This window comes from Eptesicus fuscus, chromosome 3 (genome assembly GCF_027574615.1).
Source record: "Eptesicus fuscus isolate TK198812 chromosome 3, DD_ASM_mEF_20220401, whole genome shotgun sequence".
NCBI lineage: Eukaryota > Metazoa > Chordata > Mammalia > Chiroptera > Vespertilionidae > Eptesicus > Eptesicus fuscus.
Window position 1 is genome coordinate 29028839 of NC_072475.1, and position 144179 is coordinate 29173017.

Consider the following 144179-nt stretch of genomic DNA (forward strand, 5'->3'; position numbering starts at 1 on the left):
TGAGGGGGCCTGGATTGGAGAGTGTGCAGGCTGGGCTGAGGGACCTCCCCACCCCGTGCATGAATTGCATGCACCGGGCCCCTAGTGATATATAAAAACATAGTTTGAACACACATATATAAACATAAATAATTATGCACATGTATAAGTGGAGAGACAAGAATCAGAGAAATAGAGAGGTTGTCATTTCATCCTCTCTCCCTTCACAAACAAAATTCTACAATTATATTGCCTAACTTCTTTTTTTCTTAGCATCACTATAAAGCTACATTTTAAAATATCTTGCAAATGGTAAAGTAACAATACAAAACTCAGTGAGCAACTGCTCTACTTAAAACAAATTTGGATAACGATTGTCACTATACTGGCATTATTCATCCAGAGTGTCAGTCATATACATATTTACAATGTTCCACTTCATCAGCTTAAAATAACCCAGAGAGCATATAACTGAAGAGCTCTCCCATTATTAACAACAACTGGAAACATAAATATAACCCCCTCTTTCATCCAAGGTATCCTTAGCAAGATTTGCAATGCACATAAACTATGCAAAAGGAAATTTAAAGTAGAACACAGAGGTTAGATTTATTTCTATTGCTTTTAAACATTTCTTCTGATGTGGCTTTAAAATAGTAAGCAACACTATATTTTAGTCAATAAAACCAATATTCTGTTCTTTAAAAATGAATTACTGTATAAAAAATTAAAATACTCTAATAATAGAATAAATAATACATTGGCTAAGATTTTGAGTATTTCAAAAATTCTGTCACCAACATAATAAGTTTCAGAACTATGACACAAGCAGAATTTTTATTTTACTTATGAGTGTATTTTTATCTCTACATATGCTATTTTCAGGAACACTGATAAAACAGTTTGCTTCAGCCAGAAATATTTTTTAAAAAATCAAATAAAGTTTAGAAAAAACCTCTTTATATGTATAAAAATGCCAGCTGTAGAAATTATAATAACTACAGAAAAGTGGAAAATAAGACAATTGCCCATGATCCCATCAATTATTAGTAATATTTTTAGTATAATTTCTTTTGGGGGGTTTTAATGCATAATTTTTGGTTTGGTGTTATTTTCTCCCATGGTTAGAATAATACAATTTGGCATATCTTTTTTTCACCAGCTTTAAGTGCAAGGAAAGGGATGTCAAAAGGTATTCAAATTTCTACCCCAGCTCTGCCTCTGACTTGTTTTTGTCACCTTGACAAATCACTTATTTCTTTCAGCCTTAGGTTTTTCATCTATAAATGAGGATAATGGTGATGTTTGTCTATTGTGAGCTGACCATAAGCGAATATGTGTCTTCATAATTGTCAGGTTCTATTTGTCGAATATGGGTGATCTACATTAATCAGGGTGCCTCTCTGGCTACCTTGCTGCCAGGGAATCTGTAGCCCTGAGGGAAAGGCTCAGACTGATTTCTCTCAAGTGTGCACGTTCTGTGGTGGTCAGGAATACCAGTTCTCTATCTTTTTAAGGAACCTCACACCAGCCTTCTTAGGAGTTTCACTCCCAGGCAAAGATGCTAGACTCTTCTTGGGTGAGTTTGGAAGAAGTTGATTCCAACTTTCATGGATGACTTTGAGAGGTTCAAGACTTCAGAGAATGAAGTAACTGCATATACAGTGGAAATAGCAAGAGAACTAGAATTAGAAGCTTAGCCCGAAGGTGTGACTGATTACTGCAATCTCATGATGAGACTTTAACGAATGAGGAATTGCTTTGCCTGGATGAGCAAAGAAACTGGTTTCTTGAGGTGAAATCTCCTGGTGAAGATTGTTGAAATGACAACAAAGGATTTGGATCATTAACATAAACTTAGTTGAAAAATCAGTGGCAGAGTTTGATCGGATTGACTTCAATTTTGAAAGAAGTTCTACTGTGGGTAAAAAGCTATCAAGCAGCATTACATACTATAAGAAATTGTTCATAAAAGAAGAGTCAACTGACATGGCAAACTTCATTGTTTTATTTTAAGAAATTGTCACAGTCAATTTTCAGCAGCCACCACTCTGATTAGCCATCATCCATCAATATCAACCCAAGACCCTCAACCAGAATAATGATTATGATTTACTGAAGCCTCAGATGATGGTTAGCATTTTTTAGCAATAAAGTGTTGCTAATTAAATACATTCGTTGTTTTTTAGACATAATGTTATTAAACACTTAATAGATGACAGTAAAGTATAAACATGACTTTTATATACTCTGGGAAACCAAAAAAATTTGCGTGACTTGCTTTATTGCAGTATTCACTTTATATATATTATGAATATTTATATTCACAATATGATGGTCTGGAACCAAATTCACAATAACTCTGATGTATGCCTGTGATAGCCAGAGTATCAGCATCTTTTGTGTTGGTTCCCTAAACACCAATTCCCAAAGGGCATTGCAAAGGGGGTCAGATGATAACTGAACATGCAGCAAGATGTGCTATACGAGAAGAACTCTGAGCTTAGAGAACCTGAAACTTTTATAATGGCCAATAAGATGCATGTCCTTTGTTTCAGGGGGAGACATTACCTTTGATTATACAGACAGCAAGCATGCCAGCCCTTTGCTCTGGAGGGGAACACTATCTCTGTCTTACAAGGCTACTTACTAGATAAATAACCTTGAAAAGATAGTTGAAACAAAGCACATTTAGGACTCTCTTTTCAAGATGTGGAGAAACATGAGACACTCATTGAAAATTGTGTCCCAAATCTGGTACTATACATTTTAAAATGTCATAATATTTGTTCAGTAAAATATATAGAAGTTACAGTGTCAATCCAGGGAAGCAAACCCTCATGACGGAATCATGGTGTTGATCTAGGTGAGCAATTTATTAATGAGATATTTAACTTTTTGTTAATTGAGATATTTAACTTTTGGATTATGTGACGACATTTTATTGATTATGGAGAAATTGTTTCTTTGACTCTATCTAAAATTATATTATATTCCATTGAATTTAAGACCTCAAAGATTATAAGATGTATCATTATTCTATTTACCACTAAGGAAAAAATTGTCTAATAAATACGTGTTGCAACACTTTCCTTATTACATCTGCTGTAAACTGCTTAATGATTTTAGAGGTATTAAATTGTGCAAAATGGATGTGTCTTAAAATCAATGAAATTTGTATTGATTTATTATCTTTCTTTCCCAATAAGAATGTAAACTCAAGAGGAGGTAAAGATTTTGTCTATGTTGGTTATCAATATGTGCCCAATGCCTTGAACAGTGTCTGGCACATAATAGATATTCAGTAAATACTTACTGAGTTTATATAGAAAAAAATTGTAAGCTCTATCTTCCTCCCCCTTCTATCTCTCCCCACCCCTAACATCAGTCTACAATAGTAATTTTCAACTCTAGCTACATACGGAGTCATCTCAGGAGCTTTAAAAACATATCAATACCTGGGCCTTATCTAGACTAATTCAATCAGAATTTCTTAGAGAAAGATGCAGACTCAGATATGTTGTGAAATCTGTCCAGGTGAATCTAATGCACACCGATAAGTTCAGGATCACTGATCCATGCTACTCCACTATGCACTATATACACATGCACCTCTGCTTTGCAACTCCTTATCCATATGTAGAGATTTGATCACTTGCTGGATGAGGAAAAGTGCTCTAAAGGAAATTGTAGATATTTGCTCAAAGAGTAATAACCCAAAATGCTTTTATGATACATTCTTATGAACTATCTCATTTGATTCTTACATACTCAGGTGAGGAAGGTAAAGCAAATATTATCATTTCTGAAGTTGGAAAGAATCTAAATCTTAATGATTTACTCAAGGAACAAGGAAGGATGTGCACGTTTTTTTCTTCTCTATTGTATGATCTCAAAAAAAAAATCAGAAAAACGATTTTGCATTATTACTTTATCTCTATATTCAAATAGCATTTCCTAATCAATGTGTTATGATTACCAAAACACTGAGAGAAGAGCTAATTAGTGTGAGACATTCATTCATTCATTCATTCATTCATTCATTCAACAAATATTGACCAGTTTGTTGAGTGCCTATAATGTTCCAACTGTTATTCTAAAGCAAGCTGAGTTTTCTTTGTAACTTTTACTCTGCCTAACCATTGTTTTCCTATACTCTTGCATACTCTTGCCTCTCACCACCCTCTTGACCTTTTCAAGCTGGTTCAAGCTCGTGCTCTAGGTATAGCACACAACACATGTTTATTCATAACTCAAACTTTCTCTTGAGCTATGATGTCCTAATTTCTTCATGCTTCAAGTCATGACTCTGTTCCTTCTTTCTTTTTGCTAATTTGTAATCAGTAAATTTGAGGACCCTTGAAAACAGATAGAAATAAGTAAGAATAATATCCAATTAACCATTGAAAGATTAAAGCTTGAGGACTGAGGTCAATTTTGTTTTCGTCTTTCCAGAGAAAGCAAAGTCCCTATATCTCTAATGTTCTAAAAAATTTTTTTTCCTTGAGAGTGAAGAGAGCCATTAAACCCTCATTATAATTTTATAAAGTTGGAGACATTTGCTTGTAATTATAAGAGGGATAGTTCCAGCAACAGAGGAATCTGTACTTAAGTGATCTTATGCTCAGAAATGAATGGGAATTACAATAAAGCATTTTCCTGAAACAACCGTAAAAGACTCTTAGAATCAAAAGTCACCATGACAAAAATGTCGGGAAAACAGGCAGACTGTGCTAATGATCTTTAAGGACAGAGCTAATTTCCTCCTGGGGTATTATAACATTATTAAAAAGTTAATGGGCTATCAGCCATGCTTATAAACCTTTAATCCCAAGGATTTATATTATAGAATTAAGTTCCTCATTAAAGAATTTAATATCATCTATAGGCACTTAAATTTACATAGAACTAATGTCCTCCTTTGGTTTTTACTTACTTTTAAATTTGAAACTGAAGATGGGGATGCAGAATCTATTATTTCTAAGTATACATTTAGGTCCAACCTTTTACAAATACTGTTTTACCCAGACCCTCAACTTATTCCAAATGTATTTTTTGAAAATACCATATACTATTTACTTCCTAAGGAAAAGGTTATCATCACCCAAAAGGTTTTAATATGACATACAATAGGTTGGCTGGGCTGGGAAAAGAAAACATTAAAATCAGGGTAATTCAGCTGCTTCAGGGCAGTCCGTTTCTGTCTGTGGCAGTAGATGTCCCAGGAAGCCCAGTAGGTCTGAGAAGTCGACCCAGTAGCAGATTCTCTTTGGAGACAGAAACCCATGACCACCATGCTCAAGGTGACGGTCTAACTTTGCTCCAGCCAGTGCCTTTTTTTATGATGTAAAAGAGGTGAAGTCCAGACTTCTATTATGACAGTTGTCACAGTTCCTCAGAGGAGGAGGCAATTAATCCCACATGATATAAAAAACACCTTGTTGCCCACATTCTCTGCCTTGATGGGAGATGGCATGAGAATTCAGGATGTGCAGGTGAATCACGAACTTCTTGAAAGGAGGCCCTGTGTGATTATAATGCTGTCATTATTAGTTTTAGTTGGTAATGAATCACATCAGTCTTCGGGGGAATCCTCTCTGGGCCACAGATACCCAAGCAGTCAGTTTCAGCATACTGGCCAGTGTACTTCCCTTCTCCTTTGTTGCCCTGTGTTCTCCTAAGTTAGAGCATTAGAGAAAGAAGAGTTTATTTTTTCCCCATCAAAAGGTTGATGAGGATTTCCATAGGGGACTGTTTTTATTTATTTTTTAATTTTTATTTTTTTGTTAACTAGTCTTTAAGATTGGGTTTAGACTACTTAATAGTTGGTACAATTGAGCTTCAAATTCATCAGGGAACAAGAATGTTGGGTAATGAAGAATGATAAACAACTTGGCGTGGCTGCAAAACAAACAAACAAAAAAACCCAGTACAATCAAATTATTCAAATATTTTAAGTTTTTCAATCTCAGTTACTTTTAAGAGCAAACTCAACTCCAGAATAAATCATTCCATTATCCAAGCAGAAACCACTCATTACTTTGAAATAGACAATTCCTACAGATTTGATTAAGAAAATCAATTACCATTGCAAATGATTTGTATATAGCTACCAAGTTACCCAGTATTCACTGGAATCCATTTTCTGGAAAATACTTTGGCATTTACAATATTGTCCCACATCAATCTTAAATATTTATATGTACTAATTTTCCTTGTAACAATAGTTAACACTTATACAAAACTTCCTGTGTTTATGAATGCCTCTAAACACTCTTCATGCTTCTATTCACTTAATCTTCCTAATAATCTTCTGAGATAGATACAAATACTACATCCTCCATTTACAGATGAGGTCTGCTAACCTATCCATGATTACCTGGCTAACAAGTAGCAGCCTGGCATGCCCTCATCTACCAAACTGCCCCTCCCTCTTTATAACATAGCATATCTTTATTTGAAAAGCTTTTGAGGAAAGTACTATGTATTTCTTTCCTATTTCCAATATCCCCTGCCCTTTATATGTATTGCAAACAACCAAGAATGAATGTAATAAATATTTTAATCAATAGTAATCATGTTTCAGATAAATGAAAGACCAATAGTCACCAAAGATGTGCCTTGGGCATAATAAAGGTTCAATAAATATTTGTTGATAGTTTCTGATTAAGTAATGGAGACTATAACAACATTTTCTAAATATAGTAAGTATTAAGTTGTTCTCTAATTCTTTAGACAGATAAAATTTAATGAAAATGAAACAGCATATTTCCCAAATAAAATAGTTTAACTGCCAGTTCAAGCACATGAATACCAAAAACATATTCTGAGACATTTTTTAACTATTAATATTTTTCTTTTTAATATTAAGAATATTAGAAAGGGTTGAATATTCTATTTTCCAAATTTATGTCTTCCCAGACCTCAGAATGTAAATTTATTTTGAAAACGGGTCTCTGAATATAACCTTAATTAAGAAGTTATATTGGATTAATTGGGTCCTAAATGTAATAACTGGCATCCTTAGAAGAATGTAATGGACTGACACAGAGACACAGAGAAAGACAGGCAGACAGGGCAAACACCACGTGATGACATGTAGAGACTGGAGTGATGCATCTATAGTCAATGATCGCCAAGAATTGCCAGAAACCACCAGAAGCTGGAGAGAGGAATGGAACCGGTTCTCCCTCAGAAGCTCCAGAATAAATGTCTATTATTTTAAGCCATCTAGTTTGTGGGGATTTGTTATGACAGCCTTAGGAAAGTAATATAGACACTAATGTCAAATTTTAATATTTGTTTATTGTTAGAAGTTCACAGATGCCTCAATTGTTTAGACATTAGTAAAAAAAAGCTATTTTATAAATATCAGTATTTTTATTTCTATTATAAATATACATGGTCTTAATTTATCTAAAATGATTACTTTTCAAAGCAATATTAAATATCTTAAGCTTTTGAATAAGCGCAAGCTCTGCCGGTTAATTATTTGTTGCTATACAGTGATATGAAACTAATATTATATTTTCTCCATTAACATTAACAATAATAAATCATTTCATTTATGCCTGACAGATGGTGCTTTAGGCTTCTCATATTGCACAATTAACTTGATAGAACTTTCAGTGAAAGGCAAGACAGATCGACTCCTATAGTCTTTTCAAAGAGATGACCTTTCCTTCTCGGTTGTTCATAAAGATAAGATGATAGCTTTGGAAATAATTTCAAATGCTCCATATAACCCATTCATTAATGAAATGTTAAGTTATTGAATAATGAATCTGGCAATTATTTTACTAGGTGACAAAAGAAAAACAATTGATAAAGTCTGACTATACGAAGCCATTTTGTAATTATACAAAAGCACTCACCATTTGTTTTCTTTGCTCACACAAGTTCCTCCCTTTTTATCCCAGTAATATTTTCAGTTTGAAATACAGACAAAGAAAAATTATTTGTATTGAGATTTTTGCTTCTGATTATCATTTGGCAATTAAAATTTGAAAATACAGCTCAAATAAACTTAAAAATAATCACCATGTTAAATGGAACCTAGGATGACTAATTCTTTTACTTTAACAATTTCCTGGCTTTCTAAGAATTATCCCTTAAGAAGTTAAGTGCATTTCTGAGCCACAAGGAGAAATATATGGTTTTTAATTGGTACAAAAGTAATAATTACAGTTGGAATTTTTTTTTTCAAATTGAGATTTAAGTGTGTATGAATCATTAGAAAATTTTACTTGCTGTTGGCATCACCTTTAGATTTAAAACTATACTGGAACTGTATCCCTGGGGAAATAGAGGAAGATATGAATGTGAGATGAAGTTGCTGACTGCATCTTTATTCTAGCCAACAAAATACAAATTACAGTTAATTAATTTTTCTTATATAAGGTAAATTCATGATTATAGTTTCTAAGCAGAAAATAGTATTGGAGAGGCAGTATAATAATTAAATAATTTTCCCTCAAATTGTGGGCTGATATATATAGACAAGTAAATGTTGTATTACCTCTTAATTCATCAATTCTATATATGATGAGGCTGCTGAGTTACCTCTTCATTAAAATAGGTAATATGCTTATATCAGTCTCTAAGATACACATCAAATTAACGCTATACCATGCAATTTTAATGGAATATATTTACTAATGTTTATGGTCCTGTTAAATGGCTACTGAGAGTTCTATATGAAATGGGAGAACTCTCTGGAATATAGACATTAAATAAAAATTAGTACCGATATCCAGCCATGGAATGTTTGCTTTTCTAAACTATTTGAAAACAAAAGGCATAACATTGACATTCCTTCCAGAGCCAGTTCCTAGCTTAGTGTAAACTTTGTCTTATTTCTTGCTCTTACGATATGAATTTTGTTTTAGAAAGGTCAGGAAACCATCGATGTTGGCCAGGGGCCAGCTGGTCCTTCATACTGAGTTTTGACTCACAGCTATTGACTTTACCAGCCTATTAGTGTAAGAAGAATGTGGGGTGGGGTGGAAAGTAAGGGGCCACGGCCAAATTTGCCTATAAACAGGGAACACACAATAATTCAAGGGCTGAGAACCGACCACAGGGGAATGCCAAAAGAATGAAAGCCACATATGCCCCTGTTACGCCATGTGCTTAGATATTTATTAATTCAGCTCTTCTGTCCTCAAAAAACAAGAGCATTTATAGATATGAAGCTGAATGCGGGAAAAGCAGAGGAGAGTAATTAGAATCATAGTCTCCATCCTGTGAGCCTTGGTGGTGCGCATGTGCCTTCCCACAGCTCTGTGGCAATGAGAGCCACGATGCCATGAAGAGGGAGGACAGAAGAGGTTCCCAGGGGATGTTAAAACTTGCTCTCAAGTCAGGGTGCAGAATAAAGTTACTAACCCATTTAAGATATCAGGGTCCGCAATCTATTAGGATAAAAGATTATGACCCCTCCTAGGGTTTGCAAGAGGTCATAGTCTTTGAACTTCAATGCAAAATATTTTTATTACTTTACTCACAATTAAAAGTGAAGATGGGCAGGCTTTCAGTCAATCGGTCTGCAGCCCTCCTTCTTTATTCTCCATCCTCAAGGAATCCAGCATCCTCTGGCTCTTTACCCAGCAGCATCCCAACCCCAAATCACCAGGATTCAGCGATCTACATTTTAGTAACCCTCAGATTCTGGGGAGGTGGGTCACCTACCTCATCCAGACAGAATCCTGTGCTAAATCGCTCATTCTTGATTGAGGACTTCAAGTCTTTAGTGTTTAGTTAAAGACATTTCAAAAATTAGTAAGCTGATTAGAGAAAAAGTGTGCGCATGTGCGTGCGTGTGCATGCGTGCGGGGGTGGGGGGAGTTGTGTGGGGGGCACAACAAGAAGGAAGAAGGGCAACCCTGGGACACATTGCCCCTGGAAGGCTCCAAGACTGGGAGAAGTTTCCCAGGGCATTCAGACGGAGATGTTCCTGAACCAGGCTGTCCTGTGGTGTAATGAATAGTAGTATGCAAAGTCAAAACTGCAAAGTGCACATTACATTCAAGTGCATTTCAAAGTGAGAAGCCAAGATTTCATTTTGCAGTTCCCTCCTGCACGGCCCCAGGCAGATTAAACCTATCATTTTTAAGTTCAACATTAACATTTTCTCCCTTTCTAAATGTGTGTTATAGCTGATTTTCCTCCCAATACAAATTTCTCTCTTATTAAACATGTACGTGCTCTTTAGCCATATTAGTAATTTTGTCGCACGTCAAATGACACATTCTCCTGTTGTTGGAGGAGGTCGTGGAGCGGATATGACTGCTGGTTGACCCATGAGCTGGACCAGGCAATTGGAGGCTCCTCCCCGCACCTTCCCTGTCCTTGGAATGGATGTTCCTCCTGCCATTTTCAGAGCTGGAGACTTTTCAAGGACGCAGCCTTGAAACAGCAATGTGTAGTTGAGACCATCTGGATGGCATACTTGACTGAATGCAGTTAAGGTTTCTCTATAAACTTTTAAGATTCTGGAGGGCCGGCGCAGACATCTACTGGTCTTTTGGCCACACAAGACGAGCCTCCTATGTAAGTTCCCTTGCTTATTAAACCTGCCTCTTTCATCTGCCTCTCCTTGCCCTCATGTACCGGGGCCCGTTTCATATCTCATACAGGAAATCCTGAGTTTGCAAACCAACACCAGATTTTCTTTCAGGATTAGCCTTTTCGATAGCTGTTGTCATCTAAAAGACAGTTTGGAGATTTAAATACATTGAACTACCCCAATTTAACTGCAGAATTTGTAGGGTCACTATCCTCCATGTCTTGGAAAAGTCCCTGGTCTTGGTTTGAGTAGACACTAGGTAAACAGCACATGTTCATGAATTTGGACGACTGTCCATGATGTGACCAAGTAGCATGACTGGCTGCCATGAGACAACACCCATCCCTGCTTCTGCCCCCAAAGAACAGAAACCAGAGGCTGAACGAAGTAGCTGCTTGGGCTTGTGATTTTACTTCTTGGCATTCACTTGCGTTTGCATGATTTACCTTCCAGTACACGTAGCATATTTTTCCATGTCTCCAAAGTTTTAGAACGTGCCCTAGTGAGTATGTGAATAAACTGCCTAGCTTGCCAGGTCCTTCGATGCTCTGGGATGACTTGAAGGTGAGTGAATGGTGAGGAATCCAACCAGTGGCAAGGAAAACAACATATACTTACCTTGCTCCTGTGGTCACCCCTTCCATTGTACAATCTTGTTTCTTAACCAGAATAACCATCTAATTTTCCCCTCATTTACTACTACTGATTTTCCGTAAGATAAATCTGTAAGTGAAACTTTCCTGGTTATTTTAAAGTAGGGATGTGCATGGGACAGATAAGCTTGGATCTCAATCCTCTTTGGCTAGAACTGCTTAATTTCTTCTTCTGCCTTTAACCAGAGTTTCCCAAGTCCTTGGGGGAGTAAAGAATTTATTCTGCTGTGGGTTTTTTTAATCCTTACCCAAGGATATTTTTCCATTGATTTTTAGAGAGAGTGGAAGAGAGGAGGAAAAACAGAGAGAAATATCAACGTGAGAGAAACACATTGATTAGTTGCCTCCTGCACATGCCCTGACCAGGGCCCGGCCGGGGAGGAGCCTGCAACCAAGGTATGTGCCCTTGAATGGAATCAAACTCAGGACTCTTCAATCCGCATGCTGACACTCTATCCAATGAGCCCAACTTGGCTAGGACAAGTATTTATACTGTTTTTAAGCTCTTTGACTATTTCCTATAAAAGCTCTGATAAGACCGATCTTCCACATAACATCATTTAAAGGAAAAAGACAATAAATGCAGGTCCAGTCTACTGACCTCCAAGCTAAGAAATAGTTCAGGTCTTCATGTCCAGTCTCTTTCTCAGTGAGTCTTCGTTTAAATGTAGAGGCAGGAAAGGTAGGAGCTAGGCCTGTCAGATGAGGGTCCAGTGATCCCAACCCCAACCTGAAGGCTGCTGCCATTTTTCCTCATTGTACAAGTGAGCAAATGCAGGCACACAAAGATCAAGAAACGTGTCTAACTTCAGAAAGCTAAGGAAGGGTGCCACCAGGCATTAAAGACCTGTCTGTTTCCTTGCCTCTCAGTAGGAAGACGCATAGACACCTGGTTGTATGCTCCCAAAGTATTTTAACTGTGATTTTTCTCAACATTAGCACATTGTGATGTCAAGCTCCTGAGTTATGATCAACACTTCCATGAAGTAGAATAAAAGAGGAAAAGGCATGAATTGTTTTTTGAAGCTTTTACTTCATTTATATAATATGCACATATTCATGCACATGCTTTTGTGATATAAAATGCATTTATTTCTTCCTGTAAACCTACACAGAAATGAAACTAATTAAACTGCCAAACTCTCCTCCTTTTGGGATTCTCTGTTATTCTATAAAAACCACAGTTTATGAGTTTGAGAAACATCATTTTGAAGCAAAGCCTTTGCATTATGAGTTTTTTTCCTCCAAGAACAGAGATTAATAGAACTATTGACTCGTGCAATTTACCACCGCAATGTTCTGAAATTCTCCAGTGTGAATCTGGTAAGACAGCCATATCTCACTATTATGGTATTTGTAAATTACTGTAAAATGTGTGCTTATATATGTGGGTGTGTGCATATGTGTGGTTAGAGGAGGTTTGCTAACTTAGGAGGTTAACGCTGGTGGTGCCCTAACCATGAATGCACATCCCACAGATAGTGAATCAGCCCTTGTAACAACCTAACCCAGTGACTCCCAGCCCTGGCTGTATATTAGAATTATCTGAAGCTTTAAAAAAGAATGTAATAGTTATGATATTTTATTTTTTTAAATTATCATACAATAACACTGACCTTTTTTCCTTTGGTTGTACAGAGTTATGAGTGTGAATACATGTATAAATTTGCATGACACTCTCACAACTACTTAAAAAATGCCCTCATATGTACTGTCCCTTTAGGGTCACCCCTCCTCACCACCCTAACTCCTGTCAATCATGATTTGTTGAAGGGCTTGTAAAACATACCAATGGCCAGGCTCTGCCCTCAGTTTCTGATTTAATTAGACTGGGGACGGGACTTTCTTTGTGCATCCAGGGCTGTGAAATGGGTGCGCTCAGCAGGGCCTACACTTCAGAGGCTGCTATCACAAGTTCTTCTACTTTCTGCAGCCCAAATCAGCATACTAAGGAGTTTGGAATTTTCCTATGTGCAATAGCAATTTTTAAATCATTCTGTGATGGGGTAGTGCTAATGGTAACTTTAGAAAGATCACACTAGGACAGATTGTGGGGGTTGGTAGGAGAGAAGTTAGGTTAGGGACTGTTACAATGGTCTAGGTAAAAGTTAACAGGGGCCTGAATCAGGTTAGCGGGGTTGGAGAGAAACGGGCAAACTTAAGAATATGTTGGTGGCATCGATAGGGAGAGAAGACAGACTCAAGGACAAAGTTTGTCTTTTGTTTTGGAAAACTTAGTGAATTGAGATGCAGAACCTAGAAAGATAAGGGGGGTTTCGTTGTGAAACACAAATTCAGCACTGTTTTGTTAGGTAGGATGATGGCCATTATAGACATCTTTTTCATCCTATAAATGAATGATGTTTAAATCATATGGATGAGCTGAAGGACAGTCCTGTACAGGTACCTCCACCCTCCCCCAAAGAGGACTGAGCACCTGGTGAGCCCAGCACCCACTGCAGAAGGACTTGGGACTCCTGAGGGAAGACTGCAGGACCTGACGGGAAGTTTGGCTGAATTCTGATCCTGCAGTATTATGAGCTCTGACCTGAGCAAATCCATCATGCCCCGTGCCCGTAAGAGTGCCTAAAAGCAGAGGGGTCTGTGACTCATGGAGACTCAGAGAAGTTTAATATCGGGTTTGCCTGTGAATATTCGTTTTGCAAATTTGGTCTGAGACTTGCTTTCATTGTGATTTACCATTTGGTTGAGAGATGTGGGGGAGGAACATTACTCTTTCCAGCTTCTAATTTCGAAAACAGTAGTTCAATCTTAGCTGCACATAAGAAGTACCTGGTGAAATTTTAAAATCCTGATGCCCAGCAGACACCCTGTTGCAATTTATTCCAAGTCTGGGGGAATGGGACACAGGTATCACTACTTTAGAAATTCTCCAGGTGTGTGAACTATTATATTGGAGGCCACTAGTATCTGTCCCAAAGAATCTAATACTTTTGAACAAATAAATTGGCTTAAATGTATTCAAATAATGAAGTTGAACCCCACCTCCCCTCACCAACACATCTGGGCCTGGCTCCCAGCAGAGCAGCTGGCTAGATGCCCGGGTACACTGTGCAGCTGCACATCATCCTCACCACTGGCCTCTCCACTTTGAGCCATAAACAGTCCTTAAAAGATGCATTAGCATCTACTGCTGTGGAACCAGTTACTTCAAAACCTAAAAGAATGAACATTTATTATCTAAAGTTTGTGAGAGCCAGGAATCTGAGGATGACTTATCTGGGTGGTTCTGGCTCAGGGTAACGATCAAGTTGTAGTTGATGGCTTGATTGGGGCTGGAGGGTCCGCTCCAATCTCGCTCATGTGGCTCTTGGCAGGAGTCCTCAGGTCCTCACAGGCTGTTGGCCAGAAGCCTTGATTTTGTGCCACGTAGATGCAGGTTTCGACATAAGACTGATTGACTATCCTCAAGACATGGTAGCTGGCTTCCAGGAGAGCATGGAGGAAGCTGCATTGTCTTTTATGACCTAATCTCTGAGTCACGCACCCTCGATTCCCTTTAATTTTGTCAGAAGCCAGTACCTAAGTCTAGCTCATGCTCAAGGGAAGGGAGACTAGACTTCACCTCTTGAAAAGAAGACTCTCAAAGATTTCGTGAACAAATCTTAAAACCACCACAGAAGATAATTGGCCAAGGTTAAGAGAATATAAAAGGTGCTTTCATTGCCTTTATGGAAAAAAAAAATAGTCTAATTCCACAGAGATGCATAAAGTTAACAGGAATCAGATACTTACGGAACCCCAAAAACTCTGAGTTGAGATAACAAATTGGATTACAGTTCACATATTAACCAGCAGGCATCATTGTGGGTTCCCATACCTTAAGTCTTAAAAAGAGGAAAAACATACAAGACCAAAAGAAGTCATCTCATCTTGCTCAAATCCATGTTTTCCAATGAATCAGTTCTTTAAAAGATATTCACTTTCTGGGGAATGCTGTGTTATGTGTTAACAGATAAACAGAAATGACATTTAATTTCAAGCTCCATTAGTACCACAGAGGGAATGGTGAGAACAAGGTCAGCCAAGATGGTAAAGGACAAAAGTATTTCATTTCCAATTACTTAAAATAGTGTATTAATGCAGCAGCTAAGATAATGTTGTGCACTTGCCAACTTAAAATGGAAAGGTTTATGGGAGAGAACCAGAAAGCACTGATACCTGAAGATCTCAAAATGCTCCATTTTCTGTTGAAATCCTTGCTTTTATAGCAAGCATTTGCATCCTATAGAACAGGTGTCTACAGTCTTCAGGCCAAATCCAGCAGGCTTTCTGTTTGTGTAAATCAAGTTTTATTGAAACACAGCTATGCTCATTCCTTCATGTAGTGTCTCTGGCTACTTTCACAGTCAACAGCAGAGTGAATAGTTTCAAAAGAGTCTCTATGGCCCACAAGGACTAAAAGATTTGCTATCTGAACAGAAAAGAAAAGTTTGTCAATCTTTGGTGTGGACTAAAAAATGGGGATATACAAGTATTTTTAACTTTATTACAATAATCCCTAAACTCTCATCACAGATTATTGGGGCCTTAAAGCCAGATCCAAGAGAAAACGGCAATCAAGAGACTGGCAAACAGCATGTCATTATTTATTAAAAGTTGCTACAGCCCTAGCCAGTTTGGCTCATGGATAAACTGTCAGCCTGCGAACCAAAGGGTCCCAGGTTCGATACATGTCAAGGGCACTTACCTCGGTTGCAGCCTCCTCCCCGGCCCGGGCCCTGGTCAGGGCATGTGCAGGAGGCAATCCATCAATGTGTTTCTCTCACATGGATATTTCTTTCTGTCTTTCCCTTTTTCTTCCACTCTCTCTGAAAATCAATGGAATAATATCCCCAGGTGAGGATTAAAAAAAAAATTGCTACATTTAGGTTGAAATGACTAATACTTAATGAAAAGTATTTCCTCCCACTCTACTGTTATGCCACATAAAGAAAAATATAATAAAGTCAGTCAGTATTCTTTAGGTTGTATGTGATAGCAAAGAACCTCAAACTTGCTTAAGAAAAAAAAAGGAGGGCGTTTTTTGGCAAATAAAATAAAAGGAAAGCAGAACCTGGGCATGTCAACAGCACTCTCTTTCTTTATGACCCTCTCTGTCTCCCCGCTTTCCCTCTCTACCGAGACTGCAATGCAGTCCTTCTTTTTGTACCGCTTCATTCCTTCCTGCAGCAACTGGGTTTTCCCCATGTCATGGGGAGCATGACCCCTGGCAGCTCCAGGTGTACATTTCCTGTCCTCCCCAGAGCAGCCAGAAAACATATTTCTTGTCCAGTCTCAGCATAGACATCCCAGAAGACAGAGTACAATGATTGGTTTGGAGGTCACCCCCGTGTTTACAAGGTTGGGCCTTTCTACACATGAAGAACTAAAGAGGAAATGGTTCTAGGACAAGAGGACAATCAGTGGATAAGCACATAGCCTAACCATGTTCATTCACCATAACAACTGGCCCTCCCACATGGTCACACTATCCAAGGAAATTGGAAGAGAATATTGCATCTATTCCTCTGTTTAGGCAGGCCTCTTGTAAATGGGAATGGATTATTTAATACTAGAGGCCCAGTGCACGAATTCATACATGGATGGGGTCCCAAGGGAGGGTTGGGGGTGAGGGAGCGGGATGCGATCGGCCCTCCTGGCAGGCGGTGGGATGCCCTTGCCAGCCCAGGATCCTGATCTGTCCTGCTGACATTCGCACTGGTTATTGGGAGCCACCTGGCGGCCATTTTTATATTGTTTCTTCCTTGCAGAGCGTCTAGGGAGGGGAAGCTGCTGTGGTGCCTGAGGCTGACTTCCAGGAGGCCAGCAGCACTGTCAGGATCATGCCAGAGGCACTAGTCCATCAGTGCCTGGCCTGTTCTCTGGAGATTGGACCTGCAGGACTACTGAGGGAGTGAGTAGGTCAGCTGAGGACCATCAGGGGGTGGTTCTTGCATTGAGCGTCTGCCCCCTGGTGGTCAGTGTGCATCATAGTGACCAGTCGTTCTGGTCGTTGCGGTCGTTCAGGTTGCTTAGGCTTTTATATATAGAGATATCCTGTTTCATGTTCTAGATTTCACAGCTCCTTTCACCTTTTTCTCAAAAACTTTTTTATTCCTGATGTTACAATTGACACTTCAAAGAAGATAGACATACACTGTTACATCTTCCTCTATCCATATATTTCTTGGGTCAAATAATTCCAATTTCTTAGTTTCTCCTCAAAACCCTATGACTGAGACTTTGCTTTTTCTTTTCTTTTCTTTTCTTTTTTTTAACACTTCAATTGAATTTGTGTGTTTTGTTGTAAAATTTAAAGCACACCTTCTTAATGTATGAAACTCAAAATGTAGCACTGAATAATGGTCCATATAATTCTGGCTATATTTAGAATTAACATTGGAATCAGATTCACTTGGGAAGAAATTTTAGCTCTGCCACTTACTCAAAATTGTATGATCTATAAATAATCAGCATTCTCATTTTACAAATGTGGATTGTAAGATATTCATTTAGTACATATTTACTCAAAGTATTAGTGCTTGGCATGCAATGGCTTTGCCATTGGAGAGAGAAGAGAGATGCCTGCTATTTTCCATGTGCTCCAGCCTGAAAAAAATGGAAATAATTGTGCAGAGTCTGATATTTTTACCCAATTAACAAACTAACAAGTTAAGCCTGCCACAGTTCCATAGGTGCTGATAGAAGACTCTCAACTGCTGGCTCTGAGACAAATATTTCTCATGGCACAGCAGGCAATGCGAGTTTCATGTTCATATCAGTTTCCCTTGGCCCCCAAGTGTCATGGGAACAATGTGAGGAACTCAAAGTGGATGTTGCACACACATTAAGCTTGTGTTCCAACTAGGATCGCTAATCTTAGGGAACCCTCTAATAAAAGGACTGCTAGCAAACCTGTCCCCACTTGCCCCCAAGGGAGATATTATCTTTATTATCCTCGTCAGGGAACAAATATGTCCTCCAACCCAGAAAGAGATAGTAGCTTTGACTTCTGGATGCTTGCTAGGCAAGTATCCTTGAAAAGATAGCCCAGCAGAAAAGCTGTCACAGATGTATAGAAACTCCATGGAGAATTCCCCTCCAACAAAAATCTCAGGGAAGAAATTAAGTCATGTGTCCATCTTGGATCAAGTACAGTACTTTGTCCAAGGAGGTGGTTAGTATTTTTGGCTCTGCTCAAGTTGACTTCCCACCCAGAGAAAGGGGTCAAGGTCACTTACTAAGATATTAAGAGAGAAATGTGCTTGGCAAAGATGAGTTACATTTATTATGATTCAGTTTGGATGGTAAATTGTAAGGCTGAAGAGGTAAGATAGGGCCAGATCATGAAGAATTATGTAGGTTATATTAAGGAGTTTGGAATTTTTTCTATATGCAATAGCAATTTTATTATATCATTCAATAATGGGGTAGTGTTAGTGGTAACTTTAGAAAGGTCACACTAGGACAGATTGTAGAGGTTGGTAGGAGAAAGTAAATGAGGAGAGAAGTTTGGGACTATTACAATAGTCTAGGTAAAAGATAACAGAGGCCTGAATCGGGTTAGCGGAGTGGAGAGAAATGGGCAAACTTAAAAATATTTTGGTGGCATCTATAAGGAGAGAAGGCAGACTCAAGGACAAATGTCTTTTGTTTTGGAAAACTTAGTGAATTGAAATACAGAGCCTAGAAAGGTAAGTGGGGTTTAGTTTGGAAAAACAAATTCAGCTTTGAAAATTATGAATTTGAGGTAGGGCAAGTCAGAAAACTAGGCTGAGGAAGTGGGTTAGGACAGTGGTCGGCAAACTCATTAGTCAACAGAGCCAAATATCAACAGTACAACGATTGAAATTCCTTTTGTGAGCCAAATTTTTTAAACTTAAACTTCTTCTAACGCCACTTCTTCAAAATAGACTCGTCCAGGCCGTGGTATTTTGGGGAAGGGCCACTCTCAAGGGGCCAAAGAGCCGCATGTGGCTCGTGAGCCGCAGTTTGCCAACCACAGGGTTAGGAGATGTCTCCAATACATGGGTGGAAAGAGGGCTAACCAGAGAGAATACCTCTAGGGAAAACCTGAAGAACACAGATATTTTAAGGAGAGCATAAGAGAAACCTGCAAAAAACAAAGTCAAAAACAAAAGAACGAGAAAGAGTAGCCTGGATGGTAAGAAGAAAAGTAGAAACAGATAGCATGATGGAAGACAAAAGATGATTTGGGAATAGAAATTGACCTCACTTTTTTTTAAATGGTTGTGCAACATGCCATGGTATGGTTGTACCACAGGTTAATGCAAGAACTAAAAACAAAACAAAAAACTCAAAGCCGTTAAATGATGTCAAATCCTACAGAACAAACTCCTTCAGTTGAGTGGGGAGGGAGGAACTCCATCAACCTCAAAGGAGCACTGTGGGTTACAGTGGTCTTATTAACACACTCCTGGTTCTATGACATTCAGTGTCAGTAATTTTTCTTTATAAATCGAGTCATTGTGACTTGCATGTGGCCAGGTCATACTCTTACTCCTAGATCTTTTTTGATCACTCTTACAGCTATCCAGTCATTATATTTGTACTAATGTAGCTTTTTTTGTGCTGCCCTGTACTTGCCCCTAATAAACGTGCCTCCCCCGCTTCTGATTAGATTACTGGTACCAAGTCCTTTGACTTATTGGTTGCACCAGAAGTCACAGATTAATTGGCAAGATAAATACAAGTGACAATTTATTTCTGCTCATCTCATTAATGTAGATTAACTCTGGCTGATTAGTTCTCTTCCAAACATTAGCTAAAATGGCCCTATAACTTGTGCCATCGTAAGTAGTATGGTTTGTGATTATTGCTTCTTAGTGGGGATACATATGACAGGGTTTTGTTGCTGTTTATTATGTGTGTGTGCATGCACACATGACACTCATATGTTTCTCTGTTTCTTTTTTCTTCCCCAGAACTAACTCAAATAAAAATTCTTAGCTTTTTCTTTAGGATAGAGGAAGGGAAAAATCACACACCAATTAAGTAGAGGAAGAGATACAGAATATAACAGGTTAGGCATTGTATAATTCATTAATGTATATTGGTTCCACTTAAATTTTTCCTTTTAGGAAAAAGAATGTTTAAAATAAAAAACTATTAAAAACTCACATACCTTAAAAGATTGATCACTTTCTTTTTATAGTTTTATTGACTTTTACCAAGTTTCAATGTTTCAAATAATTAAATACTGCAACTGGGACATTAAAAATACAAACTAATTTACCAAAATAATTGTATTTTGAATATTATGTACAATATTATACATTTTACATTACATAAAGGGTTTTTATACATAAAGGTAAAATTTGATTTATGATTATTGAAAATCCAAAATACAGCTGAACAAACATTCCTATGCATATATACGCAATCACTCAATTGGGACAATCAGAACCATACATGAGTGTGGTTACTAAAAAAGAAATTTACATTCATACAACAGTAGAAATTGAAATGTTTTTTATTATTATTATTACAAAACCACACACATGAATTATATAACCTGATTTTATATATCTAAAAATCTTTATGCTTAAGATTGAAATGTTTCTATCCCAAGGGAATTTTTATTTTTAACTTCTTTATTTTAAGGAATTTTTATAACTTATCATTAAAATGCCTCTCTGTGGGCATGATGGAGACCCAACCTCAGCGAGCAGAAAAGTCATCAGGGTCTATCCTACCACCATGTGTACCTCACCATGTAGTTTTTAAAAAATAATCCTATTCAATTATACATTTTGGTATGCCTTTATAAATACTTGTCATCAGAGAGTACTTACTGAGGCATAGAGCTTACAGGGGAAATATCTATTACTGTAGGGAACTAGATAATGAAACAAGAATTTTGCTAGGTCGCTGTGGAAAAATAATAGAATGGGTGCTCATGTAGAAAACACTACCCATCCACAGTCAATTAGTTATTAAACAACATGTCAGTCCTTCAAAAAGGTTACTACACTAAGGTGCCATACCTTGTTTGAATACTGAAATATCTAAGTCCAGAACACTGTCAGATGAATTTAGTACTACCTCACTTTTAAATTTAATTCATTTCAAGAAGAAGGGCTGTGATTTTAAGTAAAGCCAAATATTTTTCTAACTGATGTGACAAGTCTGGGAAACAATGTCACTCTGTACATGAATCTTATCCCAGCAACACAGATGCGTGAAAAGTCTATCAGATTATATATATACACTAGAACCTCGAAAAGGGAGCAGTTAGTAAACGGGCTATTCTCCATAAATTCCGAACAGCGTTTTTTTTGCAGTATTTCTTATTTTGAAATCCTGTATTTTATCAAAGGCAAACAATGTATAACACCTGGAAACTAGAAGATAGAAAAGTAACAAGTTGAAGCATATACAAAATCGATGTCCTTTCCAACATCACATAATCATTGGGGGGAAAAAAAGAGATTCAGAGCCTAAATTTCTCTTTCTTGCTTGGGTTTAGCTTGAATATAAAAGAAGCTCTAACCTAGGTTATTAAAATATATTTATATAAATGTATTTGCATTTCTAATATAAAAGTTTAAAAAAAGTCTAAATTCTTAGTTTTTGTAATTAAATATCCTAGAGTTCAGTAGGCAGGTTTATTTCTGAGCAGCTTGTAAGGAATCTGTCCGCTGAGTGCTGTCTGAGAAATTGGGGGGCGGGGGGCAGCTACATTTCAGCTCTTTGCTGTGATTTCTCAGCACCAGCTGCCCCGTCCTCCTCCTCCTCCTCCTCTTCCTCATAGTGTTCCTCTCGGCCTTTGGGGTGGTTGTCATCTCGAACTTCTTGTTCCTCTCCATCATTGTTTTTCTCATCAGCCTTAAAATTAAAAGAAACAAACAACACCTAAGAGATAGGGCACAGAGTAAGTGAGATAAATAATTCCCTCTTTAAAAACAAAAGGTGATGCCCTAGCCGGTTTGGCTCAGTGGATAGAGCATCAGCCTGCAGACTGTAGGGTCTGGGTTCAATTCTGGTCAAGGGCATGTACCTTGTTTGCAGGCTCCATCCCCGCCCAGGTCAGGGCATGTAACAGGAAGCAACCAATCGATGTGTCTCTCTCACATCAATGTTTCTCTCTCTGTGTCTCTCCCCCTCCCTTCCACTCTGTCTAAAAATCAATGGGAAAAATATCCTTAGATGAGGATTAATAAATAAATTTAAAAATTATGAGAAGTTACTCATTTTTGGAAGAAAGAAATAAGTGAAGAAAAATGTTCCAAGAAGCAACAGTGCTACAGTCTTTCTTAATCTTCATATTGTCACAAATTTTCCTGGGTCCAGGTTAGCCTGTTAAACTCTGTGGCACCTTAGATGTACTGACTGGTATCTATCCAACTATATATAGAGGTATCTCCTACACATGCGCAAACATGCGCAATAGAAATACACATCCTAAACGTACATTTTCATCGTTTTCACCATACGTCTCTTCAGCATTATGTTCCAATTCTCTTTTTTTCTCTTCAGTCAAATCTTCCTGAACCTAAAACAAATCAAAGATACTCGGTGATGCTTTTATCATTTAAGCACTTGAAACAACACATTATAATTTCTAAAGAGTTCATTTAAAGAGCAGCAACAAAATTAAACTAAAACTAAATTTGAAAAAAAGGTAAGTCAAAGATTTGATTTGTCTATTACCTATGAAGAAGTGGATAATACAGCTACTATAAAAATAATCTTACTCAACTGTCTTCTGTACCTAGATGCATACCTGGCTCACTGCAATTGCTTAATAAATGCTGTTGAATGAATGAATAAATGAATCAATGCAAAAATATCTGCTCTGCAAAGGCAAAGAAAACAGACCTTATGACTTACATATAAGATAAGAGAAAAATTTCTATAATTAAGAACAAATTTTTCTGTCTAAAATATCTAGAACACAGAACACAATAATTTCAATTTTTTCATAAAATAGCTATTAAACTGCCTCAAATCCCTATATCTCTTCAGTGTTCTACCATGACACTTATGTTTTAAATAATTTTCTATTATGTATACTATCACTACTATGTCATGTCATTGATCCCAATTATTTTTTCAAAATGCACATCAAAGAAATCATCCAAATATTTTTGCTAAATAATATCTATTTTAGTGATCACATTCCACAAAATATAGGAGTTAGAAATATCTTAGAAAATATTTTCTAACTTAACTGTTTCGAAAACCATGTGTATGCCAAAAGGTATGAATCATTTGAATACATTTCAAAAAATTGCTGATCATCCATTAAACATCATGTTCTGTCCTGGTACCAAAACAAAACCCATTCTCTCCAAGGACAGTGTTATAGAGTGAGTCTTCTAGAATAACACATAAAATGACCCGATTTTTAAAAAATATTTCTTTTGGTGCAGAGGGGGGAAGTGTTAACTTTGCACTCGCTTGCTTTTTTCTCGATTCCTGCTACCGATGCTAACCGTGTCGAGTCACACTCGACATCTGAGTGCAAAAGGTTAAAAATCCCAGAAATGGGCAAGGGAAGGAAGTAGGCAGGTGTTCTAATTAAGGAGCAAGAAGATAAGGGCTGTCCCAAGGTGCTTAGCCCAGGTGCAACAGGAATAAAGCCCACCCTACCAGGCAAGCTTTGGAGTGAACCTGGTCTGTTAGGAGCCTACAAAGATGACCCTTCAAGGATGCCCTAGACAGAGTTCAGCCTTCATGGACCTTTCTTACCAGCCTAACACCATCTGGATTCACACTGGCACAAAATAAATTCATTATGGGGACAGAGGCATAGAACATCTTTTACAGTCACATGTCTTGGTGGGGTGAGCTAGATACACGTTGCACCAGCAGGCTCTAGCTGTGGTCCCTGACATTGTTCTGCCCTTAGTCACAGAACCTCATTAACAACATTCCCCAGGACAATGGGATGAAAACGATGAAGCACTTATTTCAGATTACATTAAGGTCTCACTAATTGAAACATCGTTAAATTGCTAAAATGTCCTGGTCAATTTCAGTGATTAGATATATGTCTTCTATAGCCATAATAATGAAAATATACTAGTGAAAAATAACATGGCTTAGTTGGGACTGGGAGGAAACTACACTATGGTGGAAAGAATATGTAAATCAGGGTGGGCACACTTTTTCTGTAAAGGTCCAGATAGTAAATATTCAGCTTTCTCGGCCATACCGTGTAGCAACTACCCAGCTCCACCACTGGAGTGCAGAGGCAGCCTCTGACAATAAGCAAATAAAAAATCATGGCTGTGTTCCCCTAAGACCTCATTTACAAAACAGGCTGAGGCCAGTAGTTTGCCAACCCCTAACACAGACTGTGGAGTCAGACAAACCTGGACAAAAACCTTGTTTCCGAAACTCTCCTGGCTGTATAAACAACGAGGCCATTTGTTTTTATTATAAAAATTTTCAAGCACACGCAAAGAAAGTTTCATGAACTCTTAATAGTCATCAGCAAGTTTCAAAAATCATCTCAACGTTGCCACACCTGCATCACCTATTGCTTTTCTTTATTTTGTGATGAATTATTCTTCAACGTTTTTAGACATCATATAATTTCACCCCTACACATCTCAGTATATATATATCTCTAAAAACAATGGACTTTTCTTATATAACCATAATGCCTTTAAAACACCTGCTAGCCCGTTTGGCTCAGTGGATAGTGTCGGCTTGTGGACTGAAGAGTCCCGGGTTTGATTACGGTCAAGATGTGTCTCTCTTACATCGATCTTTCTCTGTATCTCTCCCCCTCCCTTCCACTTTCTCTAAAAATCAATGGAAAAATATCCTCACCTGATAAACAACCCTTCCCCCCCATAAATGAGTGTATGGTATCATCTAGTGTCTAGTCATTACTTACATCTTCCTGATTGTCTTACAAATGTCTATTAACAGTTGGTTTGTTCTAGTCATCATCCAAACAAAGGCCTCAGGTCACTTAGATGCTGTTCCTCTCTTTTTTCCTCAATGAATCAATGTTACTGATTCGTTGTTCTATAGAAAGACCCATTTTCTGGACTTACTTGCTTTTTTAAGGCAATACTTAACTCATTCCTTTAGCCCTGACATTTCTTATAAAAGCAAGTTAGCTTAAGGCTTGGATGAATTCAGACTCAATTTGCAAAGCAAGGGTTTTTCAAAGGGATGCTGTAGAATTCCTATTTGCATCACATCGGGAGGTACATAATGTCTGTCCCACTTTCAGTGCGGCTAAGATTGTTCAGTGAGCCCGATGGTGACAGCCTGATCCCTTCATGGTAAAATTCCAGGACTTCCATTCATCTAGTGATATCAACCATTGATGATTAGTCTTAAATCAATTGTTTTAATTAGGGCTTACAGAAATGGTGACTTTATAATTCTATCATTCATTCTGTATTCACTGACTTCTATAAAGAAGAACTTGACCATATCAATTTTAGTTACCTGCGTAATTGCATGCTGTATATACTTAATTATGGCAGCCTTAAAAGCAGACCTCAGTGTGTTCTAATCATGGTTCTAACAATAACAAACTGTGTGACCTTCAATATTTTAGCTACCCTCTCTGCAACTCAAATTTCTTATCTGTAAAATGAAAAGGTTGGATAAAATCTTTGTCATTTTTGTGTGTGGGGGGGGGGGGGGGGGAAGGGAAGTCATGGATCCTTTTAAGACTTTGGTAAGAAAGTTGTTAGCAAATGGGTATAGATACACATCATTTTGCACAGGAGTTTCAGACTTCCCACAGTCTACCTGCTACCATCTGTCCTAGGACTGTGGCTCTAAATAGTGTGCCGCTGAATCAGCAGCAGCCGGGGGCTCGTGTACAACTCTGCCTTCTAGGGTGTACCATAGATAAGATCAAAATCTCCAAGAGTAAGGTCTAACCAAGTATTTGTATTTTTCACACACTCTCCAAGGTGATTCTTAGCCACAGCAAAGACTAAGAGCCACTCGTTCGAGTGACATGAATACTGGCTAGAATGTCTCCGGCTAGAATGATAAACACCCTTTTTATGAGTCTTTCTTCTCTTCTCTTGAGATGTTGTAGAAATGTAGGCTGTTTACCAGATGTCAATATAATATGAGGAGGGAAGTACGGAATGAAATTAGTCTTTAATTTAGGGAGCCCACAAATGAAAATGTTCTAATTTTTCAGATTTATAGATATACCCTATTATCCTAGTAATATATTCTTCATGTTTGGGGCATAATTAATTCAAATTCATCTTAGAGGCATTACTGAAAAAGAAAAAAAAAATGATATAGAGTTTCTAATTTTAAAATATGCTTAGACTAATAACCATTAGTCTAAATCAATGAATCTAGTTCAGAAGCCAAATGTTAGTACTTTTTTACATGTAGACACACCAATTATGTCTTCCACATTAGGCCCTCTTTAGCATCCTGTTAAAGCTGATGCAAACGTTTTGTTAGAGATTTCCCAACGCTGCTCCTCATTCCTCATTTTTGTTCACTGAACTCTGGTGTTTTAAGCCTTTTAGAAATGATCCCTATGTGATGTGGCAAAATTTAATCAATAGCCAAAACAAACAGGTCGAGTGCCCTGGCCAGTGGGGCTCAGTTGGTTGGGTGTTGTTCTGTGAACCAAAAGGTGGCTGGTTCCATTCTTGGGTGGAGGCCTTGATCCCTGGTAGGAGGCGTGTGGGAGTCAGCTGATCGATGTTTCTCTCTCTCTCCCTTTCTAAAAATCAATTTTAAAAAAACTTTTTAAAACATTAAACATTTTTAAAAAGCAAGTCTACAGAGTCTGAAGTGGGTTTTGGTTAGCTACGCTGACCCTATCCCTGGATGTATTAACACCTTTCTTTGACACATCAAAGATGTAATGGGATGAGCAAGGAATCAGAAGGCTGAACTGTAAGTAGTTGAGAATGCTAGGATCCAAACAGGTGGATGGAATGTGACCGAGGAAAGGCCTTCAGCAATGTCAGCCACAGTGATGGGCACCACTGCTTGCTGAGTATACTCAACAGAAGCCTTTCTGCCGGATGGGCAGCTTCTTGATGTGGTGGCTCACAGCCCACCATTGACGGCGCCACATAACCTTGTGCTTACACTCTTGTGAGTGTTCAGATCAATCCATTCCCAGTTACATTGGGGAAACTGAGCACTCAGAGTGTCAAGCAGTCATTCAACCTACTTTATTTTTTTGAGCACTTAATTTTAAAGCACCCAGAGTATGTTTTTGGGTAATGTCATAATTTGTCGTTTCTCATAAATAGATTTAAAAAAATCTGGGAAGTAAGCAACAAGAGGATGGGATCACCATGTAAATGTCTTCCACTTAATCCTAAACAATAAACAATGAATTCTGTCAATAACCATCATTTTTCTGTCTTTGAAGGGTGACTGACACGGCTGCATTCAGACAAAAGAAGGCGGGAACGGTGCAAATTTCCTAAAATCACACTGGTTTGGGGTTCTCTACTCTCAGAGGTCAAGGCACAAATCTGACATAGACTGCACCTCTGAACAGGTATTGCCCTAGCAAGATGCACTTCCTCCGGAAGGAGGAATCCCACGAGAGCAGTGAGCCGCACATCCCAGGGGTCGGTGGGGCAGCTAGGAGACCCTGAGGCTAGATGGTGACAACAGCAAAGTACACTACCCAGTGTCCTATGGTTTCCCTTGTGCCCCACAAACAGTGTCACATACACAGTCACTTATAAGCAACACAACATGCATTCTCCCATTCTGCAGTCCTCTTTATTTTTCTCACTTTGCTCCTGCCTGCTGAGATCTTTGTCTCTGACTGTTACTCGTCCTTGACTGGTATTGGGGAACCACTGTTCTCTGCCCCCCCTCAAGGGAAGAACAGTGACCAACTGGAGGAGGTGATAGATCCAATAATCATCAGCTCAGGAACCACGAGGAAAAGACAACACAGCCTGGACAAGGGACGCTCAAGGGCAGGGAGGAAAGTTACCCAGGGAAGAAGAAAGGCACACTGGGCTTCCTCAGAGTTCACGAGGCAACATCCTAAAGGAGAGGGTGTGGCAACCTGGAGCCTAGGCAACAGCGGGTTAGAAAGTGGGGATGCAGATGCCAAACACAGGAGACCTGGGCAAGGAACTGGCCAATGAGAAGCAGGGCCTGGCTCGGTGCAGAGAGGAAAAGGGCGCTGGCAGCTCTGCACCCAGAAGAAAGAGTCTGGGCCTGAGGGAGGGGCTGCCGAGGGTGAGGCACTGACCTCTGCCTGGTCCCCCTCCTCCCCCCTCCCCCGCCTCCTTGTGTCTGTCAGTCTTCTCTTTCTAACCTTGATCCTTCTTGGATCACAGGATTCTCTCTCCACCTTAACTGACATAATATAGAAGCAAAAAATCATCACCAAATACTGATTAAAATTTTATGTTTACCCTCTGAATTTTTTTTAAAAAGCCAAGGTGAATTGCTTCTCTTTTAATCCCTCAAAGATTCCAGGAATATGCCATAATGAAATAAAGTAATATTAGTCTAGACATCCTGTTACAAGAGAAGTCCAGATAGTATCTATCTTGCCAAATGCCTTAATATTCAAGGCTGCGAGTTTCTTTAATGCTCTTTTCTGATAAGACACATCAGGAGGAACAGCAGGGTGAGAAAAGAGAAAATGAAAAGATCAAGCCAGTTCGAGTGCATGTGACTAGAGATGTATGTTGCCAACAGCTATAAAGAGCGACATCCTTTTGTTTTCTTGGCATAAGCCCAAATTTCAGCATTAGCTCTAAAAGCTGACAAATGGAACAAACATGACAAAGTAGACTTAGTCAAGGGAACTGTGTATGTGAGGGCAGCAGCACAGGTGTTCTGAGCAGGGTTTCGGGGGTAATAACTGTGCACTGAGGGCAGCAGGACAGATGTTCTGAGCAGGGTCTCGGGGGTAACTGTGCACTGAGGGCAGCAGGACAGATGTTCTGAGCAGGGTCTCAGGGGTAACTGAGCACTGAGGGCAGCAGGACAGGTGTTCTGAGCAGGGTCTCAGGGGTAACTGTGCACTGAGGGCAGCAGGACAGATGTTCTGAGCAGGGTCTCAGGGGTAACTGTGCACTGAGGGCAGCAGGACAGATGTTCTGAGCAGGGTCTCAGGGATAACTGTGCACTGAGAACAGCAGGACAGATGTTCTGAGCAGGGTCTCAGGGATAACTGTGCACTGAGGGCAGCAGGACAGATGATCTGAGCAGGGTCTCGGGGGTAACTGTGCACTGAGGGCAGCAGGACAGATGTTCTGAGCAGGGTCTCAGGGGTAATAACTGTGCACTGAGGGCAGCAGGACAGATGTTCTGAGCAGGGTCTCAGGGGTAACTGTGCACTGAGAACAGCAGGACAGATGTTCTGAGCAGGGTCTCAGGGGTAACTGTGCACTGAGGGCAGCAGGACAGATGTTCTGAGCAGGGTCTCAGGGGTAATAACTGTGCACTGAGGGCAGCAGGACAGATGTTCTGAGCAGGGTCTCAGGGGTAATAACTGTGCACTGAGGGCAGCAGGACAGATGTTCTGAGCAGGGTCTCGGGGGTAATAACTGTGCACTGAGGGCAGCAGGACAGATGTTCTGAGCAGGGTCTCAGGGGTAATAACTGTGCACTGAGGATGTTCTGAGCAGGGTCTCAGGGGTAACTGTGCACTGAGGGCAGCAGGACAGATGTTCTGAGCAGGGTCTCAGGGCTAATAACTGTGCACTGAGAACAGCAGGACAGATGTTCTGAGCAGGGTCTCGGGGGTAACTGTGCACTGAGAACAGCAGGACAGATGTTCTGAGCAGGGTCTCAGGGGTAACTGTGCACTGAGGGCAGCAGGACAGATGTTCTGAGCAGGGTCTCAGGGGTAACTGTGCACTGAGGGCAGCAGGACAGATGTTCTGAGCAGGGTCTCGGGGGTAACTGTGCACTGAGAGCAGCAGGACAGATGTTCTGAGCAGGGTTTCAGGGTAACTGTGCAGTGAGGGCAGCAGCACAGGTGTTCTCAGCACGTCCATGGGTGGGGTTGGGGGAATGGGTTGTTCAGGCTGCCACTTGTCCATCCTCTCATCTCCTTTCGGCCAAAGCCACACAGTAGCTAGGCACCTGGCTGAGAGACACCTTCACTGGTCCAGGGAGAGACTGAACATGGGGCTTTGGCCTCCTCCCTACCATGTTCCCAAGTACAGAGCGTCAGGTGTCCAGACAGTGAAGTGCTGGGACAAAGCGGTTACAACCAGCAGCACTCAGCAGTCACTTACACAAATGTGGCCCCACGATGCTCTAAACCTGACAAGAATATGCCAGAAATTTACAATAAAAAAGCAAACTGAAATGAATGGTGAAGAATTTCTACCCAAATGCATTTTACTCAACTGAGTTCCTTACATAATTTTCCTTTTCTTTACTGTAAAATGTAATTAAGATACCGAATTCTTGGGAGGGAAAAAGCTAAAAGGAGAGCCCGAGCCCATACATTTATTGTAAATACCTGCAGGGTGTGAAGCCTATTCCGACAGACCCTATGGGGCACCCAGGTAGCAGGCAGTATGCAATGTCTATAGAGAAAGCTGCGGGGTTCGTGCAGACTCCCTCCTCAGTGTGCGGAACACTGCTCTTCTCTTTCATGAGGGACAGATACAGCAGGAAATAACCTTACAGAGACCAACTATACCCAAGTCCACTGTTCCTGGAAGGCCAGATGTCTTCTTGAGAACCAGGTAGAAGGGATTCTATTCTCCTGCTATCGTTACCTTCTAACCAGTGTGTCCACTGCCATGGGCCATTTCCTCTTGAAACCCCCTTTCTTATCCTGCCCAAGTCTTTCCATAAACATTTCTGGAAAAAGGCGTATCAAAACCAATGCTGCTGAGGTTTGGTGAGGGTGAGTGCAGTCAGTCCCCTGCATTCCGCCTTCCTACCTCCTCCTCGCCCTCCTCCTGGTACTGCTCGTCCACATTATCCTCCTGCTGATCTGGATTTCCCGCCATCTGTGACACAAAGGGGAGGCTCGGGTCACTGAAAGTCAGGGATGTGCTTTACGATACTCTGGGACAAAGAACAAGCACGCTGCCATGAACAGCGGGCTTTCCCTGCATCAGTGGCCAGGAAATAATGAGTAATCGTTCCCAACACAAAGCCCAGGCCATCCGTCACCCCCTCTCTCTGAGTGCAGACACATCATTTCATACAGCGGCCTGAAAACCAGCCAAAGAGACGAACCTTCTGTCAACATAGGTCATGACTCATCTGTTGCATAAACGAGCCATTTATTCAAATACCCAGGAGCCACCCCCCCCCCAGAACGGCCTCTGCTTACCACCAAATGCTCCTCCATTTCCGCGTTCCCTTGCTTTTGATGCCTTTGCTTTTGCTCTTCATTTTCATCTGGCAGATTTTCTTCTCTCGCTTGCTCGGCCTCCTCAAATTCGTCTTCGCCTTGATTGTTAGGGTCATCCGCGGGGTTGATGTCCTCCACAGCTGCCCTCTGTAAAATTTTAATGAAAAGCAACCTCCACTTCAAAACCCGGGATCAAGTTTAATTTCATTTGAAAGGCCACACGCGGGCAGAAAATGAAATGGTCCTTCAGAGGGTTGCTCAGATCTAACCGTGCCAAGACACACAAGTACACACCCCACCGTCAGAAGATACAACTCCCGCGTTGTCTGTCAGAGGCTGAGGAATCAGAATGAAATATGATTGGCACTTCTCTTCTCTAAGGGATTCCAAATGGGTCCTCAACACTTTACTATCACAAGTAATGGGAGCATCACAAAATAGACACCAGAAAAACAGTCAATAAAAACCAAAAGACCAAGTAGGAGAAATAATTAACAGGGAAGGTTTAGATGGGCAAATGGTGATTTCATTCACTGGTGTGCTGATTTTGATACAGACAAGCTTTCCTTCAAAGCAACTTTGTCCAGGTAAGTGGGTGAGAAAGCAGCTGAAGAGAAAGAAAGCCCACACCGGAAAGGACCCAAGAAGAGGCTACAAAGAAGGCAGGAAGAGGGCTAATTCAAAAGTAAATGATCACCTCTATTATGATCAAAGGGATCAACCAATGAATGTGTGTGCATATATGCATAACCCATGGACACAGACAATCGTGTGGTAAAGGCCTGGGGTGGGGGGTAGGGGCAGGCTGGAAGAGGTCAATGAGGAAAAAAAGGGGATATCTGTCATACTTTCAACAATAAAGATTTTTTAAAATATACATATATATATATATTTTTTTAAAAAGTCAATGATCAGTTTCCAGTACAGATGACATTTCTTTACAACGAACACTGTCAGGATCCTGAGAGACGTTGCACTGGCCAGAGACAGGACAATGAGAACCGAGCTAAGCCATCCTTGGCAACATGTTTTGAAAACTATCTCCCCCAACCCACCCTGCCTCCCAAGTAGTTCTCAGTTCCTGTGTTCAACAAACTGCCTTCATATTACCAACTTTAACATTATCTCGGTTTTCCACTTAAGTTCCCAAAGCGCCTTTCAAAATAATACACGGCCTCATAAAGGTTCCGATTTTAGAGCCTGAGCTGGGCAGAAAGGCGGTGCGTGCGCGGCTTCCCCATCACTCCAGTGTCATCAATTGGACACTTGACTGAAGCAGCAAATGCTCTGGAGACGGAGGTGCCTCACAGGAGGATTTCCTCTCTAGTGGCGTTCTCCAGACAGACTCGACTTCAATCCACTTCAGAGCCCTGGGCATGCTGGAGAGCTCACTGCAGTCTCCGCTGCACTGTCATCGGTATATCCCAGCTATGCACTTCATTCAAGTGCAAATGACACTCGTCTTGGGAAGAGAGAGACCGAGAGATCACCGCCTGCACACTACACCCCAGGTACTCCACCATCTCTTGTCATATGGGTTTCTTTTTGTGCATGATCAATAATTCATGTGGAAACAGAAAAAAATGTCACACATTCTCTTCAGAAAAAAATAGCAAACCTTTTGCAAAAGTTAATAAAAAATACACACTAGCTCCAACTCTGCTCAAGTAATGAGTAAGGTTGAGCAGGCCTGGTTGTTATCCATAATAATAAAATCGTAATGTGCTAATTAGACCAAGACGTCCTTCCAGATGACCTTCCGGATGAAGCCAGGCTGAGAGGGAAGACTGGGTCCCAGGTGCCAGAGGGAAGCAGGTGCCAGCAGCCGGGGGAAGGAAGGCCTACTCTTGCACGAATTTCGTGCATTGGGCCTCTAGGATCCTAATAAAATAACTAGATGATCAATTACACCTCCCTAAAGATGGAAAAAGGCGAAGGAATTAAGAAGTACAAATTGATAGTTACAGAAGAGTAGTGGGGATGTAAAGTACAGCATGGGGAAGATAGTCACTAATATTGTAATAACTATGTATCGTGTCAGATGGGTACTGGATTTATCAGGGTGATCACTTCATACGTTATGTAAATGTCTAATCACTATGTTGTACACCTGAAACTAATATAATATTGTGTGTCAAATGCAATTGTAAGAAAATCATTAAAGAAAAAAAATAAATGAAATAGGTAAGACAAAAAGAGGGACAATCAGGCTAACAATTTCTAATTCAAAGAAGGCACGGTGGAGAAGAGAGGCGAATGTTTCCTGTGTGTTCCCCAGATCAAACAAACTGATGACAACAGAGCAAAAGACTGTAAGTCACCAAAGCACTCAACATCCTCCGGATGCCACTGACTGGATACTCCGCCCCTCCCTTCCCCCTCATCCCTCTCAGGCACACTCTCGGCTTTTGCACACTCACTCCCTTGCTCGTTCACATTCCAGCTCTCTCAGACTCTCCCGCTCTCTCAGACTCTCTGCTCTCTCCAGCTCCTGCTCTTTCCTGAAAATACTTCAGGGCTAGGGTTTCCTGGGGCATTCTTTCAAAATGCTAATTCCAGGGCTGGCAGGCAAATGTGTTTTGCCATCTCTCCGTGCAAGTCGAGTGTGAAAGCCATTTCCACCACGGTGGCTTTAGGCAGCCATCAGGGGGAGGACGCTCTCGACGATAATCAAGGAGGCATGGGGAGCCTTTTTTCAACCTACGGGGTCAATATAAACAGGGCCCATGGGACAGCACAGACTAAATTTTATAAACACGGTGGTTGGTTTCCTAGCAAAAGAGGACAGGAGAGCTACAGTAAGTTGCCAAAAGCACTGACACATAAGCACAAGAACACGCCCCTCCAGCATTTGTTCTCTGTACTCACAGGCAAGGCCAAGGCCCCAGACAACAACCCAGCTGAACTGCAGTCTTGGTCCTCTCTTGGTAAACGCAGTATAGCACCACGGTACTTGCGCAACGTTTTTCACTTCTCGAATCACACCTGCTTATCCATGTATTTATGAAAATGGTCACTGACATACATATCACCCTAGCAGATGCTCCCCAAGCTCAATGATAGCTCATTTCCTTTCTCTGGTTCCCTCTCCAGCTCCCACACTTGACTTTTCCCCCTATCTTTCCAGATTACCACATCTTTCAATGCCTTTCAATTTTGCTTTTTATTTTATATATTTTTAAATTTTCATTTATTCATCAGGGAAAGAATCCTTTGGTGTTTTCCCAGAGCAAACTTTAACCCATTTTCATCACACACAGCCCCTCCATGGTGTACAGTTAACAACTTTGCTCTATCGTATGATGCAAGCTGCCCTCCTCCTGTGCTGATGGAATAACAGGTGTATCTGGAGCCAGAGGCTGGGCGTGCGGCAAACCTGCCAGCTCCCTTTCTGCCTGGGAGTTTCCAAGAGTCACGCCCAGAAGAGAGGACACTTACGTCTGCCTCAGAGTCTGGGTCCGCTTCCTGGAGGCCCTGTCCTCGGGGCGCGTGGCCGTTCCCTGGGTCCTCCTCTGCCTCATCTTGGTGCTGGTTGTCTCTCTCATAGGCTGGCAAATCAAAGGAACTGACATGAGCCAAGACGAATCAGACAGGATGCTTTCCTTTCACTAAACAAAAGCCACCAGGAGGCTTTTCCAGAGACCATTTCACCCAATCTCTTCCTCCTGTGAGTTTAATTCAAAGTAAGGGGTACTTCTCACTGGCTTGGCTCAGTGGATGAGCATCGACCTATGAACCTATGATGGTTCGATTTCCGGTCAGGGCACATGCCCAGGTTATGGGTTCGATCCCGTGTGGGGCGTGCAGGAGGCAGCCGAGCAATGATTCTCTCTCATCACTGATGTTTCTATCTCTTCTCTCTCTCCCTTCCTCTCTGAAATAAAAAAAATATATATTTAAAAAAAACACACAAAGTAAGACGTACTTCCCAGCTTTTCCGAATAACGCCATGTCTTTTTCCCAGACTGTGTGTCTAAGCAGATCAGGTGGGTGAGTGGCACCATTCTAAGTCTCTGAAACAAATATTTATAACAGAAACTGCAATTTCTCACCCCCATTCCCATTCCATTTTGCAAAACAAATCAATAATCAAAACTCTCTCAAAGAAAGCCCAGTCAACTGGACATTGCTAAAATTACCAACTAATTTTTGGTTAATATCAGGGGAAATGTCAAGGTACCAAAAGTAGAAATTGACACTGTTTCAGGAAGTAAAGGAAAACACAACCCATGTGTGGAACGAAAAAACAAACACTTCCCATCCTGTGCTTTCTGACACCACACCATAACACAGATACATCCACATTATCCTCACAGACATTTACTTGCTGCTTTGGAAGAAAATGTTTTGATAAAGAGAATTTAGATTAGAGCACAAAGAGAACAAATAAGTTTTCTATTTATTTACTAGAGGCCCAGTGCATGAAAATTCATGCACTGGAGGGGGGTCGGTCTCTCAGCCCGGCCTGCCCCCTCTCACAGTCCTGGAGTCCTCAGGGGCGGGAGGCAACCCGGAGATCAGAGGAAGGTGATGCCCCCATCACACCTCTGCTGTTGCCACTGCCGGCAGCGCTAGCCTCAGCCGGCCCTTGTTACCTGAGCCTTGGGTGGCCCTGGGAAGCTGGACAGCCGCCATCCGAGGCTTGCCTGTGCCTTGGGCCGATCCTGAGCAGCTGGGGGGCTGAGGGGACTGGGGGGACTCCAGAGGCAGACACGCCTGAGGGTGGGCCCGGCCTTGCCATGTGCCTGCTGCCCAGGCGGGGCTGAGGGGACTGGGCGCTGCCATATTGTGGCTGTGGGTGCCATCATCTTTGAGGGCATGGCAGTCAATTTGTATATTCTCTCCTTATTGGCTGTGGGTGCCGCCATCTTTGAGGGTGTGAAAGTCAATTAGCATATTCCATCTTTATTAGATAGGATTTTTTTAAATTGATTTCAGAGAGGAAGGGAGAGAAAGAGAGACAGAAACATCAATGATGAGAGAGAATCACTGACCGGCTGCCTCCTGCACGCCCCCTACTAGGGATTGAGCCTGCAACCCACGCATGTGCCCTTGACTAGAACTGAACCCAGGACCCTTCAGTCTGCAGGCTGACGCTCTGTCCACTGAGCCAAACCAGCTAGGGCACAAGTAACTTTTTAAGTAAGCTATGAGAGGAAAGGTTAAGAATACAAAGAGTATTTGACCTATATAGGAAATAAAGATGCAGGATAATTTACCATCAGGTGTCAAGTGCACCCAAGGACTCATTAAATAAACAAGTGAACAAACCATTCTCTAGTCTTACTGATAATAGAACAAAAAAAAAGCTTAAAGTGCTGACATAAGGAAAACAATTTCCTGACTATAAGGGCTATAAACTATGAGAACAGGCTATAGAGGGAGTTTGGGTAATCACCTTCCTTTAGACTTTAGAAAGAATACATATCTAAGTGTTAGTGTTGTCAGAGAGAGAGTTACTTTCCAGTTCTATTGTCAGGGAGAGCAATATTGGATAAATTACATACTAGGGGCACACTATAAAGGAAAGCTACTATTGACTTAATTTTTGAAAACTTTTCAGGCCATGATCCAAAAGCCTCCAAGGTAAGGAGAAAATGAAGACGTTTCTCAGAGCATAATGGTCTTATGATAATGTGTCAGAAATAACTATTTAGTGTACAAAAGCTCAAAGTACTATTTATTTCCCACTCTAAAATGTTGCAGAGGAAGCGGTATCTTGGGCAATTTTGGCTACTAATGTGCACTGTTTGGAAGGATTAAGAAAAACTCAGGAAGGATTACGAAAAATACAGGAAGGATTAAAAAAAAGATACACGGAACACAAGTCTCCTTTGCATGTACTCAGAGATGCACAGAACTCTGAGTTGATATGTATTACCAAGCGCTTTTATTAAAACATTCATCATCTAAGAAGTCTTACCACCTCCTTCTTCTTCTTGGATGCCCTGGTCCTCTGCTCCCTGAACAATATCATTATCCATAGCATCATAATGAGCTTGCTGCCTGCAAGGGCACAAACATTATGAACTCAGCAACACAAATTAAGTAGCACAGTTTGACTTAAGTCATTTATCTTTAAGCACAGTAATAAACTAATTTTTCAACTTTTTAAAGAAGCCATACAAATTTCTTTAAAAAGCTTATGCAATTAGGTTTAATAAAGATGCCAGATATACTTTCAGAGGATACCTTAAAAAAGCTAAACTACCTTTCAAATGATAAAATAAATCTGGCACAAAACCTGCCAGATTATTCTGAGACCTAAACTGTCATCTTTAAGCAGAAAACAAAATGTTAGTTACTTTTAAAATTAAATATTTGGAATTTAATTCTGCCTCAGCTACAGGAGCAATAGGAGCCCCTCAAGTGCACGGATAACAAATGCACGAAGCTGTTTTCAATCTGCTTCTGAAAACCAGAGGAGGGCTTATCCACACCCATCGGAAGCTACCGTAGCTGCTCGGGGCGCTGCGGCCGCCCCTCCTCGTGCCGGGCCTGCCTCTGCCGGGCCATCTCTTGGGCCAGAAGCTGCTGCTGCTGCTGTTGCTGCCTCAGCAAATGTCCCTGCAGCCTCTGCTGGTGCAGGGCCTCCTGGTGCTGTCTCAGCCTCTGGGCCTCCTCTGCGCGCCTCACCGCCAGCCTCTGCTGTTCCAGCTGCTCCTCATACGGAGATCGGAATTTGGTAACGGGCTCTGCTGAAGGATGCACCTGGGGAAAACGAGTTGGAGTTGAGCAAAAGCCGTCAGGTCCTCTGAATTCTCCCTTCATTTGTTTCTCATGACAAACTCAGGAGGCAGGTTGGTGCCTTAATACCGCTCTGTCAGGTGAACAGTGACTACACATGACATCCAAGGTCACTCTCAGCGCCAGAACTCCTATTTCCCAACTCCCTGTGAGTCACCCTTGGCTTCTTAGCCACTGCTCCGCCCGATTTACTGACATTAAGGCCAGTTTTCAGCGTGCTCCCTCTCAAATGGGAGAGGACAACCAGGAGAAACCAGTGTTGAACCTTAATTAAACTTATGTTCAAAGGCTCTGCTATACGCGGAAACTTGGCGACCTCACACTAATTGGGGCAATTTGTGAGCTTGAGGCTAAAGACCTAGGGATGCTAATTAACTCTAGCAATGTCTATACCAATCACAGGCTAAGCAGCAGCCAAAGAGTGAAATTTCAGATTGGGATGCAAGAGCAGAGAACCAATTTTATTCCAAGAAACAAAGAATGGGTGAGAAGACAGTACCTTCTGATCAAAGCAACAAGGCAGGCAGGGATCCTTAAACTCTACTCCCACTGAAGGCTCCACCTCTCTCCTCCATCCCCAAGGATACCATACACAGAGGGGAACTGCTTTGCAAGCAAGCCACAAAGGACACCAAACTGGGAGCGTTCTTGTGGCTAAGTTGGCAGCATCACCAGAGCCCAGCCACAGAGGCTGGCACGCCTACTCAGCCCAACGTCTCCAGCAGCCTGAAGTCTTGGAAAGTTCAAGGCCAAGCCCGCTTCAGTTAGAAATCAAAGGTGGTTGGTGTCTAGCTAAGGCCAGGTAGCCTATTGCTGAGGATCAGCTCAAACAGCGGAAGAAAGGTACCGTACCTAGCTGCATCCAGTGTTGCTTTAAAGTTCGTTTAAAGTACTATTTATACAAATAATGAATGATGTGTCTAAATCTCACTTATGGGAGAGGGGAGTGGGAGTCTGAGCTGAGGTTAAAGATGCTCACCTAGTGGAGTATCCTTAAGTGATCAGCGTTTTGATAACTTAAGGTGAATGGGCTAAAGCCAGCATACACCCGGGAGTAGGTGAGCAGGGAGAAGAGACCTTTGATCACAGAAAATCAAGATGACCACAGGACCTGAGCACATACTGGGAAGGTGCCCAGGCAGGTGCTCATCTCTGAGGCTCTGTCAAAGGGACATGAGCACATGCCTCCTGTACTGTGGACACACAGCACAGACACAGACCAGCCGCTCTCTCTTTTCTCCAAAGAGTTTTCTTAGGTATGTAAGTAGCTCTGCTTTAACATTACAAAGGAAAAGTTAAGTATGTGCATATAACACTGGGTAAAGTCACATTTTTATTTTAGAGACTGCCATATATGGAAGCTTTTTTCTTTAAAATCAAAGCCACGCCCCCATCCCAGGCAGGGAAACCGAATGGGAGCCCACCTGCAGTGGAGGCGCTCCTACCTCAGCTCCTACCTCAGCATGTGCGTGCCCTTCCCTGCCATCCTCTCTCTGTTCCCGCTGTTCCTTCCACTCCCGGTCCTGCTCCTCTGGCGATGGGTCGTGTTCCTCCTCCAGACGTTCCGCCTGCCCCACCTGCTCCATCGCCTCCTCCTCCAGGGCCTTTCTCTGTTCCTCTTCCACCTGGTGCCCCTCGGGCTCTCTGGCTTCCGCCTGTGGCTGGTTGAGCTCTGCTGCCTGAAGTTCGGCCTCCTTCTGAGTGGGAGGATCATGTTTTGTTTCCTCTGTTCTTCCAGCCACGGCTCCATGATTCTGCCACGCATCACTGTTTCGAGACACCTAGGCCAAGCACAACCCTGCCTTTAAAACTATGTCTATGGGGTTACAGCATGGGCACAGTCCTGGAGTCTAGACGTATAGAGTCCTGACTCAAAAGAATGGCTGCAGTGAACTCTTCTCACTGCGTAAGCTCACTTATAAAATAGAGAGAGCAGAAGCAAACTTCATCTGGGGAAGAACAGAGCAGATAACCTGAAAGTACAGTCTGTCAGTGACCGCATCTCAGCGGCAATCTAGCCTCCGTTTTCCCTTAAAATAAAAAGGGAAAAAAAACCAAACACCTTCAGCCCTGACTGGCTTGGCTCAATGGACAGAGTGTAGGCCTGCGGATTGAAGGGTCCCAGGTTCGATTCTGGTCAAGGGCATGTACCTTGATTGCGGGCACAACCCCAGTGGGGGTGTGCAGGAGGCAACTGATAGATGTTTCTCTCTCATCAACATTTCTAACTCTCTGTCCCTCTCCCTTCCTCTCTGTAAAAAAATCAATAAAATATACATATATATTAAAAAAAAAAAACACCTTAAAGGAATGAAACGTTGTCGTACTTCTCTTCCATGTAAATTTTGTCTTAAGTAAGGATTTCAAAAGAAAGGATAAGATCAAGCAGAGGATGAGTTGGGTTTATTTGGTATTAGCTAATAAAAAAAGAGAATGCCTTTACTCATGGGCATCCATGTTAGCTAAAAACAGTGCCCATTACACCAGAAACAATATAGCCCTTTTTAATGTATTAAGTGGTATTTCTTTGTAAATCAGAGGAAGGCTTTTGTATTTTGCACTGTTAATACAGAAAACTCTGAGTTAACAACAACAAGTCTAAATAGCACCCCTCTTCTAAAAGGAATTTATTTAAATCTGTTTTCCCTGCAAGTTTCAGAAATTTCTGTATGACCTTCATTACTTAGAGCAGAGGGCAAAACGGAGATGATGTAACATCAATACGAGCATCTGTCACTCCTCTCCCCACCTCTTTCTTCACCAGAAAAAATAACTTCTCTGGTGAGATTGCTCTCCCATGATTGAAATAAATGTGAAGGCTTCTTCATAAAGTAGCAGGAATATAAGTGGAAAACTGGGTTGCATAAATAACTAAACAAACCTGGGAGAAAAGTCCTTTCTTGGATATCTGAGGACAACATTTGGAGACGTACATTTTACCAACACATCTGACAAGGGTGATGTACTACTGCCCCAGTTTTATTTCTCTAAAGAACACTACGTGCTCTCAAACACTTAGTCATCTATCTCCGCACTACCCCTGTGAGAAAGGTTTGGGCAGAAAACAGCTATCTTCAACCCACAGGTGGGAACACGGAAGCTCTGAGTTGTTAAAAAATTCATCTGACAGACTTCGAGCCAAACTAGGGTCGAGAATAAAACCGATTCCCAAGCCAGGGATCTGGTCGTGTTTTCATAAATTAGTAGTAACCTGAGACGCAGACAGAGAACAAGGGTCCAGGAGGACACAGGGACTGCAGACCCATCACTCAATTACTCCTCTACGATGGGAACGCGGGCGAGCCTTCTCAAACACTCACTGTTAACAGCTTGGTCGGGGGAAAGATCACCACCCTGTCCCTTCTTGTCACACCTGTGACTGCAAAGTCAACGTGTAAGATTTAACGATTAGGGTGCCACTACTTTTGAGGTCCTCCTTGGAAGATCGTTTTAAGCAAGGCTTCGTTTTCATGAAGAACCAGAAGACAAAAAAAGTCAATCCTGACGCTAGCACTCAAACCCATGGTCATTTCCAAAAACAAGAAACCTTAAAATCTCAGGCCATGGCAGCTCCTTTCAAACAAATAAACCCACATGAAGAAAGGCAGAGCCACTGTGTCTTTCCCAGAAAGCATTGCAGTCGTTCTCAAAGTCTGCTCCCAGCCCAGCTGAATCAGAAACACAAATCCTCAGCGTGGCTCAGTGGTTGAGCATCCAGCTATGAGCCAGGAGGTCACGGTTCATTTCTGGTCAGGGTACGTGCCCGGGATGCGGGCTAGATCCTCAGTGTGGGGCGTGCAGGGGGCAGCCAATCAATGATTCTCTCTCATCATTGATGTGATGTTTCTATCTTTCCCTCTCCCTTCCTCTCTGAAATCAATACAAAAAAAAAAAGAAGAAGGAGGAGAAGAGGAGGAGGAGGAGGAGGAAAGAGAAGGAGAAGAAGAAGAAAGGAAAATCCCCAGGCCTCACTCTCAATTATCTGAATCTGAACCCTGGGCTGGGCCCCGCCACCTGTGTATTAACAGCCCTGCTGGGGGCTCTGACATACACTGCGATCTGGGAACCACTGTTGTGCAGGAAGCGCAGTTCACCTGGTGGCAGCCTGACAGGGGACAAGGGCCTGACCTCGGGTTACCAGCCTTACCTCCTGCGGCTCCCGGTCTGGATTCTCCCGTGCTGTGGTGTCGCCTTGTGGGGAATGTGCCGCCTGAGTAACACTTGGCTGCTCTGCCGGTTCTGCTCTTCGAAAGCTGGGAATCCTATTCAGAGTGTCCTTCAGCTGTTTATATTCTGCAACTTGAGTCTGCATAGCAATTGCACAATTGGAAGAGAGGAAAAAGATATCACTCGTGGATGGGCATTAGGGTTCACTGGAAGACTCGCCAAAAGTAGTATACCTAAATACAAGCTGGAGAAAATATGAAGGTTGTTTCCATGCATCAGCTATTCTTACTCGGACATGCTTAACCTTTTTAAAGCACATGCAAATTAGAATCAGAGTTACAGGGAACAGAGAAAAAAATGTCAAAGATAGGTGTTAGTTTCCCATGCTACATTAAACAAAGTCAGAATTTTTATAAATAACTTCCTAGTATAAATATCATTATTAGAAGACACCTATGCAATCAGTTTTATAGCATCTAAAAATCTATTAAAAATTCACATAATTATAAATACTGGTGCAGATATATTTTCCAAGTAACATTTTTCAGTGGAAAGGAGTAAGTTTAAGATAAGTAACTGAATATATATATATAAAATCACTCAAGCTACCCTCTTTTTGCTCAAATAGGGTTCCTTACTCTCCAAAACATTTCCAGTACTGTGTATTGTGCTCGGCGGTTTTTGGAAAGAAACAGCACAAATACGAAGGGAGGCTGGATTTTTATTTCTCAATTCTGAATGTACTTTTCTTTTAAATAAAGTGATGAATGCACTAATGTAGGTAGAAAAAAAGAGTATACCTTTTAGATATATTTGTGTATGTATGTGCAATTATTTTTAATATAAGGAGCTAAAAAGGTAGAAAAAAAATCACATCTTAACTAAGAAAACGAATAGACACTATTTATACTTAGCTCATCCTATGCACCAACACTGTGACCCTAAAACAGAAAGGCTGTGCGTACAAACACACACTTACAGACACACAAACACAGACGTCTTTTTCTGAACAAGCCTCCTGGACGGGGCCGCCTCGCTCGGGGTGCACAGCAGAGCGGGCGCTGGAGACGAGAACCCGCAGGTGCTCCTGTTGCCAAAGCATCTGCACGGTGCTTCCCACCCCCGGGAGGAGGCGCCTTTCTGCCTCTCTCTAATTCACACAAAGGGGGCGGGGGCACAGAGGGGCAAATGGTGATGGAAAAATACAATAAAATAAAATAAGGTGACGAAGTCTGCCTCCTAAGTCTCTCACTGGAGTGCGTCTTTATAATTCGTACAAAGGTGTGCCATTCGGCTAACAGTGGCCCTTAGGCCAGAAATCTACCACAACACTCGCCAACCAACTTTGGAGGTCAAAGTAAAAAACAAGTGACATCCACGTAGAGATACTTTTAATATTTTAAGGTAAATATGGAGGAATACACAAACCTTCATTCTAGCCTTTCTTCTTTCTCTTCCTCCTAAATATGTAATTTTTGATGGCGCTAATGCTGTGGTTCTCAAACATTAATGTGCGTTAGGGCTCCTGGGAGGGTCAGGTTAAAAGTGCAGGCTCCAGGACACACCATACTACACTTGTAATCATTTTATAAAGAGAAAAGATAATACACGGTCTCCTATTAGGTGGGAGAGGGTTGGTTTTCCTTTGCCCTTTCCTCTTAATTCTTCCAGGAGAAGAAAAGTGAAGACCTAATGATTGAAAAGCCATAATGACTGAGCCAGCCAACCCCATTCTTCACTGCTGCTAGTGAACCGCTCCGTATGGCATTGCCTTAATAAGCTGTCCAACACCAGTGTTTGTCTGTTTGTTCACTGAATAACATCTGTGAGGGCCTGCCGTGTGCCGGGGACGGCTCTAGGCTCTGAACAAATGCAACTTACAACTCTTGTTTTTTCCTTCTCTATTGACATGAGATCTCTTATTTCTGTCATTTCACCAACAACACATCAGCCTAGTCCCAAAAGGAGTGTGTGTAGGCTGATATGCTGGCAGCAAGGAAGGGAGGAATGAAATAGTCTGACAATCATTCATTTAGGTAGCTCACATCCTAAAAATCCTATAAATTCTAAAGCAGGAGTCGACACAGGTCAGTCAGTGGCAAGAGACCATATGTACAGGATAGCTTCTATGATTTAAACAACGAGAATGCTGCATGGAAGGGCTGACGCAGGGTAGATAGAAACAGTCATGTGAGCTACACAATCAGTGCAAAAAAAATAGCCAAAGGTTTATTTAATATGCTCTTGATTGAATTTTGAAAGCATGCATGATCTTCAGGGTTAGGATAGCTTGGCCCTAAGGAACTCGCTGAAGATTGGCTTTTAGGAGACTACATGCACCGAGGAATTCAGAAATGTTAAGCAGACTTGAAAAAAAGAACCGAAAGAGGCTGCTACTCTTCTAACCTGTGCAGCCGCTAGTGCACTCTTGTGGTCTTCCAAAGTCACTACAAGATGTTCATGCTCGGTGAGTAAATTCTTATGCTGTTGCTACACAAAAAAGAATTTTACATGTTGAGTTTTAACATTCTAAGGCAAATTCTTTTTTGGCTGACAGTGGTATGACCACCCAAACACTGCTTGCTTGCTTATTTGTTTATTTCTTTGTTTGTTGTCGCAGCATTTGTTAAGTTTCAAAATCGCTGTAGAGAGACGACTATGATTAAGGCAGTATTCCAAAATCTAGGATGTGCTACCCAAATATCATAATCATTTACAAGGAAATCAAAACCGAAGGAACAAATCTTTCAATATTAATAAACCTTTGTTGATTAAAAAAAAAGCGTATGAAAATGCAACCATCTAGCAAAAGAATCATTTCAGTACTGAAGAAAATGTTTGGATTTTCAGACCATCTTTTATTTTAGCTTACGATGCGATAGTGGTGAATGTATTGGGCACACTGCAGTTTATGCAAAGCCCTAATTAAACAGTGTGGATTTGTAGAGCAGGTCAATCATGGAATGACTTTTAAATCATTCCACAAGTAAATCAGGCAGACACTAAACTGTCAAAGGCATGGTTAGGTTTTTACCTTGACATCTTGAAGCTGTGTATGTATGTCTTGGTGTGCTTTCCTTAGTTGTCTGTTCTCTTCTCTCAAATTGTACACGGTCTCTATTGTAGAAAAAGAAAAATCATGCATAAAGCCTGAGAATTTTTAGGCTTTTGATTCTAATATTTTCATATCTGAAGCTTCACATAACTTGTTTTAAGATTTATTTTGAACTTTAACAATATAATATTCCAAGTCAACAGAAATTATACTGTTAGGGCATAGATTCAGTTGGATATCCCAATACAATCTGATTCAGTAATTTAAATATGTGTAAACAGGTTATACACTGTAGAAGTAAAGAATTTTTAATTACTCGGGAGTTAAAAATGAAATATTTCTGTTAATAAGCAAGCCCTTAAGAATAAAATGTGATGAGCAGGGGTGGTCTAAGACATGAGTCTCTTTAGAAATTTAGGACACAGTTATCAAAAAGCACAAACCCTATTTCTCAGAGCATGAATCATTTCTACTGCCCCAAAAGGTATTTCAACATAAAGGCAACTCAAGAAATAAGAGACAGAGAGAAATCTCACTTACCTGTTGAAAATTCTAAATACATTTTTGTTCTCCTACCATTGAGTACATGACTGATCCAAATTCTCTGTTCTAGGGAAGTTTTTCCAGGATAAGACAATAGCAATCATAGTGAAGTCCTAAAACATCCCCAATCTTATGCCCTACTATTCAGGATACAGCCTTAGCAACGTTCAGAGTCTAGACCTACTGCTCTTACCTCCTTGGCAATTCTCTCACATCCTGTATCTGGACATTAGATGTTATAAATTGGCAGCCAACAATGACTATTATTTTTTTTTGCCACTGCAATGTTGGCTTATATATCTCCCACATTTGAATAGTCATCACTATTTACAAAATCAAGACTCTGGCAACACTAGGCCGATTCTCATGTGCAATGCTCAGTGAAAGCTGGGCAGTGGCAGGCTGACCATATACACTGAGTGGCCAGATATATTATGATCTCTGAACACATAATAATCTGGTCACTCAATGTGTGTGTGTGTGTGTGTGTGTGTGTGTGTGTGTGTGTGTGTGTGTGTGTGTATTAGAGGCCCGGTGCATGAATTTGTGCATGGGTGGGGTCCAGCCTGGCCAGGGGGAGGGGACATGGGCAGTTGGCCGGCCTGCCTACTGGTCGAACTCCTAATTGAGGGGACAATTTGCCTATTAGCCTTTTATTTTATAGGATATACACTGAGAGGCCAGATTATTATGCATTCAGAGATCATAATAATCTGGCCACTCAGTGTAATTCATGTTCCAAGAAGAGCTACTGGGACAGCAGACGCCAACTGGACTATGCTGAGCAAACTGCCCCTCAATGGCAGCCACCCCCCTGCATACAAACCCTGACTCTCCCATGTGGCACTTGGCACTGAAGGAAAGTGCCAGTTGCCAGCATTCAACATCTTTTCTGTCCATCTTCACTCCTTAGGCGTCCCTGCCGTCTCCTGGGCATTGGATTTGTGACGGGGTTTGGGGGAGAGATCAACAAGGTGGGAAATGTGGCCAGTGATTGGTTTGTCCATCTACATGGAATAATGGATTTTCTCAAGGTCCAAACAGGACCACTGGTGATCCAAGGGGACCATAAATATGTCCCTGGCTGGATGGGACTTCAGTCTACACACACAGGAACACACACACCTGAAGTACCCACACTTTGCCAGCTTTTAAAGCACTTACAGACCATAAACTCAATGGCAGTGGCACCCATGCTTCTGCCGTATTAGCCAGCCTCAACTTCTTCATCTGTTAAATTAGGCTCAACACGACGCCTGCCTCACAGGTTGTTATGAGAATTAAATAAGATAATTGCACGAAGCGTCTCACCTAGTTCCGGCACATGGTAAACATCTGTTGAGTGACAGCTATTATGATGATGCAAATGAAAAGAATAATTATCTAAGCTTATATGCTATCAGCTCATCTCCCCAGGAATTCCAAATTCTCTCCTCTAGACTACACAGACCACTTGGACTACACACCTTAGTTTGCCACTACTGAGCTGCGTCTATCCCTTTAACTTACTATCCCAAGCTTTATCAAAGATCATAATCAAACAAAACTGCTGGTGTGAAAATTACTTACAACAGTGTCATCAGGGTGTTGTCACACTCTGTTGGTTAAGGTCTCTTTGAGAAATTTTTCCCAAAAATTAATTGGTAGCAGAGTGTTCTCTCTCTCTCTCTCTCTCTCTCTCTCTCTTCTCTCTCTCTCTCTCTAGTGCTCTCACTTTGTCTCTGTTGCTCCCCACCCCCATAAGGTATCAGGATATTCTCTCTTTCTAATAACAAGAGCCTCTATAACTTTCCGTATTTCCCTATTGTCCTGGGTGCCAGGAAGTTCAGGCTCCAATTATCTTAGTATGCAGAACTCACATATGTGTCCGCCTATTTTCCATGGTTCTTATTACTTACTTCTATATATAATTTGTTAAAACTATTACACATGGATTTTGTTTCAAAGAAAGGGGTAAATACAGTGTAGACATAAGAAAGCCTGCCCTTAGGGATACTGCTAAAATATGTATGATCTAGTTATGTAAAGTGTGCCAAGCACAGGTCAGGCACCTATGAAATGTATTTCTTTTTCCTTAAAGAATCTATTTATTTATTATCAGTGTAATTTAATATATTTACTCAGCTTAGCTCAGTGTATCCACTATGCTAAACAGTGTGTCCACTATGCCAAAGTCTCTTCCCTCAACACTGAAAGGTGTGGCTTCCCAGGGCGGGGCAAGTGCTTTCTGACAGGGAGTCCTCTGGTTCTCTCTTCCTTTACTGTACGAGCATGTCAATCCCGCAACCCACAGGCCACATGTGGCCCACAATGAATATTTTTGCAGCCCAGCCAATATAATGGTATGTAAAAATCATTTTAATAAAAATTTTGTAACTTAATTTTTACAATATCTTGTTATACATAATTATTAATAACAAACTACAACATTTGCTAATGACTGATTACTATAATCGTGTTGCATTCATTTCCCTTATGCGCCTTACGCGTAGGCGCACCATTTCTCTCCACTAATACCAGCAGCGAATATTTTAGCAGCCGATTGCCACGTCATTAGTCTTGGACTGACTTGTTTGGTACACGCAACAGGAAATATTTCACTTTCGGAGAACAAGAAAAATAGGTTTATTTGCGTTACGCTTATTAATTTGTGCAGTTATTCAGTGTCTGGTAAGTTAATGTTCAAGAAAAAATAATAATTTTTATTAAAATGTTCTATTATTTTATGTTAATGGTTATTCATTTATTTCAGCCCTTTGTATTCAGCATGTCTCTACTGAAATAAACCTATGTTTCTATGAAAATTGAAGCTTTTGTTTTTTGCGGCCCACATAAACTTAAACCTTGTTTATTTGGCCCTGTTAGCCTTTGAGTTTGACATGCTTGCTTTACACTATTTCTATGAGGGCTTTTGTACTCAATCTTTCTTCCTTCATTTGATTGGTTATTATTATTACTAGAGGCCCGGTGCATGAAATTTGTGCACAGGGAGGGGGGTCCCCTCCGCCCAGCCTGCACCCTCTCCTGCACCCTTGGGGGATGTCCGACTGCCGGTTTAGGCCTGATCCCGGGGATTGGGCCTAAACTGGCAGTCGGACATCCCTCTTACAATCTTGGACCACTGGCTCCTAACCGCTCGCCTGCCTGCCTGCATGGTCGCCCCTAACTGTCCCCGCCCCAGCTGGCCTGATCGCCCCTCACTGTCTCTGTGTGCCGGCTGATCGCCCCTAACTGCCCCCCCGCCCCCACTGGCCTGGTCGCCCTTAACTGCCCCCGCTGCCGGCCAGGTCGCCCCCAACTGCCCCCTCCCTGCCAGCCTGGTTGCTCCTAACTGCCCTCCCTGCTGGCCTGGTTGCCCCCAACTGTCCGCCTCTGCCATCCTGGTTGCCCCTCACGGGCCCCCTGCTGGCCTGGTCGCCCCATGCAGCCTGCTTATTCAGTCGTTTGGTCATCTCTCACTAACCCCCTGCTGGCCTGGTCACCCTACGCAGCCTGCTTGTTCAGTCGTTTGGTCATCCCTCACTAACCCCCCTTCTGGCCTGGTCAAAGGCAGCCATCTTGTGAGGGCATAAGGGTTAATTTGCATATTACCTCTTTATTATATAAGATTACTAGAGGCCCGGTGCATGAAATTTATGCTCCGGTAGGGTCCCTAGGCCTGGCCGGTGATCAGGGCTGATCGGGGCATTCCTGTTCCCCGGTCAGGGCCTCCCTTCCCCTGCTGCCGGCTGCTGGCCAGAGCCTTCCTTCGTTCCGCACCACACTCTGGTGGTCAGCGCACATCATAGCGAGTGATAGAACTCCCAGTCTCCCGGTTGAACTCCAGTGGGGACACTTTGCATATTAGCCTTTTATATATATGTATATATATATATGTGTGTGTGTATACACACACACACACACACACACACACACATATATATATATATATATATATATATATATATATAGATAGAGAGATAGAGAGAGAGAGAGAGAGAGAGAGAGAGAGATATACTAGAGGCCCGGTGCACGAAATTTGTGCACTGTGGGGTGGGGGTGGTAGTGTGTGAGTTCCTTAGCCTGGCCTGCACTCTCTTTCAGTCCGGGAACACTCGCTCCTTACTGCCTGCCTGCTCGCTGCTCCTTACTGCTTGGCTTGCTGCTCTTTAGCACTGCCAAGGAAGCGGGAGAGACTCCCGCCACCGCTGCTGTGCTCACCAGCCATGAGCCCGGCTTCTGGCTGAGTGGCGCTTCCCCTGTGGGAGCACACTGACCACCAGGGGGCAGCTCCTGCGTTGAGCATCTGCCTCCTGGTGGTCAATGTGCATCATAGTGACTGGTTGTTCTGCCGGTCTTTCCACCATTCTGTCGATTTGCATATTAGGCTTTCATTATATAGGATTATTATTATCATCATTATTATTATTTTGTATTCCCCCATTCAATCTTGGCTGCCACAATCAGACAGACAGAAAGCGCGAGGACCCTTTTTTCTTGCATCTGCACTGTAACCGTAGCAACAGATAGTAACTGCTCCAGGTCTGTCAAATAGATGCATTGCTGTTTTGTTATCTTAATGACCCCTCACCACCAGCTGCATCACCAAAAAGCCAAAGCTCCTACATGTCTACACCTCGAGGGAATCATCTGCTGACACCCAGCCCAACTATAAGACCACCTTGACCCTTTGTAATTTGCCTCAGTGGCTACTTAATTCCTCCTACGAGCCTTTTTTTGAAACATTATTTTGAAATACTTATAGACAAAATGTTGCATAAAAAAACACAGAGAGGTCTGCCCAGCCGGCATGGCTCAGTGGTTGAGCATTGACCTATGAACCAGGAGGTCATGGTTCAATTCCCGGTCAGGGCACATGCCTGGGTTGTAGGTTTGATCCCCAGTGTGGGGCGTGCACGAGGCAGTCAATCAATCAATCAATGATTCTCTCTGATCATTGATTCTCTCTGATCATTGATGTTTCTATCTCTCTCTTGCCCACTCCCTTCCTCTCTGAAATCAATAAAAAATATTAAAAGAAAAAAAACACAGAGAGGTCCAAGGTATCCATCACCCACCTCTCTCAATGATCACACTGTATATAAATGTAGTGTACTACTCCAAACACCAATAAATTGTTTGGCACAAGTACAATTAACTAGACCAGTGGTCGGCAAACTGCGGCTCACAAGCCACATGCGGCTCTTTGGCCTCTTGAGTGTGGCTCTTTCACAAAATACCACGGCCTGGGCGAGTCTATTTTGAAGAACTGGCGTTAGAAGAAGTTTAAGTTTAAAAAATTTGGCTCTCAAAAGAAATTTCAATCGTTATACTGTTGATATTTGGCTCTGTTGACTAATGAGTTTGCCGACCACTGAACTAGACTATACACCTTATTCAGATTTCACCACTGTTTTTGGAGATACCATGTATTTTTTAAACCATTGTTTGCACTTTGAACTTATTTTAATAGTTTACTTAAATTTAATATTATTTAATATTTATTAATCACTGAATGTGCTACTTCTCATTTCCAAAACTCACAAGTACTTGGAGAAGTGACACATTCTGTCCATATTCCTACGAAAATACCTGATGCTGATGTTGATGGCAATTATTTGTACTGAAGGTTTACCCCAGACCAATAGCTGTTCTAGGAGCTTTTCATAAATTATTTAATCCTCGCATCAACCCTACGAGGCTGGTACTGTGTATGAACATCCTGGTTTTACAGATGAGGACAATGAAGCTGGTGGTGATTTCTCAACTGGCCCTGGTCACACAGCTAGTGCCTGAAGAGGCCAAGGTTCACCGGGGCAGGCGGACTCTAAGAGCCTGAGCTATGGCAAGCTACTATGAGCCACCACTCAGAAGTGTTTCTTCCCCTTGAAGATTTTAAGAAATGCTTCACCATCAAAAATTTTGATCATTGCAAGGACTGGGGAGCACGGATGGGATGGCAGTTTGTGGGTTGAGGTCAGAGATGCCAAATGTCTTGCAACACATACACGCAAGAACTGTCTTACCCAATTTGGCCAAGGTGCCCACTGAAAAACACTAACGATTCTCTGCTTCCCTCAACAAACCAAAGAGATAAGGATAAATGTGGAATGTTACAAAGAAGTAAGTGGCTAGGAAAGGACCACAGATAAACCAACCACCATGCAAACAAGAAATAAATCAGTCTGTTGTTCTACTGCAACACTGCTATGAGCACTTATTTCCATATGAACTGGCGAAGCAGATTTCCAAATACCTTTCAGCTTAGAAAGTTCCTGCTCTTTCTCCTGCTGCAGCTGCAGGTATTTCTGCTTATGGTCATTAAACGTCCTACTGAAGTCTTCTCCCTGCTTGCGGTGCTCCTCTTCCAAGTCGCTGTGCTGTTTCTTTAGCTCCTCGTGCTGACTCTGCAAAAATGAGACTTTGAGTAAAAATGTAGATTATCTAAATGATAAAAAGAGTCTATTTCCCAACAACATAGTCTTTCTCTTGCAAGAAAGTAAGAACGAATGAAGGAGGAGGTTTCATGTTCTTCAGGTTGCTTTTAATTTGAGCAGCTCACCTCCGTTTCCCTTACATTTCAAATAATGAGTTTGGGATCATGGCCAAAAATAATATTCTTCCTAATTTTTAACATCAATGGAAACAATAAGAACTTAGAAGTTAGCATGGGAGATGGAGAAGGGAGGGATATGGGGAAATTCCCAGACACTCAAATTACTCTGGAAACAAGGTAAAGCTAATGGAAAAACTAACCCTCTGTGGATATTCTAGACTTCCTCTTTCAATCTGATGTTTTCCTAAAACCATTTTTTATTTCCCTTCTTTGATTTTCAGCCTTCCTGGTAAGCCAGTTTAAAGAAGGGAGAAAAAAAGATTCTTCCCTTTTGGGGAAGCATTAATTGATTGTATACTGAATTATTCTTATTTATCTTACCCCTCATTATAGTACTATGCTATAATGACAATTTACATAAATTATACAGTCTCCAAATGCTTCATGTGAAAGGTTATCTGCTGTATTTCAAGAACTGCTTTCTTGATAATAGAAAAGATTCTGGTTTCAATAAAAAGTACTTGCCCTACTGCCCTGGCTGGGTGGCTCAGTTGGTTGGAGCAAAGTCCCATACACCAAAAAGGCTGTGGATTCAACTCCCGGTTAGGACACATACCTAGTTTGCAGTTCAATCCCTGGTCCGGGTGCATATGGGTGGCAGCCAATCGATGTTTCTCTCTCTCTCTCAAAGAAGTCAGTAAAAAAGCTTTTTAAATATTAGTGGCACAAATGAGGCATTTAAATAGTTTACTGCCTGCAGTGTGTCTAAATAAAGAAAATATCTAAGAGAAACCACCATGAAAAATTAAACAAACAAAAAGCCTTGAAAAACAAAAATAGTAATTGACCAGAGAGTCTGATTTATAAGAAAATGTATAATAAATTAAATGTTCTTTGTAAAAAGGTAAAAATATGATGGGGCATTATACTTACATATCATTTTGAGCCAAATATAACTTTAATATACCATATTATATTAGAAATCAACTTTCTGTAACTGTCCTTAATCACTTAAGTTACTTAATTAATCCTTTCACTCATTCCGAAAGAACAACATTAAATTACTCACTTTCAACATCTGATGCTGCACATTCAATGCACTGTATCTACTATTAGAATCTTGCTGTAAATTGAAAAGAAAATAGTTAACACAAAGATTTAAAAAATCTGGCTCTTTTACTAAACACAGCTTAAAAGTCTTAATGGAAGAATTTCATTTATTTTGCTTGTGTATGCTAAAATGAATTTACACTTGAACCAGGATGTCTCTAAGGCCATGTCCTTAATATAATAGCAGAAATAACGTTTTAACATTCCATAAGTTTGCTAGGTTATAGTAATGACAAAGAGGACATGGAATCATAAAATAGCAGCTTGGAGAAGACTTCCATTCTCTCATCCAGAAGAGCTCAGGCCCAGGTGCACGGAGGAGCTTGTCCCAAGACAGATAATCATACATTGTGCCGGGGCTCCAGGGGCAGATGGGGCTGAACCAACAAGGACCAGGTCTCACAAGCTTAGCTTGGCTCACGGGAGGGGAGAGACAATCTGCTTTCCTTCCCTGAGCTTCAGTGGGCAAAAAGTTCTCCATCCACTGCTTTATCCCAGTGAGACTCCATTGCACAGAGTGAGAATTAGAAAGGATAAGGAGCAGATCAAGGGCCAATGTTTCCTTCAAGAGCAGAGCCAGGGCTGAAAACTGAGCCTGAGCCTACAGCGGGTCCATGTTCCAGGAGCAGATCACTGGATCCCAGTGGGACACCTTCACATGCGGGTCTCACATACGTCCACTGTCCTGGGAGCCATGACCAGCTAGTACACAAGACATCTGAGGGTTTTCTCTCCCATGCTGTGTCATACCTCACACGCCACACTCCTGGCTTACGGCATGGCCCGTACAAGGACATGCTCTCAATCATTTCCCAGCTCATAGTTTGTACAGCTTCTAAAATAAACTGCATTTTTGCTTTCTCATTTTATTTCATTGCTTTACTATTTTATTTTAAGTTACAGTGAAATTACAGCATAAATTGCACAACAGAATGCACACAGTTTGGGTCAGAGCTTTTAAAGCAAGTAATAGCCTCCCAGCTACCCAACGAACTGACTCTTCTCAGTTTTAAGACCTCAAAACACGAATGTTTTACTCAACTAAAGCTTACTTTTTTTTTTTAGAGTAAAAGAAAGGCTAGTTTTTTCCCAGTTAATTTGGACTTGAAAACTTTTTAAGGCCAATATCATTTTTATTAATTTATGCATTCGACAAATGTGTTTGGATGAGCTCTGGATGGGAGAGAGGCGAGGGAAGACTTCTCAGAGGTGGTGATCTCCGGGTTAGCTTTGAGAGTGAAGAGCACTTGGGTACACAAAAGCACCACAGTACTGTGTTAGACATTACACAGTAATGTCTGTGCAAACGCAAACCAAAATAAATATTACATTCTATAGGAAAGATGCAAAACAAATGAACAAATCAATGAATAAAAATAATTTTTATTATTATTGAAGATTAAGCTATTCCCAATGCATTGCTATCATAAATATTGCGATAAGCAAAGATAGGTTTTAAAAGAACAATTTTTAAAGTCTCCCTCTTAAATATGTTTGGTGGCCAAAAAAAAAAAAATGTATTTCAGCCCTACAATACTAATGATCAACAGAGAAAAAGCTTTTGCAACAATTTCCTCTCCTAAATTTCATGAAATAAAAACTAAAAAGACAACTTACCCTTCCTTTATTTAGTGTTTCTTGTGCTTCTAACTTATAAACAAGAAAATCTAGAAAATACAAAATGGAAGAAATAGAGAGTAAGTTCATTCTTTGTGAAATTTTTAAACATCTAAAAGAATAAAGGCAAACTTTACTCAGGCTTACAAAAAAAGTTCTAGGTTTAAAACAATCTACTTGGTGAGTTATATATACTTTATTTTGCCTCTCCATACTTTAGAAAAAGTTAAAAAACTATTATATATTTTTCCTCTTCACCTTAAAGCTGTAAATCTAGCACCAACAATATCTGCATTATAACCAACTGATTAAAAGTGCATTTAAAATGCACACTCTGTAATTAACCAGCCTTTAAATTAAAGTGGAAAAAAACAAGCAGCACACCTAAAGACAGAGGTGATTTACTGCTACCCACTAGATGGCACTGAAATCACTCAGGCCCTGAAGAGAATACCATCTTTCAAGCTCCTAAAGCATATTAGCCACTAGATGGCCCTGTAAAATCACTCTGCATTTGAAGACAAGAAAAATCCAAATCCGATCAAAGCATCTGAATGCTGTTAAACTCCTATTCTTCACACAGGCTTAATCCAAGGGTCACCAAAACATCCTAATCAATACTGCCCTCCGGTGTTCTCCCTCCTTCTACCCACCGAGTTAATTATACAGAACACCTAATTTCAATCTCAAGATTTATCACAAAATGTGAATAAACATAAAAAAGCAGGTAACTTTAAATCACAAGCTGTATAAAGCCTATGCTTTATACCAAAATTATGATTAAAAATCATAGCATTTGCCTAATATCTGTGCTGTGTTATTTTTTTTCTAAATGAACCAATCAGCTGTCCAATAAAAGCCCTCACAAGATAAAAACAGGTTCATAACTGAAAAGATATCATACAATGTGATCAATTTATTATGTTATAAATTTGTATATATGTGCGCGCGCCTATGTATATATAAAATTTGTCATATTCTGGACAATGCATACTGTTATTTTCTGGATGTTTGTAGATAAAAGTTCCAGGTATTAGTAACCTATATGTATAATATTCAAATAGAAAGCTGTTTATTTCTGAAATGGTATATATAACCAATATATGAACTACCTCAAGGTGGCACACACTGAAAGATTCTAAATCCAGTCTTGAGCAGAAATTATTTTAATGTACAAGGCACAGCAAATTGCTTGACATCTCTGTCTACCTATAAAACTGACTTTGAGTTAATATCAATTTCTTAGCAAAAAAAATAGTAAAGCAAATACATGACGTTTCATTACTTACCTTCCTTTGCTTTCTTATGTTCAAGTCTTTCCTTTTGCAAGGATTTTTCTAATCTTGATCTGTGTTCATACACAACTGGGGGAAAAAAGAGTTAAGTTTTATTTTTAAAGAAAAAGAATTCTAAAGTAAAATTAATATCATTTTTTTAAGATAGCAGGAAACATGAAAATAAAAATGTATGTATGTATAATTTCCACATTTTGGGTAAAAAATAGATGCAATAATCAACATAATTCTGGGCTGACCCCTGTATAGTGTGCCCCGTTATAGAACCAGTACTCCGGAAGGGGCTGTGGCCACCTCTGCCAGCTCCTTTTCCTTGTCCTGCTTCTAAAATGAGCATCTCTGTGAAGTTCCATGTCTCTTTCTGGGCAACCATGTCCACTCTCATGACTTCAACCACCATCTGCATAGCATTCACCGCACATGTGTACTTCTAACTCCTGCCTCTCTCTTAAGCACTTGAGTATTTCCTAATAGGGTGTTTCCACATAGATATCCCATCAGCACTGCCAAGCCAACGTGATCTGAATTCGAATTCAGGTTGCTGTGTGCAGGTGAGAAAACCTCAGCAGCACACCCGTGGAATGAGAAAGAAGGTGTATGTCCCCACATCAGGGAAAACATAGGTGAAAGAGCCGCAGAAATGAAAGAGGGATGGACATTCCAAAGAACCTACAGAACTGCCCACAAAAGAACAAGTCAGGCTCACAGCTGCCTTGGCCAGAAGAAATGAATGGCAGAGCGATGTCATGCTGTGACCTTCCTGCACTCTCACCCCTGCCTACACCAGGGTTTGCCTGGTGAGTAGGAGAGGAAGAGCAGAGGTGTTAGAGGACAAGTGGGGAGAAGACTTCTACCAGAACTCTCTTCCCAGATACGGGCTTCACACTCCAGCAAAAAGGAGCTGCTAGAGAGGGAGAGGGTTTACCTCTGCATGAATAACATACGGTGTCACACGGGACTAGACCAGATACTTACTAAGCCTAGACTGTCTATGGATAAAAGTTACTGAAAGTTTATTTTTATTGAAATAATGTGATGTGTCACACTGGTTAAGTTCTAGGTAGACAGCAGTGTTACTTTGATACATTTATAGATTGTAATGTGATTACTGATGTACCAATACTTATTACACTACATAATTATAACACAAGAAAGATTTTTTTTTTAATCTGAGAGAAGCTAAGAAGAAACTAAGTCAGGCAGAGATTTCATCTGGGGATTGAAATGCAACCCCACAGAGTGGTTTGAACAGGCGATGACGGGAAGGAGAGGATAAATGAAATTTCGGATGTACCATTTGATTCCTGTTTGTTCAGCATTATGGTCACATGTGATCTCATCCCCTGGCAAGCGAAGCCAAGCCTGTCAGTTGGTTCTTTTACCAGCCCCCAGCTCCCCACAAATACCTAAGATACAATTTAATCAGTAATCGCTGACCGACCATGGACAGCTTATACACCTGTCCAACACAACTGGCCGTCCAAAGTTGCCAGGGTCACAGCAATGCCCCCCACACACCTGCTACAATCTCTTGCCGCTGAAGGAATTTCCTGTCTCTCTTCCCATCCTTTCCCCACTGTCACAGCTGCCAGTTACCAGCTACTGCTGTCCAACCTCCAACATGGCCATCAGCTCCTGGGTCCTCCACCTTTTCCCCATACCACGTATCCCGTCTTGTCATCTCATATTAACCTCCAATTCCCAGGGGTCCACCTACAACTACCACAGCCCCTACTTCTACTCACACCTCTGCTAACACCTCTGTCCACACCACCCAAACCTGTATGGTGTCATCTCTGATAGCATGCCTGTCCCAATCTCGTCTTTCTCCTCACCCTCAGCCCTCCACTGGTCATTATAATAACCCCTGTGGCAAACCTTTTCTCCATCCGAGTTCCTATTCTATTCACCACCCCACTCCTGTGCTCTTATAAAGGAATCTAACACAACTCCGCATTTACTTAGCCCCTACTATGTACCTGGAACCACATTATCAGTAGAAACGCAAAATAAATAGACATGGGCCTTGGCCCCAAGATGTGCAGTCTAACATGGGAAATGGGGTGGGTAATTTGTAAATAATTAGAGCTAAATACATGTGGCATGATAAAAGTAAATTTACACCCAGAGGAAAACAGGGATGAGCTCTGGATGGGAGAGGGGTGAAGGGTGAGGGGAGGCTTCTCAGAGGAGGTGATCTCTTGGCTGCCTTGAGAGTGAAGAGAGAGACGAAGCAGCCCAGGTCAAAGGCACTTCTGGAAGACACCACAGGGAGAAAGGCACAGAGGCATGAAATCAGACTGAAGGTAGTTGCACTCCAAAATGCTTGGCTGCAAGTCCATTGTTGAGAAATCACGTTTGTTCAGACATATCTGTATTTAAATCTCTCATCGATTTCTAGGATCCTATTAACAAGAGTTTCCTTGGATCGATACCAACAGTACCATCTTGCATGATGTTTGGGATGAAGCAGGGAGAACAGAGATCAGTGCTATTTTATAACAACTAAAGCCAAGCCCTGAACTGCAGGCTCATAGTCTTGGAGCATTTCAGTCAGGTCGGGGAAACTTACAGGGAAACAGACGGATTACAGTGCTGTCATGATATAACATGACAGAGGTAAGGATGGGATGCCACAGGAATACCTAAGCTCCCCAGCTAGAAGGAAAACACACCTTCAACTCCAGTCCACTGGCCAAAGTTCCTTCTGGGTAGAAGGTCCCAAGAACATAAATGGGCCGGTGAAAAGGGAATTTTGGTGCACTAATTGGACATATTACAGACGATTTCAGCAAGCATGTGCACTCCTTTCAAAGAAAGAAACAGGCAAAGTAGTCAAGACCTTGCTCCAATGGAACTGAAGGGGCAGCTGGGGTTTCTGGCCCAGGGGCTCCTGAGGGTGCCAGGTCCCTTAGAGGCTAACAATTTCAGCTTAGAAACACCCATAATTAAAACAAAACAAAACAAAACAAACCTGCAGTATTGTCAAGAACACATATATGAGGGGACTGCTCACCACCCATCCCCAGCCATCTCAGACTCTATATAGTAAATATCATGGAAGAGGAAGGACAGAGGGGGGAAGCTGCATTCATAAATTTCAATCCTGAGAAATCCTTCTTTGTTTAATATACAGCAGCGATTACTATAAACTCACTATTGCAAACTCAATGCTGTATGGGACTCAGTAATCATTATCTTTGTCTTGGGAAGCAGAAAACTCATGGGTATGATTTCATCTTCAATAAGAGAGGAGTAGATTACATTAAACAGAGAGGGAGTGTGGGGGATGGGGTGAGGGCACTGGGTGTGGGGCGGTGGGAGATGGGGCTCCATTCTTTTCTTTATCCTCTTCCCTGCAATGCAGTCAGGAAGATAACGTGCCAAGAGCTGATCCACAGTACCCATTTGTCATCCTGAATCACACAACTGTCTCTGACAGCTTTACGCTCAATGGGAATTTATACACTCAGCATACGAACAGCCGTGTGTCTCAAGAGCCAGAAGATCCTAGGATACACAGTTATGAACTTTCATAAATCACCTGAAGAGATGCTCTATGATGTCCACAATGAGGAGACCATGTTTGTGGATTTTAGTCCAAAGACAAAGATCTTGGGACATCTAAGACATATTCATAAATACAAAAAATAAAGAATAAAAAATGGCGTCACAACAAGAACTAAGGCAAGAGAATGTATTTTTGTAAATGTAGTAGAAAAAAAGGATGTGCTAAACAGGAATAGAGGATATACGTAGAAACCATGCGGTAATTAACTATTAATTGATATTATCTTACTCAGAACTGGTCAAGCCATTATCGTAGCACCAGCTTCTAGTTCTGATGTAATATGACTTAAGAATGCAAAAGTGGTTTGAGAGTTGGAGACAATCCCCAAGGAAGGAGGTGAGAAAGCAGTAGTGGCAGGTGGGAAGTTGAAGCGCGGTTCTTCATCAGGCCAGAGAAAGAAAAACAGGCCGAAAAGGAACCCCAAATTGGGAGCCGAGGAATCCACATGAGGTAAAAGGCAGTGGGAGTGAAAATTAATCCTTGGAATTGGAAATTCTAGAAAGAAGGGGAGAGGGAAAGAGGCAGGCGGTAATATAATGGTTGAGAGCATAGGCTCTGGAGTCTGAATTCAGATCCCAGATCCATTCCTTAAGGGGCAAGTTACTGAGCTTTGTACTTCAGTTTCTTTATATGGTGTGTGGTGGTAATAACAGTACCTGTCTCTTTGGACGGATGTCAGGGTTAAATGAGTTAATATATGTCAAGTGCTTAGAACACTGCCCAAGCATGGGGTAAATACCAAAAAATACTAAAATATTTTTTCACTTATCTGCTGTGATGACTTAAAAGTGCCTGAGAGGAAATCAAATGGGTCCTCTCAATCCTAAAATTAAAGTCTAATAATAACAAAATAAAATAAAATAAATATATACATATATATATATATATATATGAAAAGATCTTGATTTTAGTTTTCTTAAACAAATTTTTTAATTCCACTTAAAAAAAGATAAAGTAAATAATCATTCTAATAGCTTAGTAAAACTCACAAACCAATTATTTATTTATTTATTTATTTTTTATTTATTTATTTATTTTAAATTTTTTATTGATTTTGTAGAGAGAGAGGAAGGGAGAGGGATAGAGAGCTAGAAACATAGATGAGAGAGAAACATCGATCACCTGCCTCCTGTACACCTCCTACTGGGGATGTGCCTGCAACCAAGGTACATGCCCTTGACCAGAATCGAACCTGGGACCACTGAGCCAAACCTGTTAGAGCACAAACCAATATTTTAAATAAAAACTGAAGGACAGTAAAACCAGACAATCTTTGTGCCCTTGCAGCTCTTCTAGAAAATTTCCCTATCAATTAAACACACACACACATATAAACACACACTACCCTTATTTCTTTTAAAATGCATTCTCCAGGCTTTCGAGCTAGTGATTTATCCAGACAGGTTTATAGTTTCGCTTAGAAGGAGGATCGCTAATCAATCCTTGTCACCTATCTCTATTTTTCTATTTATACTCTGAAGTCAAGGGCATCCGTCAAGATGAACTAATACTGCTAGAACCTTTGTAACAAAAATGGTATATAGTGAATATTCTCACAGCACCAAACACGTTTAAGGAAAACTAAGTATAAAAACACCAGCGTTCCATCTGGGCACTGAAGACCTTAGTGCAGAATAACACTGTAACAGGGACAGGATTTGAATCATGAGAACTCGAGGGAAAAAAGAGGAAAAGTCCATACTACTCATCACCTGCTTACTGAAAAGGAGGTTAATATTTTCCGTGCAGCTGAGAATGGAAAGAGGTTTTATTCCATTGTAAAGCCTTCAGGAGTGTGAAAACATATCAGCTTCCTACAGCAATTTTCCATTTTAACTTTGACTTCCCTCTGCAAGTCACAGAGAAATTAGCTGTATACATCCACGTACGGGTAAAATACATATCCGTGACATTTTGGGTAAACTGCTCCAAATGAGAATTAGAAAGCAACACTCAAATTAGACAGGAAACACCGCTAAGTGTTTTAACACCTTAAGCCAGAGAAAGAGCCATGTTTCTCTGGGAGAAGCAACAGCCCACGGAATTTTGCTTTCAGTCCTGACAATAACGTAAGGTTTTATCTTTATTTTTAAAAAACAACAACTGAGGCTTGATATGAAAGTCACACAATTCAACTTGTGAAAAACATCGATGAGAGAAAAACATCTATCAGCTGCCTCCTGCACACCTCCTACTGGGGGTGTGCAAAATTTGCAAGTAACTTTATCATTTGACATATAATAAAAATTATAATGAACGAATTTGTGCTTTTGATCACTGTGGGTGAGATTTTTAAGGAGGATAGCAAGAGAGATGACAGAAAGGAAAATAAAGTGAAATCAATATAGCACTTTGAGGTCTTGTTCTGCAGGCCTAAAATCGTAGCTATTTATTACAGTCCAAAACCAGTTTTGGGTTGTGTTCTAACTTCCAGAATTGAGGGGAAGGCTGGCCACCTATCCACCCCGCTTCCCTCTAGAATGAGTTGGTCATTAGCATGAAGACAACATCACAGAGTTTTCCAATTATCCTTTCTTCTTTCTTTCCTATTTGCCTCATAAGAAGTCTAAGAAGGAATACAAATCTCCTTAGAAAACAACCGACATAAAATAAGTAAAAGGCAAAAGAAGGGAGACGGCTAATACCGTTTTGAGGACCTCCCTGGATCCTGCCTCCAGCCCTGTGATTGGCCAGGGCTGTCTTCAGTGTCTCCCCACCAGACTCTTCCCATAAAATCTCCCTGATTTCTGAGTCCATCTTCCTAACATCTCACATAAGCTGCCTCCGTCTCCATACCCCTCACACACCACTCCTAGACCCTTAAATTCAGCTTTTACTTCTCACTCAATCCCAGCTGTACATCTTCCAGAACAACTCAACCTTTCCAGTCTGCTTGACAATTTATAGCTGAATTTAATTATTAATTAAGGCTTTTTATGGTTCACTCCCTTTACTAAATTACATAGTCACGTTCCAAGCCCGGGGGCAGAACCTTCCAATGGCTCTCATTAACCAGTGACCTAGTCCTCTCAGGGCTTCAGCCGAGAGTTCATCCTGCTCCAGCCCCAGCAGCCTCCCTGGTCCTGCCAGAAGCCAGGCCCGCTTTCGCCTCAGCACCTTGGACTGCCTCTTCCAGGGGCTTCCACTGCTCCCGCTCCAGATACCTGTGCAACTGGCCTCCCCGCCTCCTTCAGGTCTTTACCTTCTCACCAAGTTCCTCCTGGACAACCTATCTAAAACTGCAACCTGCTTCCCACCCTCAACACGTCCAATCTCCCTTCCTATTTTATTTATCTCCTTAGCACTTAACACTCTGTAATATTTTTTTACTGATCTGTCTTACTTATTGCCCTTCTATCCCACTAGAATATAAGCTCAGTGAGGGCAAGAACTTCTGATTTGTTTTATTTCACCACTGTATCCCCAGCAAATTGTAAGCATTCAATAGATAATGGATGGATGAATGAATGAATGAATGAATGAACGAACGAACACTATATATGCCTTGAAGGATGGGATTGGTTATCTCCTTTTTCCTTTTCTCCTATATCCCAAAACCTCACTACCACTTCAGTCCCAATCCCCCAGTTCCTAATTCCCCAGTAGTATTCAATAATCTTGTTAAATGAATGAGGGCATTTAGAAAATATTTCAGAGTGGAGCAGCCATTGTGAAAAACAGTATGAAGTTTCCTCAAAAAATTAAATATGGAACTGCCATTTGACCCAGTGATCCCACTTCTAGGACTATATAGCCTAAGAAATCAGAAATACCCCTGTGTTCATAGCAGCACAATTTACAATAGCTAATATCTGGAAACAACCCAAGTGCCCATCAGTAGATGAGTGAATAAAAAAAGCTGTGGGCTATATACACACCCCCGGAATACTTTGCAGCAGTAAAAAGGAAGGATCTCTTACCTTTTGAGACAGCATGGAGGGACCTGGAGAGTATTGTGCTAAGCAAAGTAAGCCAGTCAGAGAAAAAGAAGTATCGCATGATCTCACTCACATGTGGAATCTAATAAACAAAATAAACTGATGAACAAAATAGATCCAGAGGCATAGGAGCATGGAGCAGACTGTGGAATCTCAGAGGGAAGGCAGGGTGAGGGTGGCTGGGTGGGAAGAGATCTACCAAAGGACTTGTGTGCATATATGCATAACCCACGGACACAGACAATAGGGTGGTGAAGGTCTGGGGCGGGGGGCAAGGCTGGGCTAGAAGGGGTCAATGGGGAAAAAGGGAGACATATGTAATACTTTCAACAATAAAGATTTTTTTTAAAGAAAGAAAATATTTCATTCTTTTCCTCATTTGCCTGCCATCCTTTATGTCCCAGCATTTTTCAACTGAATTTGCACACTTGCTAACTAATTAGTATCACATAACCCAGAGAATAAACAACAAAAGAATAGAGATTAAACATAAATTTATCTGTTGATGTATAGGCTCAGAAGATTAGCCGTAGTTAAAGAGTAGTCCTGAAATATAGCTCTCAGAATGCTGAGAGACCAAAGATCGGTCTGATTAGGTATTTTTCTACAAGGTGGCAATTGAAGTACTTTTTTATTGTACAATAAAGTTCCTATAATAGTTCGCACCAGTGTTATTTTTAAGTTTGCTATGCATACAGTTGACAAAGTCATTTAAATGTAAATTTTAACTATGATTTGAATTGGTGCTTAACTGCCTTTTCTATTTTGGATAAAACTATACCCAGGCTTTCGCTCGTGACACAATCTAATTGAGATTTGGCTTTTTGAACAAGTATTATATTAGCTGACTTAAGCTATATTTCTCCATAGAGCTTCATTTAGCTCCTTTCTGGCATGCTTTCAAGTGGTGAGCCACTAATAATCATTATTATGAGATGAAATCTATTCACTCCTCATGAAAGGATTCTTCTCTTAGCTGCTCAGAGCTATTATATTACAGCCCAGATTACAACCCAGTAGTGTTCCAGGCACCTTGGGAGACACTGAAGTGTAGGATTTACTCTTAGGAAAAGCTTACAATCAATAAATTCAGGTTGTAGGAAGAGGCTAAAACAGGTAAAACAGTAAGAAGACAATTAGAGATCACCAAAGGTTAGGGAAGCTGGGGTGGCATAATGACATGCTGAGTCAACAGATTTTTAAACATGATCTCTTTGTAAGCTGAGAGGAAAAAATACCCTCTGGTCCCATAAAAATGCTGCACTCCATAAAGCAAAAAATACATATAAAATTATATATATATATATATATATATATATATATATATATATATATATATATGAAACTTAAGGACTCACAGTAATAGAAGCAAAAATTATTCTAAAATTGGATGTATATAAATAGACCCTGTACAGTATTATTCTTCTTATCTAGTAGTCAAATTTCAGCTGGACGGCATCACAGTATTTCAGGGAATAAAGCATGAGAGAGAAAGAGGGTTAGGTTTCTGGTCACCCAGAATTAATGCAAGGATGTACAAGAATGCCCTTGAGAAGGGCTAAAATATGCAAAAGCACACAGTTTTATAATGGGACTATGAATTTATGCACATACTTTTCATAATGTATGTGCTTGAAGCAAACATAAAGGATATTTAATTTTCATAAGTTATCTCGGAATGCCTGCAAAGATGAAACCACCTAAGATCTAGTACTTCAGTAGCAATCCCTACGAGGTTTTTATATTGAATAAACCTGAACCCAGAGAACACCCATGACCGGGGCAGAGGGAGCTGAACTACCACTGGCTTCTCCTTCAAACCAGCCCAGCAATCCCAACTTCATCCAAACTCCCAAAGACAACTTTTTATTTCAAAACTAGAGGCCTGGTGCACAAAATTCGTGCATGGGAGGGGGGTGTCCCTCAGTCCAGCCTGCACCCTCTCCAATCTGAGGGATGTCCGACCGCCCGTTTAGGCCCGATCCCACTGAGATCGGGCCTAAACGGGCGGTCAGACATCCCTCTCACAATCCAGGACTGCTGGCTCCCAACTGCCCTCACATACTGGCCTGGTCCCCCCCTCCCCCAACTGCCCTCCCCTGCAGGCCTGGTCCCCCCCAACTGCCCTCCCTTGCAGGCTTGGTCTCCCCCAACTGCCCTCCTCTGCTGGCCTGGTCACCCCTAACTGCCCACAACTGCCCTCCCCTGCTGGCCATCTTGTGGCAGCCATCTTGTGTCTTGGTGTGATGGTCAATTTGCATATTACTCTTTTATTAGATAGGATATGAAAACAGGCAACATCCTATCTAATAAAGAGGGAATATGCTATTGACCCTCACGCTGTCTCAAAGATGGCGGCACCCACAGCCAATAAGGAGAAAATATGCTAATTGACTGCCCTGCCCTCAAAGATGGCGGCACCCACAGCCAATAAGGAGGGAATATGCTAATTGGTGCCCTCAAAGATGGTGGCGGCCACAGCCAATAAGGAGGGAATATGCTAATTGACTGCCCTGCGCTCAAAGGTGGCGGCATCCACAGCCAATAAGGAGGAAATATGTTAATTAACTGCCATGCCCTCAAAGATGGTGGCACTCCCCAGCCACAAGATGGTGGCACCCAGTCCCCTTAGCCCTGCCACAGCGGCAGGTGCGTGGCAAGGCCGGGTCCACCCCCAGGCAGGCCTGGCCGCTCTGCGCGCCTGCCTCCAGAGTCCCCCAGTCCCCTCAGCCCCCCCAGCCACCCAGGGCCGGCCCGAGGTGCAGGCAAGCCTTGGATGGCGGCTGCCCAGTCGCTCAGGGTCTCCCAAGGCTCAGGTAACCAGGGCCGGCCGAGGCTTGCGCTGCCGGCAATGGCAGCAGCAGAGGTGTGATGGGGCGTCACCTTCCCCTGATCGCCGGGTCGCCTTCTGCCCCTGAAGGCTCCTGGACTGTGAGAGGGGGCAGGTCGGGCTGAGGGCCCCCTCCTCCAGTGCAAGAATTTTTATGCACCGGGCCTCTAGTATCTTATAAAAGGTTCCACAGAAATCTGGCTTGTAAAGAGATACTATGGAAGCTCTCTTACATATCACATCCTGAATATTTTATTCAACGAATAAAATAAATATTCATCACTCACTTTATACATCATGAGCACAACAGTAAGAACTATCTTCTCTGGAGAGCTCATATTCTGGCAGACAGATATAAATGATAATATACTTAATTAATAGTATATTAGAAACCAGTGAGGGTCATGGTGGGAGGGGGAAGAGCAGGGTATAAGAAATTGGAGGTGTGGGATGGGTCAGAATTCATTTTTAAATAGTGTGGTCAAGGCAGGATGCACTGCGAAGACTTGAAGAAAGTGAAAGTGCTAGTGCTACAAACATCTGGGGGAACCGGTCCAGCTAGAAGGAACAGGTAATGCAAAAGCCCTGAAATGCAGGTATATCTGGGGTGTGCTACGAACAGCAAGAGACCAGGGTTGCTGAGCGAGAGTGAGCCAGGAAGGGTAAAAGGGTGAAGAGGTCAGACAGCAATAGGCCTCCTAGAACCTAGTGAAGACTGGCTTTTCCTCTGGAGAAATGGGGAGCCACTGGAGTGTTCTGAGAAGGAACACGTGACCTTGACTCGGCATTTAAAATAATCATCACTGGGACAGACTGGTACAAGATGCAAGCAGGGAAACTAGTTAGTAGCAGGCTTCTGCAGAAGGTGCACATTAATTAATACTTCCTATAGCCCTAATTGCTGATTGTATGGGCGTGTTTTTGTTTTGTGTGTTTTTTTGTTTGTTTGTTTTTGTAAAAAGATTTTTTAATAAAGTTATTTTGCATTTGCAATTGTGAGGACACATTCCAGGGACAAAATGCCCATGCAATTTTAAATGTGACTGCATCCTTTAAAAATAAAAGGATTTTGTCAGGAGGCCTCCATAAATATCTAACCACATTAAGTGAGGTCAACTGGGGCTCATGTGTCTTCCTCACACAGTGCTCTGCTGTTTAAAACGAAGCAGTTGGGAACGCACCCAGTAATAGCACCGGCTTTGTACTGACTCCAATACGACGAGGCCTCCTCTGTTCTGGGGGGTGACTGCAGCGTGAAGAGAACCTCGCCCTATAATATTTAAGCACATGTAGTCATCATTGACAGAGGGAGAGGAATGCACCGAAGCAAATACATTTAAGGAAATAAAGCCAAAAGGCCTGAGTGACTGGTCCCATGTGCCCTATGAAAGTGGATCCAGGGATGGTGCAAATATTTCCGGCGTAGGCTGCTGTGTGAAAAAGGTGGACGCAGGACCAAGGAGGATGGGGTGAGGAGCCCATTGTGCCTCTCGTGTGGGACGTGTTTAAGGTGTGATAGAGATGTATGCATAGCAGAGAAGAGTAAAGAGTAATCTAAGCAATACCCAAGTGGCTGGTAGCTAGAAGGTTACTGCTGGGAAGGTCTATTTCACCATCATTTATGGGTCTAAAACCTAAATCCCAGCCGACCCTCTACCACCACTGCTTACTCCCCTGATATTTTCTGTCCTTCCGCCCCCAAACAGCTTACCTCCTTACAGTTACCACCGAGGGAAGTGAAAGAGATGACAAACTGTGGGGACAAAGTCAACTCTGATGTCTAAAACCTTCTTCACCAGTTTGATGGGCATGCTTAGTGATATCCTGCATCCTCTTTGCACTTCTTGGGCATTTTAAGCTCTTCTTTGCACTAAGAGTAAACAGTGTTCTTTCCTTTCCTCATATTGGCTATAGAAAATGAATACTGTCCTGATGGTCTGTTCAGAAGAACCCATGTGGCTCTGAGCAGGAATACCCTCTGCTTTGAGGTACTGGGCACTACATTTGCAGGGGTGCAGGGTGTGAAATGTAATTTTAGAAAATCTAGCAACCTTTCTTGAGCCATCCGCTTATCGCACAGTATTTTAAAATGCTGTTATATATATATGATCTATATGTGATGAAAATATATATCTGATAATATTTCAGTACAGAGTTAAATAACTTTCACAAGATGTTCCTTACAAAGCCAGTGATCAGGAATTTACGTAAGATAAAACAAATATTGGTTATCCATGAATGCATTTTCCTGTTAGGCTTACATTCCTGGCTGTGGTGAAAAAAAACTGAAAGCAAACCAACAAAAAAATTACTGTGATTCAAACTGTTCATTCTTCGGCACTGAGTAAGAAAATAAACAGGAAAGAAAACTTAAAATTTGGCTTCTGAATGGTTCTATTTTTCAGAGCATTTTTTCCTGAATTCTGAAAACAGGTATGTGATTTGCTATTTACATATGAAATCCTTGTAGAATAAAAAAGTTTTAAAAAGTTCTGTTAGGTTTTCTGTATACACAATAAGATACTGCAATGCTGATTAAATAAGGGACAGCTTTTTTAAACCCAAAAAGAAAACTTAGTTTCTGTTTTTTTAATCCACCTTTTTACATAATTTGTCCAAAACTCAAATGGATTAAGAATACAATGCAAAATATCAACTTAAACAGGTTTAGAAAATTTTAAAGAGGTTAAAAATAGAACTGTATACAGGGTGTGGCAAAAGTAGATTTACAGTTGTATGGGAAATAATACAATAATTAATAAATAATAATACAAAAATAAACTGTTTCATATACTCACAGCTGTAAACCCACTTTTGCCCCACCCTATACACTTCCTTAAATCTTCTTCAGATCTAATCTCCATTTTCAGAACAGGAAGAAAAATTGACGTTCTCACTGACATTCTTACCAATGAGCGAAAGCAATTAATACAATTTGGAATGCTTTTCAGTAATATAACTTGAAGCAAAAAGAATTTTAAGAATGTTTTTATTTCCCTTCCATTTTCTAGAAAAACACTTGGCACAGAGCTTTCCATACAAACTCTAACTCAATGGAATGACTTAAGTAGAGACCAGAAACCATATGGTTGGAGAAGGTAATAAGTTTTCTATTTAATACTAACAACTAAATTCATGAGAATATTCCATTTCCTGACTATTTCACTTAATTGAGTTTGCTGCTTTGATGTTCACAGTCTTTGAGTAAAATGAATTAACAGTTCAAACAGCAGCCTCTCAAAGATCATTCCAAAATATACTTCATGAGAGAAATAAAAAATGCCTGTTAAAAACATCATGTCTTATAATATGCTAAACTTCCCTTAATGGAGATCTTAAAAGGGTATCGTTAGAGCTTTATGTCATCTCTATTTTTATTTTCTAAGTTAGGGTTATGTAAGACAATTATGTAATGTAGCTAGTTTACAACTACAAAGCTTGTACAGAAAGATGAAGTTACTAACTCACCATTAGTATGATAAATACTTTCTTTTTCTAGAAGTTAAAATTTATTAACTAATGAAAATGGTAGGTGTGGTTGGCTTTTTACAAATGCCTACCAGGTACTAGACACAGTATAGATACTCTCATTAGACTCATAAATCCAGAAAGCAAGTATAAGACAATGCTCTAACCAACTGAGCTACCAGCATGGATCTGGAGTCCATATTTAAACGCAGGTCTGCAGTCACTTCATATTTTAAGGAAGTGCATAGTTTCTCCATCTTCCTGCCTTGGGTATTCACACTATTGCTTTGTTAAAGTCTCCAAAGTAATCTTCAATCTCATGAAATATAATTTCAAAGGTAAACTCTCAAAACACATTATGAAACCGAAGATGAATTATTTTTAACATCCTTTTCCAGTAATGTAATTAATCAATAAATGCCAGGTTTTCAACTAATGGGAACTACCTTCATTTTCATGAAGGTTATTGAAAAAGTTTTCAAAAACAGAAAACATGTATGTGACCTTTCTAGACAGAAGCATAAGACTTTATCATGTCAAAGGGAAAGCTCCTCTAATGTAACACATTGCTGATTTAGTATTAAATCCATATTCTAAATTAATGAAGTGGGGGAGTTCCCCACACTTTGTTATATTTAATAATAATTTCAGTCTTCTTAGTGAGTGGAGGTTTCCTACTCTAACTTGCTAAATCAACTTTTAAGACCAATCCTTTTTTCTAATCTTTTTTATCAATGTTGAAGATGACAGCTTTCTCTCTATCCTACAAGCCAGGGGCATTATAGACTCAAAGTGGAGCCAGAAACTTGTACCTGGGGCATATCTGCCACACATTACTTTCAGCAGTCCCCCTAGCTGGAGGAGGGGTGATGGCCAGTGGCATAGACTCAAGCATGAACCAATGAAGCCTTCCAGCTGACATCATTAATGCTTTTCAATGTCTTGGCATACCTGGAGGAAAGGGGAGTTGTGATAAATTGGAAAAACAGCTAAATTTGGAGTTGGCAGATTTGCATTAAATTCCTTCTATCATCTGTAATAATAAAAGCATAATATGCTAATTAGAACGGACATCCTTCCGGACAACCTTCTGGATGAAGCCGGGGCTGCAAGGGAAGCCCAGGTCCCAGGTGCCGGAGGGAAGCCAGTGCCGGCAGCCGGGGGAAGGAAGGCCTACTATTGCACGAATTTCATGCACTGGGCCTCTAGTTTAATATGTTTGTCATTCTGGACACAATCTTTTTGAGCCTCATTCTTCTAACCCATAATGTAAGTATCAGGGCCTACTTCAATGTAGAGCACATAATAGATTCTTGGTGAATTTCATTTGAATTTAAAGCAAGAAACAGGCAGAATCTTAGTACTCTCAAGGCATGGATGATGGCTGAATACAAGAAATGCAACATTCCAAAGAAAGCAGCCTGAGTCTGTGCAAGGAACTGGCCACGGTGAGAGGTTCCTAATGGTCAGGAGAAACCAGACCACAGGGAAAACAAGGGCACAGGGCAGCAAGAAGAGGTACAAACTGAAATGAGGTTCGCAGGAGTAGCATACCAGAGAAGCCAGGAGAGCAGGGGATGACCCATTTTTACTTGGTGACAAGAGAATGCCGATTTTGCTGGTTTTGCTACTGAATGAGTCACAAGGGTGGGTAAGCTGAGAAAAAAAAAAGAATGTTAGGGCGTGGAAAAATGTAATTACATGGATGTTGTAGACCTTACTCTAATTAAAAAATTCCTTGCTCTGAATGTTTTGTTAACTTAAGAGTATCGACAGTGACTGAAACATCCTCCCCGACCCCCACCCCACCAAACCCCCACAGCCTAATTCTTTTCCAAGGTGCCTCTGACTGAGTTCCGCTGTTGCCAACCCCAGGCAGGGAGTGAAATACCACGCAGCAGTTAAACCTGCTTGTGGGCATCAAATCTCTGAAGGATACTTAGAAAGTAGGTGTATTTTTATGGATAGTTTTGGACTCTGGGTTTTCCAGAGGGCTAAGTTACTGGCACCAGTCTGCAGTGAAACCCAAGCTTGGTAGGTAGGCCTGGTCTTCCCAGCACCCTACATCACTGGAGACAAGCCAGGCGTCCATGGCATTTGTCACTAGGCACTAAATGATAGAGTGTGAAGTCCATTCCACCTGCTGGGAAACAACTGGGGAAGGAGGAAAGTAGGAAAGAAAATGCTAGGTAACATTCTGGGCCCTTAACATATTAATTTATTCTTTACACCAACTCTGTAAGGAAGATATTATTTTTTTAAAAAATCAGGCTCAGAAAGATTCAACAACTTGTTTCAAGACATAAAGTGAGAATCTGGCAGACGTGTGAGTCAGACTGACTTCAAAGCCAACCATGACATATTCAACCGAGACAAAAGTTCAATAGAAAAACCTAACATCCTGTCTATTAAGAGTTGTTAAAACATAGGTGAGTACCAGAAAGAGGCACAAATGGGCCACAAAGAGCTAAACTAAAAATAAAACCTCTCTTAAAACTTAATTACTCAAAAAGAAAACTTTGTACAGAATAACGTTTATTTTTATTGCACGTAGTTCTATAAAGTTTGGTTACTGGGCTTTCAAGTCCACAGAGAAACTAGATGAAACAGCTTTAATAAGAGGGAGACAGAATGTCTTTAGTAAGAAGCTGATAACAGTGAAGAATGCTTTGAAAAAATAATCACTATTCAGAGAACTAATTTCAAAGATTCACTGATTGAGGGCTATTTAATATGTGGGCAAACTCCTCTAAATACACAGACCACATATAATGAAACACAATTTCATATATATTTTAGCAACATAATCTTTAAAAATATATAACTAAGTAATTTGCCATTTCTGCTTACAGAGACATGGTTTTCTGATTTTTGTTGTTGTTCAAAATATGGTTCCTTTCCTTCTTACATTCTGAACATACTACGAGGAACACAATATTACAGCACAAAATAACTGTACTGGTCCTAAGACATCAAGGGGACAGCTTTCCAGATTGTTCCCTATAATCCCCACCTCCTGGGATTCATACTCCTACACTGCGCCAGGGCTGGTCTTTGTGACTAGTAGCATCCAGCACAACTAATGCTATCCACTCCCAAGATTAGATTATAAAAGATTGTGTCTTCTGTGTTGGGCTCTTCCTGTGGGGAGCTGGATGCCATGTCATAAGGACACTCGGGCAATCTGTGGAGGGGTGTCCTATAGTGAGAAACTGAGGTACTGGGCCAATAGTGAGGAACTGAAGCCAGAGCCAGCCAACAACCACGGAGAATGAGTTGAGCTCAGAAGTGATTCCACACACACACCCCCCCGCAAATCGCCTCCCCACCACACTCCATCCTTCCACACAGCAGCCCAACCAACCACTTGGTTACTTGGTTACAGCCTCATGAGAGACCCTGAGCCAGAACTATCCAGCTAAGCTGCTCCTGGATTCATCATCCTCAGATAACTGTGAAAAATCCTATATAATAAAAGAATCATAAAAAGAACAATATGCAAATTGTACCCTGGACTGGGAGTTCAACTGGGAGTTTGAAAAGGGTGCTGGGCAGGCAGGACTACCACCTGCAGCCCCTCCTCCCAGCTGGCCCAGCCTGATCGGCCCTGATCTGGCCAGGTCAGATGGACCCCACCCGTGCACAAATGTGTGCACCGTGCCTCTAGTAGTTAATGTTTATAGGCTGGCTGCTTGAAAGTGCTAAGTTTTGGGGTCATTTGTTATGCAGCTGCCTTTCTAGGAGTTGAAATCTGAGCTGAGGCAGGAATAAAAGGGAGCCGGTGATGAAATCTCAGGGAAGAACTTTCCTGACAGAGAAGAGAGCACAGCAGGTGTAGACTCTGAGACAGGAGTGAGCTTGGGGTGCCACGGAAACAGCTAAAAGACCCACTCAGCTGGAATCTTCTTGGTGAATTAAAACAAGTGACTTAAAATTTCCTCCAAAGAGGATGAGACATAACATTACCCAATTAATATTCTACAAAGAATAATCTTGGTAAAGTGCTTGGCTACTCTGTGGGAAGTAAGGATGGAAGCAGGAAAACCAGGTGGAAGCCTACTGCCATTGGTCAAGAGATTTTGGTATGTCAGGCTAGGATGCTAGAAATAGAAATATGTGTAGATTGGTAAGATTCAGGATATACATCTTGAAAGTAGAGTCAACACAACTATTAGTATATGAAAAAAATAGCTGTGTAGCCTACAGCATGCCAGTAGATTCCGGTTTTTGAGTGACCAGAATAACATCAGAATAGACCAAGAAAGAGGGGAAATTAGATATGATCTACTGAGACATAACTCAATATTCAAAAAATAATTTTAGGTGTGGTGGCTACAAATCATAACCTCTTATAGTTAAGTGCCGGGGGGGGTGGGAGGGCACTAGAAAAAAAGGCTTTTTTCTTTATAAAAGAATTAAGCAGGAGAAATATTCTACTAGGTGTCTGTTCTGATTGTTGCCAACCAGACTGTTTTTTTAAAAAAAAGTGTTTAAGTAATGAACTAGCAAAGTAAAATAAATAAATTCAGTAAATAAGTAATAAAACAGAGACAAGGAAACCAAAGCCAGATTTTCTTCCCACATCAACATATTTCCAAAGGAACAAGCTAATGAGAAGAAGTATTTACTTAAGCTAGAGAGCAAACAACTACACTGGTAGCTGGCTGACTTCACTGGTTTCACCTTTGAGGTCTTAACAAGAATCTACATGTTCCCACTCTGAAAATTTTCTGAGCAGGCATTGTTCACAAAAAGTACAGAAATGAACTTGGCAGAGAAAAACAAAAAATGAAACTACCTCTTCCCACTGCTTCTTCTATTCTATGCACCAAAAGCAGGCCAGGACAACTCACAGGAAAGATCTAATTCCAAATCAAAGCCAGACTTGTGTACCTAGGGACCCGCCTTCAGCTTCCCATGTTTAGTAGAAATGTCTGATATTCTCAAGTTAAGCCATGAAGCATCATACTTGAAAAGGTGAAAATATAAACAAATTACTATTAGGATTCTCTTACTAGTGAAGGCTCATAATAACTTACTATCTTACTAAAGAAGCCACACACACACACATATACAAACATACATACAAACACACAATCTCACATTAAAAGGAAGGAATTAATAAATGTACAACTTGAAAAGTAAGGGTGTTTTAAAGAAATGCCTAAAATCAGATAAGTTTAAAAAAAAAAACAACAGACTGGTAAAAAGATAGGCAGGATATCTGCCTCTACCAATTTTCCAGTCCCTCCCCCGCTCCCGGCTTTGAGTATAAACATATATAGTTGCCATAGTAGGTAGTATAGCTTTCAAATAAATACTAATGGAAAATTTTGTTTTCATTTAATTTTTTTACAAAATAATCTCAGTGACTATACAACAGTTTTTTAAAAAAAAACAAAGTATTACATATGTCCACAAGAAGTCTACCCAAATTTTTAAATGCCTAAATTCATCCATGGGTCCATTTTCTAAGTTGTTTTAGTTTTTTTAATTTTACCCACGTAAGTTATTATATAAAAATAAATCCTATATTTTGTCACATCTACTTTTGCTGCTAACATCAGAACCATGAACGTTGAAATACTTTGATAGAGAAGTTCTACTTATTCTGTTACTGAGAGAGCAGAGTCATGATTCTATCTCTTGATACCAGCACCTATATAATAAAATTTATATCCCAACAAAGTCTCTGGACAGTTGGTGCTTCAGGAAAAGTCTGTTGAATAAAAGGACATGTTTAGTTATTGCCCTTTGTTTACAATTTATGCTAAGTGCTTGTTCATTATAAACTCATACCCTTTGCCAAGACAATACAAATATGGCTAACATCATATGTCAATCTTTTTAAAAGTCTATATCAAATCACTGTAAAATGATTCTTCAAATAAAATTAGCTTTCTTCTTTTATCTCACACTGTACTAATTTTGAAAGTGACTAAGATAGATGGGGCTAAACTTTCAAATTCTTCACACCTCACATACCCACACCCTGTCACTCATGCTATTGTGTTTCCTGTTGTGGGCAGAGTATCCTTCTGCATCCCAATCCATTAATGTTGGGATTAACCACAAGACTGCTAGGCCAATGGGATGTAGACAAAAATGACAGTGAGCCAGTTCCAAGGCAAGGCTTTACGAGGTAGCGCATGATACCTCTGAAAAGGACTCTGAGAAGGGCACCCTCAGATAGATGAAATCCTTTTGGCACTGGTCACAGAAAGGAGTCATTTGAAGTCTGCCTGAGACTGCAAACCTGTTGTCTATACCTCGGTCCAGACAAGTTAAGCCCAGACTAGCCCAGTCATGAAGGGCCAAGACACAGCCAACTGCAGACTGTGAACCTGAATATGTTTATTACTGTAAGCCACTGAAATTTTGAAAATCGTTATAAGGCAATAACTAATATGTTAATGCTCTGTACCTTTATAAGGCTACTCATGTAACATTAATTGCATCAAATCACATCTTCTTGATTTACCTGTCCTAAACTAATAGTAATTTCCTTAGCTATCTTCTATTTTAGAAAACAGAATCAGAAATCTTTTCAATAAAGGTTTTTTTTAAGAAAAGTCACAGAAAAAAAAAACTATAAAGTCTAATCTCCAGAAATAAACTATAATATTGAATAAGCCATATTTAAAGAAACCCAAGTTATAATTTTGTAACCTCAGATGTTTCTACAATTTACCTACCAGTCCTCCAAGTGAACTAAAAGTAAAGCACCTCCTTAAATATCTGATATAAATGCGAAGCCACTTGTCTTGTTTTTTGAGCAGTTTCTAAATAGCTTCCCTTCAAAACTTCACAGATGTGAACTAACTAGTGCTGGGAGGGGGAGTCAGAACGAATTAGTAAAATTCTTGAATTAAGGAAGAGTTCAATAAGTATAATTTTAATTGATTTATTGGAGTGACACTGGTAATAAAATTACATAGGCTTCAGGCATACAATTCTGTAATACATCCTCTGTATATTATACTAGAGGCCCAGGGCGCGATTGAAATCATGCAAGGAAGCACCCCGCCTCCTGCCATGTGAGGAGGCACCCCGTGGGGGGCTGGGACCCGCACCTGACTTTCAGAGTCTCCCAGCCCCCCTGGCTCGGTCAGGACCCCTGCCTCTGTCTCCGTCTCCGTCTCCACTCCAGGCCTCACCTACACGTGCAACCTCCTCCTGTCTGGTCGTGACCCATTACGGAGTCCTGGCCTAATTTGCATATTACCTCTTTTTATATATATACTAGAGGACCGGTGCATGAAATTCATGTGGGGGGGGGGTTCCCCTCAGCCTAGCCTGCACCTTCTCCAATCCGGGACCCCTTGGGGGATGTCCGACTGCCGGTTTAGGCCTGATCCCAGGCAGTCAGACATCCCTCTTACAATCTGGGACCGCTGGCTCCTAACTGCTCACCTCCTTTCTGACTGATCACCCCTAATTGCTCCCCCTACCAGCCTGATCACTCTTAACTGCCTCTGCCTGCTGGCCTGATCATCCCTAACTGCCCCCCCCGCCAGCCTGGTCACCTCCAACTGCCCCCCTCTGCCAGCCTGGTCGCCCCTAACTGCCCCCCTCTGCCAGCCTGGTCACCCCTAACTGCCCCCCTCTGCCAGTCTAGTCACCCACAACTGCCCCCCCTGCTGGCCTGGTCACCCCACACAGCCTGCTGTTCAGTTGTTTGGTCATCCCTCACTAACCCCCCTGCCGGCCTGGTCACCCCACGCAGCCTGCTGTTCAGTTGTTTGGTCGTCCCTCACTAACCCCCCTGCTGGCCTGGTCGCCCCACACAGCCTGCCAGCCTGCTGTTGGGTCGTTACTGTTACTGTGATGGCATCTCGGACAATTTGCATATTCCTCTATTATTAGTATAGATATATAGATTGTGTGTTCACCTCTTCAAGTCAAGTTTCCTTCCATCACTATTTATCCCCCATACCCTCTTCTACCTCCGCCAACCCCTGCTTTCCTTTTGGTAATCATCATGGTATTGTCTATTCTGTGAGATTTTCTTTCTATCTTTCTTTTTTTGTTTGTTTCTGGCTTAATTCGTTCACCCTTTTACCCATTCTCACATCCCCCTTCCCTCTGACAGCTGTCAGTCTGTTCTCTATATTGCTTTTGAGCACTAATGCTTTTAGGGCCTGCCTGAATCTATAGATAAGAATCCTCAATTAATTCTTTGGCTAGGAGGCTATCTTTCCTTCTTATGTTCCTAAATATTTAGAAATCCGTTCATTTAAAAAGGGATAGATTTTCACTTACACAAATATTTTATAAGTTAGTATTTTCTAGCATAATTTGTATGAAGATAAACTGTAGCCTAACACAAGTTCAATTATCACGGGTTATGAAGGCGATATTTAGGAGCTTTTCATGGATCAATTCCCAAGAACATTTTGCCCTTTTTCGCCACTTATATACAATGAACAAAACTATGCTGTGAAATTTACTGTGTATCAACAAATTGCTGAGCATGAGTCGCCACAGGTAATTCTTATTTTCACTATTGTTCATTTAAGCTAGCAGCTCAGAACTTAAACTCACAAAAACTTAGAAGAGCTCTCAAGGCTAGCTTAAGCACCACCAGGTGCTGCGTTCACTCCATAATCTTCCTCCCGAGTGCTCAGTTATACTCGAGATCCTTCCAGTGACAGGCAGTGTTCCCAAACGAGGGGGACTGTGAACATGTTTCAGGAAACAAACTTAACAAAAGGCAGTAACTGGACCTGTTGTAATTTCTTTCAAAATAGATAAATTGATTACTTTAAAAATTACCGCTTTACACAATACACATGGAAAAAGAATGCATCAAATGAGCACAACTGATGGTGGAGAGAAAAGTCAGCTCATATCTGGGCAGGCCCTAGGGCAGCTGATCACTGGCTGAACAACGATACCAATGCTTGTGTTTTGAACATTAAGTTTTAGTTATTTTTATTTTGATATATTTTTAAATTTATACTAATAATACACATACAGACAGGATAAGGATATTAAATTAGTACTAGGAGAGGGGTAATAATAAGGTAACAATTTTGCAAATGCTCTCAAAACAGTCCTTAAATTGTATTATCTTACTCAAAATAGTCATCAAGTTCATTAAGAAACTGCTAATCCTTGAAACACACACACACACACACACACACACACACACACACACACCAGAACAAAACAACAGGCATTGACATTAGCCAAATGTCTGTCAATAGTAGAATGGATAAATTGTGATGGACTTACACAATGGCAGACTAATAGAAACGAACAAACGATGCATGTAACAGCTCGGGTGAATCTCACAAACAATGTTAAGCAAAAGAAGCCAGACACAAGAGTATATATTATTTGATTTCCTTTATGTAAAGTGAAAAAACAGGCAAAATTAATCAATGGTGATTGTTTTTAGGAGGTGGGGGCAGTGACTGAAGTGGTTCAAGGGAACTTCAGGGTGCTGGTATTGTTATGTGTTTTGATCAGGTTGCTGGTGCACAAATGTTTTAAAAAATCATCAAGCTGTATGGTTACAATTTGTGCACGTTTATGTATATATGTTACAATTCATAGTTCAATAACTAAAATGTCAAAAACAAAAAGAAAAAAGGAAATGTTAGAGTTGACTGGGCTATTCTCATACCCAGTGTTTTATTTGTGAAGTTTTTGATTCCTTCTTATCTTGTCAAATATAAGAACACAATATATTAGGTGTAAAAGTAATTTTGTCTAGTTTTAAAGCTACAATATGTACCTAATTTTAGAGTACATATCTTATACATCTGTGCCAAAATCAAATACAATGTTATTTTAATGGTATTAAAAATTAAAAGTAGTCATATGTATCATGCATATTAATTTTATTTTTAAAATTACCTGTATTATATAGTAGTTGATAATACACAAAGCTGAATTTTCTTTTACATAAAATCACTTCTGTATCATATGCCACATAAAAAATGAGGAAAACTAAATTCCTACAGGAGTTTGTGAGATTGTATATTATAATGAAAATGTTTTGAGGATTAGAAGAAAAGCTGGGTAACACTTTTAGTCATGGAGAAAAAATATGGTTATAACTGTGGGAATCTGCCGACACACATCACACCTGCCACCAGCCATCTGTGGGCTCTGCCAGGTCAGCACTGTCCAACAGAAGCACACCGTGAATCACCTGTGTAATTTTTAAATTTCTAGCAGGCGCAAATTTTAAAAAAGTAGAAAGTATCTGTACACTGTAATCCACTAATTAGATCTATTGCAAGACGACAGTTAACGGAAATGTCGTGTCACCAAAACAATAAAGTTGTGTTGGACAGAAAAATATTTTACAACACTTCTGCTTTAATTTTCAAATTTAAATTAATTAAAATTTAAAATTCAGTCCCTCAATCACACTAGCTGCATTGTAAGTGCTTTTGCCACACATGGCCAAGGCTACACTGGGAAGCACAGATGTCGAGTCATTCTATCTTTCTGAGGCTCGCTTTCTTCATTGATAAACCAAAGAAGCTAATCAAGATAAAGAATCCCGTTAGAATTTTTGCCAACTGAGGCCCACATGTTCCGTTCCAAATGTGAGCCATTCACGATGCAGGAATGCAGCTCAGTGTCCAGGGATCTTATGACTTCAAAGTCGGGAATCGGATGTTTACATAAAATATCGTTTTCCTTGTAGACAACTACTGTGAAATTTTTCAGAGTGCTGCGTAGGACAAACCAAAACATAACCATATGCTGCTCTTTGCAACCTGGGTTCTACAAACATTCTCTCCCGCTCCACCAATCTATGATTAATTTAGGAGTGATCTGACTTCTACATCTGGAAACTAAAAATCACAGCTGGAGAATCAGTTGAGTGGTGAGCTTCAAAGTCCCCTCTAGAGTCAGGATGAAGCCACAGTTGCTATCAGGAGGTGACAGCCTGTGGTGAAAGTAGCAGGAGCTTAAGCCCTGTCTACACCCCAGCATGCATAGGAGTAAAAAAAAAAAAAAAATCACCCCAAGGTAAAGAACCACCCAAGCCCCTACTTTTGGATCAAGGACAATGGGCCAGAGAGATAGATGGAAAGGGTGGGGAAGCCAAGTTCACCACTGTGACTACTAGTCTTAATAATTGGAACCCAATCTCCGCGGAGCCTTCCAGGATTCTCCAGGGCGTGTGCGATCCAAAAAGGAACAAGGTAAATACGCTACTGACATAACAAGCTGTAGAGGTGAAGCAGGAAGGAGTAGCTTCAGCAGCCATTAGCACCTTCCTTAGTCACAGAGATGGGAAGAGGTGGGGGCTGGTAGGTAGACTCCCAGGAGACCAGTTCTCTAATCCAGGTGAGTCACCATCTGGGAATATTGACTGTTTGACAGAATCCATAAAGGATTGAGTTCTCTCCAAGAGGCAAAGTCAGAAAGAAATTGTTTTGTGATTACTGTTAAAACCTCATTATAGTGAGTTCCAGGCAAGGGAGCCTTGGAAACTGAGGATTAGTCAGGGCCCTGAGTTAGGATTCAAGCAATGTGAGCATCAATACCAAGTGTGGCACTGGCTGGCTGTGGGACTTCCGTTTCCCCAGATTTAAACTGGTCACAATATGGCATGTTTTGCTTTATTCTATAACACAATGTTGTTTTCAGCAGGGAGAGGGGGATGATATCATGAATATAAAGCAATTTGAAAAGTATAAGTTTCTCATGTAATTGCAAGGCACTTTTTTAATATTTATGAAGCAATTACTAATGGATTCTAAGAAATGCAACTATTAAATGCCATTTAGGTCCCTAATTAGGATTCTTCTTAAATTTGAGGGGGTGGCGTGGGTTAGAGCTTTAAGGGAACAGTAGTGACTATTGCTACCCCATTACAAACCCAACTACTTTCTAAAGGGTTCATGGGATAGGACCAGGGGAGGTCAAATTCCCTAAAGCAGTGGTTCTTAACCTTTTTCAGGTCACTGAGGCTTTGAAAATCTGATAAAAGCTATGGCTTCTGTCTTAGAAGATGGCACATATACAAAAGTGGCATATTTTCAGGAAGTTCATGGACCCCCATGGATCCCACACAGAAAATGCCACCCTAAAGGAAGAGAAGGTCAGAGACAAGACCCACAATGTGGTCTCAGGAATGAGTTGTAAGAACAGCTGGAGGCCAGAAATACAACAAAGCAGTCTTTCTTTAAAGGTGCAGCCTGTACTCAAAGTGTTGCTACTGTGGGACCACAGGTGAAGATTCCTTAGGGTGTACTCACTCACACATACCATCGTTCTAGCTAACTCCTAGTTTCTGCTTCCTTGGGCAGTTTCAACAGAAAAGAGCTTCCTTTAGCTCAGTCCATTTGGACCCTAGTCAATCCAGGGAATAAAAGACATATTAAAAAACAAAATTTTAACCTGTAAATCTCCCTAAGAATCACACTGCACATTAGCACTACAGCATGGAACGTAGAGGGAATTTTTGCCTTTTTGGTTTTGGGGACAGACAGCAGAGACCACATGTCACAGGAGACTTATGATATCCACATGATTATCACCGAGAGAAGTCCACAGTAACATAAAGTAACCATGAAGATCATGGCAGTCACCTGGCGCCCACACAGATAGGTGTGGGGCAGAGAGACAATCACTGATTCAACAGAAATTCAACAGTCACTTCTCACTGACAAGAACAGAACTCTCCCTAATTGTTGAATGGAATATGGCCTCAAACATTTTGACAAGATATTCTCTATCCAATTCCCAATCTCTTATCTACACTAATAAAAGAGTAACATGCTAATTGACCATACCTTTGTGACACCCACCAGCCAATCAGGAGTGGGTATGCAAATTAACCCAACAAAGATGGCAGGTTAATTTGCATATGCAGGCGCTGAGTGGCCAGGGGCGGGGCAGGCCTCTGGGAAGTGTGGGAAGGCGGGAAGGCGGCCAGGCCGGAGCGTAAAGGCGGCTCCGGCCGGAGCAAAGGCAGTGCTGGCAGCCAGGGGAAGGAAGGCCCATTCTTGCACGAATCTTCGCACATTGGGCCTCTAGTAGAAATATGTTTAGCCCAGTCAAAAGGAAAATAGAAATATTTATTTCATGTATTTCTAATTACTAAAATATGTTTAGTTTTTTGTTGTTGTTTTTTTAAATATATTTTATTGATTTTTTACAGAGAGGAAGAGAGAGGGATAGAGAGCTAGAAACATCGATGAGAGAGAAACATCAATCAGCTGCCTCTTGCACACCCCCCACTGGGGATGTGCCCACAACCAAGGTACATGCCCTTGACCGGAATCGAACCTGGGACCCTTGAGTTCGCAGGCTGACGCTCCATCCACTGAGCCAAACCGGTTTCGGCAAATTACTAAAATATGTTTAGAAGAGTGAGGTCATACCATGAATTTGAAATTACAATTGTTCAGAAAACATTTAATGACTTTTTCATAATATGCTTTTATGCTCTATTTTTTTTTATTTTATCAATATCACAAAAGAATACTCATATATTGCAATAGTTTAAACTTAACTTTCAAAGTAGGGATGAATGAACACGTTGAAATTGTCATTCCATTTACACTTTCTTTAAATAAAAGATTTTGTTACTCAAGACCAGTAAAACTCTATAAAATTATCTTCTGACTATTAAATAGCAAGGTCTTCACCAAGGACCGCAGTCTATAAAGTCAGAAGGAATATCCAGAAGCATGTGAAAATACTGTATGAACTAACACACTCCACTGCATTCCCGTCTACTTGCCAATGAAATACAGGCCTTTGTAGCAGTGGGACATTTTCATATTTTGTCAATGGTTTTGAAACTCTCCAAAGACGTGACACCTTCCACTTCGAGATTTCTCTTGACAGCCTACAAGTTGGGGTTATACTTCAGAAAGTTACCTAGACCTCTCTTTGAATCTTAATTCCTCCAGATAAGATGCTTTAGACACCAGACAATTTCCTTCTGGAGGCCATGATTTCAAATGCCACTTCCTACTTCAAATTAAATGGTGGTAAATCACATTTTAATATGTAGCAAAACATTTTTTTCAAAAGCATTAGGTTGCATAATCCAAGACAACGATTTAGAACATTTGACTGGTACCTAGAAAGTGTCCAATAAATGTTAGCTTGTGAGGACTTTGGTAATGATAAAACGGTGATGCTTTATCACTTTCAAGATGATTAGGTTATTAAAATACTTTCCCTTTCATCTTGGGTTCTCATGTTGTAAGTTCCATGTTGATGCTATAGAAAGTCCCACGAAAAGGCCCAGATGAGCAGGATTGAAAGCAGACTTTCTGAGGCCTGCCAACCACATTGTGAATTCTGAAAGGTTCTTCAATCCCAGTTGAGTTTTGAGAAGATTTCAAAGCTAATCAGCAGCTTCATCATGTGACATTCATGACAGATCTTGGGAGAATCACCCAGCTAAGCCCAATTTCCTTTCCCATAGAGATTGTAAGATAACATTTGTTGTTTTAAGGAAATTTAGTTTGGGGATGATTTGCTGCTTCCTTGGACAGTTTCAACAGAAAATAGCTTCCTTTTCTGTTGCTGTGCAACAGGGTAGCTAATACAGATTTTGGAAGTAAAGTGCTGCTGTAACCAGTATCTCAGAGGTGGGACTGGGACTGTGTAGTGGGCCTTACGAGGGGTGCAAGTAGAGGATAAGGTGCCTTGAGCACAGTGTCCACAGAATTCTGGCTCTGAAAGGATTGCTAGTAAAGGCGCAAATGAAAGTGAAGAAAATGTTATTGGAAGCTGGAAATTATGTAGTGGCAGAAGGCTTCCTAATACCCACACTTCCATATAGGTACATGACCAGCAGGTCGCTTGCAGGTATCTGAGAAGTAAAACATGAACTGGGTGGTTTACCTAAGATTTCCCAGCAAAATGTTGAAGATGCTACCTTGGTTTCTTCTTGTTACTTACAGTAAACTGTGAGGAGGAAGGACTACTAAACAGAAAGGAGGCAGGACTTGATGGTTTTGAGCTTTCTCAACCTCCCTTGACTACAAACAAGGCTACAATTAAGAAATAGCTTCCAAGCCAAGATCAAATCCAGGGAACTGTCAGAAAATAAAGAACATGATCTGAAGATGAGATGGAGAGTGTGGCTTTTGAAATCCTTGTTAAGAGCTTGGAAATGTGGTGTCTCCGAGAAGGATTCAGCCAGACCACAGGAAAAGTTTAAGGCTGTGACTTGCAGGTCCTTTCAATAGGCCTTTGGGAAGATAAAGGGTGTGGTCTCTCTAGTCTCAGCAGAAGCCCAAGGTAGAGAAGAATTTACCTTCAGCAAATATGTGGGTGTGGTTTTTGTCTAACAGAGTAAGCACCAGGGAGTTTCACAGAAGACCCACAAAAGTTTTGAGAGCATTTTATCAGCAGAAACTGCCAGCTTGGACTGAGAGGGACAGAGATAGCACTGGATGCAAAAGGGCCACAGATCCCGAAAGTTCTACTGGCAGGAAGCAGGCTGAGAAAACTCACAAACAGGCACATCATACCTTCCAATGCAAAAAGGGAGGATGATTCAGAGAGTGGAACCAATAGCCAAACAGAAGAATAAACAGTCATGGAAAAGTATTTCCAGGCCTGAAAACCTACGCCAAGGACCATGTATTTGCCCAGCTGGATTTCGGAATTGCGATGAACCAGTGAGTCCTACATACCTTGGATTTTCTGCTCTGATGAACAAGAATATGGCGGCATCTTACGCCTGACCCCGCCCCCCGCCCCCCTCCGCCCCTTCCCCCGTTGTATGTTGGTTGTTTCAAGGTCAGAATCCTTGACACCTTAGTTTCACAGGCCTGCAGATGAAGAGGAACTGTGCTGGAGAAATTAAACCCAAGGAGCTTCACCCACACCCAGATCAAACTTAGACGACTTCTGGATTTTGAGCTGATGCTCACCTATATAGCAAAGAGAATTTATTTTTCACCTTCTAATAAAAGTGATGTGTGACATCAGTACAATTTAACATGTTTTAATAGCTTCAAACCTTTAAAAAGGATATAAAGTCCTTTTAAAAATCCCCTTGAAATGTTTGTTAATAGGTTAAGACAGTGGTCGGCAAACTCATTAGTCAACAGAGCCAAATATCAACAGTACAACGATTGAAATTTCTTTGAGAGCCGAAAACCGACTTCTGTGCATGGGCCACGAAGTTTCAATCACACTGTACGTGCACACCCGCACGTGGGATTTTGTGGAAGAGCCACACTCAAGGGGCCAAAGAGCCGCATGTGGCTCGAGAGCCGCAGTTTGCCGACCACTGGAGATTGATATAATAGAAATTATAGATTTGTATTATTAAATCTTAACAATGTAAAACTTGATAAACTGTTCTACACTAACCAAACTAGATAATCAAGTAATTATCAGCTACTCAATTTTAATGTATGTTTAGGATATTGATATTATAGCATCAAGCTGCTGTCTAGAGCATCCAAGCAATGTCAGAGCTCTCTGAAATATCTTAATTTGTAGATTTTTGTTTGTTTGTAACAAAAACTCTACATAAAGGGGCTTAAATGGGATGCAAAATGGGAAAAAGCAATGTTTATCTCTCTTAAAATAATTATAGTTTTTTCTTAAATCCGCTTACTCTCAAAGGGAAAGAAATGGTGTCATTCAAATGTTCCATTATGCCTTACTCTGCAGAATGACAGTGTATCTGTTACTTTTCTATTCACTATCATATTGTGACATTTTATATACGAAAAGTTGTTAAAGCAATATATATATTTTTAAATGTCACACTGTTATACAGAGCAATTTATTTCCTGCCTACGTCCCTCCAGGCTATGAGCCTATTTAGTGAGGCTTATTAGTGAAGGGCAATGACTGACATGTCCTCTGGATAAGCACTCCCAGGCCAATAAAAGCAAAGAGCACAAACACGCCATTCAGAGAGACACAGCATTGTTAAAAATAGCAACGCCCACTTCTGCCCTGACTGCCTGGGTGCTGCTGGTCTGTCCGGAGAGAGCAGAGCACAGTGCGGAGTGCCACGTTGTACTGGAAGTCAGGGTACTTGAGACACATGGTAAGTGACTCATCAGCTTCAGGACTGTTTTCTTAACTGTAAGATGCAGTGCTCATATCGGACTTGAACAGCTGATGCATTCCTAACCTTCATGCAGGTACTCCCAACATGAGTTCTTACTTCAGGCACACAAAACCTGTATTTTCCCCCCACTACAATAAACTTCTAAACAGGAAACTTTACGGTAGTACATTATACATGAAAAATCTGACTTACATGGCATTCATGGATGGTAACTGTAAAAGTTACGTGCAATGAGACAATTATTAAATTCTAGCTATCAGGCTGTTGGCTCCCTGAAATCTGTTCTCTTTGAAAAAAAAAAAAAATGAGCAACTCTATCTAGGGGAGGGGTTCTAGAATCAAATTGAGAGTTTCTACTTGATTTGTCAAGAACACACTGAAAGGGAATTCAAAAGGGCGGTTTTTTTATTGTATGATTTGATGTTATTTTATGTGGCATCTGTGAACCAACTCAGTATCATCCAAAACCATCTTTCATAACAGAAGCAAAAGTCCTACACTCTGGAAATCAAATAATCACACCTGTTACTTCTGATCTAAATTTTATCTTGAATCCTCATATGACTCACCTAACCTACTTTCTCAAAACCAGCAATACTGTCATGAGACACTAAGATAATTTTTGAGGTCAATGGAGAACGGAGGAAAGAATATGAGCTAGGAAGTCACATTAGCGTTCTAAGCTGTTTCGTTGGATTTGACCTTGATACTGGCAAGTTAACCTCTCTGAGCCTCAGATTGCTCATTCACATTAAAGTGCCTGTGTCACTGTTAAATGAGAAAAAGCCTGTACCTGAACACAGTAGACAATCAATAAATGCTATGTACTTAAAATAATTCAATTCCTTCAAATAAATTTTTAAAATTTTATCTTAATAAAGTCACTTCAAGTAACAGCAGCGTAGGAGGACAATATAGTTTGCCACTTTAATGTAAAGTTACATTACAGCCCTAACCGGTTTGGCTCAGTGGATAGAGCGTCAGCCTTCAGACTGAAGGGTCCCGAGGTCGATTCCAGTCAAGCGCATGTACCTTGGTTGCAGGCACATCCCCAATAGGGGGTGTGCAGGAGGCAGCTGATCGATGTTTCTCTCTCATTGATGTTTCTAACACTCTATCCTTCTCCCTTGCTCTCTGTAAAAAAAATCAATAAAATATATTTTTAAAAAATAAAAATAAAGTTACATTACATATAAAACTTTCACTCCTAACAAATCCAAAAACCCACAAACCACTGACTGGCAAAAGAAGTAAAAACATTTTGTTCTGAATGATAAAATAACAACATGTAGTGGTCAAAATGAAAACAGCAACTCTTACTTGCAGCCATGTAAAGCGTTTTCAGATCTTTTTCTTTCCCCCCAAAAGGGTCAAAACAATAGAAAAGACAGAATGATTTTCAACCGGTGTGCCGCAAGAATTTTTAAGACATGCAATACCTGGGCTTAGTTGGTGGGGCGTGTCCCTTGCACCAAAAGGTTGCCAGTTCAATCCCAGGGGAGGGCACATGCCCCAGGTGCGAGCTCAATCCCTGGTAGGGAACTTGTGGGAGGCAGCCAATCAATGTTTCTCTCTCTTTCCCTTCCTCCTTCTCTAAAAAGTAATACTAATACTTAAAAATAAACATACAATACCTCACTATTATTTAGTCAGGGGCACAGACCTCTTTTCCCTTAGATTGTCAAATAAAAAACTGACAACAGCCAACACAATAATAGCCTCCCAGTGTGAAAATCAAAATTATACCTATTTTTTTTGTCAGACTGACAAAAAAAATAGTATTTTTTTGGTGTGCGGCAGAATTCCAGTGATCAGTTTGTATGTGCCATGAAATGAAAAAGGTTGAAAATAGCTGTACTAGATATAGCAAACAATGGCCAAATAACCAGCGTGATACTAATCCAGCAACAGTAGTCCCGGTCACCCAAAAACTGTCGTTGCTATTCGCTCCAGCATTCATGTTGTGCACTTTAAGCGTATTATTTCTAACCCATACAAGCGTGCAAGATAGTCACTGTTATCCCCAATTAAATATGAAGAAACTGAAGTTCAGAGAGGTCAAGGTCATTCTACTGGCTAACACGAGAAATGCATTCACACTGTATCTGATGCCAAACCCACTCTCCTTTCATTAATCCCTGTGTGTTTTTTTTCAGGACATAGAGATGTGAGCAAGAATGTCTCAATGCTTGGAAAATCATACACTGATGTTAGTCCCCTTTTTTCTCTCCCCTCTTCTGATTTCTCTCAAATCCTTTGTATTTTGGTCCCCGGCAGCTTCTGTCGTCATTTCCTCAACTCCAGTTCACTCATTCCTAAAGTCACTGAAACCCGTGGCCTTGTGCCATTTGGAAAAGCAGGAGAATTTTTTTTTTTTTAATTTCAAGGTAAGGTTTTCAGCCCACCTGGTACTTAAGCTAAAGGCTCACAGATAATGAGCAATTTTCTTACATTATCTTACATGTAAACCAATAGTAGCATGTCCCCATTTACAGGGATGACTAAGGCAGATGCAATGTGTGGAATCAAATATTTCTGCAAGTTACATATATTCAACAGAATGCGTATTTGAGGACATTTTTCAAAAAGTGTCTAGAAGTTTTTCTCTTTTATATTCAGGAAATGGATTTTAAGGCAGGGTTTTACATACAAATAAAAACTACTGAGCCCAGAAATTATTTCTGTTCTTTTTTTTTTTTTTTCAGCCTTGCCAAAGCAAGGCCTTCAAAAATTAGGTTGCCTCCCCCGCAAAAATGGGAGAGAGAGAGAGAGTATCTTTTCTATTTTTTAAAACACAACAGAATTAAACAAAAACAGCTTGATAAATAACTCCTTTTAACTGCAAGATGTACTTCAGTGGAAATGTTTACTTACTAGATACTATCTAACTTTGCACTTGAAAATGAGTAAACCTACAACACTCTGCCCACCCCTGTGGGTTTAAATTACTGAGGTCTGTGAACCATTCTAAGGTATGTGAGGTTCCCCAATAGTCCAAAGTACGGACTACAGCCTTCTAAGCATTTTATACTGACTAACACGACTGACCCTTACGATAACCTATTATAAGCACTATTATCCTGATTACTACATACAATGAAAACGAGTCACAGAGAAGTTAAGTAACTTGCAGACGATCACACAGCTATTGGGAATGGGAGCAAGAAATCAAATTCAAGCGCTGACTCCTCAGCTCTTATCCAATACACTTAACTGCCCACCATATATAAAGCCCATTCATTGGCAGAGAGAAAATACCACAAGGTCACAGACCTTCTATTTATTGAGCACCTGCTATATTGCCAAGCACCAGGCACTGGAGATGGAAGAATAAAAAAAGCCTGGCTCTGAGCTGAAGGAGACTTTTTCTTTTCTTTCTTTTCTTTTTTTTTTTCTCTTTTCCTTTTTTAAGCAGATTCAGGGTAGGGTGAAAACAAAGTAACCAGTTACAATAAAATGTGTTCAGGCTCTGGCTAGCAAACCATCCTGCCTGTTAGGAGAACACAATGCAAAGGGCAACTAACTGAAAAAAACAACAACAATATAACCTTAGAAACTCTAAAGGTTTTTTATTTTAAATTGTTGCCATACACTTACCTGGACTTCTCTGTAACGGAAGCATAGAAAACATTATGTAAACCTTTCCTGGATGGTTTCAGGTCATCACTGGGAAGACCAAGAGCACTACAATAATGTCCTTCACTGTTTTAGGAATGGAGGACACTTTGCTCCTACTTTTTTTTTGTTGATTTTGAGAGAGAGGAAGGGAGGGAGACGGAGAGGGGGAGAGAGAAACATCGATGTGAGAGTGACAAACATCAATCAGTTGCCTTCCATACACACCCCAACCAGGGATGGAATCTGAAAGCTGGGTATGCGCCCTGATCAGGAATGGAACCTGCCACTTTTGGGGTGTATGGGACAACACTTCAACCGACATAGACCAGGGCTGCTCCTACTTTTAAAACATTTGAACTTCTATCTCACTCCCAGATCTTATTGCACAAGGTTATTGCCTACCTCTAGCAGTTACACCCTCTCCCAATCTGAAATGACACAGAGGAGAGTTAATCAGTAACCATATTCCAAGTTTACATTGTCAAGGAAAGCCCCTTTTCCAGAGTAAAGTACTCAGATTTATGACTGTTCACCTGTTTTCTTCGATGTTCATTCATTTACGTACAATAAAAAGAGGTGGCTCGCCGAAACCGGTTTGGCTCAGTGGATAGAGCGTTGGCCTGCGGACTGAAGGGTCCCAGGTTCGATTCTGGTCAAGGGCATGTACCTTGGTTGCGGGCACATCCCCAGTGGGGGGTGTGCAAGAGGCAGCTGATCGATGTTTCTCTCTCATTGATGTTTTTAACTCTCTATCCCTCTCTCTTCCTCTCTGTAAAAAATCAATAAAATATATATTAAAAAAAAAGAGGTGGCTCACTATGAAAACAAATTTTGTGAATTTCAAAAAAATTTTACCCATGACAAACCTTGGGAAGAGAAAGAGATAAAATATCTTACATCTAACAGGGACAGTGACTATAGTAACAACCTGTCTTCAGTGAGCAGTACCTACTATGTGCTAGGTATGCTACCAGTTTAATAGGGATTAAGTATTTTACCCTCACAATACCCCTATGAAATAGGTCATTCTAATCTCCAGTATATAAGAAAACTGAGGCCCACGTTCACATAAAAAGTTGCAGGACTAGAATTTGCATCACATGCTCAAGAAAAAGAAGAAAAAAAAAAGAATAAAAAAAGCCTTAAGCGTCTTTGTGGCCAAGCAGGTACAGTAACTGTGAAGTGGCTCAGTGTTAAGATTATGGCGCTGTGGTTCTCAACTTGGCAGCACGTTGTAATAATCTGGGGAGATTGCCAGGGGGGCTCCACCCCCAGCGATTGTGATTGGATTGGTCCTGGGAGCTGCCCAGGTAATTCTAACGGCCAGTCAAAACGGAGAGCCACTGTGTGTAGACAGAGAGAATGGTGCACGGCCCACTTGAAAGGAGTTTAACAACGTTTAAAAGGATAAGGAAACACTGTGCTGGTCAAAAGTTGTTAGTACTGCCTCGGCCAACAATACGTAACCTCTGCCCCACTCCTCAGCACCGTTAAGGTACAGTATGGATGGCAGACAGATCAGTACACGGATATATTTCTATTTAGTGGGGAGAGGGTTGCCTAGGCTTGGAACTTCCTCCGTGTCACCCTACCATCTCCTACTTATGGAACTGTTCTACTATAAAATACACTAGGTGTTAGAGGTAACCGCCTTTCAAAGTAAACTCTGGAGTACAACCCATTCTTAAAGGGAAGACATCCTAAATAGGCTCACTTAACAAACGTGTACCTTCAGATTATAGGGCCAAACTACGGAAACATTTCAAGAGTTATATATTTTTTAATGTATTTTTATTGATTTCAGAGAGGACGGGAGAGAGAGACAGAAACATCAATGATGAGAGAGAATCGACTGGCTGCCTCCTGCACGCCCCGACCAGGGGATCGAGCCCGCAACCCAGACGTGCTTGTTTCATAGGTCGACGCTCAACCACTGAGCCATTCCAGCTGGGCTCAAGAGTCATGCTTTTTATAGAAGGCCACTCATAATTAACGCTGATCTTAATCCAAGACAGATCAAGAGATCTCAGGGAACTAAACAAGTCTTAAGAATAGAGAGTTTAATGCCCTAAAAACAAACGCAGGTGGTACATGGCACCGCTGAGTAAAATGTCATTTGTCAGTGGAAAAGGGAAGCAAACCTGCATACCGTCAGAAAAGCTTCATTCCATGGCCTGCAGATGTGAAATCCAAAATAAATGCTACAGAAGCCAACCGGGAATCCATTTTTAAAAAGAATACACGGTAGCCTGCTTGGGAAACAATTCTTCATGCTTCATCATGTTATAATAGTTGCAGCACCACGACTCAGGAGGAAATGGCCAAAGAGTAAAATTAAGAAATGGACTTTAAGGCAAGTCATTCAAACCAGCCACATCTTTTCTTCTGCAGCAAAGCAGATGTTGTGCAGTTTAACTGTCTTGTGTTACCACTTACGACCACTCCCCGCAACTACCACCGAAAGAAGGCATATAAAAGAAGAAAAGACACTGACATTGATTTTCAAAATGGAATGCTGCAAATAAAAGCCATGTCTCAGAAAGCAGGGGCTTCGTCAATGAGTTTCAACATTGGCAGTTGAGGCAAATGCGCTACTTGGGGCAAAATATTTTGTTGCCGTTATGTGTTTGGTTTTTTTCCCCCGCCGAAGCAAAGACTGGGAAGGGAAGCCCGAGAAAGCAGACTAACGTGCTTGGGATTAAGGTTCTCACCACGGCTTAGGATAATTTTATTGGTTGCCTGAATGAATATATATTGATCCCCTCCCGAGTGTCAGGCACTGTGCAGTGCTGAGCACGTACTGAGGAACATGACAGCACCTGCTCTCCTGGGTCTCCTCAAGCAAGAGACCAAGGCGACAACTTCCCAGAGTTCACCACACAAGCCCCTTCCAGCCATGAGTGTACAAACCCAGCCCTGCCTTTGTCCTGTTAGACAGAAAAATGTTCCCTCGGTCTAACTGCACTGAACTTCACAGGGAAACCGCTGGCATCATCTAAATAAATACATATAAATATATATATATATATATATATATATATATATATATATATCCATACTCTGAATACCAACAATATTATTCATGGATAAATGTCCACAAGTTAAAAAAATTTTTTAAGTTAAGACTGTACCAAAATAGGTTTTCCTTTTGAAGTAAGCCCAGCTCACATATTTTCACTGTCTGTGGCTGTGTAGCTTCAGGAAGCTAAAAATACTTCCCTTTCTGCTAAGTTGGGAAGAGCAAAAAAGACCAAGCAATCGGCCCTGTGTCATTTTCACTCATCTTAATTTTTTTTTTTTTTTACTAGAAAACACTCAAAATAGCTGAAGTAACGAAAAGGCATCTGTTTTATATTTGTATACAGACACACTGACAGATACATGTATTCGGCTCGTATCCTCACAGTGCTATGAAATAAGCTATATGTGCCTTATCAGCAAAGACTGTCAACATTTCACTACTCACAGCTTTTCGTTATTATTTTGGTTGGAGAGAAGGCTGCGTAAGTGTTGAAAACTAACCCAAGTACCAGTAAAAGCTTTCACAATGTGTGTACAGGAGGAGTATGCTCTTAAGAAGACAACTTGGTGGTTACTGTACAGTCATGCATCATTTATGTTTCTGACATTTACATTAAGTGAGATTTGAAAAGAGAAGGATGGAACTTTAAGTCTTTCTGCAGGTCTTGCTCAAGTTGTGTTTGCTGTGTCTGGTAAAGTGAAAACACTGTATTTCTCTTCTTGGACTTCTCAAAGCTAACTGTAAAACACACACACACACACACACACACACACACACACACACACCTCTACCTCTGTGATACACTAAATGTTACTCAGGAAAACAGACATTTTTTTCCCGGCAAAAACACACCTGCAGGATGGTAAATAGTGATAGTATGGACTTTTCCAATACCTCTAAAGTCCACCCTACTAAGTTAACAGAAACTAGCCTTCCATGGGACTAGTAGGCCATTAGTTTGGGCTGCTAGGTTATGGCTTAGTTTCCCTTGAAAAAACAAATAGCACAGTTTGAGAAATATCTGCCAAACTCCCCATTTCTTGGGCTACTGACAACGTCAAACGAAAAGCAAGTGGCTAGAACCAGGGAACCATGCCCCTCTGGGATGGGCTGGCAGAAGGGGAGCCAGGGCTGCTGGCTTGCCTGCCCCGACGGCGCCGGGCCTTTGGTAAGCGCTGGAAGACAGGAGTCGGTGTGCGCCCGCCCATCCTATGCCCAGCGGGTCCAGGGGCTGGCGCTACCCATTTCAAAGGGAACCGCCTTTGGAACCCACCCGGACGACGGGGAAGTCCTCTCCCCCGGACACTCGGGGCTCAGCGACCCTGCGGGGCTCGCCTCCCTTGTCCCTGGAAGGTCAGAGGTGGCGCCCGCAATGCCAACTGCTCACCAAATCCACTTCCCCGGCCAGGGCGAGGGGCGCGGGGCGAAGCTGGCCGCTGGCCGCGTGCGTCCCGCGAACCGTACCTTGCAACTGGGCGGAAAGGGACTCCTGGTGCTGCTGGTACTTTTGCGCCACCGCCTCGGCTTTCCGCAGCTGCGTCTGCAGCTCGTAGTAGAGCATCGCGCCGTAGAGAAAGCCGAAGACCACGCTCAGCAGCAGCAGCGTCTGGAAGATCCGCTTCTGCTTTCGGGAGCACATCCCGTTGCCCATAGTCCCCGCCGGAGCGGACCGCGCGCCGCGGCCGTGCCCGCCGCCGGCCCTGCCTCCCGCCGCCCGAGCGAGCGCCTCAGCAGCGGCCGCTGCAGGAGGTGGCCGGGCGCAGCATAGGGAGGAGACGCGAGACACAAAAGCGGGGCCGAGGGGGGAAGTGGCGCCCGCTCAGCCCCCGCGCGCCGCGGGGCGCGCAGCCATCGACGCGGCCGGGGCGGCCGCCGCCAAACTTTTGCGAGGCTGGCTCTCCGCGAGTGCCGGGGCCCGCGAGGGGGCCCTCCGCATACTTCTGAGCGGGGTGTCCCGGCCGATCCCCGGACGCGCCTGCCCGGTTTCCTGCTCCCCACTTTTTGGCCCGACTGCCCCCCGGCGGCACTCGCAGTCCCGCCCTGGCCGCTCCCCGCCCCCTCGCGGCGGTTCCCACTGCGCGACTTCGTGGCCACCCAAAGGAGGGGGTGCGCGCCCAACAAAAGGACCCGGGCTCCAGGCGGCGACCTCCGCGCGCGGCCCGCGGGGTCTGGGTGACCAGCGGGGGGCTGGGGGCTCGACCGGGTTTTGGGGGGGGGAGGGGATGGCGGGCCGCTGTCACTGACGGGGCTGCGGAGCCTCGGCCGCCGCCGCCTCCTCCCACCCAACTTACGTGTCACCCACAGCCCCGCTAGCCTGGCCAACGGGATTCCCGGAGGAAGTCCCACTCGGGCTCCCCGCTCATTGGGCCCGTCCGAGCTGCACCTCCCTCCCTTCGGGAAGGCAGTGCCGGGCTCGATTGGACGCCCGCTTTGTCCGTCCGACCCCGGGGCCGCGCCTTCCCTCCCGCTGCGGGGCTGCGAGGGGCTGGTGGGCAGCGAGGCCGCTCGGCGCCGGGGTGCGCCCACGTGGAGCGCGGGTGGGTGCGGAGAGGCGGCGGAGCCTGGGGCCGGATGGTTGGGGTTGCGCCGCGGACGTGTCCCGGCCTGAAACCGGGTGAGGCACGGTGCGCACGTGTGTGGGTGTGCACGTGAGTGCGTGTGTGATCCAGCGCTCAAAGTATACAAATGGAGAGAGTGGGTGAGAGCAACTACACTCCAGCGAGTGTCCTTTCTTTCTTTCCCCATCCAGTGGGCAGATGCGATAGACACAAGGGATGGCTACATTGTCCGCACAGCCTTCTTGGTGGAACAGGCGATGCCAAGCTGAGTCTTGCCCCATCCAGTGCTGCTAGTGTGAATGCACTTGTGCCCGCAGATGGCAGGGCACTAGTAGGTGGACTAGCACTCTAGCGCGCTAGACTTACTGCTCAACTGTCCACGTGGGTTGGGGAAAACAGCTTGTCTTTGGCAGACGGGAAAGAAATGATCTCATTTTTTCCCCCCCTCTCATGACTGCAAATAGAATAATTTAAAAACACATCTTACAGGCTGAAATGAGTACACATTCATTTTGTCATATGTATTTGTTTTATTGGTGGCAAAAAAAAGAAACCCACCACATCAGTTACACTGTTAAATTACATTTTAAAGGCCAACAAAGGTTCCCTAGGTAAAAACAAGTAAAACAAACATAATAAGCACAAACCTCTCCAAAGAAAACCCGTAGTGCATTTGTTCTTTCTGTGTACTTGGAGAGGGGGGGAAATTGAGGTTATGCATAAATAATTTTGTTTCGGCTCTTGACCTGAATTCTAAGAAAGTAAATTATTTCTCAAACGCCTCAGTGGTGTCGTGGAATTTATTACCTACTGCATAATTTTAATGATATTCTAACCAGATTTTAGTCATCAGTAATGGCCAGTGAGTGCTTAAAAAAAAAAAGGGTAGATTTGTTTAGCCAAATACAGCACAAAGACAGTCCCTGGTGCAGGATTTTAGGTTGGCTCTGAAGTTAGAGGATGCTACAAACCATAAAAATAAACTGAATTTACAACCTAACTAGACTGTGACATAAATTTAAACTACCATGAAAACTAAGTGTACGTGGCATGTGCTTTTCCCTAATAAATAACTTACAGTATATTGTTCACAATGCTTTCATGTACACATACATTATCTCACTTGTCACAGACACATGAAGTGCAGATGTTCCTCAACTTACGTTGGGATTATGTCCCGATAAACCTATCATAAATTGAAATGATCTTAAGACGAAAATGCATTTAATACACCTCCCCTACAGACTATCATAGCTTAGCCTAACTTAAATGTGCTTACAACACTTACATTAGCCTAAAGATCTCAGATAAATTGGGCAAAATTATCTAACACCAAGTCTATTTTATAATAGTATAAATATCTCATGTAATTTATGCATATGGTTTTCACAGCATCGTAAAGTCAAAAAATCTTATGTCTAAGTCAGACGATTTTAAGTTGAAAAACTTTGTAAGTCAAGGGCTATTGTAAGTCAATATGTATTAAGGTTCACGTTTTGGTAAATAAAGAAGCCAAAGTTTATCAAAGTGACTGTGATAGCTCTAGCACCTTCTAGGTCATGCAGAGAATTAGGAGCTCATAGGATTCGAACCCAGGTCAGAATCCTGCCTTTCCCCTTTCTTTCTCCTATAGAAGCCAGGTTCGCATTCATTTTAAACAAGTTATAGTAACAACTTGTATCTGGGCCATTAAAAGGAGTACCAAAATTAAAAAGAAAAAGTTCTAAAAAAGTTCTAGAGTTTTGTTCTGTCACGTAAATATAATATAGCCTTGTTATTAGTGGGGTGCTCTCTGTGTTCCCCTATTGCTGGTGGAAGTAGACTTCTTGGGGTGCCACAGAAATAAGATTTTCCTGAGACCCCCATGGAAGGATGAGGTCTCATGGAAAGCTGTATTCTTTGGAATTAAACCCCTGGGTTTCCAAAGTCCCATCTCCCTCTGTTCCACCATGGAAAATGTCCCCTTTCGTTTTCAGCAGGGCTAAGGTCAAAGCCATCGCCAGAGTCCAGTCCAGCCCGGCATCTGGCTAGGTTAGCTTATGTTCCCAGCTGCAGTCCATTGTGTGTGGGGTCTGCATGGCCCTGGGCCATGTGGCTTCTAGGGCCACATGGCAGGCTAGCATGGGCCATGGAACAAGGGAGTGCAAGGAAGCAAGAGCAAAGCAAAAGGAACAAGAGAGAGAGCATGCCCTTGTCTTTGGATTATGTATCCCTAAATTTTCTCAAGCTTCTATTGGGGTCCACCCTCCTAGCCAATGATCTTTGTTCCCAGGTTACACTGACAAGCAAGCATCTTCCCTGCATCACCCTGACTTCACTACCCATGTGCCCATCTTCCTCCTTGTTGACCCCCCCTCACACCCGCTTCCCCCCCCCCCCCCCCATGACACAAACACACACACTGTGATTGGAATGGACAAGTGGTTCTCTGGGGAGTGTGAAAAGGCTGTTTCCTGGTGAAGCTGCCCAGATGACCATGCTTATAATGTCTGGCCTTCCCTTCGTTTCCTCCCTATCCTATCTAATAAAGAGGGAATATGCTAATTGACCGCCACACCCTCACAAAGATGGCAGCACCCACAGCCAATAAGAAGGGAATATGCTAATTGACTGTCACACCCTCAAATATGGTGGCACCCACAGCCACAAGATGGCAGCACTCAGTCCCCTCATCCCCGCCGGGGTGCCTGCCTCCAGAGTCCCCCAGTTCCTTCAGCCTCCCAGCCGCATAGGGCCGGCCCGAGGCACAGGCAAGCCTCAGATAGATGGTGGCTGCCCAGCGCCCAGGGCTGCCCGAGGCTCTGGTAATCAGGGCCAGCTGAGGCTTGTGCTGCCAGCAGTGGCAGCAGCAGAGGTGTGATGGAGGCGTCGCCTTCCCCTGATCGCCGGGTTGCCTCCTGGCCCTGAGGGCTTCCAGACTGTGAGAGGGGGCAGGCCAGGCTGAGGGACCCCCATCCAGTGCAAGAATTTTCATGCACTGGGCCTCTAGTTATTAATATTAGCTAGTTAATGACTACAGTAACAGCCTTACTTGTTATTGAATTTATTGCTTTACATTTCCCTCTTTTAGTTTGACTCTTAGAACCCAAGACTGGATCCTTCCTGTGACCTTGTTAAATTCCTCATAACTAAAATTTCCTTACCATTACCAGAGTACAATTTGCTAAACTCTTCCCTCGGAAAAAAAAAACAAAAAAACCTCCCAAAACTACTCTGGAGAAAATAAAGTTTTATAGTTACAATCCTAGACCACACTTAAATAGAAAATTATCCTAGTCATAAAAGAAGAAGAAATTGTACAGAGGGTTGAGAAATTATTTTTATATATTACACAATTTGTAGTATTTAGTTGTATTTCAGAACCTTTGGACAATCCTTATGCTTCCAGAATGCGTGATTACTCATTTTAAACCTCTGATTTCTTTGCATCTGATTCCAGGCTCCATAGGTATTCTTTGCCTAAAGCTGCTGGCTGGCTGTACAGAAAATAATAAATGTGGGCCATAAAACACAACTCAATATTTAGTCATAAAATTTGAAAGAGAACAAAAAATTATTACCTGAACTTACCCATTATTTCAAATTCAAGAAGGATATGTAGAAATACATAAAATCACTAATGGCAGTGTCTTTATATTACTTTTCCAAGGTGAAGTATGCTGCTAGTTTCTTGAAAATATCAATAGAGAGCTTTTGGGAAACCAACATGGGGGAAGCTATCCAGGGCCTATAAATTGAATTTACATAAGATTGCTTTTGGGTAGAGCTTGTAATAAATGGGCTAGTTATACTAGTCTTGCCACATCCATTGTTATTTCTATTTTATTTTTGTTTCTTTATTATTTTAAGAAACAAAATATCATGTAATTCTATTTCTATTTGCCATATACTTAATAATATATATAAGTTAATATTTGTAAGTCCTGAAGAATATCACCAATTTTATATTTTATTTCTAAGGTAGGCAGAAATGAAAGAGATTCAAGGTCTTACATTTGAGAAGGGCTAAGGTAACATTAGGGAAGCTCAGCATTCTCTTCAGTTTCAGTAAATGTGTCATTCTGGTAAAACTTGTTTATTTTCAAATAGGGGGAAGCAAGAAAAGCATGGTTAAAGGATATAGGCAGTACCTAATTTGTAAAAAATGAGTGATTTTAAATTAATAATATTTAAGACCCTAGAGTAAATAATTTTCATTTTCTGAAACTTCTCAACTCTACTACAAATTAAATTCAATATTTTTTTTAATTTGTAAGAGAAGTCAACATCTAAGAAAAGGTGATAAATGTTAATTAAATTTTTTGCAAAATGTGTAACTATGTCTGGTGATGGATGTTAAGTAGACTTATTTTGGTGATCATTTTGCAATAAACACATATATCGCATCATTATGTTGTACACCTGAAACTAATATAACGTCATGTGTTGATTATATCTCAATTAAAAGTAAGTCAATGAAATTTTAAATGGTGTTTCAGTATTAATAAAGCAGTTTTAACCTTTTCATGTGAAAACTGCCGAAACCAACTCCCCTTTTCTTTTCAGGAAACGTCACTCTTTATCTCTGCCTTTTTGCCACTTCTCCCTTGCCTATCACTTATTGGACACACAAGCTTCTCCTTGCCACGTTTGCCTGACCTGCGTTGATTGGTAAAGTGTAGGAAGTGGGCCTCTGTGATCCACCTCCAGCAAGGTTGGCTTCTGATGGAAATGGTTGCTGAATTTCCCCAGAGCAAACAGAATGTAGGGAGGAGGGAAGAGGAGGGAAGAGCAAGGAACTGTGCACGTGAGCCAGCATCATGGTGGAAACCCAGAGGCACCTGCCTCAGCTAGACGTGGGGCAGGGGGGAGGTGGGTAGGGTAGGGGGTGTGGAGGCAATTAGAAAAGGCCTCAGCCCAGTTTTTTTAAATGGCCCAATGGGAGACAGCAAGACCTAGTCCACATATGAGGAAACAGGTGACCCCATTGTACTCAGCCAATGAGGAACAGGAGGAGGGACTGACTACATAGGCTGTGTTCGCTGCTCCAGATGTGCCTGTACAACCGGACAGACACCGCTTTCGAGAACCTACTTAAAGTCTCGTTTTGGCCATACTTCTCTGAGTCCGGAATTTGAATTCGGGCAGGTGAGCATTTCTCACAAAAGGCAGCTACATTAAAGTATTCTCTTTTTGAGGATTCTGGGTAAGGTGTTTTGAAACCCCCTCTTCACAAGATTTTGCTAATGATCTGGTGGTAATTGTTAGCAGATTAACAAAGTGAAAAGTAGGCCTTTGGCTAAATGAACAACAAGTAATTGAACCCCACTCTTTGTGTCTTGGTACCTTGCTTGGGTCCGTCTCTAAACTGTCATCTGTGTAACTGAACTATTAAGGAGTTAGAGAGTAAAGGGGAAAGTTGATGTTTAGCCCTTATTTGTAAAATGCTTTTCAATAAGAAAAACCTGACCTTCGACATCACTAATAAATACCTTTTGAATGGGAACTACTTTGGTAATGGAGAAATGATTTAGAAGGCCCCACTAACCATAAGATGTCCAGCTAGACAAAAGAAACGGGATCTATCATTTGTTAAACTTCTTTAACAACCTTCTAAAACAGGCCCATCTAGCACATTCTGAAACGCTTCTAAATTGTAAGGTGGCACAAGAAATTATTTTGAATTTGTCGCTTAACCTTTATTATGCTAGCATCTAATGAAATAGCTAGCATATTAATTTTAGAAAATAGTTTCCTAGAATTTTAGAATGAATGGAAAAGGACCATATGTGAAACTCAGAAGTGAAACAAACTTCCCAAATCGTCTCTTGGCTCGTTCAGGCAGCTTTTTACTTGCTCCTTGCTCCCTGCCTTCAGGGAGACCATGGAAAAGATCAGCAGCCAATGAAACATGACATTTTTAATGGTTCCCGCCCCCGCCCTCCCGCCAAATGTAGAGTTTATTGGATTCCTTTATATAAAAGATGTGCTTGGTTTATCCATAACCATTTTATAGAATTGGTATTATAACTTTATTAGGTTATATGATAGGTACTTATAATAATGACTTAATTGTCATGAGGCATGACTGGTCATATTTATGATGTAACAAATGTTAACTCCTGGGTCAGAAATTCAGTATTCAATTTCAGAACTATTCCTAAGGGATCTCATAATCTGCTTCATAAACATTCTTTATACTCTGGTTTTCGGAACGTTTCGAGTTAAAACAAAGGGACTATCAATATTTCTACTTAGAAATAAACTGGAGAAAACTTTCAAATAAAAAATAGGAAGAATCAAGTTACCTCACCATTAAATTCATCTCAAATTAAAGTGGTTACATAGAAACATTTGTTTGGGGTTACTCTGCTCCTTCTCATTGTATTTTCCAGTTCAACTCTTCAACTCCTGGCATCCAATATCCTAGTAATTCTCTTTGGTTTTCAGAATCCTCATCTGTGATTCTGCCCCCCACTGTCCACCAGCCACATGCATGCATACACATTGGGCTTTCCTTCTTGAAGACAAAGTAAGATAATATAAGTAATCCTACCTCAAAATGCCAGTTGCTGCCCTTTTCTTCAAGTAACCACTTCATCAAAGAAAAGAAAATTCTGTAGATACATTAATTAATAGGAAGATATTAAAGAATGAGTTATCGACATTATTCTTCCTAAGAATGGTTGTGGCGAAATGTGTTAAATCAAACTGAACTCTAATGGCATAATCCTAGACAACCTAGTGAACAGATGAGTGATAATTGTGGGTCGAGGGGTCTGACTTTCTACTCCTGCCTGATAGTGAAGGGGCTTAGGAACATTTAAAAGGTGACACAAGATACTTAGCACCCACTGACGTCATAAACTCTAAGTTCCAAAGTAAGTCCGCAACTATTAGGACCATTGGTTCTCTCACCTGTAAATGGAAGAGATAATCACATCTGTCCTGCTTAGCTCAGAGAAAATAAACCCACAGGATCTGAGAGAGAAGCAAAACTGCAGGATTTACGTAGATAAAACCGAATGTTATAGTGGTACTTGTTGTTGTCCACCTAAACCTGTCTGTATGCTTCTGGAAAACTACAGTTGTTGTTTTTAAATTTGCTTCAGCTACCCAATTTAAAATGGTAACTTTCCAACCATAAATTTTAATTGAGCTTTTTTCCTTTAGTTGTTGGGAAGGGGTAAATTACGACTTCAAAACAAAAGAATTTTCTTGTAATACTCTTGCTCAAGCCAGATTCCTAATTCTTGGGTTGTAATTTATGGACTAATGTTTTTATTATGCTTTAAATCTCAACAATTTTTTAAAGTAGTTACTTGGGTGCAAGGCACAATGCAAGGAGGAAAGAGGAAGTGGGGGAGGTGGTGATGAATGAACCATGACCCTCCCTGCAAAGAGCTTGAAGATTTGATCCTTATTTGTTTACTAAATTAAAGCTCTGGTTGGAAATTAATTTCCTCAAAGAGAGAGCAGAGCAAGGAAAGAAGCTCTATGATATAATCAAAATACTTCTAGAGAAGGAGGCTTTATAGACAAGGCAATTGGGACTGGTTCATCTGTGGCATCAGTTAAGGCTGCAAACAATAAAAGCAATGCATAGACACCTTAAAACATATAAACGTGCCCTAGCTGGCTTGGCTCAGTGGATAGAGAATTAGCCTGCGGACTGAAGGGTCCCAGGTTTGATTTCGGCCAAGGGCACATGACTGGGTTGCGGGTTTGATCCCCAGTAGAGGGTGTGCAGGAGGCAGCCATCTAATGATTCTCTCTCATCATTGATGTTTCTATCTCTCTCTCCTTCTTCCTTCCTCTCTGAAATCAATAAAGAAATATACTTAAACAAACACACACACACACACACACACACACACACACACACACAACATATAGCCCTAACCGGTTTGGCTCAGTGGATAGAGAGTTGGCCTGCGGACTCAAGGGTCCCAGGTTCGATTGCGGTCAAGGGCATGTACTTTGGTTGCAGGCACATACCCAGTAGGGGGCGTGCAGGAGGCAGCTGATCAATGTTTCTCTCTCATTGATGTTTCTAACTCTCTATCCCTCTCCCTTCCTCTCTGTAAAAAATCAATAAAACATATTTTTTAAAAAAACATATAAATGTACTTTCCTTGAATTTTCTTTAGATGTCAGGACAAGGTCTTTGCTTTGTGTGTGGATCTGTTCCTAGTTGGAGCTCAGCTTTTTTTTTTTTTTTTTTTTTTGCACCAGGAACATCATTCAGATTCCTGTTTCAGCTTGGTTGAATGGTGCAAGAACTTAAAGACACTTGCATGGAAAGATAATTCAATGTAAAAATAGGTCTAGATTTGAGGAAAGTTTTTTCCTGGCCTTGTTGTTCACCTAATTTGACTGCTAGTATTTTTTAAGACTACCAGCCAATATGGAGCATTTCCATAGTACTTATCTGAATTTTTATGGAAATAACTCCTTTTTCCACCTTCATAGTTAATCTATTTACACACTATTTGATTTTTAAAATTACATAATTAAAATATCAAGTGCAATTGCAAAACAATTTTTAGAACACATCACCTGTCTCTACTAAAGCATACAGTTCAGTAGGCATGCCCAGGCCAATTAGAGGTTTATTTATGTGCCGAGGGTTTTCACACTGAGTGTGGTGGGAGGGACTGATTTACAAAGAGAGGAACTACCTCCACTGAGTTGGTTAACTGGAGTTAAGCGTTTCTACCATACATTCAAACCAATAGAGAGGTAAAAGAAAAGTATGTGATCAATAAAAGGTGTGTGAAAGAAGTAACAGGGAAATCAAAGGTAGGGGGGAGAGAGTGCTTTGAATAGAGAGGCAAGTATTATTGATAGAACTACAGAGATGGCAAGTAAAAATAAAGCCTAAAACAAGACTGAATGATTAACTGATTAGGACTGAGGCGGAAGAATGCAGTAGACTGGGGAATAAATAAATAACAGGCAAATAAGGGAAGAGGAGGAGAAAGGTGAACTCTGCTTTTAATATATTTGGCTGAGAAATACAATAGATTGAGTGTAGCTTGAGGAAGACTCTAGATTGAGAGAAAGTTTGGTTTCAGGATTTTGTTTTAGTTTCTATCTTTAGGTTAGCATAGACTTAAGAATTTTTGGAAAGGAGCTAGTAGAGAGGGATAAGTTATAGATATAAAGTGCTCCATTTAAACAGAGATTCTAAGGAACAAAGTAGGGTCTGTGTGGGAACCATGTCAGAGTCACCAGATAGCCAAGGTAACTCAGAGTGTGAAAGGCCTTGTTGATAGTACGCTGGACAGCCAAGACCACTCTGAACATGAGAATCTTAATCAGAATGTTCAAGGCTAAGATACCACATGCAGGTGCAAGGATAACAATCTCATGGTATACTGCACACGTGTACTTTTCTGTAGCCAAAATGTATAATACCAATACGTGGTACTGACCAGCTAGAGTGTTCTAGAGAAGCTGGGGAGAAAAGGCAGGCTCAGAGGATGTAGTTACTGTGTGTGCAGGAAAAGGCTGGAGAGAGGGTAGAGGGCAGAGGCGAGAGCAGAGAGCTCAGGTGCTGCTGCTATGTGAGGCTGTGAGTACAGAGGCAGTGTGCAGCTGCTCAGTAATAGCTGTAGGTACAGAGGCAACTGCTGCTTTGTGGGAAAGATGTAGTTGTTAACTAGCCAGTGTGCATCTGCCTATAGAGGACTTCGCTGTGAAGAACTGTATTGTCTGATGACTATATGGCCATTGGCTCCTACAATAAACACTCATTCTTATGCACCCACAACTTCTCATGGCCTGTTCGTCTAAGACCCTCGTCCAAGAAGGTCCAGACCCTAGCAGAGGGGCTCAGACCCAACAGTTAGTGTAGCAAACAGGGTTCAAGAAGGAACTAACTAACTCCACTAAGTTAACACTGACAGTTGGCATAGTCAAGCAGAATTCAGAAGAAAATGCAGACACAGAGCAGCAGTGCTCTGGCTGTGCTCTGACAGTCTGCCTCAGTCATTAGAATGTATGGAACATTATATTTTAAGACAATGCCCTATTACAGTTTATTTTTTGTTTTAGAGGATCAATAAATTATTGAGTGAATGATATTAAAAGTTACTAAAGAGAAAAAAATTGAAAAGAATGCCAGGCTAATTGATAAAGACATTTGTTTGAGGGCCTAAGGTAGTATGTGCATGTAATAATTCACTTTGAGTAAGTGTGTACACTAGAAAAATGGGCATGATTGTATTATAATGAGTCAAAAAGCAATATCTACTTAAGAATAAAAACTAACTGTGCTTTGAAAAGAGTAATTGGTGCATTTAAAACCTTTTATATGTAATTATTAGGAAGATGTTTACTGGTTTATGACATGCAAATGTTTTAGAATAATAAATGGAAAAAGTAGAATGTAAAATCATACAGACAATATTATTACAATCATGTTAAATACTTACAGAAAAAAATATTATAGCTTATTACTTTAATTAATTAGATGAAAAGGAAAAAAGGATATTTAAATAATTAATGCAAATCTGTTTTTTCTCTTTAATAATGGTGCTTTTTGTACATTTGCAGTTTTTAACATTGTTGAACATATCTCTTACCATAAGATCTGTTTTTCTATAAGGAGTGAGTTGATATCACATTATGAAAAAGGAGGGCAATATCCCCAACATTGGGCTGCCATTCCACACATCTCCTCCTCCCCTCTTCCTCCACCATCTCATTGGAAATCAATTGAGTGCATTCTGATATCAGATGTGACTTCTGAATCCTCTCAACATTTGATTCTGCCAATCCTGTCTAGTACTGTGTCTGGTACATAGTAAACACCAAATACATTTTTATTGAGTGAGAGAATAAACTTGGCACACAGATGAAATCTGATTTTGATCAGTGCCATATCAAAGTAAATAACAAGGGAATTTACAAGATAAATCTTAAAGAGAGAGAAAAGTAAGAAAAAATTCTAGAGGAAAATGTAAGATAAAATTTATCTGATTTTAAATGTAGTACAATTTTCTAAGTAAGAAAGCATTAGAAGAAATCACAAAGGAAAACAAATAATTAGACTGAATGACTTTAAAATCATTTTAAAAACTAAAAAATTTAAAAGCAAACATACACAGAGAATATTTGTATAGATTACATTGCATAAATTACATAGATTTAACAACTCTAAGTTTTATAGTTGTATGTAAATTGTTAGAAAAACATAATTTTTAAAAGTTGCAAATTTCATAAACATAATTCACAAAAGATAAACAACCAGCATATATGTGAGAAAGCATTCAATCTCAGTAATTAAATAAATGAAAACAATACTAATAATCTCATAACTAATAAAATTAGCAGGGTTTTTACAGTTTTCATTAAAATTGGCTTAATATGATACAAAAAAAATTTTAAATTCACAACAAAGGGAACTAGGAATTGATACATATTTCTGAAAAGCAAATTGGCGTTACAGAATGAGCACCATAAAATATTCATGCCTTTTGATTTAGTAATTTCTCTTCTAGGAATCTATACATAGAAAGTAATCTAGAACTCAAGAAAACATTCTGTATCCAAAGATAATCATTACAAAGCTTGTTATTATAAAAATATATACAAACAACTAAAAATGTACAAGCTGAACTACTGGGAAACATTAAATAAGCTGATATAAGTGGCTAAAGTAGAATATTTTAAAGGAAATTACAACTGGTTGTTCTAGCTTGCGATCCTCAGAAAGGGACCCTAAAAAACAGGATTTGTGTTAAAGAGATATTTAGGAAGAATTCTTGTGGAAATCAGAATAGTAGCAAAAGAAGGGCAAACAAGCAGTCCCATACATAGTAACTTTTGCGCTGTCTCTCTAAGAGCTAGAAGGGAAAACTTCAGAGTTCCCATCAGGAGTGAGGGAGCTAGCATATTTCTATTTCTACTTCATGAAATCATTAATTAAAGGCTAGGGTGAGGCAAGTAAATTCCCAGGAATTCCCCTGCCCTTTGTGGCCTCAGCAGGTCCAGGTGCCTGCTGTGGGAGTGCAGGGCCAGTGCAAGCCTGTGGGGAGGAAATGGTAAAGGGATCCAAGCAAATATGGGTGGACCACTGACATATCTGCCAAACCGGTGTTCTTGAAGAGTACTTCATGATATGATGAATGCTAAGTGAGAAAAATACCAAAAACAAGTGTCAAAATCCTATCTAATAAAAGAGTAATATGCAAATTGACTATCACTCCAACACATAAGATGGCTGCCCCCATGTGGTCAAAGATGGCCACCCCCATGTGGACACAAGATGGCCGCCACAAAATGGCCAGCAGGGGAAGGCAGTTGGGAGCTATCAGGCCTGCAGGGGAGGAGAGTTAGGGGGGACCAGGCCTGCAGGGGAGGGCAGTTGGGGGGGACCAGGCCTGCAGGTGAGGGCAGTTGGGGATGACCAGGCCTGCAGGGGAGGGCAGTTGGGGTGGGGACAAGGCCTGCAGGGAAGAGCAGTTGGGGGGGGGGACCAGGCCTGCAGGGGAGGGCAGTTGGGGGCAATCAGGCTGGTAGGAGAGCAGTTAGGCGTCAATCAGTCTGGCAGGGGAGTGGTTAGGGGGTGATCAGGCTGGCAGGCAGAAGCAGTTAGGGGCAATCAAGCAGGCAGGTGAGCGGTTCGGAGCCAGCAGTCCTGGATTGTGAGAAGGATGTCCAACTGCCCATTTAGGCCCGATCTGGGGTCCCAGATTGGAGAGGGTGCAGACTGGGCTATGGGAAAACCCTCCCCCTGGTGCACAAATTTTGTGCACCAAGCCTCTAGTAATATATAAGAGGACCAGATTTACAGGATAGCCTGGAATATCTAAAAACCTCTACAGAATATTTGAAACAGTGATTCAGACTTAAGACATCAGGCAAAAGTAATCCTAGAAAGAGAGGAAACCAAAGAGATAAAGCTAATGATTGCTCTAGCTACTGCGGGAGAGAAGGCTGCAGCACAGGGGAGGACTCTAGGTGGAATGGGCATCTCCGTAATGGAGGGGACAACACTGCCAGGCTGGACAGACAGTTTGCATTAGGGGAAGCAGAATGAAGGGTATACAAGAACTATTTTTGCAACTTTTCTGTAAGTCTAAAATTACCTCCAAATAAAAAGGTCAAAATAGCCAACACACACACACACACACACACACACACACACACACACACGAAAGAAAGAAAAAACACATCATGAGAGCACTAATCAAAAGAAAGATTGAATGGCTATATTAACATCAAAGTAGATTTTAGAAAAAGAACACTATCAGGAATAGAGAAGAACATTTCATAATGATAAAAGGGTCAATTTATCAGAAACATAATAATCCTAAGTGTTTATGCACCTAACAGCAGCTCTTCTAAATGCATGAAGCAAAAAAAAATTGAACAAGGAGAAGTAGACAAATCCACAATTACAGTTGGAGCCTTCAACACTCTCCTCTCAGAATCTGATAAAACAAGTAGCCAGAATATCTGTAAGGATATAAATGACATGAGCAATACTACCAAACAGCATTACGTAATTGATATTTTCAGTATGTTAGGTTCCACCTAACAATAGAATCATTTTTTTTAAATTTACACATGAACCATTTATCAAGATGAACCATATTCTGAGCTATAAATGAGTCAATAAATTTAAGCCATACTACATATATTACCATGTCTATTTGATGAGGCAGTGCTGCTGTGCATGGCAACTTTATGGCTTGGTAGGTCAGATAACATCCAGTTCAGGATGAGCAGCTCAGGTTGCATGGTAACATGGTGGTCCGTGGTTAGCCATTCATTTTTTACTAAGGCCCAGTAGAAGGCTAAGAGCTTTTCTCAAAATAGAGTAGTTATTGGCAGAGGATGGCAGAGCTTTACTCCAAGATCCTAAGGGTCTACACCAGGATTCACCTATAGGGATGCCCTGAAAGCTCCAAACAGCATTCCTCTCTACTGTTAACACTTGAAGCACCTGGGTCTGCTGGGTCACATGGCCCCAGTGGCAGATCAGCTTATACAGTGGCCTGGACCTGTTGCAGAGCCTTCTCTTGTTCTGGTTAAAACTAGAAGCTTTGGGGGTTGCTCAGTTAATGAGCCAGAATAACACACCCAAATGAGGACTATGTGGCCTCAAAATCCAGTGACCCACTAGACACTGTGCCTCTTTTTTGTTTGTAAGAGAGGCCAGATGCAGTAACTTAGCCTCATCTTAGAATGCTTACCTTTTCATACCCCAGACCACTGAACCTCTAGACATTTCACTAAGATAGAAGGCTTCTGACTTTTTCTCAGACTTGTTTTTCAATCCCCTGATACACAAATGTCTTACCAATAAGTCTGGAATACTTGCTACCTTTGGTTCCTAGGACCAGTCAGCATATTGTCATCAATGTAAGGGACCAGTATGATATATTGTGGAAGGGGAAGATGTCAAGTTCCCTACAAACTAAATCAGGACATAGGGCTGGAGAGCTGATACATCCCTGAAGTAGGACAGTGAAGGTGTATTGCTGGCCTTTCCAGCAGAGCAAACTGATTCTAGTGGTTTTCACTAGTGAGTATCAAGAAAACTCATTTGCCAGGTCAATAGCTGCATACCAGATACCAGGGGATGTGTTAATTTGCTCAAGCAGTGAAACCACATCTGGTACAAAAGTCACAGCTAGTGTCACCACCTAGTTAAGCTAAAAAACAACAACACTTATATTCTTCAAGATCTATCTGTCTTCTGAACAAATAGGTGATTTGGACATGGATGTGGTAGGGACTCACCACCCCTGCATCTTTCAAGTCCTGATGGTGGCACTAATGTCTGCAATCCCTCCAGGAATATGGTATTGCTTTGGGTTTACTACTTTCCTGTTTGAGGCAGTTATTGTGGCTTCCACCTGGCCTTTCCCACCCATAATAGTGCTCATTCCACAGGTTAAGGAGCCAATGTGTGTATTCTGCTTACTGTTGCTTATATCAACTCCAATTATGCATTCCAAGAACTGGAAAAATACTAGTAACCACAGATGTATTCAAGGAACCTCTAGGCTCACTGTGAGAGGGACCTGAGCTAAAATTTCCAGACTCCCTGACTTGCATAAGCCCCTTCCCTGACTGGTGGACCAAAATGACAGTTTGGGTCTCCTTACCCTGGGAAAATGCTATTGATCTTTTGGCAACGTCTTGGACAAATATTAACAGTATAGTTCTTGGCAGTATTCAGGGTTCTATGCTCAAGGGGTCCCAGTCTCCTCTGTATTTAAGGAGTTCTATACCCGAAAACTGATTCAAGTTTGGGAATTGGTTGAAAGGCCATGACTCTGTTTTTATGATTCAGGTTAGGATTTTGTCCACTTGACCCACATGTTTTCTGCTGGTACAAAGTGTGTAAGATTTGAGTAGGCTTCTTATCTATTTCAAGCAGCCAATGCCATAGGTTTATGTGAATCAGACCGCTCTGATTGCTGCTTGTGAGCTACTGTCTACAATTATACCTCTATAAATAGAATGTCGACCTCTGCACCATTTTGTTCTTTTTTCTTTCACCTTCATTCCTCTGTACTGTCTTCCAACAATTCAAAACCTATTCATCACTCATTAAACAAAACAGTTTCACCACCTCCAAAAAACCTTCAATGATTCTTTTACTGCACAATCATCCTTTCTGTCCTGAGTTATTACTAAGTTTATAATCTATGCAGCAATATTTAACTCTTGGTTAACATCATGTCTTATATTCATTCATTTGCCATGCATCAAATTTTATCAACCACCAATTAGACTATGATTCCTCAGTGATTAATACTTTGGCTCTATTTATATCATTTGTATTACTTGAGCAATACACAGTCATCTATACTAATAAAAGGGTAATATGCTAATTAGACTGGGAGAACTTCCAGGAGACCTTCTGGACGTCCTTCCGGACAAAGTCATGGTGGCAGGGCCGAGTCAGAGGTGGTTAGGGGCAATCAGGCCAGGAGGGGAGGGCAGTTGGGGGTGATCAGTCCGGTGGGGGGGGCAGTTGGGGGCAAGAAGGCCGGCGAGGTGGGGGGGGGCACAGTTGGGGGTGAGCAGGCTGGCAGGCAGAGTAGTTAGGAGCGATCAGGCAGGCAGGAAGGTGAGCAGTTAGGAGCCAGCAGTCTCGGATTGCGAGAGGGATGTCCGACTGCCACAGGGATCGGGCCTAAACCGGCAGTCAGACATTCCCCGAGGGGTCCCAGATTGGAGAGGATGCAAGCTGGGCTGAGGGACAACCCCCCCCCCCCATGAACAAATTTCGTGCACCAGGCCACTAGTATAATAAATGCTTTTTGATTTGGTATTTTCACTAAAATTTGAAAATGATAAAGCTAACCCTTATATTAATATGTAAGATTCTTAAGTTAATTTATAATTCATAGTGTAATTTTGTAGTTGTGTTTACTATAAAGCACTTTTATAGTTCGCTTTTTTTCATTCTGTATCTGGTGTGATTTTATGAAATCCAAGCAGAACCAATGGTTGTCTCACCTGAACATGTGACCTGAGGCTGCTGGTGCCTTTCTTGACCACCATGTGAGAAATATCTTCCTGAGAAATGAAGGCAAAAAGGTGTAGAAAGAGCAGAGAGATGAAGAGAGAGAACTTTAATAACATTCTTTGAGTTCCTCAATCCTTTTACACTTGAGGTAAGCTGCTTCCCTGATTAGACCAATTATATGAGTCTATACATTTCCCGTTTAGTAGCTAAGCTAGTTTGAACTGGGTTTCTGTTATTTGGCTCCTGAAAGAGACCTGAATCATATATATATGTAATATCATTTGATTATCATATATTTTGTACTAGAGGCCCGGTGCACAAAATTCGTGCACAGGGGTGTGTGTCCCTCAGCCCAGCCAGCACCCTCTCCAATCTGGGACCCCTCGAGGGATGTCAGACTGCCTGTTTAGGCCCGATTCTACCAGGGATCGGGCCTAAACAGGCAGTCGGACATCCCTCTCACAATCCAGGACTGCTCGCCTGCCTGCCTTCCTGATTGCCCCTAACCGCTTCTGCCTACCAGCCTGATCACCCCCTAACCACTCCCCTGCCAGCCTGATTGATGCTTAACTGCTCTCCTGCCAGCCTGTTTGCCCCTAACTGCCCTCCCCTGCAGGCCTGGTCACCCCTAACTGTCCTCCCCTGCAGACCTGGTCATCCCTAACTGCCCTCTCCTGCAGGCCTGGTTCCCCGCTAACTGCTCTACCCTGCAGGCCTGATCGCCCACAACTGTCCTCCCTTGCAGGCATGGTTCCTCCCAACTGCCCTCCCCTGCTGGCCATTTTGTGGTGGCCATCTTGTGACCCCATGGGAGCAGTCACCTTTGACCACATGGGGGCAGCCATCTTGTGTGTTGGAGTGATGGTCAATTTGCATATTACTCTTTTATTAGATAGGATAGAGACCTGGTACACGGGTGGGGGCCAGCTGGTTTGCCCTGAAGGGTGTCCTGGATCAGGGTGGGGGTTCTCTTGGGGCATGGGGTGGCCTGGGCAAGGGACCTGTGGTGGTTTGCAGGCCAGCCACACCCCCCAGCGACCCAAGTGGAGGCCCTGGTATCTGGAATTTATTTATCTTCTTTAATTGAAACTTTGTAGCCTTGAGCAGAGCCAAGCCTCCTGCTGCTCCGTGGCCACAGCCATTTTTGTTGGGATTTATTTATCTTCTATAATTCAAACTTTGTAGCCTTGAGTGGAGGCCTGGGCCTGCCAGGGTGTGCGGAAAGCTTGGCTTCCTCCATTGCCGGGGAAACCCAAGCCTCTTGCTCTCTCTGTGGCCGCAGCCATCTTGGTTGGGTTAATTTGCATACTCGCTCCCAATTGGCTGGTGGGTGTGGCTTGTTGGTATAGCAGAGTGATGGTTAATTTGCATATTACTCTTTTATTAGATAGGATACTAGTAACCAAGTCACTGTGTTTGGTATTGTAGGTGATGCCCATATGGGCAGATGATGCAGTCTGCCCTCAACTCACATGAACGTCTAGTAAGAGAGATAAGATGTATACAGATAATAATATAATACATGATGAATGCCACATGGGAAGCACAAAGGATTGCACAAGTTCAGATTAAAGGCCCATCTCTTTTGTTTGGAGGGCTCTCAGAGGTTTCATGGAGAAGGGACATTATAAATGGCCCAAGGACAGTGCAAGGCTTTCTCAAGGAATGATGAGCTGTCTAATAATATTAGAGTATTGATTTTTGTATACTGAGGATTAGAAACTAAATTCAAAAGACAAATTGGGGCTGAAGAGTGGATAAATTTAAAAATACTAAAATAATACATACGGTCTTCATTAGGGAAAGGGAGCCATAACAGGATTTTGAAGAGGATCAAAGTATTGTAAAATACTCCTAGTATTTTAAAAAGAAAATTGAAGCTAGTATATAATGCACACACCTTTGCAAATCTCTTGTTCATAATGTTTCCTCAAATATCATTATCAGCATCTGTCAACAAAACATATTTCTAGCCAATTATATGAAGGGGTATGTGAAGGGGTTTTAATTGGTAATTTTCTTAGATTTTCATTGTTTATGGTATCTGTATTCTTCAAATGTTAACCCTTTGCACAAATCATAGAACAGTCAGTACTATGACTGAGTTAGAATTAGTCTTTAGTATTTTAAAATACGTTTATAACCTATAATTATCCATTTTATTCAAGGATAGTGATGATTACATTTACTTGAAATAGCTATAGGCCTGAAGGTAGAATGCAGTCTTTGGATTGTCTTACTCAAAATATACTTAGAAAAAAAGATCATCTTATTCTCTGTCCTTTTATCCAGTTATACTTGGCACTGAGAAGGCTTGCTTTTATATGGCACGCACCTGCTCAGAGAGGAGCTCAGAGAGGTTCTCTTTCATCGAGTTGTGGGCAGAAAATGACACACTGTGCAGCACAAGCCAAGGAAAGAAGCAAACTTCCTACACAATCACAAGACAGCCCCATCTGTAATTCTGGGTGGAGCTGTGGTGCATGCCAAGTCTTTACTCTGCAGCAGTTAAACAGAACTCTTTCCCAGAACTTCTGACAACAGTCATGTCAGGACCTGAGTTGAAGATTCTGGTGCCAAGTGTCTGATGACTACTGGCCCAGATTTAGAGGAGCCCTTTCCACCTAGGAACTGCCTGGCTTGCCACAGTTCACTGAGGAGAAGCCACGTTGCTCTTTGACAAAAAAAAAAATTAAAAAGTCTTCATCTGGAAGACCAGGGCCCACTTTGATATCCTGAGATCAGTAACAAATTAAATTATCCTTTGTTTGTCCTATCAGTAGAGTCATGAAACCTTGTTATGCACTCTAGAAAGATTTCCACTTAAAATGTATTCAAATTTTTAAAAATGTGAAAAGGGTAATTGTCTGACATCTGAGAAAAAAATAAAATAGCTGGGCTCATTCTTTCCCCTTGTGACTGACCGGAAACAAGTCACCAGACAGGCATTTTTATATTGACTTTGTATGGCCAGCCTGAAGCTAAACCAGTTTCAAATTTGATCATCTTCAGGGAGCAATTATGTCTGATGTGAATTCATGAAGTAACACATCTTCTGTGCTTCTGATTCTAATCTTCTGTGGTGGCTGACCAGAGACAGGCTGCTTTGTGGAGGAGTAACCTGGGGCTGGGAGAAGTAGCAGTAGAAGGTGTGGGATTTCAGAGACAAGCACCTGAGAGAGATGTTTCCTAGGGTGGCCTTGAAGGGGATAAATTCATTGTTGGGAGCACACCTAAAGGGCTTTTTCCTTTAGTTTGTTTGTTTACTAGAGGCCCAGTGCATGAAATTCATGCAGTCGGGTGGAGGAGGGTCCCTCAGCCCAGTCTGTACCCTCTCGCAGTCCAGGGGCCCTCAGGGGATGTCCAACTGATGGCTTAGGCCCGCTCCTGCCACTGCCACTGCTGTTGTCATCTATGAGCCCGGCTTTTGGCTGAGCAGTACCTACCCCCCCCCCCCCACCCCGCCCCGCCGCATGGAAGCGCACTGATGATCAGGGGGCAGCTCCTGCATTGAGCATCTGCCCCCTGGTGGTCAGTGCGTGTCATAGTGACTGGTCATTCTGCCATTCAGTTGATTTGCGTATTGGCCTTTTATTATATAGGATTTATTTATTTATTTATTTATTTATTTATTTATTTATTTATTTATTTATTTTTGGTTCCTATGCACTCATCTGTGTTGGTATCCATAAGTTACTCTTTACTTAAGCGCTCCAGGTAAGAGCCTATTTTCCCCACAGCCTGGAACGATGCCACCACTGCCACAAGATGAAACAAGCATGAAAGATTGAGAAGTGCTGTGGCGAAGCAATATTCTGCTTGATTTTCTTTACTCTTCGGATAATAATGACTCTAGGGAAGGAAGAGAAACTCCAGATCTACTTTGTTCTCTGCAAAGCCCCAGGCCTCAGAAAGAAAAGTAGTGAGACAAGACACCTTTCAGGCCAAAGGGCCCCCAAACATGCCAGCCCTCTGCCTTTATTTTATTATATTGATACTGAGTTAAAAACAACAACAACAACAACACAGAAAATGGTGCTGAGTAGAGGATAGAAAAAATCCTTCATGGTGGCATTTAAATTAAAACTTTAGTTTATTTATATACATTTTCAATTACATTTCCCCTTGAAGAATGCAGCATTTTAAGGCACAAGAGAAAAAAGTAATCAAAATAATGAAAAAAAAAACTCTGCATTCTCATCATGCAATCAAATAAGTAAAATAAGCATGTCTTCACAACTTTGGGAGGTACACCGATGAGTAAAGAATTGCTGGGAATTTGTTTGTTGATCTTCTGGTTTCCAATGAAAAGAAGCAAACGTGAACCCTTGGACAGTCAGTGAGAGCACTGTGAGGTGCCCCTAGGTGACTGGCGATGTACAGGCTGATGAGGACCTAGAGCACTGAAAGAAGAGAAAAGGGGGAGGGTTTTCTCCAGGAGCATAATCTTCCCAGGCCAGGTTCCTCCTCTGCAAGCTCACCCACGTCCAGGATTCTCTCCTGACCATGGTCTCTTCAGGTTCTGGCTTGCCTATCTCCAACGGACTCTGCACACTCTGTGACCTTGAATAAGCAAATTTGCCTTTCCTGCCTTTGGTTTCATGCCTGTTGTTATGGAGTGAATGTTTGTGTCCCCATAAGTTCATATGTTGAAGTTCTAGCCCCCTTTGTAACTATATCTCAGTGCTTTGTGGAGATGAAATTATTTCAGAAGGGTGAGGCCCTAATCCAATCATGCTGGTGCCCTTATAAGGACAGAGACCCGAGAGCCTTCCCACTCTGCCACGTGAGGACACAGTGAGGCTGTAGACTGCAAACCAGATGAACACACTTTCACCAGAACTGAAATCTGCCGGCACCTTGATCTTGGGCTTCCAGCCGCCATGACTGTGAGAAACGTGGGTTGTTTAGGCAACTGCCCAATTTCTGGTAGTTTATCAAGTCAGCCAGAAATTACTAAGATGACTATAGAATAAGAAAAATGAGATGGATGCCCTTTGATGCTTTTTTCAACACTAACATTTTATAATTGAAGTTAGGTGTTTGGAACAAATAATTTGATGTGATATTTACATCTCTTCTTAAGTGCATGGACATACGTGTGTGTATGTGAATATGCATATGTGTCTGGTTTCTCCTAGATCCTGTTGTGATTCTTTATGGTTTCTCTCAATGTCCATATGCATTTGCCATCTCTGAGTAAACTATAGCCCTCAAATTGTCTCTTATTGTTCAATCATATGCAAACCACATGGACCCACTCCAGTTTTAGCTGGACAAATCAACCCTGTGAGAACTGCCATGGAGCATCAAAGGAATTTAAAGATCAGGATATGATAGCAGGAAAGCTTTGAAAATGTGGGTGATTTTATAATTAATGAATATAATTGAGATGGTTCTAGGTAAATATAATTATAAATCAACTACTATTTATGCCACTATATTTTCCTCACAATTTTTTATGCTCATTAAATGTGAGGCTTGTTGGTCAGAATTACCTTGGAGTCCATGAAGCAAATCTCCTCTTGCTGATTAGGTAATTTATTTGGAACTACTGCTGGCAGAGTCTGGGGCAATAATTCTTTGAATCTTGAATAGATGAAAGAAATCCAGTCTGGGTTGGTTTTATAAAAATAAATTCCTACCATGAAAAAACATTAGTTTGACATTAAAACCTTAATGTATGATATTAAAAATGTAATATACTTAATAAAACATGCAATATATTATAGGACTTGATATAAGCCCTGTAATAGCAGAATGTCTGTTTTATATTATAAATAATATTTTAAAAAGTAGCCCCCAAACATTTTTGTAATAGGCAGACATATATGCTTTTGTGTATTTATTTACACAAACACACATTATCATTACTTCAGTATTTATTTTTGTGTCAATTGCTTTTTACTTTGGGAGGAAAAAGTGAGAGAAAAGTTATGGACTCATGAAACCAGAAAGTAGAAGAGTTGGGCTGTAGATCGACTGTTCATTGACTCCAGATCTCCCTCTCTCTGACTCTTTCTGAAATCCAGTACAGTCTTTATGTAGAGGATGAACCTCTGTGTTGGGATTTTAATGTAGAGTAGCTGCATGACTGGTCTCTGAAAGAAGAGGACTCTAGGTCACTTCATAAAATTTTAATAGGACAGTACTGGTCCTTGCACGAAATATTCGTGGCTGCTTACTTTATGGGAGTGGAAAAGTCAAGTCTTCTGAATGCCGAGGAAAGGGTCTTTCCAAAGGCTGCGTGGTTTCCATAGAAATCAGATGATGACCCCCCTGGCAGATTTATTGAGGATTATTTTGCACCTTCATCATGCAGGTACCAGTGACTTGAACTTTCAAGTTATGACATCTGCATGACTTCAGAGATATTTAATGTAAGATAATTCATTCTCTTCTGTTTTAGTACATATTTTGCCAATATAACACCAATAGCTACTTTGCCTTCCTGTTATTGATATTCTGACATTTCCTTTATGTATCATTTAATGAGTCAACAGAAACATCCATTTTATCTCCTTTTGGAGTGAGAAAAGAACATTATAAACATAGTTTAGCCAATTACAATACATGATGCATGGCCTTTGTGAGGGGCATGATCAAGTTTACGTTGTTGAATACTTGTGAATAAATTTACAAACCGCTCATAGCTTTCTATTCCCTCTAATGATCCTCCAACAGTTTACCCTATCAGTCTTCTGAAACCCCACCAACAATTGTTTTTAACCTAATAATTACCAGGTTAACCAGAGGTAACAGAGACATTGGCTCCCATAAATCCATCTGATCCTGTTGATAATAATACCTTTTTTTGAGGTCTACATTAATTAGCATATTACCCTTTTATTAGTATAGTTTTATGAAATAGTAGGTTAAAGAAAATTAGACATAAATATAAATGATTTTATATTTATACTAGAGGCCCGGTGCACGAAATTCGTGCATGGGGGTGAGGGGGGGGGGGTGTTCCTCAGCCCAGCCTGCACCCTCTCCAATCTGGGACCATTGAGGGCAGTCGGACATCCCTCTCACAATCCAGGACTGCTGGCTCCCAACTGCTCGCCTGCCTGCCTTCCTGATTGCCCCTAACTGCTTCTGCCTGCCAGCCTGATCACCCCCTAACCACTCTCCTGCCAGCCTGATTGATGCCTAACTGCTCCCCTGCCAGCCTGTTTGCCCCTAACTTCCCTCCCCTTCAGGCCTGGTCACCCCTAACTGCCCTCTCCTGCAGGCCTGGTCCCCCCCAACTGCTCTCCCCTGCAGGCCTGGGTCCCACCCAACTGCCCTTCCCTGTAGGCCCGGTCACCCCCAACTTCCCTCCTCTGCCAGCCTGGTCACTCCTAACTGCCCTACCCTGCAGGCTTGATTGCCCCCAACTGCCCTCCCTTGCAGGCCTGGTCCCTCCCAACTGCCCTCCCCTGCTGGCCATCTTGTGGTGGCCATCTTGTGTCCACATGGGGGCAGGATCTTTGACCACCTGAGGGCAGCCATCTTGTGTGTTGGAGTAATGGTCAATCTGCATATTACTCTTTTATTAGATAGGATAGAAGCCTGGTGCATGGGTGGGGGCCAGCTGGTTTGCCCTTAAGGGTGTCCCAGATTAGGGTGGGGGATCCCTTGGGGTGTGGGGCGGCCTGGGCAAGGGTCCTGTGGTGGTTTGCAGGCCAGCCAGACCCCCCAGCGACCCAAGTGGAGGCCCTGGTATCTGGAATTTATGTATCTTCTACAATTGAAACTTTGTAGCCTGGAGCAGAGCCAAGCCTCCTGCTTGATCTGTGGCGGCAGCCATTTCTGTTGAGATTTATGTATCTTCTATAATTGAAACTTTGTAGCCTTAAGCGGAGGCCTAGGCCAGCCAGGGCTGCAGAAGCTTGGCTTCCTCCATTGCCAGGGGCAACCCTGGCCTCCTGCTCTTCCAGCTCCGTGGCTGCCACCATTTCTGTTGGGATTTACTTACCTTCTATAATTTTATTTATTTACCTTCTATAATTTATTTATTTACCTTCTGGTTCAGATTTTAACTGGTATTTGAATGCAAACAACAGCACTGAGGAAACTTTGTAGCATTGAGTGGAGGTCTAGGCCCACAAGGGCAGGTGGAAAGCTTGGCTTCCTCCATTGCTGGGGAAACCCAAGCCTCCCTCCTGCTCTCTGTGGCCACAGCCATCTTGGTTGGGTTTATTTGCTCCTGGTTGGCTGGTGGGCCGGCTTGCGGGCATGGCTTGTGGGTGTAGCGGAGGTGCGGTCAATTTGCATAATACTCTTTTATTAGATAGGATTTCCTGGTTTTAAAAACTCACCTTTTATGATTTCTAATGTCAAGTTGTCTCTTAAGGAAAAGAAAGAAAGCTGGATAAGACAGCTTCTACAGAATAAATCCTAAGCTATCTCTATTGAATACAGTGGTAGCCTGGCTCCTGTTACTCCAATGCCCAATGTTTCTCAACATTGAACAGGTAACTGTTAAGTAAGTCATGTTTTTAAAAATTCATTGAGAATTTAAAATTATCACAAAAGTACCTTTTCCCAATAACATCTTATACCAGTTGCTATGTCCAACTAGGGACAGAGGATAAGGGTTCAGATTTTAACTGGTATTTGAATGCAAACAACAGCACTGAGGATTGTGGACTGTACAGAAGTGCTAGGATATAAAATAAAGTAGTAAATTAATAGCATTTTTAAAGACAAATACTTTTTTAAAAGTTAAATAGCCTTTTTTTGTTGTTACAGGACTCCTCAGAGGCTTGAATGTGCCAAAGTGCATTGTGAGGTTGTAATAAGTAAGCTTCCCAAACGTATGATGGCAGACAATGTTTTAACTTGAGTGCTATCCCAGAGAACACACGTTGTGAAACCCTGAACTTCACAGATGTAAATTACATTGTAACTATTAGTTTACAAATTTCTCATTAGGTTGTAAGCTCCTAAAAGGCAGAATCCATAGTTTACTCATTTAAAAAAAAAACTTTTAAAAATGTTTTTAATGATTTTAGAGAGAGGAAGGGAGAGGGGTAGAGAGACTAAAACAACAATGATCAGAATCACTGACCAGCTGCCTCCTGCATGCCCCCTACCCGGGATTGAGCCCACAACCTGGGCATGTGCCCTGACTGGGAATCGAACAGTGACTTCTTGGTTCATGGGTCGACGCTCAACCACTGAGCCACACCAGCTGGGCATTTCACTCATTTTTGAGCCCCCGGAAATCTCTTAGCATTGCAACACTCCAGGTCTCATGGTTTTGCAGTACTCAGGTAACTGATGCTCCCTCGATGTGTGTAACACAACTGCACTGGACGCATAGAGGGGGTTTTTGATCAGTTAGGATCTCTTGCAGCCACATGTCTCCCTCCTGAGCACTCTTTTTTGAACACAGAGGGGTTTCTTGTTTCTCAGATTGTAAGAAAATCTGAGAGTAAACAGTCCAGAACGGATGCACAGCTGCTCAAAAGGAATCGTCAAGAATGCAGATGGCCTTGTTTTCTGCTCTACCTCTGTAATAGGAGGTTTTCATCTTGCCATTGTAGAATGGCTGCTTCACAGCCAAGCCCGCACCACTTCTGAGCTCCAGGCACGAAGGGAAAGTCTTTCTTTTTTCCCTCCCTCCCTTCTCCCTTCTCCTGTTCTTCCTCTCTCTCTCTCTCTCTCTCTCTCTCTCTCTCTCCCTACCCCCTCAGGAAAACAATAGCTTTCCTAGAAATCACCCCAAGAATTTCAGCCTATATTTAACTGCCTAGAATTGGGTCACACCGTTTCCCCCAAATGCAAGAGAGTCTGACAAGGTGTGTACTTTTAGGCTCATTGTCAAGCCCCGCCCACAAAAGGTTTCTGTTGGCAAAGAAGAATAAGAGAAAGAAAGGCTTTTAAGTAGCAGGGTCTGGAATTGTGCACAGGATACAGGGTGTCCCAAAAATGTGTTCATGCTTTAACAGCTGATAGCTCAATTTTGAGCATGAAATGTATTTTAATAAGCATTGCCTTTATAATTATTCAAAGTGTGTGTATACATTTTCCTGGGACACCTATATGTTTGTTTGTTACTATTTTACTGTTCACTGTATTGGAGTTATGCCTAGCATCGCTTTACGGTCTTTAGAGAAAAATTAGTATTTTAAAATTTAAATACTGCTAGATTTTAAATTCCATGGAGAAGAAATTTGTTTCCATTATTACTCAAGCTGCTAGGTTATATAATCTATTAGTAATAAACTATCTTGATGGGGAAGAAAATGGTGTTGGAGAGTGTCCCAGGAGTTCTGGACCCAGAATAGTAGATTAATTGAGTGGTTATGCAATCGTTGGACAAACCCACAATACAACTGAGCAAGGAATTAAATATATAACTTTAAAATGTTCCATTGACTCATTGCGTTGAGAAACCAGTATTAACTGACTGCATCCTATTGATTCAGCATGACAAATAGAGCATTTTAATGGAGACTTTGATTCCATAATGATTCTGTTTCCAACATCTGTAGAAATCTTAATTCAGCCAGAAAAACAAACAGCGAGGCTTGAGCCAGACTCGTATGATATTTGCTTTACAAAGTTGGTGCCCTTTCCCTCCTAGATACAGCCACACTCAATTAAAGTCGTGCAGTGTTGGCTAAGTAACAGGGCAGCACCAACATTTCAATTGTGGAGGAAAAAATCCCAAAGTGTGTCTGAATAATAGGAAGCAGGAACTCAAAAATAGGAACCGCTTTTTGCTGTGCTCACAGCAGTGCAGCCGTGAGAGACTTTCCCATTGATTTTGTGAGCGCAGGAGACACAAATTAAAAAGTAAATAACTGTGGCATCATTGCCATGACTTTTTCTGTCACATTTAATTAATGAGAAGTTGGGAAAATTTATTGATTTGTCTTTCACTCTATTCTTAGGTTTCCTGGTGGATCTGAGAGAGAGGACTAACTCTCCCTCAGTTTTGTGTTGTTGTTGTTGTTGGTAGTGGTGGTGTGTGTGTGTGTGTGTGTGTGTGTGTGTGTGTGTGTGTCTGTGTTTAATCTTAATATCAAGGCAATTAATCAAGAAACTGCTCATGATTAAACACAATTCCGTAGCACCTCTGACTTCTCAAGCATGAATCAAGTGGATTGATCTCACTTTCCCTCAGATGTCAGCTCATAAAACCCTATTTTTAGGGAGAGAATGAGAAGTTTTTAGCTCTGTCATATCTCCTGAAGATTATGGTATTGGAAAGAATATAAAAACTCCTGAAAACACATTAAGACGGAAAAGAAGTTTTGTCAAACCTCAGTCCCTGACTCTGTGGCCTGATAGGAATTCCCCGATGGGCACAAGGTTCACTTTTACTTCCCTCGGGTTCTAACTGGAGCCCCCTGTGCATTGGGCTGGGGACACCCTCAGCCTCAGGCTCCTGGGCAACTTCTCAGGACCTTTTCTTGATGTCTTCCTGCCTGAGGGCCTTGCACAGGCTCTTTATTTTGTGTCTAGATCTTCCTTCTCTCCCCTGTTTCCTTTTGTCCTACATTCCCTTCAGGTCTCACTTTAAATTTAATTGGCATTCTAGATGAGCTTTTATTTTCTAGTTATGAGCACCCTAATACTCTTCTTCTTTACTTATCCTATTTGTCATTTTTAATAATGTTTAAATTATTTGGCTAGTACCTCATTTTCTTCCTTGGGCACAACTTAATGGGGCAAGTTGGAGAGATATATACTAAACCTGAGGACAAGTTTGAGGAGAGGGTTAGAGAGCTGTTGGAGCCACCCCAGAATTGTGCTTTCATTTCTATTTTAACCCTTACACAATGTATTATCATAACCTCTGTGCAGGTGGCTTGTTTTCCATCAGACTGTTTGTGCCCCAGGACTGAGTACCTATTGTTCTACTCAAACCCTCTGGCACTGGCTTTTCCCTTGAATTTGAGGTACAAGCAGGACATTCAAATGGAGATTTTTCCATGGGCAGTTGGAAATATGCCCCAGGATGAAGGTCAACAGAACTGGAGAAAGAGATCTGGAAAGCATCTACAGAGAAAAATATAGTAAAAATGAATGGATAACAGTGAAAGAGAAGTTCAAGTGAGTAGCAGAGGGCCTTAAGGAAGGGCAATAATGACAGAAACAGAGAGAGAGTGAGGCTAGAAAGGGAATCACAAAGATGGTCAAGACAAGGTAGTGTTGCAGAAGGTAGGGCCTAGAGCTTCGAATGACAGTCTGAGGTGAACGCTAAGGCGTGGCCATCACTCAAGAGTTCATTTTCAACAACATGGAACAGCCATATCTAGGGGGAAATTTTGAAGATATTCTGCAAAGATACATAATTGCCTTCCTTAAGTTACTGTAAGTATATCATCCATGAATTTATCTAATCCTACCTAATAATAGACAAATATGCAAATTGACCGTACCTTCGCTATGCCCACGATTGGCCAGGAGGTGCGGGGGGCGGGACTCAGGGTGGCTGGGGTGGCCGATTGGGCCGGTGGGAGGCTGAGCTTGCGTTGCCAGTGGCGGCGCAAGCTCAGCGTCTGCACCAAGGCTGTGCTGAGGCACAGAAGGGGCCTCTGGGGCAGCAAGCTCACGTCCCTCCGCGGACCATCAAAAGCGGGGGAGCTGGGTGCCTGTCTGCTCCAGCACCAGGCCTTTCAGAAGCCTCCGCCTTGGCGGAGGCTTCTGAAAGGCCTGGCGCACCAGCGGACAGGCACCCAGCTCCCCCGTGATCAAAAGCGAAAGCGTGTAGGGGACCCTACACGTGCATGATTTAATCATGCACTGGGCCTCTAGTTCTTTCATAATCCTATTTGCTTACTTTTCCCCACAAAGATCTGAAAGAACCCTCTATTCATAACTTGAATATATACCACCTTTGAAGAACATTCAAAGGCAATGTGCATTAAAGGGAATAAGTTTGACAGAAAAATGAGAGCAGGATGGGGGGTTCAGAGATTTGGTTTTAATCTCATATTTGTAATTAATTAGCTACATTAACTTAAGCAACCTGCTTAATTTCTCTGGGCCTAAATCCCCTCATTTATCACAGGGTGGGTTTGGACTACATGCTGGATTTAGTACTTTGTAAATTTGTTTTTAATTTGTTTCTTCAGAGTATGAATTTTTTGCTTATAAAATTTTAAAGGCAAACTTTTTGTTATAAGAATTTTATATCTGGGCATGTTTCTTAATATTATCACACCTTTTTTAATGAACCCTACTACACTATTTTTATTGCATTTCTTATTCACATTCCTTATATGAGTTGCAGAAGTAACTTATTTTAATAGTCATTTTGGTGCCTAGAAGGGTAACACATTAGAATATAGAGATGGCATAAGACAATAAGTATAAATGTAAGTGCTACACAGTTTATAAAGCATGTCATAGTGAAATTCTGTATGTTGTAAAGCAATGCCTCATAATAATGAAGATGCATATACAGAGTTAAAATGAGAGGGCTAATATCTTGTAACAGGACATGGAAGAGAAGCTAGACATGATATTAATAAGAGTTTACTATTTTTAGGACTTTCTTGGGGCATAATCATGTCTCTCAATAACATATATAGAAGTTTTTAAAATTATTATTAGCTTCCGAATTTTGTACAACGTGAATGAATTACCTATCCTATACAATAAAAGCCTAATATGCTAAATGTCCAACTGTTAGTTTGACCGTTGGACCAGTCGCTATGACGTGCACTGACCACCAGGGGGGCAGATGCTCCGACCTGCAGGTTAGCTTGCTGCTGGGGTCCCGCCGATCAGGACTGGACGAGACAGGCCAGACATGCCCTGGAGCCCTCCTGAGATCCCTCCCCAGCCCCGATCATACACCAGTGGGGTCCCTCAGCCTGGCCTGCACCCTCTCACAATCCAGGGCCCCTTGGGGGATGTCAGAGAGCTGGTTTCAGCCCAATCCCCACATGCCAGGCTGAGGGACTCCTCCAGTGCACGGATCTGTGTGCCGGGCCTCTAGTTCAAAAATAAAACTATGAGCAGGAAATAAGGAAAATGGTAATATTAACATATTTTATTTTTAACTTTTGATTAACTAATGTATCTTTTCAAATTGATAAACATCATTATACTCTTAGAAGATGATTTTTGAAATTATAAACATGCTTTATAAATGATGCATTTTAAAGGTGGGCTTCAGGAAACCAAGATAAAAATAATGTGCTTATATGACAATGGGGTGATGAATCATAATTAGCGTACATATAAGACCTTGCTGACAGCACAGTTATAGAACTACTTCTCAGATAACTGGTTTCAGAAAGTTCTTCCATGATTCTGTGCCAGTTCTGATTTTTGTCATCATTGTTCTATTATTAAGAAGCTCTAGTTTCTCAGAATTTTTCCTTTGACCCATTTGATATGCAGAATGTCCATATTATTCTCCAAATCAGCTTCCCATCCAGTTACTGTTTATTACAAAGGAATTTAACATTTTAGAAATCTCTCTATGACTCAAATGTTAAGAATATGTCTGCTTTTTTGTGAACATAATGGATGCACATGGTCTAGTCAATATTTCTATTTTAAAGTTTGGTGAGTGTTTAATGCATCCAATGATTGCCTCCGATTGCATGAGTGCTATCCATTATGAAATACCTGTGCCGTGTAGTCAATATATCAATATTACTTACCAGATAAATCCTCCAAATTTTCTCAAATTAGAAAGTTAAGGTTCCTTTTATTATAGCAAAAGTACATTTCTCTCAAGACTCATAATGACTTCAAACAGTCTTAAAACTCTGTATTTTTGTTTCCAGTTTATATAGAAATGTTGGTTAATTCCTTAAAAATTAAAAGTTGAATGGAAGGTTTCCTCTGCTTAAAAACATTGAAAATTATGAGAAAACATTGAAACTCTTAGATTTGCTTTTGTGTATTTGAAACGTGGCTTTTAACTTGTTTAGCACCTAATGCCACAGAGGATTTCAGTGAGGAATATGTTTGTCATGCCAAATCCCACTTTTGTAATGATAGCATGCAGGGGGCAAGAAGTCACATGCAATTGCATTTTGATTAGCTATAGGGTGTGAGGTTCATGAGCACTAACATAGTTATTTTTTAATAATATGCTTTAAATGAAAATACAAAGAGGATATATTTTCCAAAATATTATTTGTTACCATGAAATAGACTTTATTGACCACTCTATTAAACTAGCATTTCTCTTAATAATGACATTTGTGCAAAGTATAGTCCATGGGCCAAATGTGGCCTACTACCTGTTTTTGTAAAAAAGTTTTATTGGAGCACACACACACACACACACTAAGGACATTTATGTTTTTGCAGTAACAAGTTAAATAGTGTTAATTGCGGTTTATGATGATGACTTTGAGAATATATAAGACTTTAAATAACTTCTGATTTATCAAAAACTTTTAAACTATATTTTCCAAGTCACTTCATTGTTAAAAAATTCTAAGTTTTTGAAAATATTTAATCAATATACAATATAGACAATAATCCTCTAATATTGAGAGGCTATGTTTAAAAACCTAAAATTTGTGGTAATTTTCCACTTCAAGTACTTCTTTACAGCAAGTTGAAAATTTCTGACATTATTATAGATTTTACTTTTATTCATATATCCTGTGGCAAACAAAATTAAAATAAAAAAAGATTTGGATAGTTTTCTGTTTAAGAAAAACCAAAATGAAGAAACATTGCCAAGTTATTTGATCCACTTAATAGTTTCATTGTTAGTGATTTTTCTCTAACATGGGATCTTATATTGAATTAGAGGCCTGGTGCACGAAATTCATGCACTCAGGCGGGGGGGGGCAGTCCCTCAACCCAGATTGCAAGAGGGTGCAGGCCAGGCCGAGGGACCCCACCGGTGCATGATCAGGGCTGGGGAGGGACACGGGAGGTTGGCCAACTGGGGAGGGACCGCGGGGGGGCTCCAGGTCATGTTCGGCCCATCTTGCTCACTCCTGATTGGCCAGACCCCAGCAGCAAGCTAACCTACCGGTTGGAGCGTCTGCCTCCTGGTGGTCAATGCACATCATAGCTACTGGTTGATTGGTCAACTGTCTGCCCCCTGGTGATCAGTGCATGTCAGAGTGAGTGGTTGAGTGGCCTTAGCATATCATTAGCATATCATATTACTCTATATGATTGGTTGAACAGATGACCAGACGACTGGACACTTAGCATATTAGGCTTTTATTATATAGGATAAGAAATAATTGGACTTCTCAAAGTGTGAAAAATAGACACTCTGAAAATTATTTTAATTGATTTGAGAGAGAGAGAGGAAGGAAGAGAGAAACATCAATATTTAAATAGGTATAAGATGTTGCTGTTTTTCATTGTAGTCAAACCAAGTGAAACATATTAGATTTAACATTAAAAGTAGGTAATGTAATCAGTGGATGTATATGAGTCAAGATATTAAAGTAATCTTTTTTTAAGGTTTTTTTTGTTTGTTTAATACATCTGAAAAGAATGCATATACGAAGAATTGAGACATGAGAAAGCATTGGTTCAACACTAATGAAACCACAAGAATTAGGATTTGGGGAAGGTGAACAATATTACCTAAACATTTTTAAAAATGTTGGAAACCAACCAAAATAAGCTGATAAAATCCCTATTAACACTTATGAAGAGTCTTCATAAGACTCGCTCCATGATTTTTATTAAACTAGAGAACCTCAACTGGCTGCTCTAGGGTTCCTCATACAAAACAGAAATAAGGGGATTCCCCTGACTGGTCCCATGTTAAATGTTCTCCCCACCCCACCCCACCCCTAGCTTCTTAATGAAGCAGGTCTCCATCCTCATAACTTGAAGAGGATGGGAATCATTCCACAGACATCTGTCTTCTAGCACCCCTCATATGTATCAGGTCTTCAGCTGTGTTCTAGGAACACCATATCATACACTATTAAGCTGCACATCTATGCTAAGCATATAAGACAAAGACTGACAAGGAAAAAAATGTGTGTTTTTTTAATTATGTACTTAATCCATTTGGTATATTTCAAAAGGTACAATACTTTTCTTCATTTTTCAGTGAAAGAAGTTAGACATGAACTTCAAAAAAAAAAAATCAGCAAACTGCTAACAAATTTCCTTGAAAGTCAGTCACATATATAGTGCATCCTAGAAAGAGGAGGGGCAAGAGAGGTTCCATCCACTTTCTTCAAATACTGAGCCTACTCAAGGGTGGAGAGAAAAGGCAACTTTCAAAAGAGTATGTTATCAAATGAGGCATTTACTATACTCCTTCCTAAGAGCACCGTCGGGGAACATGTTTTCTAAACTAGATCTAGGAAGTGGAATGTGGAATCACTCCATCCTCCTCACCTAAAGGGCTGTCCAATGGTCAACGAATTTTTTTTTAAATATAGATATATCTATATATATCTATATTTTTAATATATTTTATTGATTTTTTACAGAGAGGAAGAGAGAGGGATAGAGAGTTAGGAACATCGATGAGAGAGAAACATCGATCAGCTGCCTCTTGCACACCCCCTACTGGGGATGTGCCCGCAACCAAGGTACATGCCCTTGACCGGAATCGAACCTGGGACCCTTGAGTCCGCAGGCCGACGCTCTATCCACTGAGCCAAACCGGTTTCGGCGGTCAACGAATTTTTAAAAAATGACTAAATAAAAACAAACTCCACGCACACACCCCTCCCCTCCCACCACACACACACACACACACACACACACACACACACACAAATACTAGATGTCTCAAATCACTCTCCTGAGTGGAACCCGGGAGCAGCTCAACAACCCGAGTTAGTCTGTTAGAGTCATCACAAGCATTCCTTGCTTTTAAACAAAACAAAAAACAAAAAAACTAGTACTGATCACTTTTCTGACAATACACAATTACTCAAAATTAACTAGTATTGAGAGGGGGAAAGGGACCATATCTATGGGCCTTGTTTCACACGAGTGCATATGGGTAGGTGCAGGGCATTTGTCATTATTGCAAAAACGAGTTTTAATTTTTAATCTTTAGTTTGATTTATACATTGCTTTTAGTAAGATGCCGAGACCAGCTGTGCAGAAAGGGCTCTGGAGAGATGTTCATAGCAGCACACACCTGCGGCTCTTCTTCGGTTCTGGAGGCTCCAGGGCAGCCAATATCGCTTCGTCAAATACATTCTTTAGGCCTTTCTGTGTGAGTGCAGAACACTCCACATACTTGACAGCTTTCAGGTCACGGGCCAGCTTTCCAGCAGTCTCTGGAGTGATAGGATTCTGTTTGTTCTTGGCAAGTTTCTCAATCGGAGAGGGGTCATCTCTGAGGTCGATTTGGGTCCCAACAAGCAAGAAAGGAGTCTTTGGACAGTGGTGAGTTATCTCAGGCACCCACTTTTCTTTCACATTTTCCAATGAGGATGGAGAGACCACTGAAAAACAGACTAGAAGTACATCTATTGGTGGATAACTCAGCAGTCGTAATCTGTCATAAGCCTTTTGCCCTGCAGTGTCAAAAAGTCCAAGAGTATATGGCTCTCCACCAATCATAACTGTGACTGCCGTGTTGTCAAAAACAGTCGGTACATACTCAGATGGAAATTTGTTTGTTGTGTAGGATATCAGAAGACATGTTTTACCCACAGCACCATCGCCCACAACAACGCACTTACTTGTCTGCATTGCTGAAACAGTTTTATATCCACTTTAAATATTTCAAATCCAATGATGACCTCAGCCTCTCCGCCGGGGCGTTGGCAGCACTGCACGGGGTCTCCTCCTGAAAAGAATCTTGCAGCATCGGGAGATATAGATTAAATCAATAGGCCAGGCTGGCTATGTGTCATGCTTAGAAATGAGTAAGTAAACAGGTCAACCTTTGAATAAACTAAATTCTGGGTGTTAAACCAACCATCTTTCAAGCCCCTGGATTCATTTTTCCCCGTGGGGTTAGTGTCCTACCCTTAACAAGGGCTCAGAGGCCCAATGGAATTTACACTAATCAAAGCAGGGCTAGCAACTCAAGCAGCCTCAGTTTCAATACAAGAAGCCAGAGGCAGCATTCAAGCTACTGGAGTGTTTTGCACTTTGCACCACCCAGCAGGCCAGACCTTCTTCTTCAAATATACCTTACAGCAAAAAATAAGGGCCAGCCAGTACACACCATGTTGCACCTGGCAGGAATCCAGGGGAAATGTAAGCCATATAGGACTGGTAACAAGCTCGACTAACTTGTTTGGGTCCCAGAATTTACTCTTTCAATGAAAACTATTAAAAGTTGGAATGTGACTTTGGCACAATTTCAGCTGTTTTATGTATTCATTTCTACTTTATTTTTTCCTGGCTTGTTATTTGTTATATGACCCTAAAGCTGATTTAAATTTGAGAAAGCTCAGATCTGGAAGTTCTTTCAAAGTTTGTTATAGGAGACTAGAGGCCTGGTGCATGAAAATTCATGCACCGAGGAGGGGCAGGGTCCCTCAGTCCGGACTGCACCCTCTCACAGTCCAAGAGCCCTCAGGGGATGTCCGACTGATGGCTTAGGCCTGCTCCTCCCAGGGAGTGGGACTGAGCTGAAATCTGGATTCCCTCTGTGGGAGGTGACCAGCAGGCTGATCAGGGATGGCACCGGCAGGGAGCGGCCAGCCCCAACCCCCATTGCCCCTCCACCGCCACTGGTTGCCACCACCCCACCCCATCGCCGTCCTGCTGGCACATGCCTTGGCTGGCTTGGTGCCTACTGCTTGCCGGCTCCACTCCCTGCCGACTGGTCATTCTGCTGTTTGGTCAATTTGCATATTATGCTTTTATTACATAGGATGGTATTGAATAGAGTCATCAAGTCTCTAATAGTAGATTCCAATCCCAGCTCTGTCTAACCTAGGTCTGGCAAGTAGACCAACCCTCCTACTCTCAGTTTCCTCATCTATAAAATGAGGTTCATAATGCTGTCCCCCGAGAGTGTTACTGGATGATTAAAACTCGGATATACTTAAAGCACTCAGCACATAGTAAGGACTCAGTGATTGTTCTGAGCCATTTTTATTTCTTTTCTTCTTTTCCTTCTTAAGGTAATACAAGGCTCCCAATAATTTTAGATTTTTCTGTCTTTGTTTATTTTTTATTCTTTGACTAGAGGCCCAGTGCATGAAATTCGTGCACAGGGGGTGTGTGTCCCTCAGCCCAGCCTGAACCCTCTCCAATCTGGGACCCCTCGAGGGATGTCCGACTGCCCATTTAGGCCCTATCCCAGTAGGATCAGGCCCAAACGGGCAGTCAGACATCACTCTCACAATCCAGGACTGCTGGCTCCCAACTGCTCACCTGCCTGCCTTCCTGATTGCCCCTAACTGCTTCTGCCTGCCAGCCTGATCACCCCCTAACAACTCCCCTGCCAGCCTGATTGATGCCTAACTGCTCCCTTCCAGCCTGATTGCCCCTAACTGCCCTCCCCTGCCGACCTGGTCAACCCCAACTGCCCTTCCCTGCAGGCCTGGTTGCCCCAAATTTCCCTCCTCTGCCAGCCTGGTCACCCCTAACTTCCCTCCCCTGCAGGCTTGATTGCCCCCAACTGCCCTCCTTTGCAGGCCTGGTCCCTTCCAACTGCCCTCCCCTGCTGGCCTGATCGCCCCCAACTGCCCTCCCTTGCAGGCCTGGTCATCCCCAGCTGTCCTCCCCTGCTGGCCTGATTGCCCACAACTGCCCTCCCTTGCAGGCCTGATTCCTCCCAACTACCCTCCCCTGCTGGCCATCTTGTGTCCACATGGGGCAGCCATCTTTGACCACATGGGGGCAGCCATCTTGTGTGTTGGAGTGACAGCCAATTTGCATATTACTCTTTTATTAGCTAGGATTAGATAAGATAGAGGCCTGATGCATGGGTAGGGACTGGCTGGTTTGCCCTGAAGGGTGTCCCGGATCAGGGTGGGGGTTCCCTTGGGGTGTGGGGTGGCCTGGGCGAGGGGCCTGTGGTGGTTTGCAGGCCAGCCACGCCCCCCGGCGACTCAAGTGGAGGCCCTGGTATCTGGGATTTATTTATCTTCTATAATTGAAACTTTGTAGCCTTGAGCGCAGGCCAGGGCAGGCCAGGGCAGGCCAGGGCAGGCGGAAAGCTTGGCTTCCTCCATTGCTGGGGAAACCCAAGCCTCCTGCTCGCTCTGTGGCCGCAGCCATCTTGGTTGGGTTAATTTTCATACTTGCTCCTGATTGGCTGGTGGGCGTGGCTTATGGGCATAGTGGAGGTATGGTTGATTTGCATATTACTCTTTTATTAGATAGGATTCCAATCTTTTCCTCCTTGTCTGCGACTGAGTCTTGTGCTTGCTATTTAGTTATTTTAGGTTGGAACAATCCTTCTTGCATTTTGACAACTTCCTAAGAGTTTGATATTTCTCATTAAAAAGCAATTGGCTTGCCCTGCTTGGGTTGCTCAATTTGTTAGAGCCATGGGCGGCAAAATGCGAGCCACATGCGGCTCTTTGGCCCCTTGAGTGTGGCTCTTCCACAAAACACCATGGCCTGGGTGAGTCTATTTTGAAGAAGTGGCGTTAGAAGAAGTTTAAGTTTAAAAAATTTGGCTCTCAAAAGAAATTTCAATCATTGTACTGTTGATATTTGGCTCTGTTGACTAATGAGTTTGCCGACCACTGGGTTAGAGCATAGTCCTGTACATCAGAGTCATGGGTTTGATCCTCAGTCAGGGTGTTATCGGTGGTAGTGGAATTTTTGGGGGACCACGAAGAAAATAATTTCCTGAGGCCTGCACAGGAGAATGGGGTTTTGTGGAAAGCTTTATTGTTGGTGTAAAATTAAGGGGATTGCCCTTCAAGGTACTATTTCTGTCTATCTTGTCTTCAGCAGGGTCAGAATTAAGGCCACTGCCCAGAACTTCTGCTCCATATCAAAGTCCAGTCCAGTCCAGCATCCTGCATGTGGAGTCATGGGCCATGTGGCTGCTTAAGGCCACATTGCTATGGAGAGAGAACAGGTGAGTGCATGGGGCAAGTGTGGGTCACGCAGCAACAGAGAACAAGAGCAAATGAAAGAGAAGGAACTCTGGGGATTTTAAACAGGAGTGTTTTCAAACTAACCAATTAACTCTCCAAGATTTCATGTGCTTCTGATGGGGTCCACCCCCTAGCGAATCCATTGTTTCCCAGGATAAACTGAAAGGCAAGCACCTTCCCAACTTCACTGGGCATACACCCAACGACCCCTTCTTCCCCCCAACAATCCAGTACCAGGTGGGGGAAGGAGGGGTGTTAACCCCCTTGGAGGAACAATGCTGTGTGAAGCTGTAGCTTCCTGGGGAAGCTTCCCAGGTGACCATGCTTACAATGTCTGGCCTCCCTTTTGCTCTCTTTCTATCATTAATATTAATAAGCTAGCTACTAGTAATTACAATGGTAACAAGGGCACATGCAGGAATAAATCAACAAATGCATAAATAGATGGAACAACAACAACAGAGCAATTTGCTTGCCAAAGAACTGGTATCTTTGTGTCAGGAACTGAACCTTGCATTTTATTATGAAAGGGAAATCGTGGTTTTTGTACTGATATGTATGCTGTACTGAGTGTCAATTTGTATACTCTGGTCAGAGTTTCCTTTTATTATGGATTTCAATCCCTGCATTTTACCTTTTCTAGAAAGGTATTTTCAATATTGCAGTGGGGGCAGTGGTGAGGTGCAATGTCAGAGGAATGATAATACTGGAGAATGACAAATGAAATTTTTTTTCTCTCTTCTGATCCTGTCTTGGTCTAGGTACCCAGTATTTGCTTTCTTAATGTAGGAAAGGAAAAATATCTTCTCCATGCTAATTTCAAGATTTAAAAAAAAAAATCAGGGCTCTTAAGTATATAAAACTGATCACTGCTGAAGCAAGCTGACTAAAAAGGAGTGAAACAGGAGAGTTTACATTTATTGTCCTTGTTATATGTGAACCACAATTCATGGAAGGATTACACTTGAATTAACTTGTTTATTTCACAAAAAACCTTGTTGTTATGCCTCTGTTACAGATGGGGAAGTTGAGGCACACGTGTGTGTGTGTGTGTGTGTGTGTGTGTGTGTGTGTGTTAAGTGGCTTGCATAACAAATAATGTGAAGATGACTCCTTGTCTCTCAGGAGTGTCAGGGGCCAGAACATGAACCCAGGCAGTGTGGTGCTAAGGAGTACCTTATCTCCTTTTAATGTGTGATGTGAACTCAGTGAGGGCTAGGATAAGTCTGCACCTCATAAAATTGTGCTTCTCCAAGCACAGTTGGTTGTCCTTGACCAGATACACCAACATGACCTGGGAGCTTATTAAAAACACAGAATCTCAGGCCTCACCCCAGACCTACCAAAGTACATTTTGCCTTTGAATAAGATTTCCCAGGTAAGCAGCTTGCATATAAAAGTTTAGGAAGCACAGGCCTAAAGCATGATTTCCAGGACATAAACATACTTTTTTGGGGGTGATTCAGGGAGGAAAAAAAAAGACAGAATTGTATATCTCAAAGAGATTAATATTTAGAGACAATATAGTTCAATTGCTTCCTTGTATAAATGTTGAAAACAAGTTACATGGTAGTTAAATATGTATTTAAGAAAAAGCAAATATTTATGAAATTCTTAAAGATTCAATAGACATTTCTTGAGTATCTGTCACTTGCCAGACTATATGTCAAGAGGGATGGGGATGTAAAGACATAAATCATGCTCTACGAAGCCCAGTGGAAAAGACGAATAAGCTCATGATATTTACATGTGCTATGACAAAACCATATATACACAGTGTGCAATAGAGCACCATAAAGAAAGAGGTTGGGATGGGGATCAGGAAAGACATCCTTCCAGTCATAATCCTATCTAATAAAAGAGTAATATGCAAATGGACCATCACTCCAACACACAAATGGCTGCCCCCATGTGGTCAAAGATGGCTGCCCCATGTGGACACAATATGGCCGCCACAAGATGGCCAGTAGAGGAAGGCAGTTGGGAGGGACCAGGCCTGCAAGGGAGGGCAGTTGGGGGCAATCAAGCCTGCAGGGGAGGGCAGTTGGGGAGTACCAGGCCTGAAGAGGAGGGAAGTTGGGGGCGACCGGGCTTGCAGGGAAGGGCAGTTAGGGGTGACCAGGCCTACACAGGAGGGCAGTTAGGGGCAAGCAGGCTGGCAAGGGAGCAGTTAGGCATCAATTAGGCTGGCAGGGAGTGGTTAGGGGGTGATCAGGCTGGCAGGCAGAAGCGGTTAAGGGCAATCAGGAAGGCAGGCAGGTGAGCAGTTGGGAGCCAGCAGTCCTGGATTGTGAGAGGGATGTCCTAGATCAGGCCTAAATGGGCAGTTGGACATCCCTCGAGGGGTCCCAGATTGGAGAGGGTTCAGGCTGGGCTGAGGGACACACTCCCCCGTGCACGAATTTCGTGCACTGGGCCTCTAGTATTGGACATAAAAGAGCAATAGTCATTGGCCAAAGATACTAGAATTTGAGATTTTTAACTTGCAAATGTGCCAGTGAACATCAGTCAAGACTCCTCAGAGAAAGGAGGTATTTAGAGGAGTGGATTTCAACTTTGGCTTCACATAGAATCACCTGAAGAGCTTTTAGAATACCTACGCTTGGGTCCACCACCAGAGTTACTGATTTAGTTCATCTGGGATGAGACCAAGATATTGGGTTTTCTTGTTGTTCTTGTTTACACTCTGCAGGTGATCCTCATGTCCACTCATGGCTCTTATCGCTCTCTTGTGCTTGGTTCTCCTTTTAAATGTTTGTGTCATCTGACCATTTCATCTGGTTCCTGACCCAACTTTCTTCCTTAGACCTGAAAGCCACTCTTGTCAAGAATCACAACTTGTTACCTCTTGGGTCCTGAACTAAGTCCAACAATAAATGCTGAACTCTTGTAACCCGTTTAGAACATGGAGAGCTTTTCCTTTAAATCGCCACACGCTGAGGCCAGAGCAGCCTATAGGGGGAGAGGTTAGCATTCAAGCAGCCTGAGAGCAGGTTCCCCTGATCTATACTGTAACTGGTCTATGCCCTACCCACAGTAAAAGAGGTATTTTCTCCCCCAAGGTAAGTAAACTGTCTAATGATTTTTCTTTATAAGTTGATGATCTGAATTTCCAAACTAGTTGGGACACCTGGATTCAGTGAAGGAGTCTTTGTAGATGAGGCAAATGTTGAACACGTTTTACTGATATGCTATGAACCTAGTGCAAAAGAGAGAGTGCATGTTTCCCAAAGCATAGGCCATGGGCCACCCACATTATATTACAGTTACCTGTGGAAGCTAAATACCGTCCTGTTTCTGGCTCCTTCTCTAATCCTACTGCATGAGAATTCCAAGAGACACATCCCAGAAGATGAATGTTTAACACTCAACAGATATAATTCTTATGCCATCAGGTGAGAAAATGACTAAAAATATATATTATTTTATCAGAAATTATTTTATTAATCTTGCAACTTTATGTTTTTCACTAGAGGCCCGGTGCACGAAATTCGTGCATGGAGGAGGGTTGTCCCTCAGCCCAGCCTGTACCCTCTCCAACCTGGGACCCCTCAAGGGATGTCCGACTGCCCGTTTAGGCCCGATCCCTGGGATCGGGCCTAAACGGGCAGTCGGACATCCCTCTCACAATCCAGGACTGCTGGCTCCCAACTGCTTGCCTGCCTGCCTTCCTGATTGCCCCTAACTGCTTCTGCCTGCCTCTCACAATCCAGAACTGCTGGCTCCCAACTGCTTGCCTGCCTGCCTTCCTGATTGCCCCTAACCGCTTCTGCCTGCCAGCCTGATCACCCCCTAAACCACTCTGCTGCCAGCCTGTTTGCCCCCAACTTCCCTCCTCTGCCGGCCTGGTCACCCCTAACTGCCCTCTCCTGCAGGGTTGATCACCTCCAACTGCCCTCCCTTGCAGGTTTGGTCCCTCTCAACTGCCCTCCCTTGCAGGCCAGGTGCCTCCCAACTGCCCTCTCCCGCTGGCCATCTTGTGGTGGCGATCCTGTGTCCACATGGGGGCAGGATCTTTGACCACATGGGGGCAGCTATATTGTGTGTTGCAGTGATGATCAATCTGCATAGTACTCTTTTATTAGATAGGATAGAGGACTGGTACAGGGGTGGGGGCCAGCTGGTTTGCCCTGAAGGGTGTCCCTGATCAGGGTGGGGTACCCTTGGGGTGTGGGGCGGCCTGAGTGAGGGGCCTGTGGTGGTTTGCAGGCCGGTCATGCCCCCTGGCAACGCAAGCGGAGGCCCTGGTATCTGGAATTTATTTACCTTCTACAATTGAAACTTTGTAGCCTGGAGCAGAGCCAAGCCTGGGGCTCCCTCCGAGACCCGAAGCCATTTGTGTTGGGGTTATAATTGAAACTTTGTTGCCTTAAGCGGGTGGGCCCGGCCAGGGTGTGTGGAAAGCTTTGCTTCCCCTGTTGCCGGCGGCAACCCTGGCCTGCTCTCTCAAGCTCCATTCTGCTGCCATTTGTTTGAATTTGTTTACCTTCTATAATTGAAACTTTGTAGCTTGAGTGGAGGCTTAGGCCTGCAAGGGCTGGCAGAAAGCTTGGCTTCCTCTGTTACCTAGGAAACCTTGCTCCCTGTGGCTGTAGCCATCTTGGTTTGGGTTAATTTGCATACTCGCTCTGATTGGATGGTGGGTGTGGCTTTTGGGCGTGGCTTGTGGGTGTGTCAGATGTGTGGTCAATTTGCATATTTGTCTATTATTAGATTAGATTATTTTTTCACTGATTCTTATTTCAATTAGATCCAAAAGAAAGTGTCACAAGCAGCTGATAGAACACTGTAAATAACCATAAAACAAGAACTACATTTCAAATATTAAAACAGACAACTACGTCGCTTACTTTTGTGTTGGGACAATTTAAAAATGCATGGTGTGGTGAGGCCTCTGAAGAGTTAAGGAATGTTTGTGTTTTTAATGTCTAGAGCATGTACCTATCGATGAGATTTTACTTCACAGCAATGATTTTGTTGACCAAGGGTACCCAACAGAATTTACAGCAAGGCGGGTGTGGCGCCATGTCCAGAAAACATTAATGTTAAAAGGCTCCATAAGTGCTGCAATGGGCAATGCTGCTGAGAGGTTCTGCTTTAAATGCTCAGATTTGTAGAGAATGCAACAAAGATGTCCTACCCTGTGTGATTGTCAGGTTAGGGAGCGGCTAGTAAAATCAGATGACCTGATTGAAGTCAGGTGAGCAAGGGGATAAGGGCTCCTACTACCATTCCCTTTTCTCTTACTTAGCTTCTCCCTTCCCCTCATTGATCTTTTCACCACCACTCTTCATTTCTGCTGCCTAAATTTGGACTCTATCATATAAAGTCTGGATTCTTGCCCAAACCTCCTAAACTATCTCCTCATATCCATTCTCTCTCTTCTGCCTGCTGCCAGAACCCCTCTTCCAAAACCAGATCTGTTTCACATTTGAGATTAAAACTTTTCCATTAAGGGGTTCTCATTGCCTACAGAGTCAGGTCCAAAATTCTCACCATCCCAGTGAAGATACCTTGGCTCCTGCCAACATTTCCCCTCCTTGACTTACATGCAGTGTCAGCCATGTTCCACTACATTGATTGGAGTTTATTGAGCCATTCATGAACTTCCATCTCTATTTTTTCTTCACAGATCAGAGATAAGCAAGGCAATGAATCAAACATCCTGAAAGTATATATTTCCAGACAAAGCCTTTAAGGTTAAAAATGTAATATTTTCTCCTTCAACATCAGCTCATGAACTCCAAAATTATATGACTGCTGTTTGGGAGAGAGTATACATTGTTTTGATTCCACAGCTTTTCACCTTGGCCCAGGAAATTTGTCCTAGGAATTCCCTCTGATCTTTATATGAACTGATGGCATCTTATGACTATCCTTTTAGCCCTGGGGAATTTTCCTGGACATCTGGGCACTCAAATCCCATCCTGATGCCCAGCTTCACCTGATGGGACCATTGCCCAGGGCATCCTAGGCACCCCGTAACAGCTGGGAGAAAGGGGAAGCAATTGAGACAAAGATGGTGTGACTTGTAGGTAAGGAAACAAGAAGAAAGAAATCTAATATTTAATCTTGCAGTTGTGTTACTCCAGGTTTCTGATTTTGCCTAACTTGGGAGTCTAGAATATTTAGAATATTCAATGAGAAGACAGGGAAACTTTAATATTCTCTCTCTTGTTTGCTAAAGATATACCTAGGGTTAAATATTAATGAGACACAAAGTTAATAATTCTTCTCAATTCCTAACTTTTCGCCTTTTCTTCAAAAAACCCCCAGCTGTCTGCAGATGCTTAGATTCCCACTCTCCAGCAGGATTCTTAGGTGCTTTAGGGTAAATATTCTCTCTGTATCTCAAATAAAATTATTTTATTAGGTTGCTTGATTAAAAAATTATATGGTAAGCTTTAGGGGCTGCCTGTGTTTGTAAGACAGAGACTGGCCAATAGAATATGACTTGAAAGAGACTGTAAAATAGTGTCATTAAGAACAGTCTTTCCTCCCTCTTTTTTTTTTTTTTTCTGGCTCTCTTTATTATCTTTTTTCTTTTCTTTATTTCTCTTGTACTTTTCTATTTCTCATTCATTTTTCCTTTCTTTCAAGTTTTTTGCTTATATCTATTTATTGAACAATATAGTAGTCCAAGCACTATACTAAGCATTAGGGATAAAATATAAAGAAAAAGAATCACTATTGCCTTCAGGGATCACACAACCTCATGCTGGGAGATACATACAGGTAACCCCTCATGGGAGAAACACCATGAGGTTTGGAGTTAAACTGTTTTTTTAAGGAAAGGAAGGCTTTGCTATCTCCTTTTAATTCATGTATGTATTATTTTGTGGTACTAGAATATTCTGAGAATGATCATCTCTGTTGCTGTAGTGTGAGGCCTGAGTTCGAGAGTGCTAATAAAGAGGCTGGAAAGAGCAGATACTAATAGTCTACAGTTCATGGTAAGGGATTGGGCATTTGTCTTGAAGTCTTTGAGAATAGACAGGTAGTAGGAAGTGGGTGGGGCATTAGACAGAGGTAAAGAGACCTTTGAGGAGGGCCATCATATAGACAATGATAAAGGCCTAAACTAAGTCGGTGCACGTTGGGCCTCTAGAGAATATATGAGGTTTTAAGCTACAGAGACATGGAGGAGTAGTGGAAAGGGAGACATTCCAGACAGTGCCCAGGTCTGTGAACATAGTAACATTGATAGAGGTACAGATCCCAAAAAGAGGAGAAGGCCTAAAGTTGGGGTAGAGGGAATGTGATTTGGGGTTAAATTTTTTAAAAATATATTTTCATTGATTTCAGAGAGAGACATGGAGATGGAGAGGGAGATAGAAATATCAGTGATGAGAGCGAATCACTGATCAGCTGCCTCCTGCACACCACACACTGGGAATCCAAGCCTACAACCCGGGCATGTGCCCTGACCAGAATTGAACCATGACCTCCTGCTTCATAGGTCGATGCTCAACCATGAAGCCATGCAGGGAGGACTGGAGTTAAATTTTGAGCATGTTGACTTTGAAGTCTCTTGTTGGATATTTAATATATATTTAGAGGGAAAATGGGCTAGGTACTCAGAAGAGAGGTGGGTATTAAGGTGTAGTTTTGGTAGTTGGCATTCTGTAAGTGGTAGTTGAGACCATGGGAGTGGGTACAACCATTCAAGGGTGGAGCAAAGAGACCAGAGGAAAAAAGACCAGAATCTTAGAAAACACTATTTTTAAGTAAATAAGAGATGGCAACTAAGGAGACTAAGATTAAATGCCCTGGAAAGTAGAAGAAGGTCCAAAGCAAATGATTTCCTGTGAGCCAAGGAAGAAAACTTTCAAGAAAAGATAGGTAAAAACCAACAAAGAATATTGTGGGGAATTCCAGTAATAAAGGGCCTGGAAAATGTTAATTGAATTAGCAATAAGGTGGACATTGGGGACCTCAGTGAGATCAGGATAAAGGGTGGAATATAAAATTGGTTGAGGAGAGAAGGGATGGGGTCATTGGGAAGCTGGACAAAAGCTAATGAGGGATACAATGTGGTGACAATGGTAAAACTAAGCTGATGGCAAAGAGGCTGGGAATCAGGGAGCTTGCTGTGATGAGGCCCAGGATCTAGAACTAAAGAGAACAAAGATGTGTCAACACTGAGCCACCACAGGAACAGACAGAAGGGGCTGTCCAACCTTTGGTGGCTTAGAGCCCACCCTGTGCTCAGAGAATGGACCCTACTTTCTCTTCTTTAGTAATTCAACCGCAAAACTTCTTTGGTAGAAGGAGGTGGAGATGGAGGAAACTAAACACTTGACATCTAACTCCGTACACTCCACTATTCTCCTCACATCCACATTCCCCTCCCCCACTTCCCCACAAAGACTTGTTACTTAGCCAATTCCACTTATAATACTCAAAAGAAAAAGAAAGACTTGAGCTCATTTATGGAGAAGGCTTCACATTCGATTCTCCTCTGAGGCACGTTTTTATTAGTTTATGCCCCTGGGTCAAGAGATTTTTTTTTTTTAATTGAGGAGGGCCATCATATAGACAATGATAAAGGCCTAAACTTTAGAAATTTTCTATTTCTTAGAGAATTTGGCAAGACTTGAGTATATATGTATGTAAAAAAAGAAAAGAAAAGAAAAAGCCCCCAAAGAAAGTTTAGGGACAGAAACAAGCTGCGAAGGGGTGAGAGGTGTCAGACACAGAGCAGTGGTGAAGTTGAGGGAGAGAGTCATCTGAGTAGTTGGAAGAGCTGGAAGAGGGGCTCAGATGTGCTAAGCCAGGAATTCCATTGGCCTCTAGTTTCCAAGGTGGAGAAAACTCATCTTGGGCCTGGGTTGTGTTCATGGCTAGGCTGAGGCATGATGGGTAAATTGTAGAAACAGACCCTGTGGAGCAGTTATATGATTTGGTTTCCCAGACAGCTTTATTATTTGGTGAAATGATAAAGAATATTTTGGTTGCTGGGGGCAGGAATAGAGTGGAGAGTTATGAAGGTGGGGATGGTAAAAAAGAGACGAGGCAATAACTTCCAACCCCTTTAAAAGGAAGCCATCAGCAAAGGCAAGGCACCAGCGGGCACTAGGTAACAGCATTAGTTGAAACACAGCTCCACCTGATTTGGTTGCTTGTACTGCAATGACCGAGGCCTTGGAACCAATGGGACACA

General features: G+C 41.6%; 2 protein-coding genes and 1 non-coding gene across 9 annotated transcripts; all 3 read right to left on the reverse strand.

Annotated features, from left to right (window-relative positions):
- Positions 1-20356: 20356 nt before the first annotated feature.
- GOLIM4 (golgi integral membrane protein 4) lies at positions 20357-96240 on the reverse strand. Of its 7 annotated transcripts, none has more exons than XM_008142263.3 (16): positions 95508-96240; positions 56556-56630; positions 55267-55316; positions 53609-53662; positions 52240-52390; positions 45441-45523; positions 44813-44896; positions 42387-42545; positions 39697-40020; positions 37947-38203; positions 37419-37498; positions 34931-35040; positions 31472-31639; positions 31074-31142; positions 22637-22717; positions 20357-22050 (listed from the first exon to the last, which is right to left on the reverse strand). In XM_008142263.3, exons 1-16 carry the CDS (start codon positions 95692-95694, stop codon positions 21901-21903), a joined length of 2082 nt encoding a protein of 693 aa, XP_008140485.2. In that variant the 5' UTR covers positions 95695-96240; the 3' UTR covers positions 20357-21900. The 7 variants fall into 7 exon arrangements, with proteins under 7 accessions (XP_008140485.2, XP_028002353.2, XP_054569682.1 ...); XM_028146552.2 differs by having other exon boundaries at positions 37416-37498; XM_054713707.1 differs by having other exon boundaries at positions 39685-40020.
- LOC114231841 (small nucleolar RNA SNORA31) lies at positions 50412-50544 on the reverse strand. Its single transcript, XR_003617832.2, has one exon. It is a non-coding gene; the product is annotated as a small nucleolar RNA SNORA31 (small nucleolar RNA).
- Positions 96241-130859: 34619 nt separating the features above from the next.
- On the reverse strand, positions 130860-131824 carry LOC103286714 (cell division control protein 42 homolog). Its single transcript, XM_054711118.1, has one exon. The coding sequence runs from the start codon at positions 131691-131693 to the stop codon at positions 131118-131120; it is 576 nt and encodes a 191-aa protein (XP_054567093.1). The 5' UTR covers positions 131694-131824; the 3' UTR covers positions 130860-131117.
- Between the last annotated feature and the right edge of the window lie 12355 nt (positions 131825-144179).

What these genes read in the sequence shown, in the direction of transcription:
- GOLIM4 (XM_054713706.1), bottom strand. Translation starts at nt 95,694, where the DNA reads ATGGGCAACGGGATGTGCTCCCGAAAGCAGAAGCGGATCTTCCAGACG. An exon ending in GGAACTTTCTAAGCTGAAAG is followed by an intron (nt 45,524 to 52,239) that starts GTATTTGGAAAT and finishes TTTCTACAATAG; the next exon opens with AGACCGTGTACAATTTGAGA. An exon ending in ATGCTGAGGTAGGAGCTGAG is followed by an intron (nt 38,204 to 39,684) that starts GTAGGAGCGCCT and finishes CGTTTTCCCCAG; the next exon opens with GTGCATCCTTCAGCAGAGCC.
- LOC103286714 (XM_054711118.1), bottom strand. Translation starts at nt 131,693, where the DNA reads ATGCAGACAAGTAAGTGCGTTGTTGTGGGCGATGGTGCTGTGGGTAAA.